Source organism: Panicum virgatum, chromosome 7K (assembly GCF_016808335.1).
Source record: "Panicum virgatum strain AP13 chromosome 7K, P.virgatum_v5, whole genome shotgun sequence".
NCBI classification, from domain to species: domain Eukaryota; kingdom Viridiplantae; phylum Streptophyta; class Magnoliopsida; order Poales; family Poaceae; genus Panicum; species Panicum virgatum.
The window spans coordinates 22,299,775-22,440,678 of record NC_053142.1 but is presented as its reverse complement, the minus strand read 5'-3'; the positions used below and the strand labels follow the sequence as shown (position 1 = coordinate 22,440,678).

Sequence of the window (140,904 nt, the reverse complement as noted above, 5' to 3'; positions counted from 1 at the left end):
GGGATTAGCTCAGCAAAAAATCTAGGAGACCTGCTAAGTTTTCTTCTGTAAGTCTGCAATCCGTTGCTCTTTTGCAGGAACTTTATCTTTTATATGGTTATAACCTGCAAAAATGTCATTCAAAATCCTGTTTCATAAATTAAAAGGTAAGCGGGTCAGAAAGCAGTCCAAAGACAGCAGCAGAAGAAGCTAGCTCGTTACAACGTTAATAAATCTGTCACAGAAGAATGCAAGGCTCAATCTGCAATCCTTTTGTATACCTAGCCTATACTGTATTACTTTTGCCCCTTTTATTTTTCATTTTCTTTTAATTCTTTCCTTTCCTACAAAGTCTTGGTGCCTTGTTCTACTTTTCTTTTTAAACATGACATCTCCTATTTCTCCAACAAAATGAAAATGCAGCTTGTGAATTGAAATAAATTTATTCAGATGGATACGTCTATTTTGAATACTTTGAATCAAGAGCACAGTGAAAATTTTGAATACTGGATGCCTGCCCAGTTCCTATCAATCCACACTACCAAAAGCTTTGTGACTGAAGCCACTGGTTATCTGAATTATTAACAGTTGTATGAATCTATGTAGAGGTACGGTAGCAACGCACAGGCATAAACCTAGTAGAGGTATGAATCTATGAGTTTGTCGCTTTAAAAAATATAAATCTATGAGAATTGAAGTGGCTGCCCATGTTGCAATACTCTAATATTGACAGAGTCATTATCCAAAAGCCAAGATATTCTAATATCGACAGAGCTATCAAGCCAATATACAGGAACTCACCCGTCACCATACACTCCTCAAAGCATCACACTAGGAAGTCATCCATCTGCAGCGCTAGCAGAGACAAACCAACGAAAATTGCAAGAAAGGGAGCCTGTCAGCGTAATGGGAACGGGGTACCCATAACCCCGGACCAAAGCTTGATTAGTGGATTCATGTTCGCTAATCCCGGACCACGGAAGGAGGCTTGGCCCACCCAAGGAGCCCGAAGTGTGGGCCGCCCTCCTCTTGGCAGGGGCCCACTATGCAATGGCTGTAAAAATCCCAAGCGGGAGGTTTCTTTCGGGTAGAAGGAAGCGGCTCGGTAAAAAGGATTTTTACCAGAGCCGGAACCCAGAGGTTCACGGCACCACGTCGCCCTCTCACAGGCGTGGAGCCCGAGGGAGGCGTGGCTTCCCTGTAGAAACATCATGATTACGGAGGAGTCAAGATAAGCCATCGACGAGGAAGCCGGCTTGGGGGAACAGATCTCTGAGCCACATCCATCAGCTGGCGATGGACAGTGGCGGAGGGCCTGCCCCGTCACTTCGCGTCACATCAAGACCACCCCGGAATAGCCCGGGTCACCGCTCGGGGTGGACTCAGGACACCCCTGGCAGAGGTCCCCACTACGGAGGATGGAGGACACCCCGGGTTGCCTCGGGATGCCTCGGGGCTCACCCCAGGGTGGGTTGGGTAGGCCCGACAAGCCATCATCCCGCCTGATGGAGTTCAGATCAATAACTACAGGACGGCGCCCCCCGTTTGGAGCCAGCGTTCACACTACGGGAGGAATATTCCGCGGACTCCTGATCGTCTATAAATGGAAAGGAACTAGCACATGTAAGGGTATCGGCTCCCGATCACAGATAATAAACTCTTAGCATACATGACGTAAGGTATTACGCTTCAGGGCGTCCTGAACCTGTCTAAACTATTGTCTCGATCCTCTCCACCTCTTGGTGGGATCTTGCTGCGTGTTACACCCCTGGCCGAATTTCTAAACGGGGGTTCCCTAGAATCCCTGTTTGCGGTATTCACCCACCATCATAGCCCACAGATGATACAATTGTAATAGTTTATGTTTGCATGATGGAACACGGAAAATATAAGAGAAACATACCTTTTTATTTTGGTTCCCTGAACCTCAGCAACTTCGATAATTTTTTTACCATTTAGAGGATCAACTATCCAGTTACATTAGTAAATGCCGTCCATCTGCTCTGCACTTAACCGTTGTGGCCGGTTGAGGCACATGGCACAAGCAGCTGACTGTCAATTTCATATTGCTGAGCATTTGACTGGAGTAATTTAAACAACATGTTACACTTTCGGGGAACACATATAGCCCGCAGAATGCTAGTATGCTACAAATGATTCATACTATTCCATTTCTACGTTCGCACACAAGCATTGGATCCAAAAGAAAAAACAACCACAAGGAGAAACCTCCAAAATTATGCACTTCCGGGATCGGAACCTGAAATGACGGAGAGGTAGGGGATGCGCGAGCTGCTGTCCGCTGCTGTCCTGTTTTTCAGTCCGCGATGGAGGAGGCGACGGTGGCCGGAAGCCGTGCGCGATCTCCAGTAATCCATTGTCGATCTCCAGGTGCCGCTCGCCAGGCGATGCTGATGGGCGAGATTTGCGACTCGTTCCGTGAGGGTGTCCGGAGTCACGGCATCGGCGGCGGCACAGCGTCGGGACTTGGGATGCGCGGCGGGACGGTTGCGGATCGGCAGCGTGTGCGACCGCAGGGATGACACCGGAGCTGCATGGGCTCGACCCGCCGGCGCGATCCGCTCTGCCACGCGCTCACGCGTCGGAGCCGTCGCTGCCGGGATGCCGAAGCCGCATGAGCTCGGCCCGCCGCTGGGATTTGCGCCGCTACGCGTGAGTGTGTCGGAGCCGCCGCTGTCGCGATGCCGGAGTCGCGCGAGCTCTCTGATCCCCACCGCCAGGATCCGAGGGGAGAGAGAGAGAGGGGGGCACGCGGCATGAGCGGCATCGGCCGAAGCCCCAAGCTCACGGCGCATGATTTGGCGGAGAAAAAAGAGAAAAAAGATGGGAAGAAAAAAAAAAGAGAAAAGGGAGGAGTATGGGAATCGAACCGTGACCGAATCATATCTGGACGTCGTGGGAGGAAGACGGGGGAGCGGGTGGGGAAGAGGGGCGTGTTGAAGGCAGGGAGATCCAAAGAATGCTGGCTGTTGGATCAAGTTGAGCACGTCATGTAACGATTGTGAGCCATAGATTTTGATGGAACTATCTTTGTGGGTACAATTTCTTGGGTGCACAGCTCCTCAACGGGGGCATTTTGCTGGATGGGTATAGCAAAGTTTTCATCCACCCTTTTAGTAGATTGATTGAAGATTGATAGGAGTAGAATTGATCTAGGGAGAACTTTCGGGAGCGCCAAGAATTTAGGTGTTCATGTTACTAGTCAATCCGATCACCTTCCTTTTGGGCAGTGTGCTGGTTTCTCAAGCGAAATAATTTCCTTTAGGATTTAGCGCTATGCAGCAGCAAATCATTTGGGTTTGGTTTGTTGAGTGAGGCAATAATAATTAAAATTGCTTAGCATCTCCGGTACTCTTCCAGTAAGGTTGTAAGCATCTAGGCCCTCCCTCAAGGTATGTTTCGGTGATTAATGACAATCATTATTGTGACTAATGAGTTTGTGCAGGTTAATAGATCATTATCGCTCATTTGGTCATATGTCAAAAGAGGCCCCTCAATTTCATTATTCAAAAAGGCGATCTCGGTATTCAACACAATTATATGTCAAGACTAAGGATCTTTCTAGTCCTAAGTGTCATAAGGTTGAGAAGGACACTTAGGTTAGTATAGGTTTTATAGTTTTGTAGTGATCGCACTATTAAGAGGGGTTAAGGCCAAGTAACTTGAGTATGGACATGATCAATAAAAAATGGATGCACACTATGGTCACTCAGGTTCCTAGAAGTTCAAATAAGTGGTTTTCAACTCATATCTCAAGAATATTTGGATTTCATTCAAGACTCAAATCAGAAAAGGCAAAATCAGAAAAAATCTTTAACACCGGTTTAACCGACGCTTTCATTTTTCTATACGTCGGTTAAACGAAGTCAGCAGAGTCTGGACAAGTCAATACACCGGTTAAACCGACGTGTTTGAATTTAACGTCGGTGCATTAGTCCAGAGTTGGTTTTTCCAGGGTATTTCAAGTTCTATACACCGGTTAAACCGACGCTGTTTGAATTGAGACGTCGGTGCAATTGACCAGTAAGATGGTTTTTCCAGGGTTTTCTAAAGTTGTACTCACCTGTTAAACCGACGATGGTTTTGAGTTAACGTCGGTGCAGTTGTCCAGAGACTTGGGTTTTCAGTTGATCAGTGGACAACTACACTCACCGGTTAAACCGATGATACGTCGGTTAATCTGCCCAAGTTGTAACGGCTAGTTTTCAGAATAGGCAGTTTACATTCATCGGTTAAACCGACGCTGGCTATTGGAGGTACGTCGGATTAACCGGCGCTAAGCAGTTTTCTGGCAGTTTTTCTCCAACGGCTCTATTCGTGTGAGCTGCCTATATATACCCCTCCAATGGGTCATTTTACACACTCTTAACACCAGGCTATATTCATACACTCATACATTGTTGAGACCACCTTGAGCTTCATCATTCACACATATTGTTCATTCAATCAATCAAGAAGCAAGACTAAGGACTTGAGTAGAGAGAAGCTTGTGTGCATTCGTTCTTGGTGATCGGTTTTTGCTCAAGTGAAGGCCCTAGCTTGTTACTCTTGGTGATTGGCAGCACCTAGGCGATCTTGGTGATTGAAGGTGTTTCTTCCGGAGCTTGCCAACGATTGTGGGAGCCCGAAAAAGTTTATACGTGGCTTGAGCTCCACCACGCCGGGATGGTGAACGGAGACTCTTAGTGAGCACCCTCGTCTCGGTGACTTGGGAGGTGACAAGACTCTTAGTGAGTGTCACAATGTGGATTAGGGGTGTGTGCCAACACATCAACACCACGGGAAAAAATCCGGTTGTCTCTTGCCCACTCTTTACTTTCAAGCACTTACGTTCATGCAATTATTCATGTGCTTGACCCTAGAAATCATAGCTTAGCTCTACCTTGTTTAGTTTCTTATCTAGTTGTATCTTTGTAAGCTTGTGTAGTTTGCTTAGCTAGCCGGTTGGTGAATTGAGCCTTACTAGTATTGCATAGGTTAAGGTTGCTTTACCTTGTTTTAGAAATTTGAAAAAGGCCCAATTCACCCCCCCTCTTGGTCCATCGATCCTTACAATTGGTATCAGAGCCTCGTTGCTCATTTGGATTATTAGGCTTCACCGCCTAGAGCTATGGCCAATATGGGTGGTTCGCCGCCTCACTTCGAGGGCAAGAACTTTGCTTATTGGAAAGTTTGCATGGCCGCATATCTTGCTGCGATTGCCCCCGAAGTGTGGTTGGCAACTAAGACCGGGTTCACCGGAACTCCCACCACGTAACAATTAAAATGGAATGCAAAGGCTACAAATGCAATTTTCGAAGCCATTAGTGAGGAAGTCTTTGTTAGAGTAAATGGCATGGACTTAGCAAGTGATATTTAGAAAGAACTAATTGAAATTCATGAAGGCTCTACAAAAGTTCGTGAGCAAAAGTATCACTTGTTTAGAGCTAAATATGATTCCTTTAAGATGTTAGCTCATGAAAATTGCAATGATATATATTTTCGCTTGAATGTCATTGTCAAGGACATTAATGCTATTGAAGTTTCTAAAATTGACAGTGGCTCCATCAACCGCAAGATTCTCATGCTCCTGCCGAAGCCCAAGTATAACATCATCAATGCTATGCTTCAAAAAGAGAATCTTGATACAATGGAAGTGGGAGAGCTTGTGGGCGAAATTCGCGCTCATGAAATCGGTATCCTTGGTATGTCCGAAGAGCCAACTACAAGCAAGTCAATTGCTCTCAAAACCAAGGCAAACAAGCACCGCAAGCTCAAGATGGTCAAGCAAGAATCAAGCTCAAACAATGAAGAAGAAGATCATCATGAGAGCTCATCCAATGAAGAAGATGATGGAGAACTTACTCTCATGATGAGAAAGTTCACACGCTTGAATGGCAAGATCAACAAGACGGGTTTCAACTTTGACCCTAAAAGAAGAATGTTCCGGCCATGGGGAGATGTCAAGAACAGAAATTGCTACAATTGTGGAGAAAAAGGTCACATTGCTCCAAATTGCCCCAAGCCGGACAAACGAAAGAAGGACAATAAGAGCAAGCATCGCCATGATTCAAGCAATGATGACGAAGATGAGAAGAAGAACAAAAAACAAGAAATTTGGGAAGAAGAAGAGCCATGACAAGAAGACCAAGCTCTTCCCGAAGAAAAAGGGCAACATCAAGAGAAGCTTCTTGGTAGAAAAACAAGAGTGGGTGACCGAAGTCTCATCAAGCGAATAGTCAAGTGATGAGGAAGAAGATATCGTCACCATCGCCCTCACCAATGAAGAATCATCGCTACCTCCACCTCTCATGTGCCTCATGGCAAAAGGTAAAATAAAAGTATGTGAGGTGGATAGTGACAACGATAGTGATGAATAGCTTGACCCTTATGAGTTCACCAACCTTATTAATGAGTATACATCCGTTATCAAGAGGGAAAAGGGCAAAGTCAAGATTCTTGAGAGCACTCATGCCAAGTTAGAGCTTGCCCACTCCGATTTGCTTGGCAAGTAAAATGACTTGCTCAAAAAGCACAATGAGTCAATTGTACTTGCTAAGCAAGTTGAAGAGAGCCACAAAAAACTTAAACAAGAGCATAGGGAGTTGGCTCACAAATATCAAGAACTTGAATTTGCCTATGAAGCAATTGACCCAAGTCTTGAGAACTTTGTCAATGAAACTATTGAAAAGGTCAATGCTTCTACCTCATATGATGACCTACTCATTAATGCAAATGCCACTAACATTGTGCCCGAGCTTGCTCCTTCTAGGGAAAAGGAATTGATGGATCAAGTGGCAAGCCTGAAGAGTAGTTTGGAGAAGCTCTTAAGAGGAGAATACATCCACAAGGAAATTCTCTTCAACAATGCACGTGACTATGGCAAGAGAGATCTTGGTTCATTTCCGGAGCCAAATCAAGGCACCACTCTTTCTCCGGAGATCAAGACTACCTTCATCAAGGAAGTTGGTTCATATTGCCAACATTGCCAAGTCACCGGGCACCACACTAGGGAGTGCACCTTACCATCACGCCCTCTTCCCACTTTACCAAAGAATTACTCATCAATGTTTCAAAATAACCATTTTCTTTTGAGTAAAGTGAAGGGCAAGGTGAAGGCCAAATTCATTGGCAAAATTACTAAGTAGTCAAAGAAGAAGCTCCCCAAGCAACTTTGGGTCCCAAAAGCTCTTGTCACACATGTGCAAGGCCCAAAGCTTGTTTGGGTTCCTAAAACTCAAAAGTGAATTCTCATGTGTGTAGGTGAACTACAAAGCCGGTGGAAAACATTGGGTACTTGATAGCGGTTGCTCTCAACACATGACCGGCAATGATAGCATGTTCACCTCTCTTGAAGACCCTGGCGATCATGAACATGTCACCTATGGTGATAACTCAAGGGGGAAAGTCTTAGGTTTGGGTAGAATAGCTATTTCTAAAGATTTATCTATTTCTAATGTCTTGTTTGTAGAAGCACTTAGTTTTAATCTTATTTATATTGCCCAATTATATGATCTTGGACTAACATGTACCTTTGACAAGAATGGTGTTGTAGTAACTCTTGAAGAAGACAAGTCAATGGTATTCATGGGATTTAGGCATGGCAACATCTATTTGGTGGATTTCTCTTCAAAGCACACAAGCACCATGACATGCCTCTTCACCAAGTCGTCTCTTGGGGTGGCTTTGGCATAGAAGAATTGCTCATATTGGCATGAGCAACCTCAAGAAGGCCCACAAGAGAGGGATGATCACCGGCTTGAAGGACGTTACCTTTGACAAGAACATATTATGCAAAGCATGTCAAGCCGGGAAGCAAGTTGCAACACATCATCCCATCAAGACGATGTTGTCTACCTCTAAGCCGCTCGAGCTACTTCACATGGATCTCTTTGGTCCAACTACGTACAAGAGTATTGGTGGTAACCTCTATTGCCTAGTAATCGTTGATGATTTTTCACGTTACACTTGGGTCATGTTTTTAGGCGATAACAGTGAAACTCCGGAAGTCTTCAAGACATTTGCAAGAAGAGATCAAAGGGAGTACAACTCTCCAATCGTGAAGATACGGAGTGACAACGGCACCAAATTCAAGAATATGAAGATTGAAGAATGGTGCGATGAAAAGGGCATCAAGCATGAGTTCTCCGCCACCTACATGCCTCAACAAAATGGAGTGGTGGAAAGAAAGAACAAGACACTCATCACTCTAGTAAGAGCAATGTTGGATGATTATGGCACGTCCGAGAAGTTTTGGGCGGAAGCAATCAATACGGCGTGTCATGCATCCAACCGAGTGTATCCCCACTGACTCCTCAAGAAAACTCCATATGAGCTCATCACCGGGAAGAAACCAAATATATCCTACTTTCGAGTCTTTGGTTGCAAATGCTTCATCTATAAGAAGAAACTCCATACTCCATTTGGATTTTGGTGAAACTTTTGCTCCGGTCGCAAGACTTGAAGCTATCAGCATTCTTCTTGCTTACTCTTCACATCATAACATTAAGTTATATCAAATGGATGTGAAAAGTGCTTTCTTAAATGGCGTTATTAACGAACTTGTTTATGTTGAGCAACCTCCCGGGTTTGAAGATCCGAGGAATCCTAACTATGTTTATAGGTTGCACAAGGCACTCTATGGGCTCAAACAAGCTCCAAGGGCTTGGTATGAGAGGCTTCGTGACTTCCTAATCATGCAAGGCTTCAAGATCGGGAGGGTGGACACCACGTTGTTCACAAAAGACGTCAACGGAGATCTTTTTATTTGTCAAATTTATGTTGACGATATTATCTTTGGCTCAACTAATGATTCACTAAGCCATGAGTTTGCTACTATGATGTTTAGGGAATTCGAAATGTCCATGATTGGCGAATTGACATTCTTTCTTGATTTTCAAGTCAAACAAATGAAGGAAGGGGCATTCATCCATCAAGAAAAATATACTAAAGATATCTTGAAGAAGTTCAAGATGGATGAGTGCAAGCCAATCAAGATACCCATGGCAACCAATGGGCATCTCGACTTGGATGTGGACGGTAAACCGGTTGATCAATCCCTCTATCGTTCTATGATAGGGTCTTTGCTTTACCTTACCGCATCTAGGCCCGATATAATGTTTAGTGTGTGCTTGTGTGCCCGCTTTCAAACTAACCCAAAGGAATCACACCTTTCGGCTGTGAATAGGATCCTTCGGTATCTCAAGCACAGCCCTAGCATAGGCTTGTGGTACCCCAAAGGCGCTAGATTAGATCTCTTGGGATACTCGGATTCGGATTTTGCCGGAAGCTGTGTGGATCACAAGAGTACCTCCGGGGGTTGCCACTTGCTTGGGCGTTCTCTAGTTTCTTGGTCGAGTAAGAAGCAAAATTCCGTGGCTTTGTCCACCGCGGAAGCGGAATATATAGCGGCTGGTGCATGTTGTGCCCAAATCCTATATATGAAGCAAACCCTTTTGGACTTTGGTGTGAAACTAGATAGGATACCACTCCTTTGTGACAATGAAAGTGCCATAAAAATTGCCAAGAATCCGGTTCAACACTCTCGCACAAAGCACATTGATATTCGCCATCACTTCTTGCGTGATCACGAAGCCAAAGGAGACATATCTCTTCAAGGTGTGAGATCCGAGGAGCAATTGGCGGATATTTTCACAAAACCTTTAGACGAGAGTACTTTTGTTAGGCTAAGGAATGAGCTTAATGTTCTAGATGCGGCAAACGTCATGTAAGTTGCCATGTCATATAGAAAAATGCATACATATAGGACACTTGTCTAACCATGGTAAGATAGTGATGAGCAAGGGTTTAGCTAGAGGTGGTGGACCACTTGTTTTCCTCTAGGCTTGTAGAAAGGCTCATCATGAAGAAGCTTCCCGTGGGTTCAAATTTGACAAGTAGAATTTAAATTCTTGTTATGCATTCCTAGTCATATAGATGTGCATTTCATGTTTACTCTTCTTTCGCATGTGGTTGTAGCTTGCACCATCATTGCATGCGTAAGGGTCACAAAGGAGATCACTTGATGCAAATGAGACTTGTTTCATATACAAGATCTTAATTCATGAAAAGTGAAAAGAGCAAAGTGTTAGGTACGTTATTGCCTAGTGAGTCATGTCATGATGAGTTTGAAACTCTCTATCTTCAATATTCCTATGACAAGGCTCATATATTTTAATTTGGCACTTTGTCTCTCTTTACGGCTTTTCCTTGTGTTTAAAAAGAAAACTATTTAAGCTAGTGTGCTATCCTATTTATTTTGAGGGGTAAAGTCGCCTATGCAAGTCCATTAACTTGAGTTTATTTGAATTTTATAAGTTTATTGGACTTAGCATAGAAGTGTGAGCTGAGTGAAGGTTTTTGGGTTCACCGGTTAAACCGACGCTTAAAAGGTTTTAACTCATCGGTTTAACCGGCGTTACTAAGTTGTGTCTCAGCTCAGTCAGTTTCATGCGTTCAACCGGCGTTTGCAAAAGTCAGTTCATCGGATCAACCGGTGAACGTAATGAAGTTCTGTCCCAGCAATCAACCGGTGTTAGCAGCGTTTAACCGGCGAGTTCAAAATGCATTTCGTCAGATCAACCGGCGCTCAGATGAATATTGCTGGAATCTCGGGTGAACTGCACCAATGCAATCAACCGACGCTCAAGACCTAGGCATCGGTTTAACTGGCGTTACGGAAAAACGCGGGGCCCACCTGTCATATATCCCTTGCCCGCGGCCTCTGTTTTCTCAGTTCATTCTTCTCGCCGCCGCCGCTCCGCACCCGCACCCGACTCGCTCACGCCGCCACTCGCCCAAGCCACCGCCGCCGCTCGTTCTATGCGCCTCCTGCACACCGCCCGTTCCACGCACCGCCCGCACTCCGCCGGCCCAGCCGCCGCCACCGCAGCACATCCAGCGTCGCTCATCTACGTCGCCCACGCGCGCCGCCGTGCGCCTCCACACCACCGTGCACCTCAGCGCTGCCGCCACTGCTACTCCACGCCACTGTGCGCCACCCTCGCACGCCTACGCAGCAGCGCAGCCTGCGCTGCCCGCCTGCACTCACCCGCGCAGCCGCAGCACATCCTCACCTAGTGCCCACAAAGTGTTCGATCTTTTGCCTGTTTGAGATGGGACGCGAGAAGAGGAAGGGGAAGGAGGTCGTGGTCGAGAAGCCAGTCCGCAAGCGGACTCGCGCAGAGCGAGAGGCCGAGATGGTGGCCAAGGCCGCCGAGGAGCAGGCGTCAGGCCGTGCTCGCCCGTTCGCGATCAGAGATTAGCCAGCCAGGGGCAGAGGCAGAGGTCGAGGCATGGGCAGAGTCAGAGGTGCCAGGGCCACAAGAGCCACGATCGAGGCAGCAGCAGAGATAGATCACTCAGATTCAGCTGCGGAGTCAGATGCAGATTCAGAGGCAGAGCAGTCTGAGCAGTCTCAGGGGCAGGGCACACAGGAGTCACCGACTCTACGACGTTCTGGCCGCACTTGGCAGACGTCCCCAGCAGGAGAGTCTTCTCCGGCGACCGAGCGTCGCACTGGACCGAGGACGCGAGGATGTCACCAGCAACAGGAGCCTCGCAGGTCCGCAGCAGCAGCAGCAGCTCGTAGAGCCGAGGCCCTAGAGGCTGAGCGCGCAGTGTTCCGTATGGACACTGTTGTGCGTCTGGAGCCAGGTGTGCTGCTCCAGAACTTGACCAAGGCCAATGCGGCGAAGGTCAAGAGGCTCAGGTGGAGTGTTGGGGAGGAGGACTGGTTCCCCGTGACCCGTGATAGCAAGGTCGACCGTAGGTTCTGGACGCTTCTTCAGGCCAGTTTCTACGAGACCTACCAGAGGCGGGGCCCCAGGATCTTCCCGCACAGAGTGCTTGACTGGGTGTCACTGAGGACAGCCGCAGGGGGAGCAGACGTCAGAGTGCACTTTGCTCACTTCAGGGGCCTGCCCAGGTTACTCCAGATAGAACAAAACAGATATATCGAGGACTGGGTCAGAGTTTTCTATGCCACGGCCTGGATAGCTCTCGAGCGTAGAGCCGTACACTTTGTTTTTGGAGGCCAGGTCTTTGGTCTGTCGAGGGCGACGATTGCAGGGATACTTGGAGTTGACTTGGTTGACGTCTCCCTGCACGAGATGGTATACGGAGACACAGATCCACCGCGCAGAGCTATGATTGGTAGGATTGCACCTTCTCACGAGGCGATCTCTCAATGCTTCCGCCAGCCTTTCCCAGCTTCGTACGCCAGAGTCCCCAGCCTGCTGACCCCAGAGGCGTACGCAGTTCACATGGCCCTCTGGAGGACGTTGTTGCCGAGGAGTGGCTACCCAGAGGGGTTTACAGGTTTGCAGCAGCTGTTACTTCTTCACATCCTCACTCACGAGCCGTTCGATATTGTTGACTTCATTCTGGCTGAGATCGAGGATGTGATCACTGACGGGATGGGTGTTGTGCGACAGTTTCCGTATGCTCACTGGATCAGCTATATCTGTTCTATGATTGTGCCAGCTGAGTCACCCGTCAGTGCAGTCTACCGTCAGGACGAGGCTCCCCGGTTCCCAGTTTACCGTCCGACAGCACCACAGGATCGGAGGAGAGGCAGACAGGCAGAGAGAGCTGCCGAGGCCCAGCTTCCCGTTGGAGATGATGAGATACACTAGTCTGAGCTTGAGTCAGACTCCTCCGAGGACGTCGAGTACTTTCCTGCAGCAGCCCCAGCTAGTCACGACCACGAGGCAGGGGGATCCAGAGAGCCAGTCCCAGAGTCACCTGCTGCTGCTACAGTCACAGAGTCTCAGGTGACTCAGCCGTCCGAGCTTACCTCTCTACTTCAGCAGCTTATCACTCAGCAGCGAGAGGATCGGATAGCACAGGAGGAGGCCAGGAGAGCCCATGAGCCTCAGCTTGCAGCTATACAGAGGGAGGCCGCCCGAGAGCGTGCTGCAGCAGAGGAGCGATTTGTCAGCCTTATTGATCGAGTATCACAGAGGACAGACGCTCAGTTTCAGCAGATGCAGCAGGGCATGATGGCGATGTTCGGGATGATTACACAGCTTTACACTCACACCGGACTCGCCCTGCAGCAGCCAGGACAGCCAGGCCTTCAGGGTGTTGGAGCACCTCAGCTTGCAGTCACTCCAGCTCCAGCCCCTACTGCAGCCCCAGCTACTACAGTGACACCGGAGACCACGTTCTCGATGTCCGCACTACTTGGGTCTGCCGGTCGTCCACCCTTCTCACCACTGCCAGCGACTTCACTCTTCCAGGACTCTCCTTCAGCAGTCCAGTCAGTCGCCCTCCCCATTGTACCACAGACACTACCTTCAGGGGGAGGAGGAGAGGGGTCTTTACTTCAGCAGTCGACACAGCCGACAGCTTCAGCACTTACTACTTTAGATATTGACACATCTTCTGCTGAGCCGGTTACCACTTCTACGGACCCTCTTCCAGGCAGTGCCAGCACGAGAGCCTCGACGACAGCTACACCCCTAGTCAGTTCAGATCCAGCAAGCAGTTCTGACCAGCAGCTCCCGTCCGTCACCGAGGGTTCACCGTCCGACAACGACGACGATGACCCGGACCGTTTCCACACTGTACCGCGACAGCCGGACAAGTAGCTCGCTTTTTTGGTGCTTTGGTGCCAAAGGGGGAGAGGGAGTTGGAGTCAGGGGAGGGTAGAGATAGAGAGAGCTCGTAGTTATCAGGACTTTGATGCTTTGTATCACATTTGGTGTTAGTTCATGGATATGTACATTTGACGCTTGAGTATGCTGTGGTTTGAGACATATCTATGGATTTCGTTTGAGCCGTTGAGCTCTTTGGTCCTTTTTCGAGTTTGCTTGTGTTTATCCTGTTTTTATCTTTCTCGCTCTCTCGTTATTTTTTGATTGTGTTGTCATCAATCACCAAAAAGGGGGAGATTGTAAGTATCTAGGCCCTCAAGGTATGTTTCGGTGATTAATGACAACCATTATTGTGACTAATGAGTTTGTGCAGCTTAATAGATCATTATCGCTCATTTGGTCATATGTCAAAAGAGGCCCCTCAATTTCATTATTCAAAAAGGCGATCTCGGTATTCAACTCAATTATATGTCAAGACTAAGGATCTTTCTAGTCCTAAGTGTCATAAGATTGAGAAGGACACTTAGGTTAGTATAGGTTTTATAGTTTTGTAGTGATCGCACTATTAAGAGGGGTTAAGGCCAAGTAACTTGAGCATGGACATGGTCAATCAAAAATGGATGCACACTATGGTCACTCAGGTTCGTAGAAGTTCAAATAAGTGGTTTTCAACTCATATCTCAAGAATATTTGGATTTCATTCAAGACTCAAATTAGAAAAGGCAAAATCAGAAAAAGTCTTTAACACCGGTTTAACCGACGCTTTCATTTTTCTATACGTCGGTTAAACGAAGTCAGCAGAGTCTGGACAAGTCAATACACTGGTTAAACCGACGTGTTTGAATTTAACGTCGGTGCATTAGTCCAGAGTTGGTTTGGTTAAACCGACGCTGTTTGAATTGAGACGTTGGTGCAATTGACCAGTAAGATGGTTTTTCCAGGGTTTTCTGAAGTTGTACTCGCCGGTTAAACCGACGATGGTTTTGAGTTAACGTCGGTGCAGTTGTCCAGAGACTTGGGTTTTCAGTTGATCAGTGGACAACTACACTCACCGGTTAAACCGATGATACGTCGGTTAATCTGCCCAAGTTGTAACGGCTAGTTTTCAGAATGGGCAGTTTAAATTCATCAGTTAAACCGATGCTGGCTATTGGAGGTACGTCGGATTAACCGGCGCTAAGCAGTTTTCTGGCAGCTTTTCTCCAATGGCTCTATTCGTGTGAGCTGCCTATATATACCCCTCCAATGGGTCATTTTACACACTCTTAACACCAGGCTATATTCATACACTCATACATTGTTGAGAGCCACCTTAAGCTTCATCATTCACACATATTGTTCATTCAATCAATCAAGAAGCAAGACTAAGGACTTGAGTAGAGAGAAGCTTGTGTGCATCCGTTCTTGGTGATCGGTTCTTGCTCAAGTGAAGGCCCTAGCTTGTTACTCTTGGTGATTGGCAGCACCTAGGCGATCTTGGTGATTGAAGGTGTTTCTTCCGGAGCTTGCCAACGATTGTGGGAGCCCGAAGAAGTTTGTACGTGGCTTGAGCTCCACCATGCTGGGATGGTGAACGGAGACTCTTAGTGAGCGCCCTTGTCTCGGTGACTTGGGAGGTGACAAGACTCTTAGTGAGTTTCAGAACGTGGATTAGGGGTGTGTGTGCCAACACATCGACACCACGGGAAAAAATCCGGTTGTCTCTTGCCCACTCTTTACTTTCAAGCACTTACGTTCATGCAATTATTCATGTGCTTGACCTTAGAGATCATAGCTTAGCTCTACCTTGCTTAGTTTCTTATCTAGTTGTATCTTTGTAAGCTTGTGTAGTTTGCTTAGCTAGCCGGTTGGTGAATTGAGCCTTACTAGTATTGCATAGGTTATGGTTGCTTTACCTTGTTTTAAAAATTTGAAAAAGGCCCAATTCACCCCCCTCTTGGTCCATCGATCCTTACAAAGGTACTAATGGGGGATGTCCCAATATCAAATTTTTTATTATTGGAGAGATGCCCACGCTGACCGGACTCAACGCAGACGAGACTGCTCGAGAAATCTTGGAATGCGCAATACTGCAGCACTCACATCACCACACACACGCACACCCAACGCACGCCGCTACAGTACCGTGGGAACACTATTCCGGTGTGACACGGGCCGGCAAGCTCGCGCACCTGGCGAGTTGCCGACCGAGCTACGGCTCGTCCGCATTAGACAACTTAAAACTTAACCTATGGTTCCATCTAGTTTGCACATAAACTTAATCTAAAACATGCTATCTAGATGTGCAAATATAGTTCAACTAGTGCGAAACTCTCATCTCAAAAGAGTTTTGCAACCTATAGCCAATTCTAACAAGATACTACTCTAAGAATGTAAAGGCACACAATAAGTTGCAATATGAAATGCGAAAACGTAAAGAGAGGATGAGAGGGAGCAAATTCTCGACATGAAAATTTATTCCGTGGTTCGGTTAGCCACAAAGGCACAATACATCCACGTTGTTGAAGCACTCATGTCCGTGTCCCGACCTGGGGGCCCGGATGTCAACTAGTAAATGCTGCGTGTTTCCTCGTCCTAGATGATGATGCAAGAGGCAACACAGTAACGCACGGTTTATCCTGGTTCCGGCCGCGGGGCCGTACGTCCAGCAAAGGGGGTGTGCGAGGGCACTATATTATCTTGCACCTGGAGTGCTTGTAGTAGGAGATACAAGCGAGGCGAGAGAGGGAGGGAAGCTCCCAAGTCTCTGCTAGGAGTGGAGTCTGTTGAGATGAGTGCTCGGTAGTGCTGAGAGTTCTCTGAGAGGGAAGCTAGAAAACCAGATGTAGCAAAAATGGCCTCTCATGCCATATTTCAATATAATATTTTGGCGATTGATGACACACACAACACTTGGACTAATGTGATTGTTAAGATGACTATTCTCAGACTTTTAGGTTCAAGTGATGACAAATTGAAGAGAGGCGTAGCAAGGCCCGAAGGGCCACCCCTACGGGGGTTCCGTAGGACAAGAATCGAAGAGACTGTGAAGAAATTCAATACACCGGTTGAACCGATGTTAAGGAAAAGACACACGCCGGTGTAATTGTCCAGAAGCTGGAAACTGAAGATACACTCACCGGATTAACCGACGTTGAAGAAAATGCATACGTCGGTGCATTGCCAAATGAAGACCGATGAAAATACATACACCGGTTGAACCGACGATGCATCGGTCAATTGCATCGGTTCAGTTGTCCAGAGAGGTGGTTTTTGGAGGAACGTGAAGAAGTTACAATCACCGGTTAAACCGACGCTAATTTTACATACACCGGTTGATTGCATCGGTTAAACCGGCGATACACCGGTTAATTGCTAACGGCTAGTTTTTCAAGTAGCAGTTTACATACACCGGTTAAACCGATGATGGCTTTTGGGGTACGTCGGTTTAACCGGCGTTACGCAGTTTTCTGGCAGCTTTTCTCCAACGGCTACATTTGCTTGGGCTGCCTATATATACCCCCAAGGCCGGGTCATTTGAGAGTGCTGGAGTTCAAGGAAGTATACAAGAGCTAAAGATCATCTCCAACCACCATAGAGCTTCATTGTACATCATATAGGCTTAAGCACACTTGTGAGAGTGCTTAGTGCTTGTTTAGGCTTAGTTCTTGAGAGAACTAGCTTGAGAGAAAGTCTTGCTGCGGCAAGCAACTTGTGTACTCGCCGTGTGACCCTCCGACTTGGTGTGGAGTGGCAACGACACTTTGTGCGGGGAAGGAGGCCCCTACTTGGTGTTAAAGCTCCAAGATAGTGAAGACGGTGCCGTGGTGACGCTTCGAGATAGACGGTGGCGGTGACCTCGTCTTTGTGACTTGGCGTCACTTAGCCTTTGCTTGTCGGGAGCCTTGGAGGCGTGGCAAGACGGTGATCAAGCGAAGAGACTCGGCATCCCACTTGTTCTTTGTGAGCAAGTGGCCGTGGACGTAGGGAGAGACTTTGGTGTCCTAACCGAACCACGTTAAATCGTGTGTCTTGGTGTCTTCACGGGAGTTTGCATATCCTCTCTCTTACCGCTTTACTTACCGCATTACGTTTCCGCATTTACTCTTTCTTGCTTACCTTTACTTTCCTAGTTAGTTTGATTAGGATTGGCTATAGGATGCAAGTCTTTTGGGGTAAGTAGAGGGTAGCATAGATAAACCTTAGTCATAACTAGCATGTGTAGGACGTGTTAGGTTTATCTTATGCAATTAGATTGAGCCCTAGGATAGAAAAGCGATTAGCGACCCTATTCACCCCCTCCCCCTCTAGGGTCGGACACCCCGGTGATCCTTACACCAGAGCCTGAGCCCGCCTGAACCCGTCTAAAGGAAGCCTACCTCCTCCTTTTATAGTCATAAGGAGGGGCGGCGCACATGAGTGAGGGCATAGAAGTCATCGTTTTCCCCCGAATCGAGGGGCACAGTGGTCGGATACTGTAGGAAGTACACTGTGGGAAGGCGGCGCGCGTTGCAGTCGTCCTGGATATCGTCCTTGGTCTTGCGAAGATTGCGCCGGTCGCCCTGCCAACCTCTGCAGGCGGCGTGGTCATCGCTGGTGCATGGTCTTCCATATACGACGCGGTGGCATTCGGTGGGCCCTGCGGACTAGGGTCCTACATGCATCAGTAGTAGCGGTAGTGGTAGCGGGACGCGCGGCGGCCCCGGACCCCCTGGTCGGAGTGCGGGCATGCACACTAGGAGGTCCGAGGGACACGCGGAGGTCCCGGATTCCTTGAAGGGGGAGGTCCGGGGGACTCCGTCCGTGAGTGCTGAGCGCCCCTCTCTGAAGGACATGTGACGTCGCTGGACCCCTTCCCCAGCGGGCGGCGGGTCCGGACGGTCGGTGTAGGCAGAATAGTAACGGGAGCAGTGCCGAGCCTATCTTGTCCCACGTCGCAAGTCCCACAGTGCTGCTACAGCATCCGGGATGGCGGAGTGGTGACCGGAGTCAGCGGATGGGACCCTGGTCACATCCACTATGGGAATGGCAGCCCGACGCTGCCTTTCCCGGGTGCCGTGGCAGAGTGGCTGGCCTTTAATGCCTTCGTACGGCGAGCGGTTGGGCGGCGGGGCCGTTTGTCCCTTGCGCCGAGAGACGGCCTCGAGCGAGGTGGAGATGAGTCACCCGCTCGAGGGTAGATCCGCTACCCTCGAGCGAGGCGGAGTTTGTCCACCGGGCCCTAGAGGGACCCTCGAGCGCGGAGGAGATCGTTTCGCGGGTTTGAGGGGGATGCGAATGGGCCGCATGCTAGGCTTCTTTGAGTCCTTTCCTTTCTTTCAGATGGGAAGCAGGTCGTGGGCCTTTGTGGGCCCAGTTGCCTTAATAGGTGTTTTGTGTTTTAAAGCGATCTTAGTACCCCGATTAGGGTGTCCCTAATCGTGGTATCCGACAGTAGCCCCCGAGGCTTTGGTCGAGTCAATGGATTCGGCCAAAGGGTGATCGGCGATTTCCCATTTGACGTGATCAGTCAATGCCGTGCACCCGCCAGACGCGCCTGAGCGCCAGCTCGGCGGATGTGACAACACGCCGGTCGGGGTAGTACGTCCGTGGGGGGAGTACTTCGAGGCGCGCGCCTCTTTGTTTGTTTGTTTGAAGGACAAGACGTGTCCGCGCGCTGAGGGGGGCCAGGGCGACGGTAGCGCCCGCTGCTTGGCAGATGGTGCTCCCATCACACTGTCCTGTACGTAGGGCCTTGGCCCCGGCGTTCCTGGTTGCTTTACGGCGTGCCGCTTGAGGGCAGCCAGCTAGAGCCGATGCTGCACCGCTTAGCGTCCAGGGGCTCAGCTCCGCTTTATTTCGTTCAGTCGTGTCTCGGCGCGGTGACCGAGGACAGCCTTTGCTCGTGGAGCGTCGCGTCGTCACGGGTGATACAAGCCTCCGCTCTTCGACAAGCTTGCAGCTTTGTGCCTGGCGCAGCTATAAGTAGGGGTCGTGGAGTTCCCTTTCCTCCCCAACCTCCCAGCTCTGTCTTTTAGCATTACCCAAGTCTTAATGTTTTCCTTTGCCTTTTGTGGCCGGACCCCAGATGGGGTGGCCTGGCTTTTTTAGGCCTCGGCGCCAGAAGAATGCTTGCGAGCGGTGGGGGAAGACCGGAGTGGGCGTGCGCTCCATTCCTCAGCTTAAGTGGGATCAGCAGAAGAGCATTGGGCCCGTGGGGTCCTGCTCCTGCAATGTCCCCTAGCCTGAAGGGGGATGGAGACGCCTGACCGTGGCGCTGGCGCCAGGTCTAGCGGCTGTTTTTCGCATCGTCCCCACCCCCCCACCCGCCCCCGGCGACAAGGTTGCTCTTGGGGAGACGGTGCGGAGGGCGCTGTCCGCCAGCTCGACCCCCCGCGTGGTCTTCGGTGGAGGAGACGCTAGAAGAAGGCTTGCGAGGAGAGCATTCCGCTGGACCCGTGCGGCCTGGGGGCTGCTTCTCGTATCCCTAGCAGCCTGGCCGTTGCGTCAGCCAGGGGCTCGGTGCCTTTCTTCGTCACTCGTTCCTCCCCAAGACTGGGAAAATTGCCACGTAGGTGGCAATGTGTTTGTATCTTTCGATGGCTTCGCGCCGGTAACCCTTTGTAATCTTTATTTGCATTTGAGCAATAAAGTCCCCTTTCTCCTCTACGGGGAGGATTACCGAGGGTATAGGGGTGTACAGAGAGTTACGACCCTCGAACATGTGTTAAGTCTCCTCCGCGGGGGCGCGTCAGCGCACCCGCAGGTGTAGCCCCCGAGGCCTTGGAGGAGCGTTTGTGCTCGTCCAAGGGCTACAAACATTGTCTCCCTGGGTAGCTTTACTGGGATGGCCGTCCAGCGTCTTTTTCAGCCGGCATCGGCACTTTTTCAGCCGGCCTCGGCACTCTCAGTGCTGGTACGACGACCTGGCATTCAGCATAACTGTCGGGAGAGCGCACATAAATAGCGGAGGGTTTGGTTACACCCGTGGAGCTTCGTAGTTGAGAGTCGTCGACTTATTCGAGGGTGCGATTTGAATCGTGGTGTGCGAGGAGCCCCCGAGCCCAGGCCAACGTGAAGGCGTTCAGGGGAACCCTCGACTTTGATTACGACCCTCGTCGCCCTTCCGCAGGGAGGAGGGGTGAAGCGCACCCTGCTACCCGTGCCCGGGCCGCGAACAATGGCTGCTTCGGTGAGCTATTAGCGGGTAGTTCAAGCGGACGTCCGTGCCCCGTTCGATAGGGGTCGGCTCGTGGTCCATAGACACGTCTCATAGAGCGCTCGCGAGGGTTCGCTAGGCGGGGCTCGGACCCATTCGATAGGGTCCGAGGGCTCGATGCTCTCCCTCGATGGGATCCCCCTTCTAGTCACCCTCGGCTGGCCTTGAACACTGCGTAGGATGTCTCGAACTCCGCGTTCGAGGGTAACTTGTACGGCCCATCCCTGCAGTCCCTGACTCTGGTGATCTGGGGTGCCTGTCGAACCCCCCGAAGGGCCAGGCTTCGAACCCCTGATCAGTAAGGCCTCAAAATGTGATTCCTCCGGGGGTGAAGGGACTCCCGAAGGAATATTCCGTCTTGATTTGAAAACGACGCAGAGTTGCGAGTTACGCGTGCGGGTCTTCCGCTGGTAGTGGGCGACGTGGCCCGATTCGTGCAGTGCGGTGCGGGCGCGCCTTTTCAGGCGGCAGCCTTAGGCAGACGAAGCGGCGTGGGCAGCGGCTGACGGATGGGATAGCGCAACAGTCGCGCCGCGCCCGCCGGTTACCGCGCCATAGTTATTGCTTCGTGCGTGCGTGGGGGACTCCACGGTCGTGGGGCCCAGCCGTCAGCGATATCGAAATCGACCGCATTCAATGTGGTAGATTTGGGCCGTGGCTGCAGCTGCGCCCGTCGTGGTTAATAAAAATGAAAAGAAAGGGGGGTGTTTGGGCTCACCTGGCCATTTGCCTTCATCCCTCTCTGCCTTCTCCGCCTCCCTTACATCCTGAACCCGTAGCCAAGAGCGAAAAGGAGGAAGAAGAAGGAGAAAGATAGAGAGAGAGAGCACCTTAGCTATCCCAGAGCCTTCGCTCCCACCTTCCCCTTTGGATTGAAGAAATGTCGGACATCCAGGAGCCTTTGCCATGGGGGAAGTCCTCCGCCACCGTGGCGGTCCTGGAGCAGCTGGTCGCCGACCGGCTGCTGCCGCGGATCACCGACTCAGGGGCGCCGGTGTGGATTTCCCCGCATCTGGATGAGACCGAGCCGAAGTCCCCGCAAGGCTACGTCGTGAGCTTCGTGCGCCTTCACGAGCGAGGCTTCGGCGTCCCCGTCAGCTGGTTCATGCGGGCGTTGTGCGACTATTACGGAGCGGAGCTGCACAACTTCAACCCCAACGCCATCTCGCAGGCGGCAGTCTTCGTCGCCGTCTGCGAGGGGTACCTTGGGATAGAGGTGCACTGGGATCTCTGGATCCACCTGTTCCGTGGCGAACTCTTCGTCGAGAGCGGGCGGGGCCAGCCGAGGCGGTTCGCGCGCGCGGGCGTCCTGACGTTCCACGTGCGTCACTCCCGGAGGAACCTCTACATCCACAGTCGTCGCTGGGAAGGCGGCGCGCGTCGCAGTCATCCTGGATATCGTCCTTGGTCCTGCGAAGATTGCGCCGGTCGCCCGGCCAACCTCTGCAAGTGGCGTGGTCGTCGCTGGTGCATGATCTTCCATATACGGCGCGGTGGCATTCGGTGGGCCCTGCGGACTAGGGTCCTACATGCACCAGTAGTAGCGGTAGTGGTAGCGGGATGCGCGGTGGCCTCGGACCCCCTAGTCGGAGTGCGGGCGTGCACACTAGGAGGTCCGGGGGACACGCGGAGGTCCCGGATTCCTTGAAGGGGGAGGTCCGGGGGACTCCGTCCGTGTGTGCTGAGCGCCCCTCTCTGAAGGACACGTGACGTCGCCGGACCCCTTCCCCAGCGAGCGGTGGGTCCGGACGGTCGGTGTAGGCAGAATAGTAACGGGAGCAGTGCCGAGCCTGTCTTGTCCCGCGTCGCAAGTCCCATAGTGCTACTACAGCATCCGGGATGGCGGAGCAGTGACCGGAGTCAGCGGATGGGACACTGGTCACATCCACTGTGGGAATGGCGGCCCGACGCCGCCTGTCCCTGGTGCCGTGGCGGAGTGGCTGGCCTTTAATGCCTTCGTACGGCGAGCGGTTGGGCGGCGGGGCCGTTTGTCCCTTGTGCCGAGAGACGGCCTCGAGCGAGGCGGAGATGAGTCACCCGCTCGAGGGTAGATCCGCTACCCTCGAGCGAGGCGGAGGTGTGTTGTGCGGTCGAGGGTCCCGGGAGGAGCCCTCGAGCGAGGCGGAGTTTGTCCAGCGGGCCCAAGAGGGACCCTCGAGCGCGGCGGAGATCGTTTCGCGGGTTCGAGGGGGATGCGAATGGGCCGCATGCTGGGCTTCTTTGAGTCCTTTCCTTTCTTCCGGATGGGAAGCAGGCCGTGGGCCTTTGTGGGCCCAGTTGCCTTAACAGGTGTTTTGTGTTTTAAAGCGATCTTAGTACCCCGATTAGGGTGTCCCTAATCGTGGTATCCGACAACTCACAAAGAGTACTACTTCCCGGCAATCAAGTCTCTTCCCTGGACACAACCACGACCACCTAGATCCTATTTTCCACTAAGCAGTTTATCCATGATGGATGTGGGTCTCCACGTCCCCCGCACAAAATTGTTGATGCCCCTCCACACCAAGCCGAAGGGTCATTGACTTGCCAGTGAGCCAATAATGCTCCAAGGGGTCGGCACACCGAGATTCAATGTTGGTCACTCTAGAACCACAGCATAAGGCACAACACCTTACTCTCCCACACACTCAAGAGTTAAACCTAGCACTAACACTCACAGAGGTGTGCTAAGGACTAAGAATTTGATCAATATGCACTTGAATGGCTTGGAGACGTTCTTGGGTATGGGTGTGACTTCTAAGAACTCCAGCAACCTCAAATGACCCGAGGTGAGGCATATATATATATATATATATATATATATATATATATATATATATATATATATATATATATATGTATATATAGCCCTTCAACTCAAAGTAGCCGTTGCAAGCTGTTATGTCTTTTTCTGCGTAGGCATCGGTTAAACCGGTGGGTACCATTGGTTTAACAGGTCACTCACATGCCAAAACTATCTGTTAGCTCATTTGACACTTCTGCAGCGGGTTCTTGCAACCATCGGTTAAACCAATGTTGGGTATCGGTTAAACTGGTCACACTGGACCTGTCACATAGTCGTTGCGCTTCACTTCTTTTGCTGACATCATTACACTGACGCAATGCTCTGATGGCTGCTGAAGACTTAACTTCTGTGCGTTTGACATGCTCTTTGAGTAATGGTACAATGAATGCACCGATACTCTTTTTTGCACCGTCGATTTAACTGGTGCTGAAGATTTGACTCCTGCGCGTTTGACATGCTCTCTAGGCAATGTCCCGCCGATGCCTTATTTCACGACCGTCGGTTCAACCGGATGCACAGGGATTTTTTTTACTTGACTCTGCACAGCTTGGGCCATTGCTCTGATGACCCGCGTCGGTCTATCCAATGCTAGCCGATTTAACCGGTGTAGGATCATCGGTTAAACCGGTGCTATGTTTTCGGCAGAACTCGTCTGATTCAGTATTTTTTTGAGTTTTTTCTTCGTGTCTTATTTTATTTGGTTTTTTATTTTATTTCTGAGATCTATAAATGTTCAGCAAGCCCATTCATGCTCCACCAGCTGTAGGCACGCCGGTCTTGGGACTAGCGGGTCGAAAGGGAAAAAAGAATAGCGCGAAGCCAACTGACGTTTTCGTAAGGCTGCAACGCTCCCTCTATCCGAGGAGAGGTTAGACAACATATTGGGATAATTTAAAATATATTGGGAAAAGAAAGAACTATTTGGAGACTGTTGGAGTAATTCTTTCTCCGATAGTGGTAGTTTTTTAGAAGTGACTACTGGAGATGCTCTAAAAATGGAAGTGGTTGGAGTAAGCACGGTTGTAGTAGCAGTAACAAATTGCATGCTTTTTTTCTCTAAGATGATAGACAAATTTCCAAATCCTGAGTCCTGACATCCTCAAAGTATTCGTCTGTACTCGTCATTCTATGGGCTCTTTTACAACCCATATTATTCAGAGACGATGCATTTTAATCATTCATCTTCATTATGAACGAGTATGGATGGATATTAGAGGTACCTAAGGACATTGTTTACCCACCTGCATTCCTATACCAGATCATATCGAAATTTCATGTACAGTCATAATACTATGAAAATTACAATATCAATATCGTTTCAGCGCTGGCTGCAAGCGCGTCTCCGCACCCGCTGCAGGCTGCGTGCCAGCCGTAGCCCCCATCCAGGCCCACGAGCAGACATGCAATGCCCATTTCAGCCGGCGGCATGCGGAGCGTCTTCTTTTTCCTCTTTCTTGCTCCCTCTTTTTTCACGGAAGATTCGGTCAGATTGAAGCCTGCTAGAGCTGAGACTTGGGCCGGCCCTCTCGTGTCGGACCTAGACTTTTAGACACGGTCAGCACATCGTGCCATATCATTCTGGTACAAAAACATCTATTATCAAGCCTAAGCACGAACCCACAGCACGCCGACATGTCTTTGTGTCGTGCCGGCCCAAGCACAGCACTCTGGATACATGCATTTGATTATATGCATTGATGCAGAAATATTACCATTGCAATTAGGAAACACATAAAGTATCGACGGCAGAAATATTACGTGATTTTGTTGAATGAATAATATTTTCTTTCATGATTGCTGTTAATTAGAAAGAAAGATTAACTGCCATAGTAGAACAATGGGCTTTATACCGGCCAATGTGTTATTTTCGTATCGTGCCGGCCAAAACACGACTCAAAATGCGGGTCGTGCCATACAACTCGTCGTACTGAGATTCTAGGCATGGCCCTCGTGTTCGTGTCGGTACTCAAAATATTTTCTGCCGTATCGTGCTTTCAATCGTGCCAAATGATCGTGCCGCACCCGTCTAAAAATGCCATAGCCCAAAGACCCGATTTTTTAAATAATATTATTTTAATTGTTAATTGCAGAAATAAATAGCGAAAATGAAAAATTACAAAATAGCATCCTATCGGCTTTTGAAGAGCCGATTAGTGGCTTGTCGGCTCCTGGGCGGCCGACTTCCCACTTGGCACGCCACCATGGCACCCCGCGGCCCGTTTGACCGCGGTCGGGGGGGCTGTCAGCGCCGAGTACACCTGTCGGCTCTTCGACTAGCCATTTTGGGCTGACAGCCCAGTCGGCCCGATGGCGCCGTCGGCCCGAAAGATCCTTGGCTATCAAGGAGCCGACAAGTCCCCTGTAACTTGTTTGGCCGGCAGGGCTGTCCCCTTGCCCGCCTATAAATACGTGTTCAAATGGCATTCCTCAGCAGGAGATTTTTATTGAAATAAGTATGTGCTGCAGCCGGCTATTCAGAGAATGATGCACTATTTTATTACAAACGAGAATAACTTCCAGAACTACAACGAGTACACATACAAAGCACGTAGAAAAAAATTATATAGGGAGCTAGAAGAGGCTTCCGAAATAAACACGCAACATATTGGTCGGGAAGGAACCTAACTTATTCAGACAGTAGAACTGATCCGAATGAAACGGACCACTACGACATTCATCATTCACGTCCAGTAGCGTTGCCACGTTCTGCTTTGTCAATGCCGGACTTGCATACATCATCATACACCTTCTTCAACCACGCCACATATTGCTGATCACGACCACTGATGGATGTGTCAATCCACTCATAGAAATGACAAAAATGAGTATTCGTCTTATAAAAAACATGCTTTCATAAATAAGAAACAAAACTAAATTGTTAGAAAAAATAAAAAAAACTAGACAAACATATTCAAGAAAATATTGCACCTACCTCTTGGACTTCCTCAATATTCTTACAATACCAATACCTCTAGCCAAAAGTCTCGTACTCACGAGATATGTTGAGAACACAACGCATCTGGCAATAGCAATAGGGTGGCTCTACATCTTTCAGCCATACCGTGCAATCCGCAACACATCTAGTTGAATCGTTAGGAGGTCCTCCTAAATGCGCCTCCATTTCTCGATGCAAAGTTGCCCTAGATGAGGAGCTCATAACGGTTCCAATATATTCGAAGGTAAATTGTCTCTACTCTCGACAACGACATCCTCTTTTTTTATACACGCAAGACTGCCTGAATCATCCTTTCAAACAGTGATGGAGTCACGAAATTACTACACTGAAGAAGACCTCATGATGTAATCATATCGAAACAGTATTATAAATAGTGACTTTCCATGTAGTGGCGGTCAGTCGTGAAGTCACGTCGTCCTGAATATTATTCTGTTGAAGCACGTCGGAGTCTATCATTTAGAATTCTCAGTGACATTTAGAATTCTCAGTGACGTTTCACATCAACCGTTGATTGTCGGATTGTTAAATATGAGCAAAATATTTAAATTGGATATTTAGTATTGAATGCTTCTGCTTGTTACTCATTGTGTATGCACAAATATGACCACTAATTGCTCCGCACTTTTGCGCTAGCACACTAGGCACCGACAAAAAAGCACTCACAAATTCAGACTGCCGTACTCGGTGCGTCCAACCAAACCCACCCCTTGCGTCCGTGGCCACGTGACTTGTGGGGTCGCGCCCTCCGCCGCTCGGCGCGGGTCCCGCCGGGGGCCCGACCTAGGGACTCAGAGCACACGATATTATTACATATTCGCCATTGCTGCATGCTTGCTTGCTTTGCTGGTCAACGAGCACGCACAGCTCCTTCTGTTCCTCATGGCCTTCTCCTCCATCCTCCCCCTCCTCGTAGCCGCCGCGCTCGTCCTCCGGCTTGCCGCCGCGGCGCCGCAGGAGCATCTCGTCACGCGCCTCCCGGGCTTCCACGGCGGCGCCAGCAACTTCCCCTCCAGGCACTACGCCGGGTACGTGACGGTGGACGAGGCCAGCGAGCGGAGCCTCTTCTACTACCTCGTGCTCTCGGAGCGCGACCCCGCCGCCGACCCCGTCGTGCTCTGGCTCAACGGCGGGCCTGGCTGCTCCAGCTTCGACGGCTTCGTCTACGAGAACGGGCCCTTCAACTTCGAGCCCGGCCGGAGGAGCACGAGCACGCCGCCGGGCGGCCTGCCCAGGCTGCGCCTCAACCCCTACAGCTGGTCAAAGGTAATTAATATAACCATCTTTATTACTGAGGAACGATCGAGAGGTACTTGCTCGATCGATCGATCATGAATTAATTACTGGCTAGTTGCCTAGTTCTTGTCTTCTTGACCCTCTGAGAGGAACGAGAGCTCGCTCATTAGCATTGGTGGCTCCTCTCGCTCCCTCCATCCATGAAGATGTAAAAAAATGTAGGCCGAGAACTCGATTCTATTAAAGAAAACGCATGGCGACATAGCAGAGCAGCGCAACTTGACCATTAGTTTTTGCTGTTTTAAAACTGCGATCCCATATGTTCCAGTAGTTGAATTTTACATTAAAATATTTTAATGCTCGCAAATATTATTTTTTGTCCATGGACAATATTACCCCGGCTCTGTGCCTCTGACTCCATTATATTGGGAGCTTCAGAACAAAGCGTAATTAGGATTCACAGGATGTTGGCATTTCGTAGATCTGTGGGATACATATATAGCAGAGCGCGATACAATTGTCAAGAAATATATAAAATCAAAGCTCTATTTTGTCCTGAATTATATATCCATGCAACAATGTAACATTAAAGATCTTAACCAGACTTCAACAGAATTATGAAACTAATTTGTCATCAAAGCTCTATTTTGTCCTGAATTATATTTATTGTGTTGGTTTTCTATTTGTTTGGGTTTCGTATAGCACTATAACAAAAAAAATACTAACCAAACTTCAAGAAAAAAAAGAAACTAATTTTTCGTTAACGATCTAAATTTTTCGTAAGCTTACTGGATTGCTCGTCTACTTGTTTTGGACTTTAGTAATATGTTGTCTATTCTGAAATGTTAAGAATTTAGAAATTCTTAAGTCCGGCCAGATTGGTTATCCTCTCCCTCACACACATATATACTCTCACGCTCACTCTCACTATGGAGCCACACGCCAAAGGCCCACGTAGCCCAGCCCTTTTCCCTCTGGTGAACCCCACCTATCAGAGTCTTTTTCCCACTCAAAAAAAAATCAGAGTCTTTTTCAACCTTATTAAGTCTGAGCTGGACATGATGAGCACGGTGCCCGCAAAATCTGATGATGAATCTAAAGTGGGACATAATTCTATGGACCTCATCTTTCCTTTCCCACCTCAATCTGTCCCTATCTTGAAAGGATTTGAGTTTAATTTCGAAAACCCTCAATTTCAATTGGAAGTTTGGAACCAGCTGGTTCCAGTTGAAATCCAATGAGTAATTAGCCTCACTGACGCAATTCGTCTTGCCCACTTTTTCTTGAGTGCAATAAATGAACGTGGAAGGTAAAGAAATGTAAACACGGTCCAACAATTTTGTTCTTGAGGTATCAGAAAAAGGTTGCTCTCTCTCTCTCTCTCTCTCTCTCTCTCTCTCTCTCTCTCTCTCTCTCTCTCTCTCTCTCTCTCTCTCTCTCTCTCTCTCTCTAACCCAGTCCCTTATCATTGGAGCCCTCTCGCATGGGTACGTCAAGCATCCTGAGACTTGATAAGTTTGTAGATTGGACGTCAGAGTTCCGATCGCCATATGATAGTGGAGCTCCAGGTATGTCTTATCTAGACCACTCCGATCCCCATCGTCTTCACCAGTGGTGAATTTCACAACCAGCATCATTCTGTAGTAACAAATATGAATCTATCACTTGACCCAACTCTAGGCTAATGACCTAGAAAGCTGCACACTAAACCTAAATAAACTAGCATTATTCAATCTTACTGTTGTGCTAATTTTACTTGACAGCAAAATAGTCAAAATCGTACCTCAACTATGGGGCTCGGCTCAATTTGGTCACTGAACTATAAAAACGTCCAATTAAATCCATTACTATCCTAACCGGTCTATATTCGTCCTTGAATTTGATGTGGCACGTCACATAGGCTCATCCAGTCACCGTCCCATCAGTTTAGATTGTAAAATACTATTTTTACCCTGCATTCATAGAGCAGGTTTAACATAGATAGCTTCCAGCCCGCATCGAGCCAGACCGCTCCCTCCATTGCCAGGTTGCCGCCCCTCCTAGGTAGCATAGCTTGCCGCCCCTCGCCACCCCCTCCCTACCATCAAGCACAACCCCTCCCTGCCAACTCGGATCACCGCCCCTTGCCAACCCTCCCTGCCAACGAAGCCACCACAACTAGACCGCCCTTGACCAGCCTTCTAGCAGCTCGCAGCGATGGAAGTTGCATGCGTTAAACCTACTCTATGGGTGGAGGGTAAGAAGGGTATTTCACATCCCAAGCTGACTTGTGGTGACTGGAAGAGCCTACTTGGCGTGTCACATCAGATTTAAGGATGAAGTTGGGCCGGTTAGAATAGTTCAAGGTCTAAATTGGATGTTTTCATAGTGCAGAGACCAAATCGAGTCGAGCATCATAGTTTAGTGATGATTTTGGTTATTTTGCCATACTTGATCATCAATACCACCATTACTTGGATGGCAAAAACTCTCAAATATCTCGTGTATTCTTGGATATTGGACTCGAATATAAGGACATTTATCCATCAGATAATTTGAATTAGCTAGGTAAGATTTCATATTGGATGTATCCTCCTCACACTACTGGAAAATAGAATTTTCCTGAGGGTGACCAAACCTATAGGAAAATGAAAAATCAATTTCCCTGACGGAAAAATAACCGATAGGGGAAATAGCAATTTGCTTGTCAGTTTATTTTATCCCTGGGGGTTTGGAAAATTTCTCTATTGGTGCGCTTCCACTAGGAAATTTTCGAGCCACCAGATATGGATCTTGTTTTCCTATCGCCAAAACCCACAGAAAAATTATTTGCAAAAATATATTTCCTTGTCGACATAGTACCGTAAGTGGATGCTAGTTTTTTTTTCTTCCGATCCTCTTACCAACAGGATAATATATTTTGTTTGGGCTGTTTTATTTGCTACATTTTCCTGTCATCACTTAGCCGACAGAGAAATGAAATGCATATATTCAGCTCCAATTGTCAGGGAAATTAACCAATCAGTCATAAGAGAAAATGAACAAGATGGAACGAAATATTACCAGACTCAATTTTCTAAGTAAACCAAATTTGAGACACAAGATAAGTGTTCGCCCAACATGGTAAGTAAAGTAGAACTTCTTTTTTTTTCCTCTAAAGCATTACAAATTCAAAATAAATGTAAAAATAAAAATGAAGTAAATGCTACTTTCATGTATAAAGTTTGAATTTGGGAAAAGTTTTAGAGGTTTGACCAACATCTAAGTATAAGTTTTAAACTTGAAATAATATTCCACAAAACTTAAGAAAATTTTGTGCTTTCAGCAACAAGTTCACCTTAATTAAAAAGTAAAAACAGAAAGTGTTACACTAATCTGTTCATTTCTATGACTTAATGGATCTAGCTATCAATTTTTATATTAATACGTTTGAATGTTGTGTAACTGAATTCCATATATAAGACATTAGTTATTTAGCTACACCTATATCTGTGATTCTATTTCATTTGTTGGAGTATAGTGTATTTGGAATTTGGACTTGTGAATGGTCAAATTATATTAACACATATGCTATGTATGGTGTTACTTTAATCAATACCCAAAAATAATTTTGAACCGTCATTGTACTTTTAATCAAACTTGATACTTGTCCATTTGCGTTCTTAACTAAGATTGGCATCTGTATGCGGCCCTACCCTTATCCAACATTGACAAAACAAAACATGAAATTGAATATGGGGTCAGCGATATCCGTACATGATCCGATTGCACCCCTACTTTGAGGTGTTTAATTCCCTAAATTTATCACCTAGAATCCATGAGACTAAAACTTTGTACACTAGCAACACTATTAGTTCCAATATCTATATTATGATAACCCTTTAATGTTTGACCAACCAAATTCCAAAGCATATGGAGGGAATAAAAGAGAAGGAAGTACATTTTTCTTTTTCACATGTTTGTACTCGTTTTCATTTCTTTGATGAATAAATTTGTATTATTTTTAATTTACATTTTCCTTTTGAAACATTTTCACACAATTTGACATCCTTAGTATTTTTGGCAGCTAAGAATAAGCAAGCCAAGTGACCCATTAATTTGTCACCATTAGGTCTCAAACATCATGTACCTGGACTCTCCTGCTGGTGTTGGGATGTCATACTCGTTGAACAAATCGAATTACATGACTGGAGACCTGAAAACTGCAGCTGATGCACACAAGTTCCTTTTAAAGGTCCGCACTCTGTTTCAGCTGTAGCTTTGGTATCTTTTTTCTACTTCAACTGTGAAATCTGCAAGCCGATTTGATGTGCGCTGTTGCAGTGGTTTGAGCTGTACCCCGAGTTTCAGTCGAACCCCTTCTACATTTCAGGGGAGTCATATGCAGGGTATTATATCCCCACACTCACAGAAGAAGTTGTCAAAGGTTGATACTCTGACTAACAACGATGTAATCTGCATACCTTCCATCATCCCAAGTTTGAACCATAATGTTTGTATACCTTGACAGGGATCGAGAAAGGTGTGGAGCCAAGGATCAATTTCAAGGTTATTCCTTCAGTTTCATTCTTTTACGATCCGTTGTATAACTGTGCACGGCAAGTTCCTAAGCATGTCAGCAATGTTTATTCAGGGCTATCTGATAGGCAATGGAGCAACTGATGTGAACTATGATTACAATGCCTTTGTGCCATTTGCACATGGGATGGGCCTCATCACAACTGACATGTACGAGGTCTGTGGTTCAGCTCATATGCTAATACTTACTAGCTAGCAGCCTAGCACACTTGCTCGTAGTAGAATCAGACACTTCAAGCATCTAGGTGATGGCAGAACATATATATGGCAGACAAAGACCGATTCTCTTCTGTATATAGTTTCATTTCTGACCAGGCACAAAACTTCAAGTTTCCTGATATTACTTGTTTCAGGATGTCAAAGCTACATGTGGCGGTACATTCTGGGGTAAGGTAGATGATCTGTGCCAAGAGAACATAGAGAGAGTACATTGGGTAATCTCTTTTGAGCCAGAACAGACAAATCAATCGCATAGCGTAATCTTGTAGATGCTGCCAAGGCTCATTTCTGGTATCTGCAGGAACTAAAAGACCTGAACAAGTACAACATCCTTGCACCATGCTACCACCATCCTGAGATGCAAGAGGTTGAGTTCATCAACAGCAGCTTGCCATTGAGTTTCACAAGGCTGGGAGAGACTGAGAGACCATTTCCAGTGAGGAAGCGAATGGCAGGTCGTTCTTGGCCCCTCCGTACTGCTGTTAGGGATGGGCACATTCCGATGTGGCCAGGACTGGGTGGCAGATCACTTCCCTGCACGGTACGAAAATTAGGATGATGTCCTTCTACTTTCACCGATCATGCTATCGTCACACTGTTCCTCTAGCATAAAGCAAATATTCAGACTGTACTCAACTTTTGTTTCAATAAGCAGGGGTCTTAGTTAAAAATTTCATTGATGCCGTGTTTCTTCTGAAATTTTCAAGAATTGTGGTGCTTAGTTCATCTTTGGGCAACTATGATGATTGATCCCCATTCCATTTAATATTTCCATGTTGTTGTAGAGTGATGAACTTGCTACTCTATGGCTAGACGATGAAGGTGTGAGAGCTGCAATTCATGCCAAACCGGTACAATCTGTGATAAACCAAAACTTCTATTATTATTGAGGGAACATATCAGGTGCAAACTAACCCTTTCGTGCAAACCGTGCAAACTTCAATCTGGGCAGGGGGAGTGGAGGGAGATTTGCAAAAGTGTGATAAGAGGTGAGCGGTTAATTAGTAAAATTTCCAATCTCCCCGTGCCCTTTGGATGTAGATCCGGTGGTTTATATTGAAGTTTGCACGATTTGCATGAAGGAATTGGTTTGCGCCTGATATATTCCCTATTATTGAAGCCTGAGGTAGCACTAAACGAAAGTCAGCACTAACCTTCTCTTATTTTGGGACGATCTCAGAAAAGCTTAATTGGATCATGGGAACTGTATACTGCAAGAATAGACTACACTCATGATACTGGAACAATGCAGAGCTACCACAAGAAGTTCACTGCGATGGGGTATCGGGTGCTAATTTACAGGTACAAAACAAAAAAGTCAATTCTTCTTTTGGAAATATTAAATCTAAGTAAATTTTAAGAGTAATGTTTAGATTTTTTATGTTGTAGTGGAGACCATGATCTTTGTGTTCCTTTCACTGGAACGGAAGCATGGGTAAAATCAATAGGCTACCAAGTTGTTGATAGGTGGCGGCCATGGTACTTCGGAGAGCAAGTTGCTGAGTATGGTGTTCGCCATCCTTTTTTCACAATACTTTACCTTAGAATCACATTCCAGTTTCAATTGAATGCTGTTTTCAGTTCTCCAAGAATCTATTTTTACAACTTAGAACAATCAATGAATGCTGCCAGAATTCTAAAGCAGTCTTTTAAATTTAATCAGTGCATATATAATTGTGTGCCTATGAAAGTTGCACTAAAGTCGCGCGAGTGGTTCAGATTTGTAGCAGGAACTAGACACAAGATGAACATAAGCATGAGAATCAATATTTCTGTAAGTTTGATTTCATTTTTTTACCATTTCAGGTATACACAAGGTTATGAGCATAATCTAACCTTCCTCACAATAAAGGTATGTACCCCAACTCGATCTAGTTCCTTCACCTCCTCTACTCGCACCTGAAAATTTTATGAGCGTTAGCAAAAGAGTATGATTGAATTCTTGACCTATATGTAAACTAAATTTCATGAATCCTTTGCCTGAATTGAACGAGAATATTAACACAACGCCCATTAGCTACTAAATATTTCCATTTCCCAGTTGGATGATTTACATGAATTTCCACTCGTGATTGGGAATAAGCTTTTAACTTGCTAGTGGCTACGTTCCAGGGAGCCGGCCACGCTGTCCCTGAGTACAAACCCAAGGAAGCGCTCGCCTTTTACAGTCGCTGGCTAGCAGGAAAAAAAGATCTAAGGCAATCGGGACATATTATGGCAGAATTTACAATTTATCAATTTTTTCATCGAGTTCGAATTCAAATGCACGTCTCCGATGAACTACTGTTTTTGCTCCTTTCTATACAGCTGAAGAGATGCTTTTCATGGAGATAACACAGTTGAGCCATACTACTACCAAAATAATTTTATAGTCACATATGTTTTTATGACGGGCATGGAGTTCCACTATCCCAAAACTCAGGCGGCACACTGTACATCTAGGCTACCTGGAAATCAGTTCACAGGTGTGGTCCATGCGATCAACCATCCCTGGAAATTGCTACGATTTCCAGGAGCAGACAAAAACACAGACTATCCCTATAAATAAGCATTTCCAGGGATGGTTCAGATCTGGGTCCACGGTCTACCCTTGGAATTCATCACTATTTCCAAAAGGTGGAAAATTAATTAATGATTGTGAAAACATCCAACTATAATGTCAATGTAGTTTCGGATAAATACATACTATTTGTTTGAATCAAATGCTTTTCTTGTAGTTTGTATTAAAATCTATTTAATTTATTAATAATTTATGTAATATCTAATTAATTATTATAAAACTTGGTAAATACGAAACATTGAATTTGACATGAACCAAAAAGTTTCTCAAAAAATATCTTAAATTTAGCAGGAAGTATTTTTTTATAAAAAAATTAGCAGAAGCAATTGCAGGAGCCGATCATACCACTACCCGCCAAGGGAAATGCATTTGTAATGGCGGCTTATGGCTTCACCTGCCCCGTAGAATTCAGGAGCAGATGAAGCCATAAGCCGATCCTATAAATTAATATCCAGGTGACGGTGATGGCATGACCTGTTCTTTCAAATGCTATATTTCTAGCTGCGAAAATAGAAACGAGGTGTCGCCCTAACCATGAAAACATTTTATGCAGTAGTGCCATATCTCGTATGTATATGGCACGAAAATTTCCCTTGCATCCAAACAAACAAAAAGCTTGCTGAAATGAGGCTAAGAAAATCAAATAAATAGAATTTTTCTTCATGGAACTTTATCTGCTACCCTATGAACTGTAAAGGTATTATAGCAAGGATAAAAAAAAAGATGCATATCATTTCTGAAAACTACCAGGTAGAGGCAGGGCAGGGGGTACAACTTCACTCACCAGGGTTCAAATCATAGTGCCTAATAATTGCAGACGTGAGTGCTCTGAGCATTTTATTTATAGGCGTGTAATAGAAGCGGCACTCGTGGTTGCGACGTTGTGTAGATGTACACGATGTTAGATGTATATATATCTTTTGTAGTTTCCCCGTTGTATAAGGGGTTTTGTGTATATTTCCTAATACCTGTACATGTATATATTCGGGTCTAGAGTCCTCATAATGAATATAAGTGCTATTCATAACATGGTATCACAACCAAAATTAGGGTTCCTTTTCCTCCCGGCGTTGCACTTGCGCCTGCTCATCGTCCCCTTTTTTCTGCCTGATCCTCTGATGGTCTGCCGATTGCTCTTCATCTTGAGCAAATTGGCTTTCTCATCGTGATTCAGATCAGCTGGAGGGGGCATTACTCGTTTCCGCTGCCTCGTCTTGCCTCGATTCGTCTCTGCGTCGAGCTGCCCGTGCTTCTGCCGCCCGTGGTTGCGCCGCTGCCCTGCCTTGGCCTGCACTGCATCATCCGGCTGCCGCCGTGCCCCTGCCTTGGGCCGGGTCCGTCGCCTCCGGCCGCCTCATCACCTCGGGCCGCCGCCACTGGTCGCGCCGCCGCCCCGCCTCCAGCCGCCGCTCGCCTCGGGTCGCGCCGCTGCCCCCTGCCTCGGGTCGCGCCGCCACCCCGCCTCCGGCCGCCGCTTGCCTTGGGTTGTGCCCCCCACCTTGGGCCGCCACCTGGTCGTGCCCTTCCGCCTGGTCCACGTCGTCTTCCATGCACGAGTCGGGAAGCTCTGTTCTGAGTCTTCCACATAGAACACCCCTCGTGTAAAAAAAAGAAAAAAAAGAAAGAGGACTACTGTCTTGCTCTGGTAGCACCTAGCGACTCGTTTTGTTGCTTTATTTTGCTCCAGACTCATCAGTAGGGTACTCGGAACAAAAACGCTGCTGCTGCCGCCGCTTTCTGTTTGCGCTCTCGCCGTCGCCCGCCGCTTTTCTCTTGCGCTCTCGCCATTGACTGTTGCTGTTTGGGATGATGTCTTCCTCCGTTCCGTCTTCCGGTGGTGTGCAGATTGCGCGATGTCCGGTGCTTTTCAATGGCACCAACTACCGCGACTGGGTTCCTCGTCTACGCTGGCACATGCGTGGTCTTCGTCTTTGGGAGTTCATTACTGGTGATATACCCTGCCCACCTCCTCCTGTTGTTCCAGTCAGGCCTATTATTCCTGATAAGGCTACTGATGCTGAGAAGACAAAGATCCTTGATGATTATGATGCTAGTACGGAGTCATATGGGTCTCAGTTTGCTGCATATAGGACATGGTTGGATGATGATGCTCGTGCTGGTGCTGTTCTTGCTGCTAGTATGGAGGAGCAGTTTTCTGCAGATATTGTTGGTTTTGAGCATGCCCATCAGATGTGGGCTTTTCTTCGTGAGCGTTATGAGCCTACTGGTCAGTCTACCTATATTGCTGCTCTACGTCGGGAACAGCTATTGCTCCAAGGTGATTCTACAGTTGATGATTTTTATGCTCAGATGTCTGATGTGTGGCGTCAGCTTGATTCTATTGGTCCTCCACTATCACCTAGCACTTGTGACTCGTGTAAGGCTCAGAAGGTTGCTCTGGAGACTAGGCGCACTCATGACTTCTTAACCCGTCTTCGTGATGAGTTTGAGCAGCTTCGAGCTCAGTTGGTCTCTCGTGTGCCTTGTGTTTCTCTGATGGAGGCTCTTGCTGCTGTTCGTAATGAGGAACTGCGTCTTCAGCATGCCGGTCTACTGCAGTCTCCTTCTTCGTCTTCAGTATTGGCTGCTTGGTCTTCTTCGTCTCCAGCCGTCGCCCCTCCACCTAAGGCGCCTCTTCCAGCAGCGTCTTCTTCTGAGGGAGGAGGGGGTGGTTGTCTTAATTGTAATTATTGTGGTAAGAAGACTTATGTGGAGGCATTTTGCTTCAAGAAGAAGAAGGATCAGTCTCGCCGAGGTGGTAGTGATCGTTCTTCACAGGGTACAGGTGGTGCTGGTAGTTCTGGTACTGGAGGCTCTCAGCGGAGTTCTGCTGATTCTGAGACACAGGAGATACTCATGTTGCTTCATCGCCTAACTGCCTCTACACCTTCAGGAGCTGCTGGTTCTGTTACTCAGTCCTCTGCACAGTCAGATGCTGCTATTGCTTCTCAATCTTCTTCAGGTACTTTACCATGGATTCTTGATTCTGGTGCTTCTTTTCATATGACTCCTGATCGTACCAGTCTTTCTTCTATTAGTCCATCATCTCTTCCTATCACTGTTCAAACTACGGATGGATCATCTCTCTCTGTTGCAAGGCAGGGAACTATTTTGTCTCCCTCTTTTCATGTGCCTACTGTTTCTTATGTTTCCAAACTAACCATGCAGGTTATCTCTGGTGGCCAGCTCACTGATCATAGTTGTCGTGTGATTCTTGAATTTGACTCTTGTTGTATTCAGGATCGCATCACGGGTCTCCTGGTTGGTACTGGCCCTCATCGACGTGATTCTCAGCGTCTTTGGGAGCTTGACTGGCTTCGTATTCCTTCCGCTGCTTCTGCCGGTCTTGTTGGTTCTGCTGCATCCACATCATCTTTTGCTCAGTGGCACCATCGTTTGGGACATCTCTGTGGCTCGCGTCTGTCTATGCTCGTTTGTCGTGGTCTTTTAGGGCCAGTCTCTGGTGATGTATCTCTAGAACAGTGCCAGGGTTGTCGTCTAGGGAAACAGCTCCAGCTTCCTTACTATTCTAGTGAATCGGTGTCGAAACACCCTTTTGATCTTGTTCATTCTGATGTATGGGGCCCGGCTCCCTTTGTCTCGAAAGGGGACCATCGATATTATATTATTTTTATAGATGATTTTTCTCGCCACACATGAGTTTATTTTATGAAACATCGTAGTGAGGCTTTGTCTATCTATAAAAATTTTGCCACTATAATCCGTACTCAGTTTGATACCTCTATCAGGGTCTTCCGTGCTAATTCTGCTGGGGAGTATTTATCTGGAGCCCTTCGTCAGTTTCTTTCTGAGCAAGGCACTCTTGCCCAATTCTCATGTCCTGGTGCTCATGCTCAGAATGGTGTTGCTGAACGTAAGCATCGTCATTTGCTTGAGACTGCTCGTGCTCTTATGATCGCTTCTTCTCTTCCACCACATTTTTGGGCTGAAGCTATTTCCACTGCCACTTATCTTATTAATATTCAGCCCTCGTTCTTTCTTCGTGGTGGGATTCCGTATGAGCGTCTTTGTGGCAAACTACCTAACTATTCTTGTCTTCGCCTTTTTGGATGTGTCTGCTATGTGCTTCTTGCACCTCGTGAGCGCACTAAGCTGACCACTCAATCTGTTGAGTGTGTTTTCCTGAGATACAGTGCTGATCATAAGGGGTATCATTGTTGGGATCATGTTGGCCGTCGGATGAGGATTTCATGGTATGTTACTTTTGATGAGTCTCGCCCTTTTTATCCTCGCCCTTCTCTTGATGCTTCTCAAGCGTCTGTTATTGAGCCACTCTCTTTTCTACTTTTTCCAAATACTCCTATTGCTCCTATGTTTCCTTCACATCTAGTCCCTTCTTCTGAGGCTCCTGTTTAGTTGCCTGTAGTCCCTTCACCTAAGGAGCCTTCTTCTGCGGCCCCTTCACCTGTGGTCCCTTTTTCGGAGGATATTCCACAGGTTCCTATGGGTACTACTTATGATAGTAAACTGCCTGTCACACGTGTCTACACACATACTCGGCGGGCTGTCAGATCATCTTCTGATGTGCCTCTTCTCTTAATGAGCCATCTTCTTCTGCTGCACCTTCTGATGCTGAGACGGCTCCTTCTGATGCTGAGACAGCTCCACGATATGTTCTTCGTGATCGGCAGTCGCTTCGTCCTCTAGATCAGCTTGGTTTTGCTGGTACTGTTCTGTTTGAGCCGACTTCTTACCGTGATGCCATTCAGCATCAGGAGTGGCAGCATGCTATGGCCGAGGAGCTTGCTGCTCTTGAGCGCACTGGCACGTGGGATCTTGTACCTATTCCCGCACATATCCGTCCTATCACTTGTAAATGGGTTTACAAGGTTAAGACCCGCTCCGATGGTTCTCTTGAGCGCTACAAAGCTCGTCTTGTAGCGCGTGGTTTTCAGCAGGAGCATGGTCGGGACTATGATGAGACATTCGCACCTGTGGCTCATATGACCACTGTTCGCACTCTTCTTGCTGTGGCTTCTGTTCGTGAGTGGTCTATATCTCAGCTTGATGTGAAGAATGACTTTCTTAATGGTGAACTCAGTGAGGAAGTGTATATGCAGCCGCCACCTAGGTATTCGGTTCCTGAGGGTATGGTATGTCGTCTTCACCTCTCGCTTTATGGCCTCAAGAAAGCTCCTCGTGCTTGGTTCCAGCGTTTTGCTTCTGTGGTCACTGCTGCTGGTTTTTCTGCCAGTACTCATGATCCTGCGCTCTTTGTCCACACTTCCTCTCGTGGTCGAACTCTTCTCCTTCTTTATGTTGATGACATGATCATCACTGGAGATGACTCTGAGTATATTGCCTTTGTGAAGGCACGTCTCAGTGAGCAGTTTCTTATGTCTGATCTCGGTCCTCTTCGTTACTTTCTTGGGATTGAGGTTTCTTCCACACCTCAAGGTTTCTACCTGTCCCAAGAAAAGTACATTCAGGATCTTCTTGATCGTGCTTCTCTCACTGACCACCGTACTATAGAGACTCCTATGGAACTTAATGTTCATATTTGTGCCACTGATGGGGAGCCCCTTGCAGATCCCACTCGTTATCGTCATCTTGTTGGAAGTCTTGTTTATCTTGGCGTTACTCGTCCTGACATCTCATATGTTGTCCATATCCTAAGTCAGTTTGTTTCTACTCCCACTCAGATCCACTATAGTCATCTTCTTCGTGTTCTGCGTTATTTTCGTGGGACTGTATCTCGCTGCTTGTTCTTTCCTCGCTCTAGCTCTTTACGGCTTCATGCATATTCTGATGCTACTTGAGCTAGTGATTCCACTGATCGTCGATCTCTTTCTGCTTATTGTGTTTTTCTTGGTGGTTCTCTTATTGCTTGGAAGACTAAGAAGCAGGTAGCAGTTTCTCGTTCGAGTGCAGAGGCTGAGTTGCGAGCTATGGCTCTTGTGACAGCAGAGGTTACTTGGTTGCGGTGGCTACTTGAGGATTTTGGTGTTTCTGTTTCTAGGCCGACTCCTCTTTTGTCTGATAGTACAGGTGCTATTAGCATTGCTCGTGATCCGGTGAAGCATGAGCTCACTAAGCATATTGGTGTTGATGCTTCTTATACATGAGCACAGGTACAGGATGATATTATTGCTCTTCAATATGTGCCTTCAGAGCTTCAGTTGGCAGATTTCTTTACTAAGGCACAAACCAGAGTTCAGCACAGGTTCTATCTCTCCAAACTCAGTGTCATGGATCCACCTTGAGTTTGAGGGGGGGGGTGTTAGATGTATATGTATCTTTTGTAGTTTCCCCGTTGTATAAGGGGTTTTGTGCATATTTCCTAATATCTGTACATGTATATATTCGGGCCTAGAGTCCTCATAATGAATACAAGTGCTATTTATAACACACGATAACATTCTTTAGAGTAGAAAAAAAACGCATGACCTGAGCCTAAAGCCTGGCCTAGAAAAGCCACAGACAAGCATTATTTTCCGTTTAAAAAGTCCTAGCTATTTACCCCCCTCTTCTATGACCTGAGTTAGAGTTCCCTCCTCACTCAATCAAATAATCAGATATAAGTCCTCCATCAAATATTAAAACCATGCAAATACCCCCATAGGCCCTAGCGATCCAAAGGTAGTTTTATGTCACGTGGTGTTGCGTTATCAGTTTTGCCACGTGGACATGTTGCCATGGAAGTGGCAAACCACTCAACAAATACATAGAAGAAGAAACAAAATAAATCATGATTCCAATAGTAAAGGGTGGACTTAGGACATTCTTAATGGGGGTTTAATTATAATTAAATATAGTGCCATGTCAGTGTTTTTGATGATGTGGCAAAAAAATAATGAAGGGAGAGGTGACATAAGGTTCATGGGGATAAAATCATGTGTATACTGTCCTCGCAAAAAAAAAAGTTCATGTGTATACTGTTTTCAAGATTGCTTAGTCTGAGCCTTAAATATTTGCATTTGTGTCATCAGTCAAAGAAAAACATTCTAATCCTTAAGTTCGATTTTGTGAAAGATTTTAATAAGATTGAGCATCAAACTATGCTACAAATCATGCACCATAAGGGTTTTTGGATCTGCTTGGCTTTGGAACTTCATCAGTCTTTCTAAATAGGGTGCTTCATTGCAAGAGAGGAGTCAGACAAGGAGACGCTCTTTCCCCTCTTCTCTTTATTTTAGATGCAGATCTTCTCTAGTCAGTTGTCAATATACCTAAGGTGGTCTCCTCTCTCTATCAATTCCTTTGAACCATAGCCAGGACATCCCAGTTTTATAGTATGTTATGGACGGTGATGCTACCCTTGTCTTCACTCAAGGATATCCTAATCAATTTCTCCTTCCACTAGTCTAAAATTTAACTACAACAAATTCATGATGGACCCAATTAATAATTAATATAGAACAATCCAGAGTCCAAGCCGTTCTCTCTCTTTTGCCTGTTCAGTGGGAACTCTCCCTTTCACTTACCTTGGTATCCCTCCCAGTTTGACCAAACCCAAGGTGGAAGACTCTTAGTTTTTTGTTTCAAAGGTGTGAAAAAAATGTTGAACAGCACCTCCACCCTTCTTACACAAGCTAGCAGGTTTCAATTGATAAACTCTATTCTCACATCATGCCAACCTTTGCCATGTGTACATTTCTACTCCATAAGACTCTGATCAAATAAGTGAGCAAATTCAAAAACACTCCTTGTAAAGAGGCTTGATATTAATGCTAGAACACACCCAAAATTAAAAACTGCTTAGGATTCGGCGTAGCTTATCAGCCCCCTAGCCCTGAGTAGTTTGGTGGGGTCCGGCCCCCGAGCCTATGAGTCAGGTGAGCGGTAGGAGCCAGGTCAAGTAGATATTGGCGCCCAGCCCCTGAGCTCTGGAACTAGTGGAGCCATTGGATATGTACTGAGCAGCCTGGAGAATCATTGCCGAAGCTCGATCTAAAAAGAAGACAATGTATATATTATGTACCATAATGTGAAGATACCAAATTTATTCCGTGTAAAAATAAACTTGCTGTGTTGAGCACTTTCTTGAGCCATTTAACTCTCCCGAGCATTCTTCATGTTACGTTTAATCTCTTGCCGGTCCGGTTTTAGCCTTTGCTCATAGCGTGTGTGAGATCTTTGTCCCATGTACGCGTAGAGTTACTTTGGCATGACTGAAGATCCGAGGTTTCACAAACTAAGCCATTTGCTGCCCGAGTTGATTAGTGACCGCTAAGAGAAGACAACGAGGGTAGAAATAAGTAGTCGGCATTGCAACAAAGAAAATGTGTTTTGCGCATAAGGTAGTCAGCAAGAGCGCATATTGCAGCACGTAAATTCGTAGGGTGTAGCCGCTGTGAGCCTCTAGCACTCAGTATGTCAAACTCATGGCCATAGCCTCCGTAATTTGATATACCAAACCTGTCCATATACCAAACCTGTGGCAGAGCCTCTAAACTCGTTGCACCAAACTCATGGCAATAGCCTCCGTAATAATTCGGTGTCCCAATCCCATAGCTGTCGGTGAAAGTGTGGCCCTGGAGGGTAATTCCCATCAAGAAGGGTACTATTGGCATTTACCAACGTCACCGCTCAGTGGGTGTTCCTAGGCAGCGGCACCCCTCAAACACCAAGGGGTACTGGTGGCGGCGGCCTCACCTTGCTCGTGCTTGGCTCCTCCCCTTAGATCCGGTAGCGTTCCTCAGGCGGCTTGGCGTCGGCGTCGGCGTCAGCCTGCGCTGGGCCCTCCTCCTTCCCCTCCTGTCCTCTACTTCCTCCCTTCTCTTCCTCTCCTCTATTCTGTGGAGGCAGCGCACATGGGAAGGGAGCCCGAGGGGCTTAGGGTTTGTGGAGGTAGCCGATTGGGGTCTTATAGGGGCGCGGCAAGGGAAGGAGGCATGAATGCAGGCTTGGACTGTGGGGATTCCCAGCGTTTGTTCCCCAAATGCATGGCTGCATCACGCGCGACCGCAGCTAGGGTTTCTGGGATCACGGAGCACGCGTGGGCAGGAAAAAGGGGGCGGCGGTCGTGGCCAACGTCGATGGCGCAGGCGCGGTCATTGCCATCGTTTGGCGAGATGCGGGCGGAAAGCGCGGGGCGGAGCAGAGCAGGTCACGATGTCGGCGTGGGGTGGCTCGGGAGGAAGTAGAAAAGAGAACAGGGTAGGCTGACGTGCGAGGTAGGGTTGTCGGCAGCTCAGGCGCGTCGAGGTGGTGATGGGCTGCTGTTGGGCTTGATTGCTGTGGGGTTTTGGTTTGGATCAGCCTAGTTTGGGGGGTTGGGTTAGGGGTTAGCTTTTGGAATTAATTTGAATGACCTTATTCAGATTAATTCTCACACAATTTTAAACAAAATTCATCCAAATAAATTGAAACAAGGTAAACCCAATAAATTCCAAATAAAACCAATAACTCACACTAGCAATGTAGGCCTTATGTCTATTAGCTTTTATATTTCTAGAAATTTTAGAGAAAAAAATAGGTCAACTTTACGTTATTCTAGCTATTTACACTTGCACACAAAAAGTTTCTAAAAACCATATTTTTAGAGTTTATAACATCCCATAAAAATTACGGAATATTACAAATCTAATCTTAGTGAGAAAAAATTTCAAATATTTTAACTTTTATAGTACAGATTATAGTATAGATAGATAAATATGTGTGGTCCTCCCTAATTCAATGGTTCCATTTAAAAAACTTGTACACAAACATTCTTTTGAGAAAACTATTTTGAAAAATTTCCAGTGAAGTTCATTCATATAACTTTTCGTTGTCAAAAAGTTAAGTCAAATAGTTTATGAAAAAAGTTCTACACAAGGAAATACCAAAGAAAAAAAGAAAACGGGGCTGGTTTATTGGATTTATCGTCGCGCTTGGTGCACTCCGGCGGGTGGTGCGACTCCGACGTCGCGCCGATAGGATCCAACCAACAGCATCGACCCCACCTGGTTCCAATCCAACCACACCGGAGCCGGACACATGCGACCCGCCCCACTGCCCAGTGGGTCCCAGTCTCACCAGATCCGTGGGGCCGCTCCGCTCTCGCTTACTGGCCTGCCTGCTCTGCCAACCACACTCCCACCCCTGCCGCGCGCCAGTCTACTCTTCTCCTGGCCCGACCACGAGCTCGTCTCCTCCATGGCCTCCCCCTCCCCTCTCCTCCTCGCCCTCGTGTCGGCGGCGCTCCTCCTCCGCACGCCCGGCGCCGCCGCCGCGCCCGAGGAGCACCTCGTCACCGGCCTCCCCGGATTCCACGGCTCCTTCCCCTCCAGCCACTACTCCGGGTAACAATAATAACCTCCCTTTCTTCGATCATCGGTTGGTTTGAGGTGAGATGATGGCTCTTGACGCTCCTGCTGCTCAGGTACGTGACGGTGGACGAGGCCAGCGAGCGGAGCCTCTTCTACTACCTGGCGCTGTCGGAGCGCGACCCGGCCGCCGACCCCGTCGTGCTCTGGCTCAACGGCGGCCCCGGGTGCTCCAGCTTCGACGGCTTCGTCTACGAGAACGGGCCCTTCAACTTCGAGCCCGGGAGCACCCTGCCCAGGCTGCAGCTCAACCCCTACAGCTGGTCAAAGGTAAAGTTGCTCGCTGCTGATGCAGCTCCTCTGTTTCGGCTTCTCGAGATTTCGTCATCCCACCATCCCAGCAGGGTGTCACCATCTCTACCTTGGAGTTGGGTGCACCTTCTGTCCTCATTACACCCATAGAAAAAATATTATACAATTTATAAATAAAGTGATTGGTGAGGTTTGTTGAATCCTTCGTCCGTTTGATTTTCACCTAAATTTTTAGTTTGGTTTGGTTTGGTCCGCCTCGTATTATTGATAAGTGAGCTTTAATCCATCCCGTATTCGAGTCGGACCAACATCTTTCGTCCACGATTCGATCACGTAGATCCCTAAAAATTAACGCATAAGTATTAATACGTATCTAATATTTATACCAACTTTGTTCGTAGTAATGCACGGGCATAATTACCTAGTCATTTAAAAAAGAAACAACTAATACTCTTGTTTGCTTGCACATTTCTGCAACTTCTTGCTTCACCACCTGTTTTAAGGGTACTTGGTTTATATACCTTTTGGCAAAAGTATAGATTCAGAAAGTTACTACAATGAATGAAGTGCGTCCAGTGTGTTGGACAGTTGATTTTGTGCTCTATCTGTAGTCCTTCTCTCCGCCTGTTTACTGGCCCTGTCAATTTGCCAATCCAAGTGATTTCGAATTTGTATAATTTGAATAGGTATCAAACATCATGTACCTGGACTCTCCTGCTGGCGTCGGAATGTCCTATTCGTTGAACAAATCGGATTATACGACAGGTGACCTGAAAACTGCAGCTGATGCGCACACGTTCCTTCTGAAGGTGCTCTGCTTCAGTACCTCTATCTAGTTGTAGCTTTGACGTCTAGTGGACGCTTTGTGTGTGGAACTTGATGCTGATTAATGTGCTGCTGCAGTGGTTCGAATTATACCCCGAGTTTCAGTCGAACCCGTTCTACATTTCTGGGGAGTCATACGCAGGGGTTTATATTCCCACGCTTGCTGATGAAGTTGTCAAAGGTTGCCACTGACTCACTAAGATACAGAGCATCGGCAGCATGCCTAAGATCATCCAAAGTTTTACCTCTTATGTTTATGTGCTGACAGGGATAGAAAAAGGTGTGCAGCCAAGAATCAATTTCAAGGTAATACCTTTCCTCCAGTCTCATTACATTGTTATTCCATTCCACACCTGTATGCGGCTAATTTAAGTATGAGTTACAAACAGAAGTTTGCTACATCTATTCAGGGCTATCTGATTGGCAATGCATTCACAGACGTCGACTATGACTACAATTCCTTTGTGCCTCTTGCGCATGGGATGGGCCTCATCTCAACTGACATGTTCGAGGTCTGTGATTCAACTCTTAGTCTAGTTTCGTTGAAAGCACTGCTGCTTAGAGAAGAATCTGTCGCTCTAAATCATCTTGGTGATGGATGATCACAGTTGCAGATGTAGGTATCAGCACCACAGATAGTTTTCATTTCTGACTAAATAGAAGTTAAAAATGATCTTTACAGGATGTCAAAGCCAGTTGCCATGGGACGTTCTTTGGCGACGTAGACGACCTGTGCCAAGAGAAGATAGAAAGAGTTCATTGGGTAATATGCAGGGCATACAGATCGACCAAATATGTGCAATCTTGTGGGTTCTGTAGTAAGGCTCCATTTCTGGTGTCTGCAGGAACTGAAAGACCTGAACAAGTACAACATCCTTGCACCCTGCTACCATCATCCTGAAATTCAAGAGGTAGTGTTCGCCAACAGCAGCTTGCCGTTGAGCTTTAGAAGGCTTGGAGAGACCGATAGGCCATTTCCAGTGAGGAAGCGTATGGCAGGGCGATCATGGCCCCTCCGTCTTGCTCTAAGGGGTGGACGAGTTCCAATGTGGCCCGGGCTTGGTGGTAGATCACTTCCCTGTACGGTATGAAATTTAGGGCGATGTCCTGCCTAACCAATCTTGCAACTTTCACATTTTTCCTCCTTCGTAAGTAAAGCTTTCAATTGGTGCTCCAGCTCATTTCAAAAAATAACTAAAAATTTGAGCTTTCTTTTATGTTTCACTTGGTGGTAGTTTTGAGGGCTAGTTCAATTGTCGATGTGACCACAATATTTTTCAGATTATAACTACCTTAGTTACTAATTTCATTAATATGGTAGTCAGTACGGTTGGTTGTGTTTGTCATGTATTTAACAGAACAATGGTACTTGATCTTTGGACGGCTATTTTTGGCCCTTCTTTTTGTTTGACATTTGCTTGTACTTGCAGAGTGATGAACTTGCTACTACATGGCTAGATGATGAAGGTGTCAGAGCTGCAATTCATGCCAAATCGGTATGATGATGTGTATGGAATCAAAAGTTATATTTGAAGTAATCCTAAAAGTCAGAACTAACCTGCTGTTCCTTGGGGAATTGTATCAACAACCATGACACATCAGAAAAGCTTAATAGGGTCGTGGGAACTTTATACAGCAAGAATAGACTACACTCATGATACAGGAACAATGGTGAGCTATCATAAAAAGTTCACAGCCCTTGGATACCGCGTGCTAATTTACAGGTACAGAAAAAACCAGTTAATTTATCTTTTGCGGATGTTAAATATGAGGAATTAAATATTCAAACAAAGTGCAAACAAACTTGAGGCCACAATTGAATAGTTTTGGTTGGTTCTTGGAAGCATATTCTCTGGTTAGGAAATGAGTATAAGCCAATGTACCAAGCAAACGAGATTTTATATTTTATTTGAACTGGCAATCAGAGGAGCATAAATCTCATGTCTTATTTATCGAATTTCTGTTTTGAACTCAAAGCAAAGGATGTGAATGTAAAAAGTATGAAAAGAATATATATTGTTGAATTCTTGATACTACTCAATTTCACTGTAATATTTCACAGCGTTAATGCTACTACTAAGGATACTTGGTCTAGTGAAAGCATTTCTTCAGCGCCTAAGATATGATCCTATATGAAAGGGCATTTTTAGGAGATTCTTCTAAGCATACGACTTAGAGAGAAAATGGCAGATGATATAGTAGAAACATGTCTAATAACTTATAAGACTATCTCACAATGTTTGGCCGTTATATTGCAGTGGAGACCATGATCTATGCATCCCTTTACCTGGAACTGAAGCATGGGTGCGGTCAATAGGCTACCAAGTTGTCGATAGATGGCGGCCATGGTACTTTGGTGATCAAGTTGCTGGGTACGGTGTTGTGGGTCCTTCCTTCGCCTTTTTGCCTTGGAATAAATAGATCTCACAGTGCATGAATGATCACTGCATTTAAAAGCTCTGCACCAACTTGGCCCTGTAGAGCAATCAGTCAATGAAACCTTGACCATGAAAGTTCAGGAAGAATTTGTTCAATTTAGTTAATGATTAAAAATGCCTGGGTGCCAGTTAAAGTTCCACAAAAAATGGTTCTGCCTTAATAATAAAAATGGTTGTGCCTTTGAGTAGAAACAACGATGGAATTGAAACGAATGTGTCTGGTAGGACTTAAACTGATTGGCTTCATCTTTTGGAGGAAATAATATGTCCCAAAAGTTTGATCCTAACTTAATTTGTACCATTGCAGATACACGCAAGGCTACGATCACAATCTCACCTTCCTCACAATTAAGGTACAGTTCCTTCACCTGTACTTGCACCTGAAAATACATTTTGCATATCAGACTAGTGATTTCCTCACGTGGTTCATATTGAATCTCCTTACCTGAATGAGGATGCCAATATAACATTGATCAGTTGGGCTGCCATCAGCAGAACTCGGTGAATTATCTATTGCAAACTTGGGTGAAACTTTTAACGTGGCCGTGCCAACATTTCAGGGAGCCGGGCACGCTGTCCCTGAGTACAAGCCCAAGGAGTCGCTCGCATTCTACAGTCGCTGGCTGGCAGAAGAGAAGTTCTGAATTGATCTGATCGGAGTTGCAGCAGAAAACTTGCAGGCCGCCTTTTCCACACTCGCAAAGTTGCGGTCAGATTGCTGATGCAGTTGGCTCAGTACAAAATGTAAACGAATCCAAAAGATTTTGTTTGGATCGTTAACCATTTAGATATGTCCCTATTTAGGAGACGATATATCCAATCAAGCTTCATGCGAATTGTGAAAACTCAAATGCTTGCTCCTTTGAATTGTGAAGTATAAAAAAATTCTTCAAATAGTGAAAATGTTTAACGTGTAAGCCAAACCGAAAAACATTGCACCTATGTACATAGAAATAAGATGAGACCAAAAATTAAGTGCAGAGGAAATTCAAATGCTGCTGCATCCAAAGAAATCTCCATTAGACCAGCACTGCCATGTAGGGTTAATGTACCAAAAAGGTTGAACTGCAAGCACAAATAAATATTATACAACCTGGAGGTCCACCTACTACCAGGAAAATATTACATCAATGAGGATACTACACCAATCAATCAACCCAGGATCTCCTTTCCCCAATGACGCAAGTTCAATGTTCATCTCATCCACTATGATCAAGTTCACCAGACAGCTGTCACCTTTCACCCAAATGGACTAAGCTACTGCAGAGACAGAAAGTAGTACCAAGATAATCTAGTAGGGATAACAAACGACACTCCTACAGATATGCCTCCTCAAGTGAGGGAGATTCAGGAAGCAACAGTGTCACCATAGCACCCAGCAGGTACCATTCTACGTTCACCTGAACTTTGGCTTCTTGGAGGGCGGAGCTCCCTTGAAGCTGCTGCGCTCTGGCGCGCGCGATTTGCCAAAGGTCTTCGCCTTGCGACGCCTCCGCTCCTCCTCGCTATCCGACTCAGCGCCATGCTCCCGATCTGCGTTACTTGCCTCGCGCTCCAGCTCCTCCCAGGTCTTGCCCTTCTCCTCCTCCGAGTCCTCATCGGACTCCTCATCAGCATCATCTGATTCCACCAAGGACTCTCTGTCAGAGTCATCATCTTCTGACTCGGACTCAGGCTCGGCGTCAGAAGGCTCATAGCCCTGGTCTGACTCCTCTGTCTCCTCAGTCTCGGAGTCGCTCGCCTCCATGTTCAGGAATTCCCAGCCACCGTCATCAATAAACTTCTGAGGATCATCAATGATAGTTTTCAGGATAGGACGCCAGTTCAGATTCAACCTACTCTCGTAGTACTTGAGGTCAGTCGTATCCAGCCACTCCTTTATCGCGTCGAGTGATGTCGAAGGGATGGAATCTATGCGGAGAACGTCCTTCTTGAAGTCCTTGAACACAATAGCCATGTCAAAGTTCTTTGTTCCAAAGCCCACCCTCTCCAGGTTAACAATCTCTATCTCACTCAGGCTCACCACAAGGAAGGGGGTCTCAATCAGCTCAACCAAACAAGTAGAAGTTGGAATTATGAAAGCAGAAGCCTTGTAAGGGACTCCATGAAACCCAAGCTCTCTCAAAGGGACATCAAACTCCAGATCAAGCCCTTTGAATTGTGGCTGTGACCAGTGGTCATTAACCTTGTTCACAAAGTTCTGGAAATCCATGTTTATTCTGTTCTTCCGATCCCTCTCACGCTGCTCTTCCTCAATCTCATCAGGATCGAGTGCAGATCTCCTACTACCACCAAGAGTTTGAACAACATCCATCACTTCAACATAAAACTGGACATCCTTTGTCTTCTTGTTTCCAACCATGATATGGTTATGCAAATGGAAATGAAGGAGAGTAATCATTTCTTTCTCTGCAGGCTGGAAAAAGGCATGCTTTATATTACCATACATGATGTCCACACGCTCATCAGCCCTTGACGTAGAATATCTGAAACCATTGAAATGAGCCTCAAGATTTCCTGTGAGCTTCCTCCCACGGCCACCAAATGCAGGTCGGATCCACACATCAGAAAGTCTCATCATCTTCATTCTGTTGTTTCCTATCTGAAGCTTCTCCTGAGTAACAAGGGTTGCCCTTTCAGCTCTCTCTGACTCCCTTGAAGCAACTTGCCTCCTCAACGTTTTGATCTGCTGAACAACTTCACTGCTATGCCGTGGGTCTTTTGAGCGAAATGTAATTTCTTTCAAGTAGATAGCACCTTGAGAATTCAGCTTGCTATCATTCGAGAATGGCATGCCAGGCACATTGAAGAAGATGCGGATAGTACAGGTACGGTTGTCCTGGTGGCTTGTCACACTCTTCACAGTAGAAACATGGAAAGGCACCATGCTGCCATATATAGGTAAGAGGACAGCTTCATTCTTCTGATCTACCTGTATCACCAACTCTCTAGCAAATGGTACATCATTAACATTCTTGTACGCAACAAGCTCATTCGACCTTGCAGGACCATGTCCTTCACCAGAACCAGAACCACCCCCAGCAAGCCTTCTAGCAGTCTCTTCATTCTTTTGACGAGCAAGTTCAGCCTGGTGCTGTCTCCTGAGCTCTTCCTTGGACATCTCCTGGTTGTCCGACCTGAGAGTAGCCTTGGTTGGCACGACATCCACGGGCTTCGACTCCACTTTCGCTGCAGGAGCATCTTCCTCATCTTCATTGAATGAATAGGCAACATCCTTAACAGCCTTGGAACATGGTGCTGTCAAGATCTCATTTCCTTTTTCAGTGACTGAAACGGTATCAGCTAACAACAGTGAAAACTGTTTTGTCTTCTCACTGGTGGTTTCTGCCTGGAGATTATGCAAACCAAGAGAAACATTAAAAAGCATTCCTTGTTTTATCCGACGATCATTCTTGGCATTCAGATTTAACCCAGATTCTCGGAACTCAAGGCCTATTCCAGTTCCCGCTGACTTTGTTAAATGGGGAAGTAGTTCAGGAGCATCTTTCTCAATCACTGCCACTGCAGCTTGATAAACCGCACTCATCTGATTGCCTGGTTTCAATGTTTGTATAGCAGCCTCATGAGCTTTCAGAAGGGTCTCATATGCTTTACTTTGGGTAGGAGTAGCATCTATCAGATATGTCCGGGCAACATTTGAACAATAGCTCGAGTATTTGGAGCCAATTGCACAGATGATAACACTTGCAGAATCGTAATAGAGATAATCATCATTGCTTGAGGCCCCAGGCCTGAGATCAAACTTCCCCCCACTTTGAAAGACTGGAGGGTAGCAAATATCAACATTTTCAGGTTTCAACTTCACCTTTACCTTGAGAGGGTCAAGAATAGCCTTTTCTGTGTCATCCATCAATGTGGAATGTGAGACTTTCTTCTCCTCATCAATAACCTTCTCCAACTTTGGAACCACAAAATTTCTCAGTACAGATGTAGTTAAGTACGCAGCCTTCTTCACACAAGTGATCTCTGTGGTGTCCTTCACAGCAAAAAGCTCAGAGAAGCCATTTGTCACATCTGTAAGTTGTATAGACGACCCAGATAACTTGTCTGCCCAAGTTTCAAGAAGCTTACCCTCAGGTGCCTCTTTTGCGATGTGCCCAACAAGGGGATTGCCTGATTTCGACTGATTGCGAACAGTCTGCAGCATGTCGTCCATCAAGTCAGCACCATCTCCATTCTTAGCTTTCACATGCAAGACAATATCAGCACCAACAGCCTCACTTGCAGCCTTCTTGAGGGTCCCAATCAGATTTGCTTTCTTCTGACTGCACAAGACATGTATTTGCTTGTGCATGAAGACAATTATCGTTTCTGGAAATTCATATCCAAGTAACCAAATATCCAGAGCTGAGGATTTCAAATAACGAAGATCCTCAGAAGGAGGTGGGGTAGCAATGGCAATAGCATCAGAAGAACCCCAAAGATCAGACTTGTGTTCCTTCCAATGGTCATAGAACACCTTCAACCGCTTACTAAAGTTATCTAGATTGATTGTATAGGTTCCAGATCCCCCTTTAGCATTACCATTATCAGCCATCTTTTTCAAGAAGCTAGCATTAACCTAGGCAACTGCAGAAAGAAAATTGACAAAGTGAGTCAAATGCAATCATTTGAAGATTACATGCTTATCCTACCAGCAGGTAATGTTATGAAAGTATGAGCATGACAAAAAAAAATATTGTAAAACAAAGAGGAAACTGTACAGGCAAAAACGATGGAGCAAGATTGTTAAATTGTCAGTGGTTATCATAATAGTTTTTTTTCCTCTAAGAGAAAGGCTTGCAAGAAGCATCAACAATTATGGATTAGCTATTGTTACAGCGAGCAATCATTATCCCAATAACACCAAAATAACACTGTAAAAAGACATTGCTTTTAACATTACATAAAAACAACTTCCTAGTCCAAACTTGCATCTCAATAGCATATCAACTACCACGGGTCAATCTGGATAGGGGAATCAAATCAGGATCCAAATCCTTAGGAACTTAATTCATCCAAATGGACCATAAGTGGATTATGAAACATAAATCAGTATCCATATGACTGGTAACTAATGGACTCCAGAGCTCGGATCATTGTTTCAGTAAATATCAAAACATCGTTGAAGCGGTGTGCCTCTACAAGACATGGTGGTACAAAAAAAATGCCTAATGATAGAATTACGTAACATAGTGTTTTGCAACATTGGTGAACCAATAATTATGTCAAAGAGAACAGCCCCGCATTTAGTTGTCTTTTATAATGACAACATTCAGAGATTATATTACCCAAATAACATGTTATGGGCATGTGTCAAAAGCATATTTACTAATCATGCTGCGCCTGAGATATTTAAACTATAATAATTTATATCAGTGCTTCGAGTGTCATAACAACATTCCTAAAAAAGGTGTATCTAATAAAGTAACGGCATACAATCCTGCAATTTCATTAAAAGATCCCACATCTACGTCATGGCATTATTAACCTTTAAATGAACCAAACGTGTTACAGATTTCCAAGGTAACCGCTACTTATAACAGTGCAAACCTTAGAAACTCAAAAAGGGGATGGCACACGTGGGCACGGCTGTGTTGGTGTGGGCGTGGCCGTTAGCTGGAACAGTGACAACACTTTCAGTTTCTTTGCAACTACTTCCACCACACGAGGTGAGGTGGTTGCGGCATCGGAATCTGGCGCACGCACCCCTGAGGAAGTCTGGATCTAGCATGCACATCTCTGCACCAGATAGCCACGCTCCACCCTGGAGAAATGCCTCCATCTCCAGAATCTCGACCTATGTCGTGCCCATGAACCCTAGGGGGCGATCACCATCTACAAGACCAAGGGAGAAGAGCAATTTTCCCAATCGACATCACCATCCAGGACCACGGTAGCTCGAACACACGGCCCTACGCCTAGGGTTCCTCCAGCGAACCCTACGGCCGGTGCAACCAAGACCGTCCCTACGCCATGGGGAGATGGCTTCGGCCGAAACGGACCCGAACCCCGTCAGGACTTCGCATTTCGGACGCAACAGCTCCCCCGCAACGCGGCGCGCGAATCCGCCACGGTACCGGGGCGGATTGGGGCGCCCGTCCGCGGGAGCGCGGCTCGGATTCGCGGGATCACGGCACCGGAGACACCCCACTGAAGCGGAATCGAACGGGGCGGTAAGAGCAAGAGAAGGCTAGGGTTCCCTTACCCGACGGCGCGAGGATGTGCGAGAGGCGCCGCGACGCGCGCTCCCGGAGGTACGGGTGAGGGCGCGCCCGAGCGGAAGGTGAGGGGCGCGCTCGGCGCGGGGGGGCAGAGGAGCTCGCCGGCGGAGACAGGCTCCGGGTGGGTGCAGGGCGGAGGGGGGCGCCGGCTCGTCGGGGGTGGCCGCCGCCAGCGGGAAGGGGGGATAGATTTTTGGTTAGGGCTTGGGTGACTGGGTGACGGGTGCGGGAGTGTTATGTTGGGAGGGGACGGGGCCACGGGGGTGGGCTGATGGCTGCACCCCGCGCATCCACCGTTCATCCAGATCCAGCGGCGTGCGTTGGCGCGCCACGCGCCCGCGGCCCCGGCGCGAAGTTTCTATTCTTCTGTACGACCTCAGGCCGCTAAATCGCACGCGGGAGCAATCCGAGCATCGGAGGGAGAAGAGATCTACCAAATATTTAGAATCAACGTGAAATATTAAAAATTACTTAGTGAACATGATTTTAACTCTAGGATACAAAATTCCAACAGTAACATTAACACTATGTTTCATATAACATTTGCAGTGAAACATGAAAAGTAATAGTTGCAACATCAATGTAACTATTGCAATATATATCGAAGCGTCCGATATTTTAAGATTCCGGACTTCGATTCTGTAGCATTGCCGATCTAGAATTAATGCAATTCATTTTCGTAGAAAAGATATTTTAAATCGGAGCACCAGTAAATAGAGTAAGTTCTTTTCATCCGCAGGGTGAGATCTAACAGGTCGGACTAATTTTGAGATATATATGATTTATATTCATAACTTTGACAATATGTGTACAGGTAAGAGTAGTGCTGATCGGTGAGTCATATGCAAATGTATGAAACTGAATAAATTAGTGATGCTTTGAAGGAGTTTGAAAATGGTAATGTAAATTACTCGACCAGTTTGTAGTAGGCGAGCTCTAAAATATAGCACTAAAATGGTAATGTAGAAGGAGTTTGAAAATATGGTCGCTAGATGAATTCATTAAGTCTAATTAGTTCATGTGGTGCTATAATAAATGTATGCTAATTATAGATTAATTAATAAATTTATCTCATGAATTAGCTCAGACTTATGAAATTAGTTTTATAATTAGTTCATATCTAGTCCTGTCCTCCTAATTGACATCTAAACATCTGATGTGACTTGAACTAAAAATTAGTCCCTCAATTCATAGATTCAAATACCCTATAAGCATATCTTGTACCTCATGATCCAAGATGGGATCTTGCTATTTCAAAAAAAAAAGGATCTTGCTCTACTAGAATGGCAGAACCACAGAACCCACATGAATGTTACTATAGAATTTTTAATCTATTCTAGGCTCTTGCTAGAGACCTAGGGTACAATGTGTCTCCTTAGTCTCAATGCATGATTTTATCGTACAGTTATCTAGAGCAAAAACTAGGCAGCTGAGCCGGATGAGTTTTATGGGATGAAACTCCTCTCATATCTTATGAAATTTTATCTTCTCTCTTCTCATAACTATCCTGTCATATTAGCAAAATTAAATGCTCATAAAACTCTTATGAAACTCTACTGAGACCGGCGAGAGCAGGAAGAAGCGCAGAGAGATTGCCACAGTCCTTTTCCTTAGGGTTGACAGTTTTCTTGTCCCTGTTACTGCTGGAATTTTTCTTCTTTTTTCTTTGCTACTATTAAATTCATGGGTTTCCACCTGCAAAAAAAATTCATGGGTTTCCATAAGTCGCAGAAACACATAAAGATGGACTTCCTTCAGGTTTTTAGAGGAGGCCTTTTTTATTTCAGGTTTATGGGACAAGTGTGATCGGAGAATTTTCTAAAGAAATTACTTGCACCTTGTCAATTTACAAACATTTCCACCAAAGTGCCTAATATTTTTACTCCCAATAAGTTTGGAATGGAACTTGCCCAATTAAAACACACGTTCCTCCAACAATGACCTATTTTTGCCCAAAAAAATTTCAAATGCATATCCTAGGTGGGAGTGGGACTCCTTCCCTGGAACGGAACCCATGTCTTCCTCCGAGGCCGCCCTTCATGACCACGGTACCTCCAAGATGAGACGTATATTTGTCTTAGGATAGCTTCAGTTTTGAGCACACCAAAAGATTGGGTATAGGATTGGAAAGCTGTTGGAGCATTGTTTTTTACTTTTCTTCCCAAAATAAGTTATTGGGAAAGTATATTAAGCACTCTTGAAGATGCTCTTAGTTGAACGCGGTTCCCAAAATGCACCAAGTGACAAAATTCCGGTCCACAAGTAATCGACACTTCGACATGGATATGAAACCACAAAACCAACATTGAGTCTAAAAATAAGTGATGTTATAAAGGAACATCAACCAAACTCAAATTATCTGCTCCTCACTGAAGCTACGTATAGCTGCAATATTTCTTACTCGCACGCATCTTTACTGGAACAAGTTGCATTGTGCAAGACTAGCACAGGAGCGGCACAATCGGCGGGAAGAGCATAAGCAACTGCATGGTCGCTACAATTGTGCATCCAGGTCAGCTGCAGTAGTCGAGCCACTGGCGTAGACAGGGTGGAGGACATGGCCAGCCACAGGGTCAACATGAACCCATTTCCTGCCAGTCAGTTTGTTGCGCTCAAATCGCACATGTCCTTCCTTCAGGCAGAAGAGAGTGTGATCCTTGCCCATGCCGACGTAGTTTCCAGGGTGGAAGCGCGTTCCTCTTTGGCGAACAATGATGTTTCCTGGTTCCACTTTCTGGAAAATTAACACAAATGTATGCCATCAATTAACAAACTAATAGCATAAGATCAACTCCTATGTACAAAAGTTATTCTGATAAATGAGTATCCATATGGCATCTAAAGGCTCCAAATGGTAGCAAGTTTGATGCAAGTAAGAAAGTTATTCCGAATTCCATCAATGTCATGGAATGTAAGTTATACAAAGGGTGTACCTCTCCACCAAACTTCTTGACGCCTAAATACTTGGGATTGGAGTCACGGCCATTTTTTGTCGATCCAGCAGTCTTCTTGGTGGCCCAGCGTCTAAACACCAAGCTCATTACTCCAGAAGATTCTGGAATCAAGCATATCTCAGGCAGGTAAAATATTTTTCAGAATAGAAGATAAGTACAAGGCAAACCAACTGCACATATGCTATCACCTGTTGCGCTAGCATACACTGAAGCATTTGAGATCAGTTCTTTGACATTCACTCTCCTGAAAATTGATGAGAAAGCCATTTTGCTTGCCACAGGCCACCTGCAGTCATGAATGATTTTGTTAAACTAGTTACTAGTCTATACACTACCATGGCTGTATCGGATAGGAAATCTACATATAGACAGGCATCATCAGATTTCCAACTTCATCAACTGTAGTCATTTTGGTGCTTTGGTTTTAGTCTTTTATCAAGCCTAAGTCTTGGCCTGTAATGTCAAAACTAGGGTTCCCACTTAGCTATGACAGACTGATGCTTAGTAGGTTCTCCTCTTTACTGTTTTTCATTTGCATTATTTTTTTGTCCTGTCAGAATTAGTAGATACAGCAAGCAAGGTAAAATACAGCATATTGAGAAACTGCAAAAGATGATTCCATGTCTATCTTCCATTTGGCAAGAAAGGAAACAACAAAGTACTGAATCATAACCTCCTGAATATTTAAATTACTGAAAATATGTTTGTAAAAGATTGGAACTGTAGTTTTTTTAAAAAAAGGATATAACCATACTCTTTCTTTCAATATTGGATCTTGTTAAGATGACAGAGTAGTACAAAGTTCTAACAAAATTCAATGAGAACAACAGAAAAATAGTAAATGCTAGTTCATATTGATTTGAGATAATACAACATAGAGGTAGATGCAATATCAGGAACTGCTCAAAGGCAGAAGCCACCAAAATGCAGCCTTGACAAAATGTTTTGAGAAATGAAATCTCTAATGGTTCCTTCGGTAGCTCAATGCCAGCTCCTTGCTGAATTACGCATTATTTCAGTGAAAGTCCCGTTTCTTTCAAAACTAGCCCACAAAACACCGACGAACGTTTTGGCCGGAGAAAGGAACACGTTCGGCGCAGGCACTCAACCACCAAGCCAATTAGCCAATCCATCTGCAGGCATTTGCCTACCAGGCATTTCAACGAGCAGGTGGTGGACAGTGGCCGCCTAAGTTACACCGATTCCGACATGCGCGTTGGACACGACAATTCATCATTTTTCCAAAAATAGTGATACTACGATACCGTATACACATACATACCAATATGAACTAGGCAAATAAAATTGCAATCATCAGCACATAAATAAAGCAAAGTAAAACATGGTTCTAACGTCTAAATTTGAATCTAAGCAACCAGTCAACCACACGGCAACAGAGCACTACAGCAGTACAGCGTACAGGAGTTCAACCAAAGTTAATACAAGCCATGGTTCTAATTCAAATCAAAGACAGCAATGAGATAACTTGTTCTCAGAGCTCAGACTTGGGTTGAACTTGAACCAACCCGATGCCATTCCTGACTAGAAAAACGAACAGAAAAGCATTCAAGATGTACGCATGGCAATGAAAACTGACTAGCTTACTAACTGCTAAGAAGGATCGATGGATTGATTGGGATTTGGAAGAGGAGAATGAACACACTAGAGGAGAAGGGGAGGTAGTGCCGGGCACCGGCGGCGCGTCGATCCGAGGAGGAGAGGCAGCGACGGCGCCGATATGGGGAGAAGCGACGGTGGCGCGTGGAAAGGAGACGCGGCGGCGGCTCGAGTGCGCGTTCTGGGAGGAAATATCGCCAGGGTACGCAATCCAGGGAGGGGTGGCTTATTGGGCTAGGCTCCGTTTCGGGCGAGCGGTAGCCACGGGGAGGACGAGGGCGCCGACGGGCGGGGAGGAGGAGAGGAGGTGGGAGGGGGAGAGTACCTGACCTGCGTCTCCCGGCTCGCGGCGGCGGCGGAGGACGAGCCTGCTGCGGCGGCGGCCTTGGGAGAAGAACGGACGACGGCGTGGCCGCGTGGGGGCCTGCCTTCGCCTTGTGTTGTCGCCAGGGGACCTAGCCCAGCCCCAAAACCTCCATGGTGGCGGCCCATGAGAGTAGAGCGAGTGACATTTGTTGCCTGCACCCTTTTTGCCTTATTTTTTTTGAAAAGACCTTTTTGCCTGCCCTTGTGAAAGAAAAACGTAGCAAATTGTTGGGCCACTTGCATGGTTGGCGCACTGCCGACAAGCCGAGCTCTGTATCGGATCAAGAGATCCGTTCACGTCATGTGTTAGTATGGTGTAAAATACATCACCGGATCTTAAATTTGGCTCAATTTTCAAAATGCATATTTAGTTCTTAAATTTGCTAATCGTATCACGTGAGGTCCAAATCACAATTGTTCAAACTAAACTCAAAGTTATATAATTTGTTCAAATGTAAAAAATTTATATACAAACATATACACGTAAAAAATTATTTATAAAATTATGTTCAAACACAAAAGATATGTAGAAAAATTTGGTAGCAAAATTAAACTCATATATAAAAATATGTAAAATTTGAAAAGAAAAAAGAATTTTAGAGAAACATTGAAAAAAAATCCAGACATAAATTTTTGAAATATAATTTTGGAGGAAATTTCGAAACTATAAGAGTTGATCAAAAAAATTAAAAATAAAATTTGAGGCCACATGTAAGCTCAATATTAACATAAATACTTCCACTTTATAACTTAAAATGGTAATTTGATTTCATGTGACAAAATTAGTAAGTTTATGGAGCTGAATGTGAATTTTAGAAGTTGAAGGACCTAGATGGCACTACGAGTCAGATTCAAGGACCGACAATACATTTTAAGTGTCAGTATCAGACTCTCGTTTGGTTCTAACAGAAAGAGACAAAAAAAAAGAAAAACAGATGCATTACCATTGTCACCACACACCTCCAGTATCCCAAAGCAAACCACGCATACCTTTTTCATCACCAGCGTCACGTAGCTGCTACTTCCTCCGTTCCAAAGTACAATTCATTTTAGCTTTTTGGATACACTATTTTTCTATGTATCTAAATACCAAGGTTCTTAAGGCGTCGCCTAGGCGCTCAGGGAGGCCAAGGCGTCGCCGACGCCTGTCGGTACCCCAGGACTGGGGTACCCCCTCTTGTTGTGACTAGGCAAGAGCCTTGTAGTTATCCTTAACTACGATCAAGCAGCCGGACCCCTGCGGTCCGGAGCCCTGTTCACCCGACAACGGTCCCGGACCTGTCTCACGACTGGGAAAGGTCCAGGAACGACGCGTGTCCCGGAAGAGGCGGGCAGCCTGAACAGCCAGGGCTCCGGACCTCCCGAGGAGTCCGGACCACCTGTATAGTAACCGGACCCCTCACTAAGGGAAGAAGTCGACACCCCTCCCCGAGGTGGTCCGGAGCCGACACGTGTCTGCAGGCACAGACACGTATACAAGATCGCTTGGTCTCCATACTAAGCCTTTCCCACCACCCCTAACGCAATGAATGCAGTGGTGGGAAAGGCTTAGTATGGAGACCAAGCGATCTTGTATACGTGTCTGTGCCTGCAGACACGTGTCGGCTCCGGACCACCTCGGGGAGGGGTGTCGACTTCTTCCCTTAGTGAGGGGTCCGGTTACTATACAGGTGGTCCAGGACCCCATGAGGGGTCCGGGACTTCCGCGGGGGTCCGGACTCCTCGGGAGGTCCGGAGCCCTTCCACCCATGCAATAGAGAGCGAATGAGAAAAGAAGGGTTATTTTTCCCTTAAAAGATAGGCTTTGAAATAGGAATCATGGAATAATGCTGAATTCAAATGTTTATTTTTTTATTTCTATAGTATAAGAAAAGAAAAATAAATTGAATGAAATTCGTGGATTTACCACGACCTTGGTTGTGACCCCATAGATAAAAATGCTGTTCAGGCTGCCCGCCTCTTCCGGGACACGCGTCGTTCCTGGACCTTTCCCAGTCGTGAGACAGGTCCGGGACCGTTGTCGGGTGAACAGGGCTCCGGACCGCAGGGGTCCGGCTGCTTAGTCGTAGTTAAGGATAACTACAAGGCCCTTGCCTAGTCACAACAAGAGGGGGTACCCCAGTCCTGGCATACCGACAGTGGCCCCCGGGCCCACCTCGGGAGAGGTACGAACCCGCGGGTGGGGCCACTATCGCGATGTGTTTCTACGCAACTCGATTGCGTCGGTGTGCTCATGTAGAGAGCGGGTGGCCCGGACCCCTGAGGCCGGTTCACCTGTTGTCAGGTTCAGGTACTAGAGTGCTTTCTACAGGGCGATGAAGGTGTAGGCTTAGGGTACGGAACCAAGCTAAGCGGCTACACAGACTTCGGATCGCTCAGGGAGCAAGCACTACTTCCCGGACCTGGCTCTTGCCGATCGTGGCGAGCGGTCTCCGCCGGAGCGGGCCACCGGAGTGGACTTGGAGCGACCGTGGCGAGCGGTCTCCGCCGGAGCGGGCCACCGGAGTGGACTTGGAGCGACCGTGGCGAGCGGTCTCCGCCGGAGCGGGCCACCGGAGTGGACTTGGAGCGACCGTGGCGAGCGGTCTCCGCCGGAGCGGGCCACCGGAGTGGACTTGGAGCGACCGTGGCGAGCGGTCTCCGCCGGAGCGGGCCACCGGAGTGGACTTGGGTTGTTGCTGACGACCCGATGAAGCATGTTACCGGACCTCATAGTAAGGTGCAAAGAAACCAAGCCTTATACTAGAAGGGAGCCCGGGACCTCTAAAAACAGCAGACTCGGATACTAGAGTACTTGTAACAGGGTAGCGAAGTACGTAAACTTAGGGTACATTACCAGGCTAAGCTACGCGGAGCTTCTCTACCCCAGGATACGAGTACCACTTCTCCAGAGCAGGTCCTTAGGGGTCCGGGCTGCCTTCCGGCTAGAAGGGGTGTCCTCACCTAACCACAAGCCAGCAACTTAACTTGGATCGTTAGCAACAAAAGTAAAAGACTCTGTTTGGGAGGAAGAAACCACAGCCGGTGGAGCCGAGATAAGACCGAGAAAGAAAAATCTCCTTTATCATTGTGGTTGTCACGGTATACATCAGAGGTCGGGATTACGAGGTCGGGCCTCTACCGCTCCGAACCGCTTTTTGCCTGTTTGTATGATAGGGCCAGAGGTCGGGTTTACAAGGTCAGGCATTGACCGCTCTGGACACACACGTAGGCGCCACGTTATTACAAAGGAGAAACTCTCTTAGCTCTTTCTTAGGAGTAACCTACGGCTGCATGCTATACAGCGTGTTCTTCCTCGGAGGCGAAGGCGCCCTGGATGTGCCTGAACCGCATCATCCAGCATCACCTCGGGAGCCCGGGGGACACCTCCTTGCCTAAGAGCTGTCACATGCTTAGGTAGTATGAGACAGATTCTTTGACTTTGAATGGGAGAGGCCCCCAGCCGTCGTCGTCTGCCACCGGAAGCCAGCCCGCCCTTGCGCAGCAGAAGGACCGGTGCGACGCGTGGAGAAGTGCGGTCGTTCGCCGGCTTGTCCTTGGTGCTAGCGCCAGGGGCCCCCGCGCCTGGTGGCGGGGTCCTGTCTGCAGCAGCACCAAGAGCCTTGGGTGGTGCCGGGTGACGACACGACGACACGGTCAGCTTCCTCCGGGATGGCCGTCGGCTCCAGGCTCCATGTTGAGAGAAAGCCTTGAGCCGACGCCACGCCACTGCAGAGGAAGCGTGGCCGTTGCTTGAGAGAAAACCTTGAGTCGACGTAGGGGCGGCAGTGCCCAGCGGCGCCTCTGCTGTGCGCTGCCACGCCGGCTCTGAGGTGTCGCAGTGGCGACGCACAGCAGGCGCCGCTGCCGTGCGCCGCCGCACCGTGGTCGTTGCCGCGCCGGTGCCATGGCCTGTGGCGTGGGTGTGGCCCTGGCTTCCTTCATCTTCTCGTTCGCCGTTGCAGAGGATGAACACAGCCCAGAGGCCCGAAGATCCAGCCAACGCCTGTCGTCCCCACGGACGGCCCCAAAATGTCGTGGGGGTTACTGTCGGTACCCCAGGACTGGGGTACCCCCTCTTGTTGTGACTAGGTAAGGGCCTTGTAGTTATCCTTAACTACGACCAAGCAGCCGGACCCCTGCGGTCCGGAGCCCTGTTCACCCGACAACGGTCCCGGACCTGTCTCACGACTGGGAAAGGTCCAGGAACGACGCGTGTCCCGGAAGAGGCGGGCAGCCTGAACAGCCAGGGCTCCGGACCTCCCGAGGAGTCCGGACCCCCGCGGAAGTCCCGGACCCCTCATAGGGTCCCGGACCACCTGTATAGTAACCGGACCCCTCACTAAGGGAAGAAGTCGACACCCCTCCCCGAGGTGGTCCGGAGCCGACACGTGTCTGCAGGCACAGACACGTATTGTTACAGCGAGCAATCATTATCCCAATAACACCAAAATAACACTGTAAAAAGACATTGCTTTTAACATTACATAAAAACAACTTCCTAGTCCAAACTTGCATCTCAATAGCATATCAACTACCACGGGTCAATCTGGATAGGGGAATCAAATCAGGATCCAAATCCTTAGGAACTTAATTCATCCAAATGGACCATAAGTGGATTATGAAACATAAATCAGTATCCATATGACTGGTAACTAATGGACTCCAGAGCTCGGATCATTGTTTCAGTAAATATCAAAACATCGTTGAAGCGGTGTGCCTCTACAAGACATGGTGGTACAAAAAAAATGCCTAATGATAGAATTACGTAACATAGTGTTTTGCAACATTGGTGAACCAATAATTATGTCAAAGAGAACAGCCCCGCATTTAGTTGTCTTTTATAATGACAACATTCAGAGATTATATTACCCAAATAACATGTTATGGGCATGTGTCAAAAGCATATTTACTAATCATGCTGCGCCTGAGATATTTAAACTATAATAATTTATATCAGTGCTTCGAGTGTCATAACAACATTCCTAAAAAAGGTGTATCTAATAAAGTAACGGCATACAATCCTGCAATTTCCTTAAAAGATCCCACATCTACGTCATGGCATTATTAACCTTTAAATGAACCAAACGTGTTACAGATTTCCAAGGTAACCGCTACTTATAACAGTGCAAACCTTAGAAACTCAAAAAGGGGATGGCACACGTGGGCACGGCTGCGTTGGTGTGGGCGTGGCCGTTAGCTGGAACAGTGACAACACTTTCAGTTTCTTTGCAACTACTTCCACCACACGAGGTGAGGTGGTTGCGGCATCGGAATCTGGCGCACGCACCCCTGAGGAAGTCTGGATCTAGCATGCACATCTCTGCACCAGATAGCCACGCTCCACCCTGGAGAAATGCCTCCATCTCCAGAATCTCGACCTATGTCGTGCCCATGAACCCTAGGGGGCGATCACCATCTACAAGACCAAGGGAGAAGAGCAATTTTCCCAATCGACATCACCATCCAGGACCACGGTAGCTCGAACACACGGCCCTACGCCTAGGGTTCCTCCAGCGAACCCTACGGCCGGTGCAACCAAGACCGTCCCTACGCCATGGGGAGATGGCTTCGGCCGAAACGGACCCGAACCCCGTCAGGACTTCGCATTTCGGACGCAACAGCTCCCCCGCAACGCGGCGCGCGAATCCGCCACGGTACCGGGGCGGATTGGGGCGCCCGTCCGCGGGAGCGCGGCTAGGATTCGCGGGATCACGGCACCGGAGACACCCCACTGAAGCGGAATCGAACGGGGCGGTAAGAGCAAGAGAAGGCTAGGGTTCCCTTACCCGACGGCGCGAGGAGGTGCGAGAGGCGCCGCGACGCGCGCTCCCGGCGGTACGGGTGAGGGCGCGCCCGAGCGGAAGGTGAGGGGCGCGCTCGGCGCGGGGGGGCAGAGGAGCTCGCCGGCGGAGACAGGCTCCGGGTGGGTGCAGGGCGGAGGGGGGCGCCGGCTCGTCGGGGGTGGCCGCCGCCAGCGGGAAGGGGGGATAGATTTTTGGTTAGGGCTTGGGTGACTGGGTGACGGGTGCGGGAGTGTTATGTTGGGAGGGGACGGGGCCACGTGGGGTGGGCTGATGGCTGCACCCCGCGCATCCACCGTTCATTCAGATCCAGCGGCGTGCGTTGGCGCGCCACGCGCCCGCGGCCCCGGCGCGAAGTTTCTATTCTTCTGTACGACCTCAGGCTATCTCCAACCATTCCCCCTATCCAACTCCCCCTAAACATCATTTCTAATATATTTTACTATCTCCCTCCAAAAAATTCCTCCTCTTATAAATCCTCTTCTCCAACCATTCCCCTACTCATTCCCTCTATACCAACTACCATCTATTTTTAAATCATATTCACTTCACATTCCAACAGAACATATTTCGACCGTGCGCGAGCCGTATTTTTATGATGAACAATGCAAATGTTCATCGGTGGACATTTGTATAGTTCGGACAAACTAAAAAAATTAAAAAGTCATTATACCCATATAAATTATATTTTGCAACTCGGTTTTAGGTACATAAATCGTCGTTTCTAACGATGAGGAATACTCATGTATTTTGTTTTTTCATACAAAAGTTGCGGATTTCAACAGTAACAATTATCACTTCAAATAATATTTTGGCCGCAATTTTGTACCGTTTGAATCAATGAAATTCTAATTTGTTTTGCATTACTGTAGTACATGTTGGTGGAAGAGTGTTCTTCACAAAGATGAAGATAGCCTTCTCAGAGCTTGATTCTCTTCCTAACAACGTAGACGAACTGCCCAACTGTAAGATCAGCAGGGAGCCAGGGACGCTGCTGCTGGCCGCTGCTGCCCCGAGCGCCGCACGCCGAGGGTTGTCGATCCCTGCAGCCGCATGAACAGAAGAAAAGAAGGGAAAAGCAAGAGCTAAAACCGAAACTTCGAACTCAAATTAATCACTCAAATCTCAACCAATCCAAGCGAAATTTTGGCCATAGATGCACAACCAAAAGACCTAATAGATACAAGAAGACGATTGCAAAAAGGTTGACTATTCGCTGCGAATCTAGAGAAATACCGGACGTCCCTCTACAGAACATGATTTTGTGAAAACTCAAAATCCGAGCCGATTCGCGAGAGACTTGAGGGAGGATTGAATCAAATTTTCTCACAAGAATCCTAGCAAGGAAACCCCTCAAACAATTTCACGAATCCAAGCCGAAATCATGACGAGCAAAAATTCATCAAAAAATCATCCGAAAATGGAGAAAAAGAAAAACACCCGGGATGATAAGATGAACACGAGATGAAAAGCGGCACGGTGGGGGCCTGCCCTCATCCACGCGGAGGCGGCCGCCGCCTCCCCCTCGCCCGCCAGCGCCACCTTCGCAAAGCCCTCTTCCTCCTGCGCTAGCACGACGCCGAGTCCCGCAGCTTCCCCGCGCCGCCGGCCTCCCCGCGCAGCTCCTTCCGCTCGCGGGAACCGGCCCTCCAACGACCGCCAGCGCGTGGGGGGAGGTCGTACTCCCTCCACATTTGGGGGGAGGAGCGAGCTCTCCCCGCGTGGGGGGACGGGATGGCGTGCGCCGTTGGAGGAGCGAGGGGGAACACTGTTCCCCGAACGTAGGGTGAGGGGGACTGATACGGGGAACCGTTGGAGTAAGCCTCAGGCCGCTAAATCGCACGCGGGAGCAATCCAAGCATCGGAGGGAGAAGAGATCTACCAAATATTTAGAATCAACGTGAAATATTAAAAATTACTTAGTGAACATGATTTTAACTCTAGGATACAAAATTCCCACAGTAACATTAACACTATGTTTCATATAACATTTACAGTGAAACATGAAAAGTAATAGTTGCAACATCAATGTAACTATTGCAATATATATCGAAGCGTCCGATATTTTAAGATTCCGGACTTCGATTCTGTAGCATTGCCGATCTAGAATTAATGCAATTCATTTTCGTAGAAAAGATATTTTAAATCGGAGCACCAGTAAATAGAGTAAGTTCTTTTCATCCGCAGGGTGAGATCTAACAGGTCGGACTAATTTTGAGATATATATGATTTATATTCATAACTTTGACAATATGTGTACAGGTAAGAGTAGTGCTGATCGGTGAGTCATATGCAAATGTATGAAACTGAATAAATTAGTGATGCTTTGAAGGAGTTTGAAAATGGTAATATAAATTACTCGACCAGTTTGTAGTAGGCGAGCTCTAAAATATAGCACTAAAATGGTAATGTAGAAGGAGTTTGAAAATATGGTCGCTAGATGAATTCATTAAGTCTAATTAGTTCATGTGGTGCTATAATAAATGTATGCTAATTATAGATTAATTAATAAATTTATCTCATGAATTAGCTCAGACTTATGAAATTAGTTTTATAATTAGTTCATATCTAGTCCTGTCCTCCTAATTGACATCTAAACATCTGATGTGACTTGAACTAAAAATTAGTCCCTCAATTCATAGATTCAAATACCCTATAAGCATATCTTGTACCTCATGATCCAAGATGGGATCTTGCTATTTCAAAAAAAAAAAAAGGATCTTGCTCTACTAGAATGGCAGAACCACAGAACCCACATGAATGTTACTATAGAATTTTTAATCTATTCTAGGCTCTTGCTAGAGACCTAGGGTACAATGTGTCTACTTAGTCTCAATGCATGATTTTATTGTACAGTTATCTAGAGCAAAAACTAGGCAGCTGAGCCGGATGAGTTTTATGGGATGAAACTCCTCTCATATCTTATGAAATTTTATCTTCTCTCTTCTCATAACTATCCTGTCATATTAGCAAAATTAAATGCTCATAAAACTCTTATGAAACTCTACTGAGACCGGCGAGAGCAGGAAGAAGCGCAGAGAGATTGCCACAGTCCTTTTCCTTAGGGTTGACAGTTTTCTTGTCCCTGTTACTGCTGGAATTTTTCTTCTTTTTTCTTTGCTACTATTAAATTCATGGGTTTCCACCTGCAAAAAAAATTCATGGGTTTCCATAAGTCGCAGAAACACATAAAGATGGACTTCCTTCAGGTTTTTAGAGGAGGCCTTTTTTATTTCAGGTTTATGGGACAAGTGTGATCGGAGAATTTTCTAAAGAAATTACTTGCACCTTGTCAATTTACAAACATTTCCACCAAAGTGCCTAATATTTTTACTCCCAATAAGTTTGGAATGGAACTTGCCCAATTAAAACACACGTTCCTCCAACAATGACCTATTTTTGCCCAAAAAAATTTCAAATGCATATCCTAGGTGGGAGTGGGACTCCTTCCCTGGAACGGAACCCATGTCTTCCTCCGAGGCCGCCCTTCATGACCACGGTACCTCCAAGATGAGACGTATATTTGTCTTAGGATAGCTTCAGTTTTGAGCACACCAAAAGATTGGGTATAGGATTGGAAAGCTGTTGGAGCATTGTTTTTTACTTTTCTTCCCAAAATAAGTTATTGGGAAAGTATATTAAGCACTCTTGGAGATGCTCTTAGTTGAACGCGGTTCCCAAAATGCACCAAGTGACAAAATTCCGGTCCACAAGTAATCGACACTTCGACATGGATATGAAACCACAAAACCAACATTGAGTCTAAAAATAAGTGATGTTATAAAGGAACATCAACCAAACTCAAATTATCTGCTCCTCACTGAAGCTACGTATAGCTGCAATATTTCTTACTCGCACGCATCTTTACTGGAACAAGTTGCATTGTGCAAGACTAGCACAGGAGCGGCACAATCGGCGGGAAGAGCATAAGCAACTGCATGGTCGCTACAATTGTGCATCCAGGTCAGCTGCAGTAGTCGAGCCACTGGCGTAGACAGGGTGGAGGACATGGCCAGCCACAGGGTCAACATGAACCCATTTCCTGCCAGTCAGTTTGTTGCGCTCAAATCGCACATGTCCTTCCTTCAGGCAGAAGAGAGTGTGATCCTTGCCCATGCCGACGTAGTTTCCAGGGTGGAAGCGCGTTCCTCTTTGGCGAACAATGATGTTTCCTGGTTCCACTTTCTGGAAAATTAACACAAATGTATGCCATCAATTAACAAACTAATAGCATAAGATCAACTCCTATGTACAAAAGTTATTCTGATCAATGAGTATCCATATGGCATCTAAAGGCTCCAAATGGTAGCAAGTTTGATGCAAGTAAGAAAGTTATTCCGAATTCCATCAATGTCATGGAATGTAAGTTATACAAAGGGTGTACCTCTCCACCAAACTTCTTGACGCCTAAATACTTGGGATTGGAGTCACGGCCATTTTTTGTCGATCCAGCAGTCTTCTTGGTGGCCCAGCGTCTAAACACCAAGCTCATTACTCCAGAAGATTCTGGAATCAAGCATATCTCAGGCAGGTAAAATATTTTTCAGAATAGAAGATAAGTACAAGGCAAACCAACTGCACATATGCTATCACCTGTTGCGCTAGCATACACTGAAGCATTTGAGATCAGTTCTTTGACATTCACTCTCCTGAAAATTGATGAGAAAGCCATTTTGCTTGCCACAGGCCACCTGCAGTCATGAATGATTTTGTTAAACTAGTTACTAGTCTATACACTACCATGGCTGTATCGGATAGGAAATCTACATATAGACAGGCATCATCAGATTTCCAACTTCATCAACTGTAGTCATTTTGGTGCTTTGGTTTTAGTCTTTTATCAAGCCTAAGTCTTGGCCTGTAATGTCAAAACTAGGGTTCCCACTTAGCTATGACAGACTGATGCTTAGTAGGTTCTCCTCTTTACTGTTTTTCATTTGCATTATTTTTTTGTCCTGTCAGAATTAGTAGATACAGCAAGCAAGGTAAAATACAGCATATTGAGAAACTGCAAAAGATGATTCCATGTCTATCTTCCATTTGGCAAGAAAGGAAACAACAAAGTACTGAATCATAACCTCCTGAATATTTAAATTACTGAAAATATGTTTGTAAAAGATTGGAACTGTAGTTTTTTTAAAAAAAGGATATAACCATACTCTTTCTTTCAATATTGGATCTTGTTAAGATGACAGAGTAGTACAAAGTTCTAACAAAATTCAATGAGAACAACAGAAAAATAGTAAATGCTAGTTCATATTGATTTGAGATAATACAACATAGAGGTAGATGCAATATCAGGAACTGCTCAAAGGCAGAAGCCACCAAAATGCAGCCTTGACAAAATGTTTTGAGAAATGAAATCTCTAATGGTTCCTTCGGTAGCTCAATGCCAGCTCCTTGCTGAATTACGCATTATTTCAGTGAAAGTCCCGTTTCTTTCAAAACTAGCCCACAAAACACCGACGAACGTTTTGGCCGGAGAAAGGAACACGTTCGGCGCAGGCACTCAACCACCAAGCCAATTAGCCAATCCATCTGCAGGCATTTGCCTACCAGGCATTTCAACGAGCAGGTGGTGGACAGTGGCCGCCTAAGTTACACCGATTCCGACATGCGCGTTGGACACGACAATTCATCATTTTTCCAAAAATAGTGATACTACGATACCGTATACACATACATACCAATATGAACTAGGCAAATAAAATTGCAATCATCAGCACATAAATAAAGCAAAGTAAAACATGGTTCTAACGTCTAAATTTGAATCTAAGCAACCAGTCAACCACACGGCAACAGAGCACTACAGCAGTACAGCGTACAGGAGTTCAACCAAAGTTAATACAAGCCATGGTTCTAATTCAAATCAAAGACAGCAATGAGATAACTTGTTCTCAGAGCTCAGACTTGGGTTGAACTTGAACCAACCCGATGCCATTCCTGACTAGAAAAACGAACAGAAAAGCATTCAAGATGTACGCATGGCAATGAAAACTGACTAGCTTACTAACTGCTAAGAAGGATCGATGGATTGATTGGGATTTGGAAGAGGAGAATGAACACACTAGAGGAGAAGGGGAGGTAGTGCCGGGCACCGGCGGCGCGTCGATCCGAGGAGGAGAGGCAGCGACGGCGCCGATATGGGGAGAAGCGACGGTGGCGCGTGGAAAGGAGACGCGGCGGCGGCTCGAGTGCGCGTTCTGGGAGGAAATATCGCCAGGGTACGCAATCCAGGGAGGGGTGGCTTATTGGGCTAGGCTCCGTTTCGGGCGAGCGGTAGCCACGGGGAGGACGAGGGCGCCGACGGGCGGGGAGGAGAGGAGGTGGGAGGGGGAGAGTACCTGACCTGCGTCTCCCGGCTCGCGGCGGCGGCGGAGGACGAGCCTGCTGCGGCGGCGGCCTTGGGAGAAGAACGGACGACGGCGTGGCCGCGTGGGGGCCTGCCTTCGCCTTGTGTTGTCGCCAGGGGACCTAGCCCAGCCCCAAAACCTCCATGGTGGCGGCCCATGAGAGTAGAGCGAGTGACATTTGTTGCCTGCACCCTTTTTGCCTTATTTTTTTTGAAAAGACCTTTTTGCCTGCCCTTGTGAAAGAAAAACGTAGCAAATTGTTGGGCCACTTGCATGGTTGGCGCACTGCCGACAAGCCGAGCTCTGTATCGGATCAAGAGATCCGTTCACGTCATGTGTTAGTATGGTGTAAAATACATCACCGGATCTTAAATTTGGCTCAATTTTCAAAATGCATATTTAGTTCTTAAATTTGCTAATCGTATCACGTGAGGTCCAAATCACAATTGTTCAAACTAAACTCAAAGTTATATAATTTGTTCAAATGTAAAAAATTTATATACAAACATATACACGTAAAAAATTATTTATAAAATTATGTTCAAACACAAAAGATATGTAGAAAAATTTGGTAGCAAAATTAAACTCATATATAAAAATATGTAAAATTTGAAAAGAAAAAAGAATTTTAGAGAAACATTGAAAAAAATCCAGACATAAATTTTTGAAATATAATTTTGGAGGAAATTTCGAAACTATAAGAGTTGATCAAAAAAATTAAAAATAAAATTTGAGGCCACATGTAAGCTCAATATCAACATAAATACTTCCACTTTATAACTTAAAATGGTAATTTGATTTCATGTGACAAAATTAGTAAGTTTATGGAGCTGAATGTGAATTTTAGAAGTTGAAGGACCTAGATGGCACTACGAGTCAGATTCAAGGACCGACAATACATTTTAAGTGTCAGTATCAGACTCTCGTTTGGTTCTAACAGAAAGAGACAAAAAAAAAGAAAAACAGATGCATTACCATTGTCACCACACACCTCCAGTATCCCAAAGCAAACCACGCATACCTTTTTCATCACCAGCGTCACGTAGCTGCTACTTCCTCCGTTCCAAAGTACAATTCATTTTAGCTTTTTGGATACACTATTTTTCTATGTATCTAAATACCAAGGTTCTTAAGGCGTCGCCTAGGCGCTCAGGGAGGCCAAGGCGTCGCCGACGCCTGTCGGTACCCCAGGACTGGGGTACCCCCTCTTGTTGTGACTAGGCAAGAGCCTTGTAGTTATCCTTAACTACGATCAAGCAGCCGGACCCCTGCGGTCCGGAGCCCTGTTCACCCGACAACGGTCCCGGACCTGTCTCACGACTGGGAAAGGTCCAGGAACGACGCGTGTCCCGGAAGAGGCGGGCAGCCTGAACAGCCAGGGCTCCGGACCTCCCGAGGAGTCCGGACCACCTGTATAGTAACCGGACCCCTCACTAAGGGAAGAAGTCGACACCCCTCCCCGAGGTGGTCCGGAGCCGACACGTGTCTGCAGGCACAGACACGTATACAAGATCGCTTGGTCTCCATACTAAGCCTTTCCCACCACCCCTAACGCAATGAATGCAGTGGTGGGAAAGGCTTAGTATGGAGACCAAGCGATCTTGTATACGTGTCTGTGCCTGCAGACACGTGTCGGCTCCGGACCACCTCGGGGAGGGGTGTCGACTTCTTCCCTTAGTGAGGGGTCCGGTTACTATACAGGTGGTCCAGGACCCCATGAGGGGTCCGGGACTTCCGCAGGGGTCCGGACTCCTCGGGAGGTCCGGAGCCCTGGCTGTTCAGGCTGCCCGCCTCTTCCGGGACACGCGTCGTTCCTGGACCTTTCCTAGTCGTGAGACAGGTCCGGGACCGTTGTCGGGTGAACAGGGCTCCGGACCGCAGGGGTCCGGCTGCTTAGTCGTAGTTAAGGATAACTACAAGGCCCTTGCCTAGTCACAACAAGAGGGGGTACCCCAGTCCTGGCGTACCGACAGTGGCCCCCGGGCCCACCTCGGGAGAGGTACGAACCCGCGGGTGGGGCCACTATCGCGATGTGTTTCTACGCAACTCGATTGCGTCGGTGTGCTCATGTAGAGAGCGGGTGGCCCGGACCCCTGAGGCCGGTTCACCTGTTGTCAGGTTCAGGTACTAGAGTGCTTTCTACAGGGCGATGAAGGTGTAGGCTTAGGGTACGGAACCAAGCTAAGCGGCTACACAGACTTCGGATCGCTCAGGGAGCAAGCACTACTTCCCGGACCTGGCTCTTGCCGATCGTGGCGAGCGGTCTCCGCCGGAGCGGGCCACCGGAGTGGACTTGGAGCGACCGTGGCGAGCGGTCTCCGCCGGAGCGGGCCACCGGAGTGGACTTGGAGCGACCGTGGCGAGCGGTCTCCGCCGGAGCGGACCACCGGAGTGGACTTGGAGCGACCGTGGCGAGCGGTCTCCGCCGGAGCGGGCCACCGGAGTGGACTTGGAGCGACCGTGGCGAGCGGTCTCCGCCGGAGCGGGCCACCGGAGTGGACTTGGGTTGTTGCTGACGACCCGATGAAGCATGTTACCGGACCTCATAGTAAGGTGCAAAGAAACCAAGCCTTATACTAGAAGGGAGCCCGGGACCTCTAAAAACAGCAGACTCGGATACTAGAGTACTTGTAACAGGGTAGCGAAGTACGTAAACTTAGGGTACATTACCAGGCTAAGCTACGCGGAGCTTCTCTACCCCAGGATACGAGTACCACTTCTCCAGAGCAGGTCCTTAAGGGTCCGGGCTGCCTTCCGGCTAGAAGGGGTGTCCTCACCTAACCACAAGCCAGCAACTTAACTTGGATCGTTAGCAACAAAAGTAAAAGACTCTGTTTGGGAGGAAGAAACCACAGCCGGTGGAGCCGAGATAAGACCGAGAAAGAAAAATCTCTTTTATCATTGTGGTTGTCACGGTATACATCAGAGGTCGGGATTACGAGGTCGGGCCTCTACCGCTCCGAACCGCTTTTTGCCTGTTTGTATGATAGGGCCAGAGGTCGGGTTTACAAGGTCAGGCATTGACCGCTCTGGACACACACGTAGGCGCCACGTTATTACAAAGGAGAAACTCTCTTAGCTCTTTCTTAGGAGTAACCTACGGCTGCATGCTATACAGCGTGTTCTTCCTCGGAGGCGAAGGCGCCCTGGATGTGCCTGAACCGCATCATCCAGCATCACCTCGGGAGCCCGGGGGACACCTCCTTGCCTAAGAGCTGTCACATGCTTAGGTAGTATGAGACAGATTCTTTGACTTTGAATGGGAGAGGCCCCCAGCCGTCGTCGTCTGCCACCGGAAGCCAGCCCGCCCTTGCGCAGCAGAAGGACCGGTGCGACGCGTGGAGAAGTGCGGTCGTTCGCCGGCTTGTCCTTGGTGCTAGCGCCAGGGGCCCCCGCGCCTGGTGGCGGGGTCCTGTCTGCAGCAGCACCAAGAGCCTTGGGTGGTGCCGGGTGACGACACGACGACACGGTCAGCTTCCTCCGGGATGGCCGTCGGCTCCAGGCTCCATGTTGAGAGAAAGCCTTGAGCCGACGCCACGCCACTGCAGAGGAAGCGTGGCCGTTGCTTGAGAGAAAACCTTGAGTCGACGTAGGGGCGGCAGTGCCCAGCGGCGCCTCTGCTGTGCGCTGCCACGCCGGCTCTGAGGTGTCGCAGTGGCGACGCACAGCAGGCGCCGCTGCCATGCGCCGCCGCACCGTGGTCGTTGCCGCGCCGGTGCCATGGCCTGTGGCGTGGGTGTGGCCCTGGCTTCCTTCATCTTCTCGTTCGCCGTTGCAGAGGATGAACACAGCCCAGAGGCCCGAAGATCCAGCCAACGCCTGTCGTCCCCACGGACGGCCCCAAAATGTCGTGGGGGTTACTGTCGGTACCCCAGGACTGGGGTACCCCCTCTTGTTGTGACTAGGTAAGGGCCTTGTAGTTATCCGTAACTACGACCAAGCAGCCGGACCCCTGCGGTCCGGAGCCCTGTTCACCCGACAACGGTCCCGGACCTGTCTCACGACTGGGAAAGGTCCAGGAACGACGCGTGTCCCGGAAGTAGCGGGCAGCCTGAACAGCCAGGGCTCCGGACCTCCCGAGGAGTCCGGACCCCCGCGGAAGTCCCGGACCCCTCATAGGGTCCCGGACCACCTGTATAGTAACCGGACCCCTCACTAAGGGAAGAAGTCGACACCCCTCCCCGAGGTGGTCCGGAGCCGACACGTGTCTGCAGGCACAGACACGTATTGTTACAGCGAGCAATCATTATCCCAATAACACCAAAATAACACTGTAAAAAGACATTGCTTTTAACATTACATAAAAACAACTTCCTAGTCCAAACTTGCATCTCAATAGCATATCAACTACCACGGGTCAATCTGGATAGGGGAATCAAATCAGGATCCAAATCCTTAGGAACTTAATTCATCCAAATGGACCATAAGTGGATTATGAAACATAAATCAGTATCCATATGACTGGTAACTAATGGACTCCAGAGCTCGGATCATTGTTTCAGTAAATATCAAAACATCGTTGAAGCGGTGTGCCTCTACAAGACATGGTGGTACAAAAAAAATGCCTAATGATAGAATTACGTAACATAGTGTTTTGCAACATTGGTGAACCAATAATTATGTCAAAGAGAACAGCCCCGCATTTAGTTGTCTTTTATAATGACAACATTCAGAGATTATATTACCCAAATAACATGTTATGGGCATGTGTCAAAAGCATATTTACTAATCATGCTGCGCCTGAGATATTTAAACTATAATAATTTATATCAGTGCTTCGAGTGTCATAACAACATTCCTAAAAAAGGTGTATCTAATAAAGTAACGGCATACAATCCTGCAATTTCCTTAAAAGATCCCACATCTACGTCATGGCATTATTAACCTTTAAATGAACCAAACGTGTTACAGATTTCCAAGGTAACCGCTACTTATAACAGTGCAAACCTTAGAAACTCAAAAAGGGGATGGCACACGTGGGCACGGCTGCGTTGGTGTGGGCGTGGCCGTTAGCTGGAACAGTGACAACACTTTCAGTTTCTTTGCAACTACTTCCACCACACGAGGTGAGGTGGTTGCGGCATCGGAATCTGGCGCACGCACCCCTGAGGAAGTCTGGATCTAGCATGCACATCTCTGCACCAGATAGCCACGCTCCACCCTGGAGAAATGCCTCCATCTCCAGAATCTCGACCTATGTCGTGCCCATGAACCCTAGGGGGCGATCACCATCTACAAGACCAAGGGAGAAGAGCAATTTTCCCAATCGACATCACCATCCAGGACCACGGTAGCTCGAACACACGGCCCTACGCCTAGGGTTCCTCCAGCGAACCCTACGGCCGGTGCAACCAAGACCGTCCCTACGCCATGGGGAGATGGCTTCGGCCGAAACGGACCCGAACCCCGTCAGGACTTCGCATTTCGGACGCAACAGCTCCCCCGCAACGCGGCGCGCGAATCCGCCACGGTACCGGGGCGGATTGGGGCGCCCGTCCGCGGGAGCGCGGCTAGGATTCGCGGGATCACGGCACCGGAGACACCCCACTGAAGCGGAATCGAACGGGGCGGTAAGAGCAAGAGAAGGCTAGGGTTCCCTTACCCGACGGCGCGAGGAGGTGCGAGAGGCGCCGCGACGCGCGCTCCCGGCGGTACGGGTGAGGGCGCGCCCGAGCGGAAGGTGAGGGGCGCGCTCGGCGCGGGGGGGCAGAGGAGCTCGCCGGCGGAGACAGGCTCCGGGTGGGTGCAGGGCGGAGGGGGGCGCCGGCTCGTCGGGGGTGGCCGCCGCCAGCGGGAAGGGGGGATAGATTTTTGGTTAGGGCTTGGGTGACTGGGTGACGGGTGCGGGAGTGTTATGTTGGGAGGGGACGGGGCCACGGGGGGTGGGCTGATGGCTGCACCCCGCGCATCCACCGTTCATTCAGATCCAGCGGCGTGCGTTGGCGCGCCACGCGCCCGCGGCCCCGGCGCGAAGTTTCTATTCTTCTGTACGACCTCAGGCTATCTTCAACCATTCCCCCTATCCAACTCCCCATAAACATCCTTTCTAATATATTTTACTATCTCCCTCCAAAAAATTCCTCCTCTTATAAATCCTCTTCTCCAACCATTCCCCCTACTCATTCCCTCTATACCAACTACCATCTATTTTTAAATCATATTCACTTCACATTCCAACAGAACATATTTCGACCGTGCGCGAGCCGTATTTTTATGATGAACAATGCAAATGTTCATCGGTGGACATTTGTATAGTTCGGACAAACTAAAAAAATTAAAAAGTCATTATACCCATATAAATTATATTTTGCAACTCGGTTTTAGGTACATAAATCGTTTCTAACGATGAGGAATACTCATGTATTTTGTTTTTTCATACAAAAGTTGCGGATTTCAACAGTAACAATTATCACTTCAAATAATATTTTGGCCGCAATTTTGTACCGTTTGAATCAATGAAATTCTAATTTGTTTTGCATTACTGTAGTACATGTTGGTGGAAGAGTGTTCTTCACAAAGATGAAGATAGCCTTCTCAGAGCTTGATTCTCTTCCTAACAACGTAGACGAACTGCCCAACTGTAAGATCAGCAGGGAGCCAGGGACGCTGCTGCTGGCCGCTGCTGCCCCGAGCGCCGCACGCCGAGGGTTGTCGATCCCTGCAGCCGCATGAACAGAAGAAAAGAAGGGAAAAGCAAGAGCTAAAACCGAAACTTCGAACTCAAATTAATCACTCAAATCTCAACCAATCCAAGCGAAATTTTGGCCATAGATGCACAACCAAAAGACCTAATAGATACAAGAAGACGATTGCAAAAAGGTTGACTATTCGCTGCGAATCTAGAGAAATACCGGACGTCCCTCTACAGAACATGATTTTGTGAAAACTCAAAATCCGAGCCGATTCGCGAGAGACTTGAGGGAGGATTGAATCAAATTTTCTCACAAGAATCCTAGCAAGGAAACCCCTCAAACAATTTCACGAATCCAAGCCGAAATCATGACGAGCAAAAATTCATCAAAAAATCATCCGAAAATGGAGAAAAAGAAAAACACCCGGGATGATAAGATGAACACGAGATGAAAAGCGGCACGGTGGGGGCCTGCCCTCATCCACGCGGAGGCGGCCGCCGCCTCCCCCTCGCCCGCCAGCGCCACCTTCGCAAAGCCCTCTTCCTCCTGCGCTAGCACGACGCCGAGTCCCGCAGCTTCCCCGCGCCGCCGGCCTCCCCGCGCAGCTCCTTCCGCTCGCGGGAACCGGCCCTCCAACGACCGCCAGCGCGTGGGGGGAGGTCGTACTCCCTCCACATTTGGGGGGAGGAGCGAGCTCTCCCCGCGTGGGGGGACGGGATGGCGTGCGCCGTTGGAGGAGCGAGGGGGAACACTGTTCCCCGAACGTAGGGTGAGGGGGACTGATACGGGGAACCGTTGGAGTAAGCCTCAGGCCGCTAAATCGCACGCGGGAGCAATCCAAGCATCGGAGGGAGAAGAGATCTACCAAATATTTAGAATCAACGTGAAATATTAAAAATTACTTAGTGAACATGATTTTAACTCTAGGATACAAAATTCCCACAGTAACATTAACACTATGTTTCATATAACATTTACAGTGAAACATGAAAAGTAATAGTTGCAACATCAATGTAACTATTGCAATATATATCGAAGCGTCCGATATTTTAAGATTCCGGACTTCGATTCTGTAGCATTGCCGATCTAGAATTAATGCAATTCATTTTCGTAGAAAAGATATTTTAAATCGGAGCACCAGTAAATAGAGTAAGTTCTTTTCATCCGCAGGGTGAGATCTAACAGGTCGGACTAATTTTGAGATATATATGATTTATATTCATAACTTTGACAATATGTGTACAGGTAAGAGTAGTGCTGATCGGTGAGTCATATGCAAATGTATGAAACTGAATAAATTAGTGATGCTTTGAAGGAGTTTGAAAATGGTAATATAAATTACTCGACCAGTTTGTAGTAGGCGAGCTCTAAAATATAGCACTAAAATGGTAATGTAGAAGGAGTTTGAAAATATGGTCGCTAGATGAATTCATTAAGTCTAATTAGTTCATGTGGTGCTATAATAAATGTATGCTAATTATAGATTAATTAATAAATTTATCTCATGAATTAGCTCAGACTTATGAAATTAGTTTTATAATTAGTTCATATCTAGTCCTGTCCTCCTAATTGACATCTAAACATCTGATGTGACTTGAACTAAAAATTAGTCCCTCAATTCATAGATTCAAATACCCTATAAGCATATCTTGTACCTCATGATCCAAGATGGGATCTTGCTATTTCAAAAAAAAAAAAGGATCTTGCTCTACTAGAATGGCAGAACCACAGAACCCACATGAATGTTACTATAGAATTTTTAATCTATTCTAGGCTCTTGCTAGAGACCTAGGGTACAATGTGTCTACTTAGTCTCAATGCATGATTTTATTGTACAGTTATCTAGAGCAAAAACTAGGCAGCTGAGCCGGATGAGTTTTATGGGATGAAACTCCTCTTATATCTTATGAAATTTTATCTTCTCTCTTCTCATAACTATCCTGTCATATTAGCAAAATTAAATGCTCATAAAACTCTTATGAAACTCTACTGAGACCGGCGAGAGCAGGAAGAAGCGCAGAGAGATTGCCACAGTCCTTTTCCTTAGGGTTGACAGTTTTCTTGTCCCTGTTACTGCTGGAATTTTTCTTCTTTTTTCTTTGCTACTATTAAATTCATGGGTTTCCACCTGCAAAAAAAATTCATGGGTTTCCATAAGTCGCAGAAACACATAAAGATGGACTTCCTTCAGGTTTTTAGAGGAGGCCTTTTTTATTTCAGGTTTATGGGACAAGTGTGATCGGAGAATTTTCTAAAGAAATTACTTGCACCTTGTCAATTTACAAACATTTCCACCAAAGTGCCTAATATTTTTACTCCCAATAAGTTTGGAATGGAACTTGCCCAATTAAAACACACGTTCCTCCAACAATGACCTATTTTTGCCCAAAAAAATTTCAAATGCATATCCTAGGTGGGAGTGGGACTCCTTCCCTGGAACGGAACCCATGTCTTCCTCCGAGGCCGCCCTTCATGACCACGGTACCTCCAAGATGAGACGTATATTTGTCTTAGGATAGCTTCAGTTTTGAGCACACCAAAAGATTGGGTATAGGATTGGAAAGCTGTTGGAGCATTGTTTTTTACTTTTCTTCCCAAAATAAGTTATTGGGAAAGTATATTAAGCACTCTTGGAGATGCTCTTAGTTGAACGCGGTTCCCAAAATGCACCAAGTGACAAAATTCCGGTCCACAAGTAATCGACACTTCGACATGGATATGAAACCACAAAACCAACATTGAGTCTAAAAATAAGTGATGTTATAAAGGAACATCAACCAAACTCAAATTATCTGCTCCTCACTGAAGCTACGTATAGCTGCAATATTTCTTACTCGCACGCATCTTTACTGGAACAAGTTGCATTGTGCAAGACTAGCACAGGAGCGGCACAATCGGCGGGAAGAGCATAAGCAACTGCATGGTCGCTACAATTGTGCATCCAGGTCAGCTGCAGTAGTCGAGCCACTGGCGTAGACAGGGTGGAGGACATGGCCAGCCACAGGGTCAACATGAACCCATTTCCTGCCAGTCAGTTTGTTGCGCTCAAATCGCACATGTCCTTCCTTCAGGCAGAAGAGAGTGTGATCCTTGCCCATGCCGACGTAGTTTCCAGGGTGGAAGCGCGTTCCTCTTTGGCGAACAATGATGTTTCCTGGTTCCACTTTCTGGAAAATTAACACAAATGTATGCCATCAATTAACAAACTAATAGCATAAGATCAACTCCTATGTACAAAAGTTATTCTGATAAATGAGTATCCATATGGCATCTAAAGGCTCCAAATGGTAGCAAGTTTGATGCAAGTAAGAAAGTTATTCCGAATTCCATCAATGTCATGGAATGTAAGTTATACAAAGGGTGTACCTCTCCACCAAACTTCTTGACGCCTAAATACTTGGGATTGGAGTCACGGCCATTTTTTGTCGATCCAGCAGTCTTCTTGGTGGCCCAGCGTCTAAACACCAAGCTCATTACTCCAGAAGATTCTGGAATCAAGCATATCTCAGGCAGGTAAAATATTTTTCAGAATAGAAGATAAGTACAAGGCAAACCAACTGCACATATGCTATCACCTGTTGCGCTAGCATACACTGAAGCATTTGAGATCAGTTCTTTGACATTCACTCTCCTGAAAATTGATGAGAAAGCCATTTTGCTTGCCACAGGCCACCTGCAGTCATGAATGATTTTGTTAAACTAGTTACTAGTCTATACACTACCATGGCTGTATCGGATAGGAAATCTACATATAGACAGGCATCATCAGATTTCCAACTTCATCAACTGTAGTCATTTTGGTGCTTTGGTTTTAGTCTTTTATCAAGCCTAAGTCTTGGCCTGTAATGTCAAAACTAGGGTTCCCACTTAGCTATGACAGACTGATGCTTAGTAGGTTCTCCTCTTTACTGTTTTTCATTTGCATTATTTTTTTGTCCTGTCAGAATTAGTAGATACAGCAAGCAAGGTAAAATACAGCATATTGAGAAACTGCAAAAGATGATTCCATGTCTATCTTCCATTTGGCAAGAAAGGAAACAACAAAGTACTGAATCATAACCTCCTGAATATTTAAATTACTGAAAATATGTTTGTAAAAGATTGGAACTGTAGTTTTTTTTAAAAAAGGATATAACCATACTCTTTCTTTCAATATTGGATCTTGTTAAGATGACAGAGTAGTACAAAGTTCTAACAAAATTCAATGAGAACAACAGAAAAATAGTAAATGCTAGTTCATATTGATTTGAGATAATACAACATAGAGGTAGATGCAATATCAGGAACTGCTCAAAGGCAGCAGCCTATAGTAATGCATTTTGAACTGAAAGTTCTCAATTAGTAATAAATCAGCAAAGGATTTATTCATACAGAAGGATAGCTTTTGCTGGGATAAGTGAGGTCCGCAAGTTTTCTTTTGTAACAACAAATATTTTCATATTCTTGATATTTTGTAGCAAAATGGAATCTAGTTTGCGCAAGAAGTAAATATTAAATACATAAATAAAAGGACTAATGTTTCATAACGCCATAGCACCCCCCAACACACACCCTGCCGTGTAGTTTTGGATGTTTTGAACAGCTATGTTAGGAAAAGTTTAAAGCTACTCAAAATCAGTACCTATTGTTTGAAATTAAGAGCGAAAACTGAGAACAAGCTAACCAATTTCATTGACTAATCATGTCTGAAAGAAGCCACCAAAATGCAGCCTTGACAAAATGTTTTGAGAAATGAAATCTCTAATGGTTCCTTCGGTAGCTCAATGCCAGCTCCTTACTTGCTGAATTACGCATTATTTCAGTGAAAGTCCCGTTTCTTTCAAAACTAGCCCACAAAACACCGACGAACGTTTTGGCCGGAGAAAGGAACACGTTCGGCGCAGGCACTCAACCACCAAGCCAATTAGCCAATCCATATGTAGGCATTTGCCTACCAGGCATTTCAACGAGCAGGTGGTGGACAGTGGCCGCCTAAGTTACACCGATTCCGACATGCGCGTTGGACACGACAATTCATCATTTTTCCAAAAATAGTGATACTACGATACCGTATACACATACATACCAATATGAACTAGGCAAATAAAATTGCAATCATCAGCACATAAATAAAGCAAAGTAAAACATGGTTCTAACGTCTAAATTTGAATCTAAGTAACCAGTCAACCACACGGCAACAGAGCACTACAGCAGTACAGCGTACAGGAGTTCAACCAAAGTTAATACAAGCCCTGGTTCTAATTCAAATCAAAGACAGCAATGAGATAACTTGTTCTCAGAGCTCAGACTTGGGTTGAACTTGAACCAACCCGATGCCATTCCTGACTAGAAAAACGAACAGAAAAGCATTCAAGATGTACGCATGGCAATGAAAACTGACTAGCTTACTAACTGCTAAGAAGGATCGATGGATTGATTGGGATTTGGAAGAGGAGAATGAACACACTAGAGGAGAAGGGGAGGCAGTGCCGGGCACCGGCGGCGCGTCGATCCGAGGAGGAGAGGCAGCGACGGTGCCGATATGGGGAGAAGCGACGGTGGCGCGTGGAAAGGAGACGCAGCGGCGGCTCGAGTGCGCGTTCTGGGAGGAAATATCGCCAGGGTACGCAATCCAGGGAGGGGTGGCTTATTGGGCTAGGCTCCGTTTCGGGCGAGCGGTAGCCACGGGGAGGACGAGGGCGCCGACGGGCGGGGAGGAGGAGAGGAGGTGGGAGGGGGAGAGTACCTGACCTGCGTCTCCCGGCGCGCGGCGGCGGCGGAGGACGAGCCTGCTGCGGCGGCGGCGGCCTTGGGAGAAGGAACGGACGACGGCGTGGCCGCGTGGGGGCCTGCCTTCGCCTTGTGTTGTCGCCAGTGGACCTAGCCCAGCCCCAAAACCTCCATGGTGGCGGCCCATGAGAGTAGAGCGAGTGACATTTGTTGCCTGCACCCTTTTTGCCTTATTTTTTTTGAAAAGACCTTTTTGCCTGCCCTTGTGAAAGAAAAACATAGCAAATTGTTGGGCCACTTGCATGGTTGGCGCACTGCCGACAAGCCGAGCTCTGTATCGGATCAAGAGATCCGTTCACGTCATGTGTTAGTATGGTGTAAAATACATCACCGGATCTTAAATTTGGCTCAATTTTCAAAATGCATATTTAGTTCTTAAATTTGCTAATCGTATCACGTGAGGTCCAAATCGCAATTGTTCAAACTAAACTCAAAGTTATATAATTTGTTCAAATGTAAAAAATTTATATACAAACATATACACGTAAAAAATTATTTATAAAATTATGTTCAAACACAAAAGATATGTAGAAAAATTTGGTAGCAAAATTAAACTCATATATAAAAATATGTAAAATTTGAAAAGAAAAAAGAATTTTAGAGAAACATTGAAAAAGAATCCAGACATAAATTTTTGAAATATAATTTTGGAGGAAATTTCGAAACTATAAGAGTTGATCAAAAAAATTAAAAATAAAATTTGAGGCCACATGTAAGCTCAATATCAACATAAATACTTCCACTTTATAACTTAAAATGGTAATTTGATTTCATGTGACAAAATTAGTAAGTTTATGGAGCTGAATGTGAATTTTAGAAGTTGAAGGACCTAGATGGACTCTCGTTTGGTTCTAACAGAAAGAGACAAAAAAGAAAAAAAAAACAGATGCATTACCATTGTCACCACACACCTCCAGTATCCCAAAGCAAACCACGCATACCTTTTTCATCACCAGCGTCACGTAGCAGCTACTTCCTCCGTTCCAAAGTACAATTCATTTTAGCTTTTTGGATACACTATTTTTCTATGTATCTAAATACCAAGGTTCTTAAGGCGTCAAGGCGCTCAGGGAGGCCAAGGCGTCGCCGACGCCTGTCGGTACCCCAGGACTGGGGTACCCCCTCTTGTTGTGACTAGGCAAGGGCCTTGTAGTTATCCTTAACTACGACCAAGCAGCCGGACCCCTGCGGTCCGGAGCCCTGTTCACCCGACAACGGTCCCGGACCTGTCTCACGACTGGGAAAGGTCCAGGAACGACGCGTGTCCCGGAAGAGGCGGGCAGCCTGAACAGCCAGGGCTCCGGACCTCCCGAGGAGTCCGGACCCCCGCGGAAGTCCCGGACCCCTCATGGGGTCCCGGACCACCTGTATAGTAACCGGACCCCTCACTAAGGGAAGAAGCCGGACAGACTCAAGCTCTCGCAACCTTCTCACTCTCGTGGGAGGGCAATACAACACACACGTGGACGTAGGGTATTACGCTCCGGCGGCCCGAACCACTCTAAATCCTGCTGTGTTCATCGTGTTCTTGAGGGAGATCGATCTGAGACTAGCTAACCCCCGAGTACACACAGCCGGGTGGCGGAAGGCACCCGCCTAAGCCCAGAGGGTGTGTACTCGGGGGTTAGCTAGTCTCAGATCGATCTCCCTCAAGAACACGATGAACACAGCAGACTCGGATACTAGAGTACTTGTAACAGGGTAGCGAAGTACGTAAACTTAGGGTACATTACCAGGCTAAGCTACGCGGAGCTTCTCTACCCCAGGATACGAGTACCACTTCTCCAGAGCAGGTCCTTAGGGGTCCGGGCGGCCTTCCGGCTAGAAGGGGTGTCCTCACCTAACCACAAGCCAGCAACTTAACTTGGATCGTTAGCAACAAAAGTAAAAGACTCTGTTTGGGAGGAAGAAACCATAACCGGTGGAGCCGAGATAAGACCGAGAAAGAAAAATCTCCTTTATCATTGTGGTTGTCACGGTATACATCAGAGGTCGGGATTACGAGGTCGGGCCTCTACCGCTCCGGACCGCTTTTTGCCTGTTTGTATGATAGGGCCAGAGGTCGGGTTTACAAGGTCAGGCCTTGACCGCTCTGGACACACACGTAGGCGCCACGTTATTACAAAGGAGAAACTCTCTTAGCTCTTTCTTAGGAGTAACCTACGGCTGCATGCTATACAGCGTGTTCTTCCTCGGAGGCGAAGGCGCCCTGGATGTGCCTGAACCGCATCATCCAGCATCACCTCGGGAGCCGGGGGGACCCCTCCTTGCCTAAGAGCCGTCACATGCTTAGGTAGCATGAGACAGATTCTTTGGCTTTGAATGGGAGAGGCCCCCAGCCGTCGTCGTCTGCCACCGGAAGCCAGCCCGCCCTTGCGCAGCAGAAGGACCGGTGCGACGCGTGGAGAAGTGCGGTCGTTCGCCGGCTTGTCCTTGGTGCTAGCGCCAGGGGCCCCCCGCGCCTGGTGGCGGGGTCCTGTCTGCAGCAGCACCAAGAGCCTTGGGTGGTGCCGGGTGACGACACGACGACACGGTCAGCTTCCTCCGGGATGGCCGTCGGCTCCAGGCTCCATGTTGAGAGAAAGCCTTGAGCCGACGCCACGCCACTACAGAGGAAGCGTGGCCGTTGCTTGAGAGAAAACCTTGAGTCGACGTAGGGGCGGCAGTGCCCAGCGGCGCCTCCGCTGTGCGCTGCCACGCCGGCTCTGAGGTGTCGCAGTGGCGACGCACAGCAGGCGCCGCTGCCGTGCGCCGCCGCACCGTGGTCGTTGCCGCGCCGGTGCCGTGGCCTGTGGCATGGGTGTGGCCCTGCCTTCCTTCATCTTCTCGTTCGCCGTTGCAGAGGATGAACACAGCCCAGAGGCCCGAAGATCCAGCCAACGCCTGTCGTCCCCACGGACGGCGCCAAAATGTCGTGGGGGTTTCTTGGGTACCCACAGCCGGGTGGCGGAGCGCACCCGCCTATTCCCTGTGAGGGAGAACTCGGGGAATACTAGGTGATGGGGCTGATCTAACACTGAGGCAAGCACGCAAGAACACAAGATCTAGAGTGGTTCGGGCCGCCGTAGCGTAATACCCTACGTCCACTGGGAGAAGTATTGCTCTTGGTTGTGTATGAACCTATCCTCTGCCGGGTCTTAGCTTTCACCCAGCCTTCTCCTTTTTCTAGCGGACACCCCCCTTTTATAGACTAAGGGGTGCGGATACATTGGACGTTGGGGCCCCGACAAGTGGGCCCAACGCACTGTGCAGCATACTGCGCAGAGTACTTAAATGGCTACAGTGGTTGCGAATCCTTTCTCCGATACGCTTCCGCGCACTGCTGCTCCTCTGACTCAGGGGCGTCTTCTCTTGTCCCGTCAGCTAGGTGCCCGTTGGAGTAGCGTAGCTTGCGGCGTGGCCTGCTGAGGCTATTATGTAGGCGTCATAATGGGTGAAGCCGAGCAGTCGTATCCACCTATCATGGCAGACTGGCAGGCGCGGAGTGGGCGGCGCCAGCGGCTCCACTACGCATCTTGGTAATACGCGATCAATAGTGTCCCCTGGTCAAGGAAACGCCTTGGCTTCTGCTACATTAATGCGGACGTCCACCTAACGCAATGAATGCAGTGGTGGGAGAGGCTTAGTATGGAGACCAAGCGATCTTGTATACGTGTCTGTGCCTACAGACACGTGTCGGCTCCGGACCACCTCGGGGAGGGGTGTCGACTTCTTCCCTTAGTGAGGGGTCCGGTTACTATACAGGTGGTCCGGGACCCCATGAGGGGTCCGGGACTTCCGCGGGGGTCCGGACTCCTCGGGAGGTCCGGAGCCCTGGCTGTTCAGGCTGCCCGCCTCTTCCGGGACACGCGTCGTTCCTGGACATTTCCCAGTCGTGAGACAGGTCCGGGACCGTTGTCGGGTGAACAGGGCTCCGGACCGCAGGGGTCCGGCTGCTTGGTCGTAGTTAAGGATAACTACAAGTCCCTTGCCTAGTCACAACAAGAGGGGGTACCCCAGTCCTGGGGTACCGACAGTGGCCCCCGGGCCCACCTCGGGAGAGGTACGAACCCGCGGGTGGGGCCACTATCGCGATGTGTTTCTACGCAACTCGATTGCGTCAGTGTGCTCATGTAGAGAGCGGGTGCCCCGGACCCCTGAGGCCGGTACACCTATTGTCAGGTTCAGGTACTAGAGTGCTCTCAACAGGGCGATGAAGGTGTAGGCTTAGGGTACGGAACCAAGCTAAGCGGCTACACAGACTTCGGATCGCTCAGGGAGCAAGCACTACTTCCCGGACCTGGCTCTTGCCGACCGTGGCGAGCGGTCTCCGCCGGAGCGGGCCACCGGAGTGGACTTGGAGCGACCGTGGCGAGCGGTCTCCGCCGGAGCGGGCCACCGGAGTGGACTTGGAGCGACCGTGGCGAGCGGTCTCCGCCGGAGCGGGCCACCGGAGTGGACTTGGAGCGACCGTGGCGAGCGGTCTCCGCCGGAGCGGGCCACCGGAGTGGACTTGGGGCGACCGTGGCGAGCGGTCTCCGCCGGAGCGGGCCACCGGAGTGGACTTGGGGCGACCGTGGCGAGCGGTCTCCGCCGGAGCGGGCCACCGGAGTGGACTTGGGGCGACCGTGGCGAGCGGTCTCCGCCGGAGCGGGCCACCGGAGTGGACTTGGGTTGTTGCTGACGACCCGATGAAGCATGTTACCGGACCTCATAGTAAGGTGCAAAGAAACCAAGCCTTATACTAGAAGGGAGCCCGGGACCTCTAAAAACAGCAGACTCGGATACTATAGTACTTGTAACAGGGTAGCGAAGTACGTAAACTTAGGGTACATTACCAGGCTAAGCTACGCAGAGCTTCTCTACCCCTGGATACGAGTACCACTTCTCCAGAGCAGGTCCTTAGGGGTCCGGGCTGCCTTCCGGCTAGAAGGGGTGTCCTCACCTAACCACAAGCCAGCAACTTAACTTGGATCGTTAGCAACAATAGTAAAAGACTCTGTTTGGGAGGAAGAAACCACAGCCGGTGGAGCCGAGATAAGACCGAGAAAGAAAAATCTCCTTTATCATTGTGGTTGTCACGGTATACATCAGAGGTCGGGATTACGAGGTCGGGCCTCTACCGCTCCGGACCGCTTTTTGCCTGTTTGTATGATAGGGCCAGAGGTCGGGTTTACAAGGTCAGGCCTTGACCGCTCTGGACACACACGTAGGCGCCACGTTATTACAAAGGAGAAACTCTCTTAGCTCTTTCTTAGGAGTAACCTACGGCTGCATGCTATACAGCGTGTTCTTCCTCGGAGGCGAAGGCGCCCTGGATGTGCCTGAACTGCATCATCCAGCATCACCTCGGGAGCCCGGGGGACCCCTCCTTGCCTAAGAGCTGTCACATGCTTAGGTAGCATGAGACAGATTCTTTGGCTTTGAATGGGAGAGGCCCCCAGCCGTCGTCGTCTGCCACCGGAAGCCAGCCCGCCCTTGCGCAGCAGAAGGACCGGTGCGACGCGTGGAGAAGTGCGGTCATTCGCCGGCTTGTCCTTGGTGCTAGCACCAGGGGCCCCCGCGCCTGGTGGCGGGGTCCTGTCTGCAGCAGCACCAAGAGCCTTGGGTGGTGCCGGGTGACGACACGACGACACGGTCAGCTTCCTCCGGGATGGCCGTCGGCTCCTGGCTCCATGTTGAGAGAAAGCCTTGAGCCGACGCCACGCCACTGCAGAGGAAGCATGGCCGTTGCTTGAGAGAAAACCTTGAGTCGACGTAGGGGCGGCAGTGCCCAGCGGCGCCTCCGCTGTGCGCTGCCACGCCGGCTCTGAGGTGTCGCAGTGGCGACGCACAGCAGGCGCCGCTGCCGTGCGCCGCCGCACCATGGTCGTTGCCGCGCCGGTGCCATGGCCTGTGGCGTGGGTGTGGCCCTGCCTTCCTTCATCTTCTCATTCGCCGTTGCAGAGGATGAACACAGCCCAGAGGCCCGAAGATCCAGCCAACGCCTGTCGTCCCCACGGACGGCGACAAAATGTCGTGGGGGTTACTGTCGGTACCCCAGGACTGGGGTACCCCCTCTTGTTGTGACTAGGCAAGGGCCTTGTAGTTATCCTTAACTACGACCAAGCAGCCGGACCCCTGCGGTCCGGAGCCCTGTTCACCCGACAACGGTCCCGGACCTGTCTCACGACTGGGAAAGGTCCAGGAACGACGCGTGTCCCGGAAGAGGCGGGTAGCCTGAACAGCCAGGGCTCCGGTCCTCCCGAGGAGTCCGGACCCCCGCGGAAGTCCCGGACCCCTCATGGGGTCCCGGACCACCTGTATAGTAACCGGACCCCTCACTAAGGGAAGAAGTCGACACCCCTCCCCGAGGTGGTCCGGAGCCGACACGTGTCTGCAGGCACAGACACGTATACAAGATCGCTTGGTCTCCATACTAAGCCTCTCCCACCACTGCATTCATTGCGTTAGGTGGACGTCCGCATTAATGTAGCAGAAGCCAAGGCATTTCCTTAACCAGGGGACACTATTGATCGCGTATTACCAAGACGCGTAGTGGAGCCGCTGGCGCCGCCCACTCCGCGCCTGCCAGTCTGCCATGATAGGTGGATACGACTGCTCGGCTTCACCCATTATGACGCCTACATAATAGCCTCAGCAGGCCACGCCGCAAGCTACGCTACTCCAACGGGCACCTAGCTGACGGGACAAGGGAAGACGCCCCTGAGTCAGAGGAGCAGCAGTGCGCGGAAGCGTATCGGAGGAAGGATTCGCAACCACTGTAGCCATTTAAGTACTCTGCGCAGTATGCTGCACAGTGCGTTGGGCCCACTTGTCGGGGCCCCAACGTCCAATGTATCCGCACCCCTTAGTCTATAAAAGGGAGGCGTCCGCTAGAAAAAGGGACAAGGTTGGGTGAAAGCTAAGACCCGGCAGAGGATAGGTTCATACACAACCAAGAGCAATACTTCTCCCAGTGGACGTAGGGTATTACGCTCCGGCGGCCCGAACCACTCTAGATCTTGTGTTCTTGCGTGCTTGCCTCAGTGTTAGATCAGCCCCATCGCCTAGTATTCCCCGAGTTCTCCCTCACAGGGAATAGGCGGGTGCGCTCCGCCACCCGGCTGTGGGTACCCAAGAAACCCCCACGACATTTTGGCGCCGTGCTGCAAACCACAGCCGGGTGGCGGAAGGCACCCGCCTAAGCCCAGAGGGTGTGTACTCGGGGGTTAGCTAGTCTCAGATCGATCTCCCTCAAGAACACGATGAACACAGCAGGATTTAGAGTGGTTCGGGCCGCCGGAGCGTAATACCCTACGTCCACTGTGTGTTGTATTGCCCTCCCACGAGAGTGAGAAGGTTGCGAGAGCTTGAGTCTGTCCGGCTTGTCCTGTGCGCAGCGAGCGCCTCCCTTTTATATCTCAAGGGGGCGCGTACACAGCCGTTGGGTCCCTGACAGGTGGGTCCAACGATGTAGTATAACGTACTGTTCATATATTATGGCGTCGCAGGCAAAGGAGATCTCTCTTGGATTCCCTCGCCTGCTCCCGGAGCCCTTCATCCATCATGTCCTGGCGCTGTCTTGTCGAGACGGAGCCTGACGTAGCTAGTGGCATCGCACGTTGTGGGAGGTACGAACCCACAGGTGGGGCCACTTCTGCGATTTGGCTCTGTTTAGCTTAAAGCTCCTTTCTGCGGGGGTCTTGACCGGCTTTGACTACCCCTCGGGTTGGTTGCGGCCTCATCACATCGCAACGGCTTCCTGACTATGGGCCCCACGAACAGTGGTTCACCTAGTCATGCGCGCGATGTTCGGCATTGTTGCGGCCGAAGTAAACGGATCATTTACCACCGGCGCTGTTCCCGAAAAGCTCGGCCACGCCTGCGATTAATACGCGCACGTCAGCTTAGCTTCCGCCTTGCTTCACGCGCGCGGGCGACGGTTCGGATCCCGCCTTTTCACACCTTTGTTGGTTACCCGCTCTCCCTGACAGGTGGGCCTGGCCCCCCTTGCCATGGACCGGGCGGTTAACCCTAGGTGCGGGCGTCGCTTGGGTTCCAGCGACGGTTTCGGGGTGCGCCGGATGAGTCAGGCTTTATATTGGGGTGAACCACATTCCATGGTTTCTTTCCCACCTTTGCCTTCTTTCTTCCATCCCTTGCACCCCTTTGCTTTCGAGCTTTCCTTGCCCCTTGCTCCCCTGCGCCGGCTTCCTCTCACCTCCACTAAGCAATGGCATCCCTTGTTCATCCCCGCCGCTTCCAGACCGAGGGAGAGTTGAACACAGTGCGCCGCCTACTTGGGTGGAGTGCACAGGAAACCGGCTGGGGGGTTCGAGCAGGCTCGGTTCCTCTTGGCAACCTCCGCGCCGGGGAGTTTGTGTTATTCACCTCGCACATCTCCGCCGGCGTGGGACTGCCGATTTCTTCATTCCTGCTACTGCTGCTGGAAGGCTTCGGCCTCCAACTTCAGCATCTGACGCCCCACTCCCTCCTCCTGGCGTCCATCTTCTTGCACTTATGCGAGATGTTCGTGGGAGTGCGCCCCCTGCGTCATCCTCTTCCACTACTTCTTCATTCTGGTGAGGTCCGGAAGGAGCAAGGACGAAGTGGGGGGATACTACTTCCAGATAAGGAGCGACCTGCCGACTCCTTACATTCCTGGTCTTGCTGGCGGAAGGTGGGAGGAGTGGCGCAGGGATTGGGTGATCGCCACCACCGAAGCCAACGAGCGCCTTGCCCTGCCGACCGAGGGACCCACCTCCGACAAAGCATCCTGGAGGGCCAAGCTGTCGCTGCAGCCGGAGTTTGACTCCGTGCTGGACAAGATCAGGTCGCTGGCGGAGAGCGGCCTCACCTCGTGGCACGTGCTCAGGGACTTCGTGAAGCGCCGGATCGCCCCCCTGAAGCAGCGGCCGCGACCGGCGTGGAGCTTCACCAGCCTCAACGATTGCAGCAGGACCCACCGCGGGGAGGGAAGCGACCTGACCCAGGAGGCCTTGGAGGTCCTGGTGCGGAACGTGACGGGAGACACCTTCATCCCGGAGAACCTGATCCTCCCGCAGAGCATAGTGCCCCTCTGCGAGGACCCGGCGAGTGTGGCGGTGCTGGCTACCCTGCCAACCCTGGACGACGGGGGAATGGCCCCACGGCAGACCGGAGGTGACCCAAACCGTGGGCTCCAGATCCCTGGCACGTTCGAGGATCAGGCTACGCTGGGCGCTGTGGGGTCCGGCGCCACCACGAAGGGGAAGCAGGCCGCGGCTAGTAGTGCGGCCGCGGCCGGCTCCAGCCGGGCACAGAGCAGCTCCGGTGCGTCGTCGGGAGACGCAGTCCGGCGGAGGCTACTCTTGGGCGACGGGACCCTGGTCTCGGAGCCCGTCGCGAAGCGCCAGAGGTCTTCTGAGGGCGCAGGCCAGGGTAGCTCCCGGGCTGCCGGCCCCCACGGGTCCTCTGGCGCAACTAGACCACCACCATCGCCGCCAAGGAATTCTTCCCGCCGGCAGCAAGAGCAGCAGCAGCAGGAGCAGCTGCAAGAGCAGCGGCAGCAGGCACGCGGGCGGCATCAGCAGCAACAGGTGCGACCCCGGGTTGCGCCCATGCCGCAGCCACAGGGACAGCAGCAGCGGAAGCAAGCCCAGGTTGCGCCTGCATCGCAGCTGCAGGGGCAGCAGCAACAACAGCAGCAGCCGCAAGAGAAGAGGCCCGGGCTCCGGGGACGCTGGGTACCCGGTACTTCTGGGTTAGTGTCATCCTGCTCTCCTCCCTTGCACCGGTGCTCTGTTTTTTTGTTTTTTGATGGCTTTTCTGCTTTGCTACCAGGGCTCCTCGCCCCAGCGGTTCTTCTACCATTGCTGGCACATCGGCAGGTGCCCAGGCGGCGGCGGCCTTGGCGTCGACAGCGACGGCGACAGCAAGTGCGGGACCCTCAGGTACAGCGACCTGTGCTAGCCCCGTGGCGCGTGACGTGATGCTGACTGGCGTGTCATTTTTAGACTCTGCAGTGCTCAGCGCGGCGGCGGCGGCGGTGATGCCGGTGCTGGGTGCAGCCGCGCCCGACGCGGCGACGGTGGAGGCGCCGATACTGAACGCAGCCGCACCCGACACAACGGCGGCGGAAACGCCGGTGCTGGGTGCAGTCGCACCCGATGCCGTGGCGGCTGAGATGCCGGCTCTGGACACCGCGGCCCCCGACGCTGCAGCGGCGGAGGCGCCATTGCTGGGCGCAGCCGCACCCGACACAGTGGTGGAGGCGCCGGTGCAGGGCGCAGCCGCACCTGACGTATCGGTGGCGGGGGCGCCGGTACTAGGCACAGCCGCACCCGACGCGGCGGCCACAACCGCACCCGACGCGGCCGCGTCCGCCACGGCGGCAGCGGGGGCACCGGAGCTGGGTTCGTCCGCGCCCGACTTGGCGGCAGCGGGGGCGCCGGAGCTGGGTTCGGCCGCGCCCGACTCGGCGGCAGCAGGGGCGCCAGAGCTGGGCTCGGCCGCGCCCGACTCGGCGGCAGCGGGGGCGCCGGAGCTGGGCACAGCCGCACCCGACACGGTGGCAGTAGAGGCGCCGGAGACAAGTGCCGCAGCAGAAGCCCCTACCTCCAGCTCCGGTCCTGTTGCAGAGGAGGAGTTGGAGGTGGTCTTTGGCAGGCAGCTACTGCAGCTTCAACTCCCGGAGGAGGATGCGACTCTGCTTCCTCAGGTGCTGTTGCAAGTTCGGCGGTCGATCGAGGAGGCAACCTCCTCCGCCGAGGTGGCCTTCCGGCGGGAGTGGTCTACGCTGGAGAGCGAGCGTCAGCGCCTCTCCGACTGGCACACCCGCCTGGAAGCGCACACGAAGGCTGAAGCCTCCCGCGCCGCGGAAACTCGGTCAAAGCTCAAGGTGGACCAAGAAGCCTACCGAGCCAACCTTAGGAAGGTGTTTGACCGAGAGTTCGAGGTGTCAAACCGAGAGAAATCCTTGGCGCAGCGAGAGCGGGACTTCACCCTAGAGGTCGTTGGCTTCGCTGCTCAGCGGTCCGACCTCGAGGCTCACCTCGCAGCCCAACAGTCCGAGCTGGAGACTCGCAGCGAGGACCTCGAGGTCCGGAGGCAGGAGCTCGATGTCTTCTCTGCGACTCTGCAGGGATGGCGTGAACAACTGCAGGAGAGAGCCCGCCAGCTGACTGCCGACGAGGCGGATTTGGAGGAGGGCCGGAAGTCCCTCGCCAAGCGGGAGGCCCACGCCACCGGCTTAGAGAAGGAACTTGGGCGCCAGCGAGACTCGCTCAAGAAGCGGAAGGCATGGGCGGAGCAGAGGGAGACCAAGCTGGAGGAGAGATCCCGCGAGCTCGAGGAGAGGTCCCGCGAGGTGGAGGTGGCCAAGGCGGCCTTGGACACCCGGGTGCAAGAGGCGGTCCGGGAGGCGGTCCGGAAGCACCAGGAGGACCAGCGCGTTGAGGCCCAGCGGATCGCTGACTGGGCAACTGAAGCGAGCCTGGCGCTGGTGCCGCTTGGTCTGAGCCCGATTCAGGTGGCGGAGCCGCCAGCTTCGATAGCTGACGCCCTCCCGGTACTGAGTTCTGCTTCGGATAGGCTCCAGCGCCTGGGGCCAGTCCTTGCTGGACAGCTTGAAACCGAGGGCCGCGAGCTGATCCGGCTGGTGGCGGAGCACATCCTGACCTGCCTCCGGAGCCACGACCCGTCCATCTCGCTGGCGCCCGTGGTCGATGGCCCTGTAGCGGAGACGGAGGCCGCCGCTCGGGACAGCGTGCAGGAGGTCGTTGACTTTGTCGCCGCCTACTTCAAGCGAGAGCCTGCAGACCCTTGAGCTGGGCATTGTATCTTTTTCCTTTTGCATTATGTAACAAACTTTGTACTAGCTGAAATTTTTTTTGAAGTAGAAAAAACTTCAACTTAGCTGTTTGTCAGTTGTTGATTTGCAGTATGCAGCACCCCGGCGCCCTGGCCCCCTGGCAGATAGGTTCAGTTGCTTGGACCTGTCTGCCATCTGAGCCATAGAAGATACTCCGGACCTCCTTGGCATAGGGCTGCATAGCCTGTAAGACGAGCAAGCGCCTTGTTCCCTGTGTAGTATACAGGAGTACAGATAGTATAATCAGGTTCGTTTATAGTAGCAACGATACTGCATCTTAGCTATTTGACGCATGCAGAATTCATCCATGATGTCTGGGACAAAGCGGATGCCTCGGGCCCCCTGGAAGAGAGACTCAGTTGCTATGAGTCTGTCTACCATCGAGACTGGCTCTTATCCTGCATGAAAGCTTTGAAGCGGATACCCGGACCCCCTGGCAGATAGGCTCAATGGTTTGAGACTGACTACCGCTAACCTGTGTACCACTTCAAAGTTATAGCTTAGTAGCAGACCCGCGGGGCTCATTCCTGACCAATCCCAGGCTGGTACCAGGTCCAGGGTTCTAGATGCACAGGCCCAGGTAGTTCAGTGCTTGCTTCAGAGTGGTGGAGTGCGTAGGCTTAGAGTACGGAACCAGGCTAAGGCACTACACAGGGCTCCGGACCACTCCAGGAAACAGCACGATCCTTCCGGACCTGGCTTCAGCGTCCCAGACCTTCCGCAGCAGTGGGTGAGGTCGCTTTGTTGTACTCGATCCTTTGAGATATAGAGCTGGACATGCCGTGTTGGACTTAGGAAACCAACTCTTGAGCTGGAACGAGGTCCGGGCCCCCAATTTCCCGGCTCCAGGTACTAGAGCACTCGTTACAGGGTGGTGGAGTGTGTAGGCTTTTGGGTACGGAACCAGCTAAGCGGCTACACAGGCTCCGGACCACCCCTGGAAACAAGTACCCGCTCCCCAGAGTAGGTCCCTAGGGGTCCGGACCCCCCTCTAGCAGCAAGAGGGTCCAGATCTGTACGGCAGTCCAGCAGCTCAATGCAGATCTTAGTTGTAGCAACAAGAGTAGAGGTCCCCGCGGGGTTTAGAAAGGTGAAAACTTCGAGAATCGAAGTGCGTAATTTAACTTTGACACAAAGACAGAACTAGGAGAAAATCTTTCCTTTGCAATCTTGATGTACATGGCTTGCGCGATGGATGCCAGAGGCCGGGTTTACGAGGTCGGACCTCTACCACTCTGAGCCGCGCGTTAGCCGGTGGTGCGATGGATGCCAGAGGTCGGGTTTACGAGGGTGGCCCCCAACCGCTCTGGGCCGCACGCTAACTCTATCTTATTACAAAGGAAAAGTTTATTTCCCTGCTCTGCCTAGGTGTAAAACTTACGCATATGCTCTATGTTCCATGGGTTGGGCAGCGGCACTCCATCTTCTGTGGCGAGGCGAACGCATCCGGGCCGGCATACCTCTGTAACCCTGAAGGGCCCCTCCCAGCTGGGGGAGAGTTTGTAGAGCCCTGCTCGGTTCAGGATCCGTCTGAGGACGAGGTCGCCAGCCCGGAGCTCCTTGCCTAATGTCGTGCTACCTGACGCACACCCCCGCGGAAGTCCCGGACCCCTCATGGGGTCCCGGACCACCTGTATAGTAACCGGACCCCTCACTAAGGGAAGAAGTCGACACCCCTCCCCGAGGTGGTCCGGAGCCGACATTTTGGCGCCGTCCGTGGGGACGACAAGCGTTGGCTGGATCTTCGGGCCTCTGGGCTGTGTTCATCCTCTGCAATGGCGAACGAGAAGATGAAGGAAGGCAGGGCCACACCCACGCCACAGGCCATGGCACCGGCGCGGCAACGACCACGGTGCGGCGGCGCACGGCAGCGGCGCCTGCTGTGCGTCGCCACTGCGACACCTCAGAGCCGGCGTGGCAGCGCACAGCGGAGGCGCCACTAGGCACTGCCGCCCCTACGTCGACTCAAGGTTTTCTCTCAAGCAACGGCCACGCTTCCTCTGCAGTGGCGTGGCGTCGGCTCAAGGCTTTCTCTCAACATGGAGCCTGGAGCCGACGGCCATCCCGGAGGAAGCTGACCGTGTCGTCGTGTCGTCACCCGGCACCACCCAAGGCTCTTGGTGCTGCTGCAGACAGGACCCTGCCACCAGGAGCGGGGGCCCCTGGTGCTAGCACCAAGGACAAGCCGGCGAATGACCGCACTTCTCCACGCGTCGCACCGGTCCTTCTGCTGTGCAAGGGCGGGCTGGCTTCCGGTGGCAGACGACGACGGCTGGGGGCCTCTCCCATTCAAAGCCAAAGAATCTGTCTCATGCTACCTAAGCATGTGACAGCTCTTAGGCAAGGAGGGGTCCCACGGGCTCCCGAGGTGATGCTGGATGATGCGGTTCAGGCACATCCAGGGCGCCTTCGCCTCCGAGGAAGAACACGCTGTATAGCATGCAGCCGTAGGTTACTCCTAAGAAAGAGCTAAGAGAGTTTCTCCTTTGTAATAACGTGGCGCCTACGTGTGTGTCCAGAGCGGTCAAGGCCTGACCTTGTAAACCCGACCTCTGGCCCTATCATACAAACAGGCAAAAAGCGGTCCGGAGCGGTAGAGGCTCGACCTCGTAATCCCGACCTCTGATGTATACCGTGACAACCACAATGATAAAGGAGATTTTTCTTTCTCGGTCTTATCTCGGCTCCACCGGCTGTGGTTTCTTCCTCCCAAACCGAGTCTTTTACTTTTGTTGCTAACGATCCAAGTTAAGTTGCTGGCTTGTGGTTAGGTGAGGACACCCCTTCTAGCCGGAAGGCAGCCCGGACCCCTAAGGACCTACTCTGGAGAAGTGGTACTCGTATCCTGGGGTAGAGAAGCTCCGCGTAGCTTAGCCTGGTAATGTACCCTAAGTTTACGTACTTCGCTACCCTGTTACAAGTACTCTAGTATCCGAGTCTGCTGTTTTTAGAGGTCCCAGGCTCCCTTCTAGTATAAGGCTTGGTTTCTTTGCACCTTACTATGAGGTCCGGTAACATGCTTCATCGGGTCGTCAGCAACAATCCAAGTCCACTCCGGTGGCCCGCTCCGGCGGAGACCGCTCGCCACGGTCGCCCCAAGTCCACTCCGGTGGCCCGCTCCGGCGGAGACCGCTCGCCACGGTCGCTCCAAGTCCACTCCGGTGGCCCGCTCCGGCGGAGACCGCTCGCCACGGTCGCTCCAAGTCCACTCCGGTGGCCCGCTCCGGCGGAGACCGCTCGCCACGGTCGGCAAGAGCCAGGTCCGGGAAGTAGTGCTTGCTCCCTGAGCGATCCGAAGTCTGTGTAGCCGCTTAGCTTGGTTCCGTACCCTAAGCCTACACCTTCATCGCCCTCTAGAGAGCACTCTAGTACCTGAACCTGACAACAGGTGAACCGGCCTCAGGGGTCCGGGGCACCCGCTCTCTACATGAGCACACCGACGCAATCGAGTTGCGTAGAAACACATCGCGATAGTGGCCCCACCCGCGGGTTCGTACCTATCCCGAGGTGGGCCCGGGGGCCACTGTCGGTACCCCAGGACTGGGGTACCCCCTCTTGTTGTGACTAGGCAAGGGCCTTGTAGTTATCCTTAACTACGACCAAGCAGCCGGACCCCTGCGGTCCGGAGCCCTGTTCACCCGACAACGGTCCCGGACCAGTCTCACGACTGGGAAAGGTCCAGGAACGACGCATGTCCCGGAAGAGGCGGGCAGCCTGAACAGCCAGGGCTCCGGACCTCCCGAGGAGTCCGGACCCCCGCGGAAGTCCCGGACCCCTCATGGGGTCCCGGACCACCTATATAGTAACCGAACCCCTCACTAAGGGAAGAAGTCGACACCCCTCCCCGAGGTGGTCCGGAGCCGACACGTGTCTGCAGGCACAGACACGTATACAAGATCGCTTGGTCTCCATACTAAGCCTCTCCCACCACTGCATTCATTGCGTTAGGTGGACGTCCGCATTAATGTAGCAGAAGCCAAGGCGTTTCCTTGACCAGGGGACACTATTGATCGCGTATTACCAAGACGCGTAGTGGAGCCGCTGGCGCCGCCCACTCCGCGCCTGCCAGTCTGCCATGATAGGTGGATACGACTGCTCGGCTTCACCCATTATGACGCCTACATAATAGCCTCAGCAGGCCACGCCGCAAGCTACGCTACTCCAACGGGCACCTAGCTGACGGGACAAGAGAAGACGCCCCTGAGTCAGAGGAGCAGCAGTGCGCGGAAGCGTATCGGAGGAAGGATTCGCAACCACTGTAGCCATTTAAGTACTCTGCGCAGTATGCTGCACAGTGCGTTGGGCCCACTTGTCGGGGCCCCAACGTCCAATGTATCCGCACCCCTTAGTCTATAAAAGGGGGGCGTCCGCTAGAAAAAGGGACAAGGCTGGGTGAAAGCTAAGACCCGGCAGAGGATAGGTTCATACATAACCAAGAGCAATACTTCTCCTAGTGGACGTAGGGTATTACGCTCCGGCGGCCCGAACCACTCTAGATCTTGTGTTCTTGCGTGCTTGCCTCAGTGTTAGATCAGCCCCATCGCCTAGTATTCCCCGAGTTCTCCCTCACAGGGAATAGGCGGGTGCGCTCCGCCACCCGGCTGTGGGTACCCAAGAAACCCCCACGACATTTTGACGCCAAATGTCATGGTGCTGCAAACCACAGCCGGGTGGCGGAAGGCACCCGCCTAAGCCCAGAGGGTGTGTACTCGGGGGTTAGCTAGTCTCAGATCGATCTCCCTCAAGAACACGATGAACACAGCAGGATTTAGAGTGGTTCGGGCCGCCGGAGCGTAATACCCTACGTCCACTGTGTGTTGTATTGCCCTCCCACGAGAGTGAGAAGGTTGCGAGAGCTTGAGTCTGTCCGGCTTGTCCTGTGCGCAGCGAGCGCCTCCCTTTTATATCTCAAGGGGGCGCGTACACAGCCGTTGGGTCCCCGACAGGTGGGTCCAACGATGTAGTATAACGTACTGTTCATATATTATGGCGTCGCAGGCAAAGGAGATCTCTCTTGGATTCCCTCGCCTGCTCCCGGAGCCCTTCATCCATCATGTCCTGGCGCTGTCTTGTCGAGACAGAGCCTGACGTAGCTAGTGGCATCGCACGCCACGTTGCTTAAGCGGGCGGTGTAGCTTGCGGCATAGGCGGCATGATGGAAAAGCGCCGTGCTGTCGTATCCATTTAATGCTGCAGGCGGGCTCTGCGCGGGTGCGGCACAGGCGGCTCCACTGTGCTCCTTGGTAATACGCGGTGCACAGCGGGGCCTGACAAAGGCTGTCTCGTGTACCGCGGCGGTAGAGCACGCCTTGTCCATCGCATTAAATGCGGTGGGTGGGCGAGTCTTCCTGCGGAAGACCCGCGCACGAGCTCGCGTCTCCGGGACACGTGGCGGCTCCGGACCCCCACATGGTGAGGGGAGTCCGGACGGGCGCAGGAGGTCCCGGACCCCTCTGGGGGTCGGAGGCCTCGGTGGTCAGCTCGGAGCTTCCCTTCCTTAGAGACACGTGGCGGCTCCGGACCCCTACATGGTGAGGGGAACGGTCCGGGGCCGTTGGCCTGGCGAGGGAAAAGCCTGGCCTGTGGGACCTGGCTACTCCGTCCTTCTCGTGCAGTTACGGATAACTACGCAGGTCCTGCCTAGCTGCAGGAAGAGTGGGTATCCCTGCTACAGGGTACCGACAACGCCCAGCAAGAAGAGAGGAAGAGCAAGGGGAAGGAGCGACTGGGAGATGAAAGGAGGAGCAAGAAGGTTACCAGAACTAGCAGGCGCACGACCTCCGCCTTCCTCATCCTCGACGGCACCGGCGTTGATCCGATGGACAGCAGCCATCTGGAGAGCGTGAGGAAGGGAGGGAGAAGGGAGAGGAAGGGAAGGCTTCCCTGCTGGCTCTGGCGGCTGGCACCGATCCAGCAGGTAGCGGCTCATCTGGAGAACTTAAGGGAGGGAGAAGGGAGAGGGAGAGGAGGGGGAAGCTTCCTGCTAGCTCCGGTGAGGGAGGGAGAAGGAGGGAGAGGGAGAGGGCGAGGAGCGGAAGGCAGCCGCCGCCGCCGGCAGTGACTCGCGTTTGAGAGTGTTCGGGAGAGGGGAGCTAGGTCAGGCCTGGTGGGGATGTGGGGTGGTGCTTGGGCTTTTATTGGGCTGGGCCAAGTTGTCTCCTTTCTCTTTTTCTTTTTTCCTTTTCTCCCTTCTCCTTCCTTCTCTTTTTTCTTTTTCTCCCTACATCCTGTTGCTATAAGGCGTCGCCTCGCCATGCCGACGGGGTCGCTCGCCGTGCCTCGCCTTAACGCCTTAAGAACAATGCTAAATACAATGTACATCTATATGCATAACAAAATATATGTATCTAGAAAAAATAAAATATAAATTATAATTTGGAACAGAGTATCTTATTAGACTAACAACAAAGTACGAAGCAGTAGGGAGCGCGGGCCCATTGCGGCAGCGCTCCTCACAGCTGGCCAGCAACCCACTACTACAAAAATAAAATAACCATGATCTTTAAAAAAGTCCTTGGAGGTGGGCATGATTTTGAACCGTCTCGGTTAATGCTTGCGATTAATCGAGGCTGTCATTTCTCATTAACCGAGATGGTTATAGAAAACTGCCTTGTAAAATCGATTAACAAAGACGGGTACCCTATAAGGCCTACCTCGAATAATACTAGCCCATCTCGAAACCTAGACAACCCATCTCGGCCCGATATGTCGCTCGGAGTATATAAATAGATGTTAGAGTTTCCCTCCTCCTTCCTCTCTTTCCTCTTCTGCTCCTCCCTCTCTCCTGCGCCTAGGCTCCTCTCCTCCTCGCTCATGCGCCTGTCACAGCCTTCACCTCCTCCTCCTCAAGCCCGCGCGCCTTCTCGCCCTCCCTCCTCTCCTCGGTTGCCTCCTCACCTCCCTCCTCTCCTCCTCTCGGCAGGCATGGCTTAGGCAGCAGAGCCGCGGCGAGTGGGGTGAGGGACCACAGCCGCCCTTTCCTCCCCTCCTCCGCGTGGAACGGAAGGCAGAGGCCGCAGAGGCGTCACCCTCGTCCAGATCCGGCGCCCTCCTCCCCTCCTCTGCATGGCACGAAAGGTGGAGGCCCCGACGGTGTTTCCCTCATCCGGATCCGACGCCCTCCTCCCTCACCGGCGCTGCCATCCTCCGAATTCGCGACCATGGTGGTGGGATCCACCGCTGGAGGCCTGATCCACGTATGTCGTGACCGGATCTGGCTAGCAACGAGCAGATTCGGCAAGCGGACGTGACGGCGGTGCAGATCCGGTGAGTAGTGGGTGATGTGGCCTGTGGATGGGCTTGACAGGCTTATGGATGGCCTTGCTGGGCCTGTTCATTGGATTTTTCTTTTTTTTGGTTTTTTAATTCGATTTACCGAGGCAGGTAGGAAACCGCCGATTAACCGTGACCTTCGGTCCGAGGTTGTTGCAAAAATTGCTTCGCTATTGCCTTTTACCTGCCTCCGTAAAATTTTGTGTAGTAGTGAATCACCCACATCGTCAATGCATGATTGCTCTCGCTCGCGCTGCATAGGTGAAGGGCAAACGCACGCGGATGCGGTTGCAGCGCGGCGCTCGCTCGTGCCTTGACTAAGCATGGACTCCGTCGGCCGGGGTGTCCGGCGGCGTGCATCCAAGGACATACCACTAGGCTGCAACTTGCCTGTCCCTCTTTTCGTATCCCCTTCCGTATCCCCCAACACGTGGAAGTCGCCTATTGGCTTCCTGCCAGGGCTGGGTCTCCAGCAGATTGATTTTTTCCTTTCCCCTATAATTCATGAGTGGCCAGGATCTTTTTGTGCATGTGGATCTTGTGGCTAGAAAAGAATGAATAGAAAGGGAGAAGGAAAGAGAGAATGTGGAATTCCCCTTTAAAAAGGGGAGAGGGGAGGGAAATAAAGGGGAAAGGGGAAAGGGAAAAGAGAAAATTAATTTGTTGGAGCTAAATTTTTCCCCTAAATCCCCTTTATCGCTAAAAAGTGGAAAGGAGAAAATGGAAAATCAATCTATTGGAGTGGCTCTGAGGCAATCGATTTGAGAAGACACAAATTTCATACTTTGACAGCGGAAGCAGCAAGGTCGAGCTGTTTGATCTCGATTTTGATTTCTCAGGACCTTTAATTTTGCTTTTTAATTTCGATTTGGGTGACCACAAACTCGATTCTTGATAGGGGATCTCGATCTGATCTGAGTGAGGGGGCGTGATGTTGCGTTGTACTTGTGATTGTGGAATAATGGCACGGCTACACCCTCGACGTCAATACTTGTCGAAGAAGATGCTAAACTGATGACTGACGTCTGTTGTAATTAGCACAAATTTTCAGGATATGCAACTTTTTTTAACCATAAATTGTTGTTAACTGTTGTGTGACGGTACCACACGAACGGAGTGACTGCTTCCTTTTTTCTCGGCGATGGGCTGTCGACGGGAAAAAATAGAGGGCCCGGCCTATAGCGGGAAGCTCTTTGATGGCTTCCACGTGTTAGGGGACACGGACGGAGACACGTAAAGGAGACAGGCAAGCTGCAGCCATACCACTAGCATCCAAGGACACAATATATAATACACGGTTCGTAATACCTTTTCGATTCTGTTTTTCTTCAAACGAATACAGTTTTGAAAGGTCCGCTATAATTAATTATAACTAAGTCTACGTTTTTTATGTGAACCATGTACCGGTGTTTAGTATATCTAATTATTTGTAACTGTGAAAGAAAAATAAGTTTTGGGGATAAATTTAGGTTTTGATATCAAACCGTTATATCATTTTTATATCATTATTATCTTGAATGCCGTAGAAGAAACACATATTTTTCATTATAGGTCAACATCTTTGATAGAGACATGCATAATAGCACGCCAATTTAACTAGTCAATTTAAAGGCGGCCCTCGAGCTGAAAGCTGGCATCCAGCAACGACTCGCGAGTAACCACTAGTAATAATCTATGTATCCATTTTATTTATGGGACGATCGAAGTAAAAAAGACTCTGATACCCACCTTGAATGAGAAGATCCTCCTCGCAAAAAGAGAGAGAGAGAAGATCCAGAGATGACGACGGCCGAACCGTGGATGGGATCCCAACAGATTATACGCCGTACGCCAACAAATTAAATCGTCACCGCGCGGGGCGTTCAGCACCACAATAATGCAGCCCTGCAAGTGATGACCTCGCTCGCCGCCACCCATTCCCCCGGCGATCCACGTACGCCCACCAAGGCACCAATACCTCGCCAACACGCCTCTCTCCCTATATCTAGCAATGGCGGCCGGCAAGAGCTCGTCAAGTGGGACCAGGGTTAACCATTTCGTTTTTTTGATGAAATCCCGGTGTTTAGCGGAAACGAAATTTCGTTCCGAAATTTCGGTAAATTTCGGCGAATTTCGTTGGATTTCGGTCGAAATTTGTTGAATTTTGAATTTGAAAACGAAATATACCGAAAAATACCGAAATTTCGGATCCCGGTAACTAGCGGAAACGAAAAATTTTCCGAAATTTCGGCGAAATTTCGCCGAAATTGTTAACCCTGAGTGGGACACGAACAACGTAGCCACGCACTCCATCAATTCGATCGAGCAAATTAACAAAGCGCGCGGCACCTTCTACCTAGCCACCCACCTACCCAGCAGCTAGCCATGGGGTCGCTGCCGCCGGCGGAGCAGCCGCCGCCGCACGCGGTGATGATCCCGTACCCGGCGCAGGGCCACGTCACGCCCATGCTGCAGCTGGCCAAGCTCCTCCACGCGCGGGGCTTCCACGTCACCTTCGTCAACAACGAGTTCAACCACCGCCGCCACCTCCGCGCGCGGGGGCCCGCCGCGCTCGACGGCGCCCCCGGGTTCCGCTTCGCCGCCATCGACGACGGCCTCCCGCCCTGCGAAGCCGACGCCACCCAGGACGTCCCGGCGCTCTGCCGCTCCACCATGACCACCTGCCTGCCCCGCTTCAGGGACCTCGTCGCCGGGCTCGACGCCGAGGCCGCCCGCGACGGCCGCCCGCGCGTCACCTGCGTCGTCGCCGACAGCACCATGACGTTCGCGCTCCGCGCCGCGCGGGAGCTCGGCCTCCGCGCCGCCACGCTCTGGACCGCCAGCGCCTGCGGCTTCCTCACCTACTACCACTACCGCCACCTCGTCGACCGCGGCCTCGTCCCGCTCAGGGACGAGGCGCAGCTCGCCGACGGCTACCTCGACACCGTCGTCGACTGGGTCCCCGGCGCGCCCGCGGACCTGCGCCTCCGCGACTTCCCCAGCTTCGTGCGCACCACGGACCCCGACGACGTCATGCTCAACTTCTTCATCCACGAGACCGCCGGCATGTCGCAGGCGTCGGCCGTCGTCATCAACACCTTCGACGAGCTCGACGCCACGCTGCTCGACGCCATGGCCAAGCTCCTGCCGGCGCCCGTCTACACCGTGGGCCCGCTCCCGCTGACGGTGCGGAACAACGTTCCGGCGGGGAGCCCGGTCGCCGCCATCGGGTCCAACCTGTGGAAGGAGCAGGACGCGCCGCTCCGGTGGCTGGACGGCCGCCCGCCGCGCTCCGTCGTGTACGTCAACTTCGGGAGCATCACGGTGATGTCCAAGGAGGAGCTGGCCGAGTTCGCGTGGGGCCTCGCCGGCACCGGCTACGCCTTCCTCTGGAACGTGCGCCCGGACCTCGTCAAGGGCGGCGGCGACTCAGCCGGGCTGCCGCCGGAGTTCGCGGCGGCCACGGAGGGCCGGAGCATGCTGTCGACGTGGTGCCCGCAGGCGGCGGTGCTGGAGCACGACGCCGTGGGGGTGTTCCTCACGCACTCCGGCTGGAACTCCACGCTGGAGAGCATCTGCGGCGGCGTGCCCATGGTGTGCTGGCCCTTCTTCGCCGAGCAGCAGACCAACTGCCGCTTCAAGTGCACAGAGTGGGGCATCGGGATGGAGATCGGCGGCGACGTCAAGCGCGTCGAGGTGGAGGCGCTCATCCGGGAGGCCATGGAGGGGAAGAAGGGGAGGGAGATGCGCCGCCGCGTGGCCGAGCTCAGGGACAGCGCCGTGGCGGCGGCGAGCCCCGGCGGCCGGTCCATGCGCAACGTCGACAGGCTCATCGACGAGGTGCTCCTAGCTTGAACGCTCATCAACACGCTACTGAACGTTGCCCCGTGTTCGTTATTGGCCTCTTGTTGATTGGCGGCTGCCGCGCTAGCTTGATATCCATTATCTCTGTGAGCTGAATGCGATTGCGATATATCAGTTTGAGGTGATAGTGATATAAGTTTGGGTTCTTTTTGGCTCGAATTTATACGGAGTTTATGTGCTTGTGCTCCACCTCATGCAAATATATCTAGTTTCTTGTATAATTATTAAAGAAAGTGTTTTGCATCCTGTAACACCTCAGGTGTTAATTACTGATAATTAGGATTAAGCACAACCATTAGTTACAAACCCATACGACCAAACTTTACAAAACCAAAGTTTTTGGTCTCAGCTCAGCCGGACCGGTCTGACCGGTCGGGGCAACCGGTCTGACCGGTTGAACTGGGTTCAACTGGTTGGGCCCACAACATGTAAATCATTCACTCTCTCTTCCTCATCAGTTCACCCACCTCCCTCAGCTCCCTCACGCTCCCACCCCAAGCTCTCCCTCTTTCCAAGCCCAAATCCACCAATCCACCCTTTTCCACTTGATTCCAAGTCCAAGGAAGGATCAAATCGGCGTGGTGGATCACCCTTCTCACGATTTCCTCCCTGGGGTGGCCGGGATTCAAGTCTTGTGCACAAAGGAGCTCACTCAAGGTATGACGCTTGTGTCGGCCTATCTCTTCCTAGGAGGTTTTAGGAGATTTCCTCTGGTAAAAAACGTGCTAGGTACTATATATGAAAACGAACGGGTGGATCTTGGGTGTTGTATAAAAATGATAGAATCGTCGTCCCAATATTTTTGACTGTTTCTGTGTCAGTGACATCTGCAGCAAGTATAAACAATCCGCGTGTTAGACATGAGGTCCTCCCAACACAGATACGCACAATTAAAGGTCAGATGCCACGACCGTAGCTTACTACTTGGAGTCCAACTTCTGATAGCGCATGAGGTGACTGGTGAGTGGTGACGACTGAACACAGTTGCCAACTTTGACTGCAACCTGGCTCTGCTCAATAAGCTACTCTAGAGTCTAGCGAGTGAGCTAATAAGCTATCTGTTTCAGGCGATCGATTACCATTTCTTTTCGCCAAAGTAATTAAAGAGACTAAGAAAGATTATTAAAACGAGGTAGACAGTGACAAACACGTTGTGTCAAAAAGCGCTGTTTTCTGATTTTTTTTAGATAACACATGACAGCTTCTTTCTGAATTCTGAATTTGAATAATCGGTTGATTGCTTTCCCAGTGTCGTGTAAGTATTGTACAAGCACATGTTATTATGAATCAATTGGTTGTGGTCTCAAACTCTCAATTATGCAGCGGCCGGCAGAGGATAACCAAGGTACGTACCTGTCAATTTTCGACACGATTTCCAGAAAATCGCAGCCAGAATAATCCATGAAGGTGTGACCAGACCAGGGTCCAGGGTTTCAATCAGAAACGATACCGCCAAGACTTGCATGCTCTGGAGTCTGGACCAGTATGCTCTCTCTCACTGGCCATCGCACAGGGAAAGGATAAGGAGCCTGTAGGCGCAGGAATCTGCGCAGGCATGTGCGTACGTCGTCACTTTATTTGGGATTTAATTTCTGGTTAAAATTTATCTCTATCTCCCAGTATCTTGCCGTACATTTGTTAACCACAAGTATATTAATACTAGTCAGCAGTCTCGTAGATCATCTCATACAATGCCATAAATTTTTTTTGATAATGTGGGACAGAAGTGGTTGTCTCGCAAAACAACCATCTCATAGGCTAAAATTTAGGAGTATGAGACTACTTCCTACAATTATACGAGTTACTGTTGCCATGCAATTTAAAATATTTCTTTATTTCATCCACAAATGAAGGGGTGTGGTATAACTATGAGGTAACTAAAAATACAAACCATTATAGAAGTTGTCTGGTAGATCATCTCAAAATTATGTGTCACAGTATGAGACCGCCTTTAAGATAACACCAATGTACTTGCCCTAAACATTGCATGCTACTCTGTTGATGGTAGTTGGTGATCTTGTCGCACCTCAAAATTTCTATTATAAGTAGTAAATATATAATATTAAATTTAAAAAGATTTTCTAAATGTTCTAAACTATAGTTGATGATTAATGTCAATTTATTAGTGAAAAAATAAATTTTATAAATTTGATGTGGAAGGTTGCATTCAATCTTAGATTTATCTCTGAATTTTTATTGTGACTTGCACTTGATATCATTTGGATCCACTACTAAAAAATGATTTGCAACAACTATGTTTTGTTTTAGGGGCGGGTCAAAAAGTATCCCATTTCTACAAATGGACTGGGGTTACTATAACTTTTGACCCGTTTCTCAAAAAGTAACCTGTTTCGAGCTTACCTTGTATAATTTGGACTTCATCCATGTGACCTAAAAAGCCTACAGATGTAAGCTCACAAACTCGTTACTTCTGTTAACTATGTTATTATTCAATCACCAAAACACAATAATAATCTAATAATGTGGCCATTTTGCTTACAGAACTAAATAAATCGGTTCCTGTCACCAGCTAATGAGTGTACAAAATGAATAAATTAGCGCACACTAAGCACAAATTAGTTTTCAATACGAACAAATAGTTTTACCAAAGAAACTCATCATACTCCCCCGCCTCCTTACCCACATAAAGCAAGTCGTTCTGGATTCTTGATCCGTTTTCACAAAACATGTCGTTGTACGCACGTGGGGTCACGTTTGGACGCGTTTGCCCCTGGCGCTCGCCACCCCTTCTGCTTCAATCGGCGCCTTCCTCTCCGGGCCTGCAGTAATCACTCGCCCGCTCGACTCCTTTCCTCTCACACACTGGCCACCAGTTCCTCTCCTACAGAACCACTTGCATCCCTTCCTCGCCGTGGAGTCCGGAGGCTTGAAGCTCGCTTACGGCATGGAGGAGTCGCCAGACTCGGAGGAGGTCGCTGCGGAGGATATCATGTTGGATATTGAATTGCTTGAATAGCTCGGAAAAACTCCAAGTCTAGAATGTTAAAATCTAGAGAATTAGGTGGTTTTTTTTTGCGACCGTGCCTGAGCACATTTCTCATTAAGAGGAAAGAAGATTCTATTACAAAAGAGTTGGTTTCAGAGATAAAACACCAACCCTTGAGTTAAGTTAGCCTCACAAAAAAATAGGATCATCCACTTTTTAAATGGAAAGATGCATTATCTTGTATTCTTGTTGTATGAAAATTAGTTTGTGCACATCTTCTCTTGGCCATTTGGCTCAAACGGCGGAAAAACCCCCCCGCGGCTGATCAAGCGCCATGAAGCCAAAGCGCGCGCGCCACGCAGGTCCCAAACATTGCCATGCAAAACAGCGCCATGCAACAAAAAAATTGCCGCCTGGTCGACCGCCAACAATCCAAAGGGCGCTCGCTATGCAGGGCCAAAACATTGCCATGCAAAAAATCCCCAAGCAAAATCAGGACACCAGCAAAAAAGAGTGCCTCCAGCAATTATGGAAACTTTGACACCTCATGGCTCACAGCTCAGTACCTCACTGCACTAGCCATTTGAACCAAGGAATTTTTCCAAATGAAATGCACCCGTAAACTTATTAAGTATGGGAAGACAGGGAAAACTCCACCCTACCATTCCTTGATATGCACAATCATATCCAAAATGACTTGCTTTATGAGTACGGAGGGAGTATAATGATACAAGAAAAAATATGAATGATATTGAATTATAAAGAAAATTAATTAACAATATTTACCTAAGGTTTAGGAAAGAAATAAAATGAAGAAAATAGAAAGGGCATGAAAAAATAGCGAGAAAAAAGATGAAAGTTCTTTCTGTTCCCTGCCTAGACCTCGCATAACCGTGCACGGCTCTCGCACGCATTAGACCGGTCTCAACCCTCTTAGTAGGATGATGTCCATAGAATTAATAAAAGTACAATGTAAACAATTTGGTGACATGGTAATAGACTTAATGAGGGAAAAAGTAGATATAGTTTCTCATGCAAGACATCATGTCTACACAAGAACTAAGAAAGAGAAAAGAGTGATAGGATGACACAAGGAGATAGAAGAGAGAGGATTGAATGAGATTTATTTTCTTTGTTTATCATAAAAACTACTCATTGAAGAGGTAGTGTCTATGAGTAGTTTTACCCTTTTTTTTTCTTTAAACACTATCTATATAGACACTATGGGTCGGGATGGCCTTATCATCCCCTGCGGTCCTGTTGGTCTGTTCAGCCGTGCATGCCATGCATATCCTCGGCTAATGGGCCACGCTCTTTCGGTCCATATGTGGACTGCTCTTGCAGGCGACATAAAGTTTTGCATTGAGCAGGTGAAGTATAGGTATATATTGTGACCATGTGAAACTCGCTTATTATGAGAAATAGTTTTTTCTCGATAAGCTACTGTATGGAAAATCTGTTGTTTTAATAATTTTGATAAAGTGATGTTTGATAATCTTGATTATTTTAGCTTGTACAAGTGCAGGGCTAGAGCCGCTTAGGAAATAAGCAGGGAACGGCCGGATCCAATTTATGAAGAACCTACACATAAGGCTAAACAAGATCATATTCTTTCAAAGTGCTTCCCTTAGTCGGTCGCACAGATTGAGTGTAAGTTTGATACTGTAGGCTCCAAGCAAACTTACAAAAGCGTAGGATAGGTGGCTCGCGAGCGGCACTAAAAAAAAAAACAGCCTTCCCTCCACTTTAAAAATATCGGTATTTGAGTTTGACCCGGTGCTATCACTAGGACCGGATCCAAATTCATATCCATTCAAGTTGGAAATGGGCCGGCCTGAACTTTACCTTAGATCTAGCCTCATGGCCTTAGGGCCAATTTCTGAGGCAACGGGCTGACCCAAATCAAAGAGTCTAATGAACAAGATGAGTTGGCCCATTCTACATACCAAAGGATAAGTGTTATAGCAACATCGAAATGGCCTATTACTAAGAGCCAAAGTAGCACTAAGTCCTGGGTTTGACTCCTGTGGGAATGAATATTCTAAGATTTAACGGTGTTGTGCTTTCAGTAGTAGGCGATGTTTCCGTCGACAGCGAGGTGCCTATGATGACTTCGTCGATCTTGAGAATTTGTCGGCTCAGTCTTCGATAATACTCATAGAGATAGGGTTTGTGACCAGTGGCGGGCCCAGCAACCGAACAATGGGTATTTAAAATTGGCAATACCTACCATTATAAATCTATTTTTAACATTTATAGTTAATTATAACTTTGAATACCAGTGATTAGCAAAAACAATGGGTATTCAATGCATACCCATGAATACCCTTTGGGCCCGCCTTTGGTTTGTGTACGTGTGTTTATAGGGATGAGTATGTGTGCGTTGTGAGTGTCTAAGTTGTACTGTGTAATCTAAAAAAATATTATAGCAACGTATTTCCCATTAACCAAAGGCATCACCTCACGAGTTCAGAAAAGGGAAGCGAAAAATGAAAATGCGGAGCATGAATACCGTGATAAGCACTAAGTACCACTGAGAGAATAGCACATTCTACACTGAATTGCAATTTGAGAAACGATGGTAAGAAATTCATGCCCATTAGGCCATAATGCTGATAGTAAAATGAAGTTGGCTTGTGAGCTGCATGCGGCCTGCCATTTTTCAACTGATAACAAAGCAATAGGTAACAAACTCATCAACATATCAGTGTGCATTCTGAAATACATCAGAACGTCAAGTCTCGCCAAACTTCAGTATTCAGTAACATCATAGAGGATTGTGCGTAGAAATAGAGGAAAATGTGTTTCTTGCAGAATCAAAATTCAGATGACATGCAGAGCTTTTTCATGCAAGGGGGAACAAAACACAATATAATCTTGTCAGCAAGTGCAAGCTGATCTTTTTGACAGCAGTGTAACAAAGCACAAAATTAGGGGTGCAAATAGGTGACCCTAAGAGTATCTACCGTCCCTCTCTAGTTTAAAATTTTTAAACTAAAGAGGGGCAATTAATACCCTAAGGACAATTCATTTGCACCTCTACACGTAATTACATAAGCTGTGGAGTAAAAAATTAGAAAAATATTGAATTAAAAAAGGTCCCCGCATAGCGATACCCTCTGTTCTCTTAATGCTGCATTCAAACTTTCCCAGAACCAAAAGAAACAACACATGTTCAGTGCTGAAATAATAAACTGCCATGCTCACATTTGTTGTTTGGAGAAATTTTGTTCAAGTTACATTACACATACAAGTAGTATATCAGACTACGGGCTCACTGATACTATATAACGAGCAATCAGATCACAAAGGATTGCAACAATTAGAACTCTACCAAATCAGTAAAAGAACGATCTATATACTAGTCCATTGTTTGGCTTGACCGAGGAAGGAAGCAGACAGCAGATATTGACGCACCTGATGGGGAAGAACAAATCCTAGAACAAAAAACCTAGGACAACCAACATAGGGGAGACGGGAGAAACTTACCTGACGGGACAGCCGCACGAGGGGAGCACGACGCTTGGAGTCGCTGCCGCCGGAGGGCAGGGAGACACGTCGAGATGCCGGTGCCGCTAGCTAGCTCGACTCCATGCGTATCTCTCTTCTGTGCATCATGGTCAGTAGGCTACGGCTTTCACATGCCCCATTGAGTCAGCAGGTTACTACGGCTTCTATGGAGCCTTCTCTGGGGGCTCCTATATGTCTTGTGGTAGGTAGTTAAGCAAGTTATTTTTAGCCCACAAGACAGCCCACGGCCCATTAGGTCCAAATTTAATTCAACATTTTCTAAAATGTTATTCAATAATTTACCATAATAGATTCAACGTCTCATACAAACTATTTCAACATTTAGACATAATAGATTCAACATTTATCAACCGGCATCAACATTTTTTTTGAGAAAAATTGCCGGCCAGCCCCTTCCTCTCCGGCGGCAGCAGCAGCGCTCCCGCATGGGTGGGTAGGTGCGGCGTCTGTGCAACACGGCGGCCGGCGGCTGCGCACGACGCGTGAAGTGCTCCCGCGCGTGCGGGCTGGCATCACAGCGCAGCAAGTCCATGGGGGCGGCAGCAGCATGCAGGTTTGGTGGCACCGCGCCGAAGAGTGCCCGCGCAGGGGCTGGCGGGCACGGCGTTGGAGAGCGCCCGCGCAAGGGCCGGCGGCGCCGTGCGGGGCCGGCGACGGCAGGGACCGCGGGGGCGACGAGCGCCGGGCGGGGGCCGGTGGCGTTAATGGAGGAGCGGAGGGGAGGCGGTGGGTGAAAGAAAATCCTACGGAGCTAGTACTTCGCACGAATCTCAAACACTAGAAGATGAGTAAGAAAAAATCTATCGGAAGATATATAGGATTCCCAGCCTTCTCTTGAGGCCAGCCCATATAGCCCATTGGCCTTGCTCTTGTGGGTTGGTCCAACAACCAAATGGGTTGACCCAGCCCGTTTCCAACTTGAAGACCCAAACATTTGCAGTGGGTGGAAAGCTTGGGAGATCTTTTATTTGTTGCTAGATAGTAACACTATCCGGTACTTAAGAATTATCCACGTGTCAATTGAGAAAAAAAGTTAAGCATCTCTCGTCCAATTAGATTCGCTGTGTAGGTGAGATAATAAACTCAGTACATGCAAAATAAGAGGTTCCGGGTTCGAATTTTTCTCCGAGATTTAAAATATATATTTTTAATCTTTTTGAATACCTTACTCTTTACCTATCGGTGTTTTGTACCAAATCGTGCAACTGATACGGTTGCGGAACCGGTATGAACACCAGTTTATACCCGGTACTAATAATGAGAGATACTTAGTAGTACACTTGGACCTGCCAACCCAGCGGGATACGGGCTTCGTTCTGATCTAGCCCAGCCCAATTACCTAGCCCTAGTTCCCTGGCGGCTTCAACTCGAATACTACGAGACAGGTAGCGGGATCCCGAATCCATACCCACCTCTCTCCTTCGTCTCTCGTTTGTTGCGGCGCGAAGCAAAGCCTTGAGGAACGTAGCAGCCTCCGCCTTCCAAGTCCTCGATTTTATCCTCCCGATCGATCATGCAGCCGGAGCGTCGTCACCGTCGACAAATCCTTGCCCTTGGTAAGCCACCGCGTACTGCTGCTCTTCCGATCCCCTAGTCTCTCTCAGCTTGATCTGCTACTCACGCATCCTATATAGGAGTATAATTCTACTAGTCCCCTAGTCCCCGCCCATGTCATTCAGAAAATTGAAGCCTCATTGTGCTGGATGTTCAGGTTTTACACCTATTGGCATGACACCGACAACTACAGTACTCAAGTTGGTGTCTGATTATCTGCCTATCACAATCGTTGCCTAATTAATTATTTACATACGTGTGGCAGATGCAACTTCTGCTTCAGCAGAGAAGAAAAAGGGATCACCATACCAACAAGATGACAGTCCTCAATGTGGCAAAAGAGTGAGGTATACAGACCTTCCGGAGGTACGTACGTTCAGCATATATATACTATAGTGTGATAGACTGCAGCATGCTCTATCTTGCGTTATCTTTTGGGGTGCCCTTAGAAAAAACGGATGTTCCTACAAATTATTTTTATAGTAGTGTCCATTACCTGAAATATAAGTGTGTAAAACCGATATGTTTTGGCACTGCTACCGTGTCTTTCAACAAGTATTCAGTTATTGTGTATTGTCCATAAGTCCATACTTTACTGTCCACTGTCCATAGTCAACAGTGTTTAAATATGTATATATCTTGACAGGTAATAGAATCCCCTGCCAACAAATTGACTATCCTTTTTTTGTCTAATGTCTAATCCTCCACCACCTGTCAGATTTCCCAACTCATAGACATGATACATAATATGCGCACCTGTCAATCACAGTAGTTCCAGGTGTGCTCCCATGATACCTGCGATAAATGCCAAGATGCCTCCTTTTCGGTCTTAGCTTTCGAAAGAAAAAAAAACTCCATCTAATATGGTCATTGAAATGCTGGAAATAAATACATCGTAACAATGTTTATACCAGGAGTGCAGGAGTTTTACTAACTTTAGTGGCTGGATAAACATTGTACATTTGTACCTCTTCTCTCCATGACATGGTGGCAGATGAATGAAGCAGGTGTTGAAGTATTGGATTAAGAATTTCCAAATGTTTTTGTTCCAATTCTTCAGATCTTCCCTTCAGGTGTAGCAGCTAGCTAGGACAGAAAAGGGTGTCACAGCCAAATATAATCCAGAGAACTTCAACAGCAAAATCAAAATGAGAACTGAATTATACAGGGTTCCATGGCAAAAGATAATCCAGTTCTGTTTGATTTATCAAACAGATCAAAACCAAAACAAAACGAAGATAAGACGTAGGAGAGCAGCATAAGGAGGAAAAACAGCCAGTACCCTTTTTTTTAGAGAAATTTCCCAATGCAGATCCTTCAGCGCTCATGGTCCGTTAAAATGGCCCATCCACCACTCCATATCCCACTACGGCTTCACCGTCAACCTGACAATGTGACACCAAACCAACAGCCCTTCTGTACGACATGTGTTGGTGTTTGCAACATGTTCATCATGGATCAGAGGTGGCCATCGCGCTCTAGAAAAGCGAGGCATAGATCGAGGCGGCAACCATCAACCTAGATCGCTTGATTAGGAATTGTTCATTGGGGATACGAGATCGAGATGTGTTTCAGGCTAGCTTCAGAAGACGTGAAAAATGAATTAAGTAGAGGAACAATTACTAAACCACCCTGTTTACAATAAATCATGTTCCTAATTACGATCATTACCTTAATGGTTCAGGAAGGGAGGTACAACAGGTTCCATCCAAGCACCGTATCACATCGCATTATGAAGATATACTTTAAATGGTCGCCAAAAAATTTGTACTTTTATTCTCTGGAGTTTATTCTTTGTTGAGGAAACCACTACTAACATTTCTGCATATAACATACAATTTAACGCCACACTTACATTACTCCAGTGCTCTATGGACTTCTTATTTCTAATGTTTTGACTTCTATGCTTGTGCTTGAAGGAAATTTGGCAGCATATACATTCTCTTATGCCATTGCGAGATGCTGCCCGTGCTGCTATTGTGTCTCATGCCTTTCTACATTCCTGGAGGCATCGTCCCAATCTTACCTTTAGCTTCCGAACAGTCTGCTCAATTAATTGTGCAACGGATTTCACCAAAACTGTTGATCACATTATGAGAAAACACTCGGGCATTGGCGTGAAGGCACTCACAATTGACTTGGATCCTTTCTACAATACGAAATCCAGTAGTTATCTTGATAGCTGGCTTCAGATTGCTGTTACACCGAGGATCCAAGAGCTCACACTTGTGTTGGCTCGATTCACTGAACCCATCGCAAAATCATATTACAACTTTCCATGCTCACTTTTATCTGATGGGAGTGGAAGCTTGATTCAGCTTCTTCATCTTTGCTGCTGTACGTTCCGTCCCACGGCTAAACTTGGTTGCTTTGGAAGCCTAAAAAGGCTGCACTTGATTTCTGTGCATATATCGGGGGATGAGCTTGGATGTCTTCTTTCCGGTTCTGTTGCTTTGGAGCAGTTGAGACTAAAGCATTGCCATGAGATAATATACGTGAAAGTACCTTTCCTGCTGCAGCAGCTCAGCTACATTGAGGTGTATGATTGCCGCCAGTTGCAAGTAATAGAGAGCAAAGCTCCAAATGTTCGCAGTTTGCGCTTTACAAATGAACGTTTACAACTTTCCTTCAGAGAGTCATTGCTAGTGAAGAACATATACATGCACAATTCCAATGTTTTATGTCACGCTTGTGTAGAGCTTCCATCCATTTCACCAAACCTGGAAACTGCTACCATTGTCTCATCTGGTGAGGTATGCTTTGATGAAATTCTTTGTGATTATAGACCTTTCATATCTATATAACAGTGTTCATACCTTTGAGGATAATATAGTCTAATATAGTCTATCTGAAGTACTATCTTTTATGCAGATGGTCAATGAATGTACTATACCTAGCAAATTCCTCCACCTCAAGTACTTGCACATTGCTCTTTCTGGAATAAATATTTTTCCGTCGTATGATTACTTCTCTCTGGTATCCTTTCTTGATGCTGCTCCTTCCTTGGAGACCTTCATCCTAGATGTAAGAGCAACTTCTCATCCTACAAATAAGTCTAGTGACTTTGGTGAAAGCATTAATTCAAGTATTTTGGATTTTTCATTTTCAGGTGACGTCGAGGCACACGGAGAATGACTCAATTTTTGTAGAATCCTTACATCTAAGGCAGATGCCAGAACACCGTCATGACAACCTTCGGAATGTGAAGATCACTTGTTTCCGCTCTGCAAAGAGCTTGGTTGAGCTAACATGTCATATTCTCAAGAATACGTCTGTTGAGTGCCTTACATTGGACACCACATGTGGTTTATATACGTGTTCTACCAGCACAATTGGCAAATGCTTTCCCATGACAAAGGATGCTCTCGTGGAAGCCCCTAAAGCACTTTTTGCTATAGCAACATACATAGAAGGAAAGGTCCCCTCTGCAGTTAAACTAAATATTGTGCCACCTTGTAGCCGTTGCCATGCTATTGAATTTTAGGTGTCAAGATATTATAATTATCCATTATGTGACTACCTGAATTTAGATTTCTGTACTATGTCAAGTTAATCATAATTATCCATTGTGTGCTATGCAAATTTAGATAGCTCCGGTCTGTAGATTATATGAACACTTTGGTGGTCACTTTTGTAGTATGAAAATGGACTGTGCTTTGAATCAGAATTGTCCAGTTTTATCTTTGTGATACTAGGTTCGTCTCCATGCATTGCTACGTGAGGAACGAGAGTACTCTATCCTGCTTGTGATTAGTGAATTATCAACCGTACGGTGTGATCGTGCGCTTGGTCTTTGGATTGCAGGTACACGGGCGTCGAGTGTCGACGTGGAGCTGTCGTGGAGGTGCTGTGGCCGATGGACCGTGCGGTGGACGGCGGTGAAGGGCAGCCGGGACCGGAGCTCGGACCGGGCGGCAGCTGTGGCGTCCACTCCTGGATCGAGGGCGCAAGCGGCGACGGAAGGCGGGTTTCTTGGTTTGCGCCACAAAACCAAGGAGGCAGACGGCGGTTGAAGACGCCAAGTCGTGGAGGTGACGGGCGTCAGTATCGGGACTGACGGAGGCGACGGGCGTCGACGGCGTCTAGGGCCTCGCTGCGGGCGAGGAGGTGACGGGCGTCGGGCGGCGTCTAGGGCCGTCAGAAGGCCGAGGCAGGAACGGCGTCTAGGGCCACGGCGCGGAGGAGGGAATCTTCCCGCGCGTGAGGTTTTGACGGTTTTCTCAAAAACCGGCCACCTACCCGGGTTTCGCGGACCCTCCAAAACCGCGGACTGGATTTTCATCAAGACGGCGGCATCGTGGAGAAGACTTCGTTTCGAATAAAGAACCTCGGCCGTCGGATGAGATCGTGTACAGGGGGTGCTGCAGGCCAACCGGTCTGACCGGTCCCTGGCACCGGTCTGACCGGTCTAACCAACCGGTCTGACCGGTCTAACCAACCGGTCTGACCGGTCCAGCGTACCGGTCTGACCGGTCCCGCGGGTATAAATACCCCTTCACTTGTGTTAGGTTAAGTGCGGCTTTTGTAACTCGTCAGTGAATTCTCTGTTTCTCCAGGCCGCCGCCCCTGTGTCTCTCTCCCCCTGTTCATCTCTTTAGGGTAGATTTGAATGTTGTTTGTGTGAGAACTCTTGTGGATTTGATTGGGAAAGGAGGCACTAACCTTCTCGTGCCCTCTGGGCGGTTTGAATCAATCCATCTCCTCGTTTTGTGCCTTGTTTGATGAAATTTCGATTTCGTTTTTGGTGCACTTGATTGCGAGGAGTCCACGAGTTCTTTGCGGTGATTTCCGTGCTTCTAGACCTGTCCTAAACCCTCTGGATTCACTGGCTTGTTCGAATTCGTTTTCTTGAGTTCTTGAGAAAACCCCAATCCCTTTTGATCTCCCTCATAATTCTCAAGATTCGTTGATCTTTAGGACGAGATTTTTTGGGGATATGTTCACGGGGTAGGGGCGAAGCAATCCCCCAAGTTTCATCGATTTTTGTGGTCGTTTGGTCGAGATTCACCGTTTGAATCTAAGTTTTTCGGGGTTTTCTGGGTGCCACCGGTCAGACCGGTAGGCAAAACCGGTCAGATCGGTCTGCTAGATTTTGAACAGACTTGACCGGTCAGACCGGTCCAGTGCACCGGTCAGACCGGTCCAGGCAGATCAGTGCTGCAATTTTTCGGATTTGCTTCCGATTCGCTTCGTGGTTTCGCTCGCTCGTTCGAGGTCTTTTGTGTTGGGTTAGCTTTTCAATAGCTACTCCAAACTTTGGTCAGAACGCTTGAGGGATTGGGCGATTTTGGGACATAGGCCAACGATTCGAATTTCGAAGAAATTTTGATCGGCTCCCATTCACCCCCCCTCTGGTCGCCGGCTTCGGTCCTTCAATTGGTATCAGAGCTTGGTTGAGATTTTCAATACCTTAACCGGTTCGAAAACCACTTGGCGACCATGTCGAGTCTTGGTAAGATCCCGGTGTTTTCCGGCGAGGGCTATGCCTACTGGAAGGTTCGCATGAGAGCCTTCTTGCAGAGCATGGGAGCCGAGGTCTGGGAGATTACCAAGAACCAGCTTTACGAGGTGCTGGCTGTTCGGACCACGCCTCTTCAGGTGACCCAGCACGAGGCTAACGCCAAGGCCGTCAATGCCTTGTTCGCTGGCGTTTCTCGTGCGGAGTTCTCACGTGTCCAGGGTTTTCAGGAAGCCCACAAAATTTGGATGTGTCTTGAGAACTACCACGAGGGTACACCTCAGGTGAAGGCCAGACTGTTCGAGACTCACCGGCGTGAGTACGAGAACTTCACACAGGAGCCGGGTGAGAGCATTGACCTGATGTTCAGTCGTTTTTAGTCGATTGTGAACAAGGTCAATGCGAACAGATCTGCTGGTGCCCTTGAGTACATAGAGCACGAGAAGGCTCTCAAGTTGCTCTACGCACTTGACCGATCTGTGTGGGATCTCAAGGTGAACACGATCATTGAGTCTGCAGGCTATGAGACTCTGACCATGAACGAGCTGTTCAGCAAGCTCAAGGCCACGGAGGTGGATAACCAGACACGAGCCAAGCTCAATGGTGCCCCTCCTTCCAAGAGCGTCGCTCTTGTGACTGGCCCAGGTGGATCGAGCTCTAACGCTAACTCTGCTCTTGGCTTTTCTCTTGCCTCTTTGCCTTCTGTTTCAGATGAGCAGCTAGAGACACTGGGCGACGACGACTTGTGCCTCCTCATCAGCAAGTTCCAGCGAGTCTACCACAACAGGCATAGGAAGAAGAACCCCGGGTGCTACAACTGCGGCGATCTGAACCACTTCATCGCCGATTGCCCCAAGAAGTCCGGCGGTGGCCAGAACAACTCCTTCGACTACTACCGCCACTGTGACCGCGACGAGGGAGGCTCCAACAAGGAGCGTCGGCGCCACAAGCACCGCAGTCGTGACCGGGGAGGACGCTTCGACAAGGAGTCGCTCAAGAAGCGCTTCCAGTACAAGGCCAAGAAGCGGGAGAAGGCCTTCCTGGCGCAGCTCAGCGACCTCGACAAGAGCTCCGACACCGACCGCTCTTCTTCACCGACCTCCAACGACGACGACAAGAAGAAGAAGAAGCGGGACAAGGAAGCCACCGACTTCATCGGCCTTTGCTTGGCGGCCGGTCGGCGCAAGAACTTCTGCACCATGGCGGGCGAAGCCGATGGTGCTCGTGTGTCTTCGGGTGGACATGCTACACCGACGCACTCCGGCTCTTCTCCTGGATCCGAGAGCGATTCAGAGGTAAACTCCACGATCGACCTGCTGGATACAGAGGTTAGGGAGTTGTACGCCGCTCTCGACAACCAGAAGAGGCTGCTTAAGGAAGTAGCTAGAGAGCATAGAAAGCTTAGGGCTGAGCTGGCTTGTGCTAGGGAGAAATCTAGTGAGGATGAGTGCGCTGGCTGCATATCTCACATGAACGATCTTGTTGCTCTCCGTGCCAAGCATGATGAGAACGTTGCGGACTTAGATGTTGCTAAGATTTCGCTTGCTGACGTGTCTCATGAGCTCGCTAAGGCCAAGCATGAACTCGAACTGGTTAAGGATGCTCCTATTGTTAGCGATGTGATTGAATGCGAGGAGTGTCCTATCTTTAAGTCTGATCTAGCTTTGTTGTAGTCTAAGTTTGCTACTGTTGTGTGCGAGCTAGAGGAGATGAAGTCTAGGCCAGTTTTGCTTGGCGCTTGTAAGCTTTGTCCCACGCTTAGGTTGGAGCTAGAGGAGAAGAACGCTTTGATCAAGTCTTTTGGAAAGACTAAGGTCATAGAGTCTAGTCCACCTATTGACTGCTCTGTTTGCCCTGGTTTGATCTCTGATTTGGATAATCTTGCGGTAGAGAAAGCCAACCTGGAGAATGAGAATACCTATCTTAGGGCGATTCTTAGTTGGGTTTCTGCTAGTGAGCCGCAGTTGGGCATGATGATCTAGCAGTTCAAGCGTGGTGATGGGTTTGGAGTCGGTTACACATACACAAAGTCAGACTTTGACAGGTTGTATGGTAAGATTGGCAAGGCTGCTGGAAACACTGCTAGCACGAGCACGCATCCTTCGCTTGTTGACCCCGCGGATGGTGTGCTTAAAGAACCATCGAAAGCACCTCCGCAGAAGCAGGTTTGGGTTCCAAAGCCCAATGAGCTGAGGAATTCCCTCGACACGCTCCCTGCTGCCGCAGACCAGGTTGCCCAGAAGAAGAGGGCTGCTCCTCCCCGTCCGCAGGCTAGGCCTCCACCTCCCAAGCGTGAGGTGAGGTACCACTGCGAGTTTTGTGACAGGGAAGGTCACTTGGAGGAGTTTTGCTTCAGGAGGAAGCGAGCTGTGAGGAGAGAGCAGGAGAGACGGAACGCGGACATGTACTCTGCTCGGGTGCATGGTCCTCCTCGGCGTGGTGATAGGCGAGATGATAGGGCGCGCCGTGTAGGTGGAGGTCAGGGAGACGGTGGTGGTTACCGTGCTCCAGCGGGTGGTCGCTTTGCCAGCCGTGCTCCTGGTCGTTTTCAGTACGGCTATGGACCACGAGACCGAGGCGTTGGAGGTGGTTTTGAGGCTCCACGCTTTCCTTGCGGTGGTGTTCGTCAGTCACGCGGTAGATGGGATGAGGGATACGCTTTGTCTGGTTTTGCTAACCCTTCTGTAGAGCAAATGGCTCGACACTGGTTTGCTTCTCACTTTGCTAACCCCAGTGTTGAGACATTTGCTCACCCTTTGTCTCACTACTGATGTACAGGTCAGAGGCTTGGAGAACATGTGGATCTTGGACTCCGGTTGTTCGCGCCACATGACCGGGAATGACAAATGGTTCTCCAGCCTCACCCCGATGCGCTCAAAGGAGTACATTGTGTTCGGGGACAATGGAAGAGGAAAGGTACGTGGACTTGGCGCTGTTCGGGTTTCTGATCGCTTTACCCTGAGAGAAGTTGCTTTGGTTTCGAACCTTGGCTTTAATTTGCTCTCTGTTTCGCAACTTCTTGATGAGGGGTTTGAGGTTCGCTTTAAGGAGGGCTGCTCGCGTGTTCTTGATTCCAGAGGAGATTTGGTTTGCCGGATTACACCTCGCGATCGAGTCTTCTTGGTTGACTTCTCTGGAACTCCTTTTGGCCCTTCTCATTGCTTGATGGCTGGTCTTTCTTCTGATTTGTGGAAGTGGCATAGGAGACTTGGACATTTGAGCTTCGATTTGTTGTCGAGACTGAGCTCACTTGGCCTGATCCGAGGATTGCCCAAATTGAAGTTTGAAAAGGACCTTTTTTGCCATCCGTGTCGCCACGGGAAAATAATTGCCGCTTCACATCCGCCTGTTAATCAGGTGATGACCTCTCACCCTGAGAGTTGCTACATATGGACACAGTTGGTCCTTCTAGGGTGATGTCTGTTGGTGGGAAGTGGTACGTGCTTGTGATTGTGGACGATTTGTCTCGCTATTCTTGGGTCTTTTTCATGAGAACCAAGGATGAGGCTTTCGAGTTTGTTCGAGACTTGATCTTGAGGTTGAAAAATGAGCTACCCCAGGCCATGAGAGCGATTCGCAGTGATAATGGCACAGAATTCAAAAACGCTCGTTTTGATGCCTTTTGCAGTGATCAAGGGCTTGAACACCAGTATTCTTCTCCCTACACTCCACAGCAGAATGGAGTTGTAGAGCGGAAGAATCGGACGCTGGTTGAGATGGAGAGGACGATGCTCGATGAGCATAGGACTCCTCGCAAATACTGGGCTGAGGCAGTTAACACCGCTTGTTACGTGTCCAACCGCATTTTCTTGCGTGCTTTCATGCACAGGACTTCTTATGAGTTGCGGTTTGGACGCCAGCCCCGTGTTGACCATCTCAGAGTTTTCGGTTGCCGGTGCTTTGTGTTGAAAGATGGAAATCTTGATAAGTTTGAGTCTCGCTCGTCTGACGGTATTTTTCTCGGTTATGCTTCTCACTCTAGAGCGTACCGTGTGCTGATTATTGATACTAACATCGTCAGAGAGACTTGTGAAGTCACTTTCGACGAGACTGCACCGTGCAATTCTTCTGTCTTTGAAGTTGCAGGAGATGATGAGCTCGGGACCTCCATCTTTGAAGATGAGGAGGAAGAATCTGCAGATGGTGACGCTGAGGCTACCACGCGTGCTGTGGACCCAGCTATCTCTGCCACGAGCTCGGACGATGACGACGGCCCCGATCTGACTACGTCTACTTCACGGGGGCTGTTCGAGGAGGTGACTCAGGCTTCACCAGCTGCACCTGAGGAGACCCCAGCTTTGGTTGAGGAGGAGGCGACTTCGACACGGGAAGCACCGCGACATATTCAGCGCCGCCACCCACCTCAACAGATGCTAGGTGATCTCAACGAGCGAGTCACCAGGTCCAAGGTAACAAGTATCGCTGGCTTTGCTCATTCAGCGTTTGTTACCTCTTTTGAGCCCAAAGATATTGGACACGCTCTTTCTGATTCTAATTGGGTCAATGCCATGCATGAGGAACTTGAAAATTTTGAAAGAAACCAAGTTTGGGTTTTAGTCGAGCCTCCACCTGCTTGTAATCCCATCGGAACGAAGTGGGTTTTCAAAAACAAGCAGGGTGAGGATGGTTTGGTTGTTCGAAACAAGGCTCGTCTTGTTGCCTAGGGGTTTTGCCAAAAAGAGGGTATTGATTTTGAGGAAACTTTTGCCCCTGTTGCTCGTTTGGAAGCTATTCGAATCTTTCTTGCATTTGCTGCTTCCAAGGGTTTTAAGGTTTTCCAAATGGATGTTAAATCTGCCTTCTTGAATGGTTTTATCGAAGAAGAGGTTTATGTGAAGCAACCCACTGGTTTCGAAAATCCCAAGTTTCCAAACCGTGTTTATAAACTTCAGAAAGCTCTTTACGGTTTGAAACAGGCACCTAGAGCTTGGTATGATAGATTGAAAACTTTTTTGCTGGCTCAGGGCTTTAAAATGGGATGTGTTGATAAAACTTTGTTCCTCATGCGATCTGGTACTGATTTCCTTTTGGTTCAGATATACGTGGATGATATTATCTTTGGTGGCTCTTCTCACGCTCTTGTCTCCAAGTTTTCTAAGCAGATGTCCAGGGAGTTTGAGATGAGCATGATGGATGAGTTACAGTTCTTCCTCGGGCTGCAGATCAAGCAAACTCCTCAGGGCACTTTTGTCCATCATGCCAAGTACACTAGAGACTTGCTGCGGAAGTTCGACATGAGTGACTTGTCTCCTCAGCCGACTCCGATCAATACATCGACGGCGCTTGATGAGGACTTGGACGGCGAGGCGGTGGACCAGAAGGAGTACAGAAGCTTGATCGGCTCTCTCTTGTACCTAACGACGACGCGACCGGACATCCAGTTCGGCGTCTGCCTCTGCGCGCGGTATCAGGCTTCGCCGCGCACCTCCCACAGGCAGGTGGTGAAACGCATCTTCAGGTATTTAAAATGCACCCCTGAATTTGGTCTCTGGTATTCTGCGGATTCTTCTCTGGTTTTGGTGGGCTTTTCTGATGCCGATTTCGGTGGGTGTCGGTTGGATCGCAAGTCGACATCCGGCACTTGTCAATTTCTCGGTACATCTTTGGTGTCTTGGTCCTCTCGCAAGCAGGCTAGTGTAGCGCTTTCTTCCACAGAAGCTGAGTATGTTGCCGCTGCTAGCTGCTGCTCCCAGATCCTTTGGATGAGACAAACCTTGCAGAATTATGGACTGAGTTTTGATAGGGTTCCCATTTTCATAGACAACATGTCAGCCATTAGCATTGCAAAGAACCCTGTCCTACACTCCAGAACCAAACACATAGATATCCAGTTCCATTTCCTGCGAGACAATCATGAGAGAGGCCACATAGACTTGATCCATGTCCCTTCAGAGAGGCAAACTGCAGATATCCTCACCAAACCGCTAGAGCAGGACACCTTTGCTCGCTTGCGAGGGGAGCTTGGGGTTTGTTACCCCTTTTGATCGCTGACTTTTGTTTTGGTTAGCTTGGTAGGTCTTTGTTTTGCTTCTCTTTGTTTTCTAGGTTTGGTAGTTGCATTGTGCATATGCATTGTACATGTTTGCATTTTGCATTGTCTCACTTGCACTAGCATTCTTGTATACATTGCTATGATCTTCTAGTGCCTGCTAGTGTGAGTTGATAAACTTGATCATGTATAGCTTGCTCCATTGTGTATATGACATCATCTGAGTTAAGCTATTTTGATTTGAAAATCTAAAAACATGATCACCCTGTCTTGGCTACTAGCATGTTAGGGCGTGTTGATGTGCTTTGCTATCTTATTCATGCTAGTGTGTCTTTTCGTTCGGCAATTCATACTTGAAATGATCTAAATCTGATAAAATTGCTTGAACTATTCTTGAAATGGATTGAAAAGATCCAGGTGGGATTGCTTGTCGCACTGATCGAGCTTTCGGGACGGCTCACTTTGCACTTGTGAGAACCCGGGCAAGGCTGTGCATGACTGAAACGAGTGCTTTAAGCTTCTGATTGTCTTTTGGCATAGGCTTGGCCTCGTTGCTAAGTAAAGCATGACAAGCTTTCAACCCCTGGCATTAAGAATTGCATGATATAAATTTGATTGAAAAATGAAGGTTGGCAACTTGTTTTGGCTGGTTTGGCTCACCTGTATGAGTTTGAGTAGCACTGCTTTCCTTTCCCTACTTGTTAGTGCTAGATCATGGGTGATGCTTTTATTTCTCCTAAACTGAACTTGCCTAGCTCTAGACTGATTTGATATACCCTGTTGAGCTAGATGCAGGTCTGGTTTATGGATGCACACATGCTCGAGACTAGATGTTGCTCATATCTTTGTATCCCTGAATGCTTTCACTTACACCTCCTGCATTGCATTCATTGCATAGCATCTGTTCAGGGGGAGTCTCAGCTTCAGGGGGAGCTTTAGGTCTATTTAGGCTTGATGTGTGCATGTGCCAACAAGGGGGAGAAAGTGATCGAACAAGGGGAGACTTGTTTGATTTTTTTTTGAAAAACTTGTTGTGCACAGGGCTTTGAGAGTGCATCATTTTGGGAGAGTTGCACATGTGAGAGGAAAAACTATGCTTGTGGAGTTTCTGCTTTGGTTTTGGCTCCTGGTTTCCTCGTTTTCCCTCTGCTGCTTGCATGATTGCGTCGAGCGTTACCTCTGTCTTTGAGGAGTCATGTTTTGGCTTTTGATCGATTGCGTCGAGCCGTTGCCCTTGTCTTAGGGAATCGATTTTTGCTTGAGTATGTGACTGTTCTTGCCTTTCTGAGCTTTTCGTCACTTGCTTGAGTTCTTCTCTTTCGTGCCTTTTTGTTCTTCTTTGGTTTCACTTCTCTTGGTTTGTTTGTGGTGTGTTGACAATGCACTCATCAAGGGGGAGATTGAGGAACGAGAGTACTCTATCCTGCTTGTGATGAGTGAATTGTCAACCGTGCGGTGTGATCGTGCGCTTGGTCTTTGGATTGCAGGTACACGGGCGTCGAGTGTCGACGGGGAGCTGCCGTGGAGGTGCTGTAGCCGATGGACCGTGCGGTGGACGGCGGTGAAGGGCAACCAGGACTGGAGCTCGGACCGGGCGGCAGCTGTGGCGTCCACTCCTGGATCGAGGGCGCAAGCGGCGACGGAAGGCGGGTTTCTTGGTTTGCGCCACAAAACCAAGGAGGCAGACGGCGGTTGAAGACGCCAAGTCGTGGAGGTGACGGGCGTCGGTCTCGGGACTGACAGAGGCGACGGGCGTCGACGGCGTCTAGGGCCTTGCTGCGGGCGAGGAGGTGACGGGCGTCGGGCGGCGTCTAGGGCCGTCAGAAGGCCGAGGCGAGAACGGCGTCTAGGGCCACGGCGCGGAGGCGGGAATCTTCCCGCGAGTGAGGTTTTGGCGGTTTTCTCAAAAACCGGCCACCTACTCGGGTTTCGCGGACCCTCCAAAACCGCGGACTGGATCTTCATCAAGACGACGGCATCGCGGAGAAGACTTCATTTCAAAGAAAGAACCTCGGCCGTCGGATGAGATCGTGTACAGGGGGTGTTGCAGGCCAACCGGTCAGACCGGTCCCTGGCACCGGTCTGACCGGTCTAACCAACCGGTCTGACTGGTCCAGCGTACCGGTCTGACCGGTCCCGCGGGTATAAATACCCCTTCACTTGTGTTAGGTTAAGTGCGGTTTTTGTAACTCGTCCGTGAATTTTCTATTTCTCCAGGCCGCCGCCCCTGTGTCTCTCTCCCCCTGTTCATCTCTTTAGGGTAGATTTGAATGTTGTTTGTGTGAGAACTCTTGTGGATTTGATTGGGAAAGGAGGCCCTAATCTCCTCGTGCCCTCTGGGCGGTTTGAATCAATCCATCTCCTCGTTTTGTGCCTTGTTTGATGAAATTTCGATTTTGTTTTTGGTGCACTTGATTGCGAGGAGTCCACGAGTTCTTTGCGGTGATTTCCGTGATTCTATACCTGTCCTAAACCCTCTGGATTCATTGGCTTGTTCGAATTCGTTTTCTTGAGTTCTTGAGAAAACCCCAATCCCTTTTGATCTCCCTCACAATTCTCAAGATTTGTTGATCTTTAGGACGAGATCTTTTAGGGATATGTTCACGGGATAGGGGCGAAGCAATCCCCCAAGTTTCATCGATTTTCGTGGTCGTTTGGTCGAGATTCACTGTTTGAATCTAAGTTTTTCGGGGTTTTCTGGGTGCCACCGGTCAGACCGGTAGGCAAAACCGGTCAGACCGGTCTGCTGGATTTTGAACAGACATGACCGGTCAGACTGGTCCAGTGCACCGGTCAGACCGGTCCAGGCAGATCAGTGCTGCAGTTTTTCCGATTTGCTTCCGATTTGCTTCGTGGTTTCGCTCGCTCGTTCGAGGCCTTTTGTGTTGGGTTAGCTTTTCAATAGCTACTCCAAACTTTGGTCAGAACGCTTGAGGGCTTGGGCGATTTTGGGACATAGGCCGACGATTCGAATTTCGAAGAAATTTTGATCGGCTCCCATTCACCCCCCTCTGGTCGCCGGCTTCGGTCCTTCACTACGGGTGATGCAAGATTTATAGTGCAACAGAGCATCCAGCAAGATAACAATAGTGTTTAATCATGGTCTATCATATGAAACGAAAAAGACATATATATCAAAATTAAGTTGCTTTGTATACTCTAAAATAATGAAAATGGTTTTGAATATTCAGGCCTGTAAGCTACACCTCTGCGGCCTACATATGACAAATTAGTACATCATGACCATCAATTAAATTGCATATATGACAGTAGTTGTAGTTTGTTTAGAAAATTCAGTTGATCTGAATATACTGACAAAAATGAAAATATTTCTCAATGTTCAGTTATGCACGGTTTCTCCGAAGCCTCCATATGCATGAGAAATTAGTATCTTGCCACCATCAATTAAAATGCACAAAGACGCGAAATGTTTATTTTGTTAGACCGCATCGGCTTATCATGCTCTATAGAAACCATCTTGAATTCCCTTAGAAGTCCAAGACATTTTTCATGATAGATTCTCAAAATGTCATCATTGCAATCATATATTCCAATTATCTGATTGAGAACTAGCATAGAATCCCCAAAAATCTCAACAGCATCAGCATTAATCTCCCTCAACAACTTGAGTCCTTTAAGCATAGCTTCATATTCTGCCTGATTATTAGTTGATGTACTAGGAATCGGCAACGCAAAATCAAAGCATGCCTCCCGAGGCGAGATAAGAACAATACCAATACCACACCCCTTTCCGCGAGATGATCCATGAAAAAATATTGTCCACGGAGCCGGTTCCACGACTGATATTTCTTGAATAAGGCCGATCCGATACACTAGTGGAAATCGATGCATCGATGTCGAATAGCTTTGTCATAGAAGGATCCAAATTCATCGTGTAAAGAATCCTGTGACGAATTTGTGACAATTAGTGACTAAATCCGGTTCGTCAAAAACGGAGCATCGAGTTAGGTCTGCCTTGACGAAACAACCAAAACGTCACTAAAATGATTTTTTCACTACGAAAGGAAATTCCGTTGCGAAACCATTTTTGCTTTGTTGACGCGTCGCTGAAACGTCACTAGACGCCCGGATCCACGTCTGCACGTCCACGCTGGTAGGTGTAACAGCCCATAGGCCAGATGGGCCGGGCCAAATTCGCGAGGTTTAGTCCCATACTGAGAATGGAAGGGAGTGCAGACCAACTTAAATACCAGCCCAGGGAGAGTTAGTTAATTCCGGATCGATCCTTTTGCGCGTAGCGAGGACGAAAGCGCAAGAGAATTAATTAGCAGGTGTGGTTTACTCAACGTGTAGAGTAGATCTTAGCCGTTCTCCCGGGCTGGGTTGTTACAGCAGGTGCCATAGGACACGCTGGCGCTCCACGTGGCTTCGTCCACGCTGGCAGGTAACGTGGCGGGCAGCACGTGTCGCAAAGAGGATAGCGACGTGGCGAGCTGGTAACAGTCCACGTGGCAATATGAGCAACTAACACATGTCATCTTCCAGTTTTTCCATGTGTCCTTTCTCGATTCGACCATGTGTCATTCTCTCGGTGACCCACGTGTCGTTTCCTTTTTTGTCCACGTGTCGTGTGGCTATTGGTCCATGTGTCACTTTTGAGGCGCTGCACGTGGCGTTTTATGGATGTTCCACGTGTCGGTTTTCGGTTGTTCCACACGTCATTTTCATACAGTTACATATGGTGCTTTCGTCATAGAAACATTTCGTCACAGAACTTTTAACTGGGCTAGTTCTGGCTGGCGCCATCCTCATTTTTATCATTCCATTCCAGCCCATCCAACTATTTCAGCCCAGCCAGCCGAACGGACTGCATTCCGTCACAGAAGAAATGATGTGGCAGGAAATCACAGAAAGGGAGCCATATAAGTTACAACCACATATATAGTTCATCACACCACTACAGACAATAGATATCTAGTTCACCACAACACAACAGATAGTTCATCGCACCATCAAAATAGTTCAGAACCCACAAGCACCGGAGGTAATGACAGGATCAGGGCTGAGAAGAGATACCAGCAACACTCGCCTGCAAGATTCTCTGAAGGACAAGATTGTTCTCTTCCTATCGCTTCTTCATTTCCTCATACAGTTGTTGGGTCTACAGCAGCACTTCCTCTGCTGCTTCACTCCTCTTCCTGACCTCAGCAAATTCTTTAGTGATAGCAGCTTCTTTTTGTTTCTGCGCATCAAGTTCTTCAAGTAGCGTTTGTTCCGCAGCTGACGGAGGCTTCAAGGAGTGAGTGAATAAACCAGCATTCTTGAAGAAAGTGGAGTTGGAGCTGTCAGGCGAGATGACCTTAGAAACCACCTCGGCACTACTTAATGGTGCCTACCCATCAGCAACAGCTTTTGCCCGGATAGTTTCCATTGACATCTACAAAATGCATAGATGAACTATTACTTTACTGATTGTAGTAAAAGAAAGTAGTGTATCTAAAATACTGGGAACAAAGGCAGATTGGATAGTTGCTACTAAATAGTGTAAACATGACACACCATTGAGTGAGAGGGGCAGCCATGAGCCATGCATATTAAAATTATATGATGCAGCATGTACAAAGCATTGGAAAAATGATGACAAAAGCCTTGCAGAAACAACTAAAAGGCATATTTCATCATAAAATTGTAATTGCTGCTAAAGAACTGGAATTGCAAATATCAACAAAACTAGCCGAATCCTAGAAGAGCAAGGAACCATGCAAGGGGACTTACAACTGCTTCTCTAGTGGCATCACTCATACCATTCTTGCGGTTGGTATGACAGACTTTGAATGCTTTCACAGCATCAAGTTCTTCATCAGATTCCCTAACTGGCTCATGGGGTTCCTCCCAGTTGACTTCACTGCCTTCGATATCATTCTTCTTGTTATTGTGCTGATGGTGTCGGTGCCTTGACCCGGCGGTCCGGACCCAACCAGTGATGATGTTGCGTGTTCCTCGTCCCAGATGTTGATGCAAGAGGCAATACAGTAATGCACGGGTTTATCCTGGTTCCGGCCGTGGGGCCGTACGTCCAGCAAAGGGGTGTGCGAGAGCACTGTACTATCTTACACTGGGGGTGCCTGTAGTAGGGGGTACAAGCGAGGCGAGAGAGGGAGGGAAGCTCCCAAGTCTCTGCTAGATGAGGAGTTGATTGAGGCGAGTGCCAATATCGGGGTTCAGAGGAGCGTATGTGCTTTGCTAGTAGTGCGAAGCATTGTGTTCTACCGAATGGGCCGACCCCCCTTTTATAGACACAAGGAGGGACGGTGTACATGCACAGGGGATTGTGGAAGTTGTCGTCTTCTCCCCGAATCGCGGGGGTGCAGTGATCGAGCACTGTGGGGTATGGCGCCGGTCGTGGCAGTCGTCCTGGGCATCGTCCTTGACTCCATCTCACCGGACCAACGGTCCCGGACCCGCATCCCGCTCGGGGACGGGTCCGGTGTCACCACGTGTCCCAGAGGTTGAAATGCTCAGCACCTGTGGCCGCGGACCCGGACCCCCGCAGGTGGGTTCGGGACCTCCACGTGCCATCCGGACTCCCGCGGATGGGCCCGGGACCTCCACGTGCCTATCTGGACTCCCGCGAGCTCGCGGATCTGCTAGCTGCTCGGGAGGGGTCCGGAGCTGCCATGTGTCACGCAGACGTGAGCGCGGGCGGAGATCGCGCTGGTGTCCTGGCGGCTCCAACGAGCGGCATGGTCGTTCCTGTGGGGGGTACCGTCCTCCAGGCGTGGCGTGGCGGCGTTCCGAGGGTCCTACGGGCCAGGGTCTTGTCCCGGCCAAGGCCGGAGCCGCTTCCGAGGGTCGTGCCCATGCCGTTCGAGGGCTCCGCAGAAGGGAAAGTACGAAGGAGGTATGGGGAGTTGGCAGTATAGTAGCTGGAGCAGTGCCGAGGACGTCTTGCACCACGTCGCATGTTCCTACAGTGTCGCCCCAGCGTCCGGAATGGCAGAGCAGTGACCGGAGTTGGCGGACGAGACTCCGGTCACCGCCACTGTGGGGAATGGCGGCCTGACGCCGTCTGACCTGGGCGCTATGGAGGAGTGGTTGGCATTAATGCCTCCGTATGGCGGGTGGGTGAGCGGAAGGGCCGTTTGTCCCTTCCGCCGAAGGGTGGCCTCAAGCGAGGCAGAGACGATCCGCTCTCTCGAGGGCAGGCTCGCTACCCTCAAGCGAGGCGGAGACGCGGGGCGCGGTCGAGGGCTTCGGCGGGGAGCCGTTGAGCGTGGCGGAGCTCACCCCACGGGTCCGAGAGGGGGGTGCGTATGGGCCGCACTGCGTACGTGGTCCATTTGTTGGGCTTCTTTGAGTCCTTTCCTTTCTTCCAGGTTGGAAGGAGGCTGTAGGCCTTCATGGGCCCAGTTGCTTAGCATGTGTTTGCGTTTTTAGGGCGGTTTTAGTCCCCTAATTAGGATGCCCCTAATGATGGTACCCGACAGTAGCCCCCGAGCCTTTAGTCGAGTCAGGGGATTCGGCCAAAGGGTATTTCGGCATTTTCCCCTTGATGTGATCGATTGGCGTTGCGTTCCCGCCAGGCGCATCCGGGTGCTGGTCTGGCGAACATGACAACTCATCGGTCGGGGTAGTGTGCCTGCGGAAAAAGTACTCCGAGGCGCGCGTGCCTTCTTGTCTTATTCGGGTGACGAGACGCGTCAGCGCGCTGAGCAGGCCAGGGCCATGATGGCGCCTGCTGCTCTGCAGCTGGTGCTATTGCCGCGCTGTCCCACGTTCAGGGTCTCAGCCCTACTTTCCCTGGTCGCCTTGTGACGCGCCGTTCGAGGGCAGTCGGCCAGCGCCGATGCTGGGCTGCTCAGCGTCCTGGGGCTCGGCTTTGCATTGTTTGGTCACGTCTCAGCACGGTAACTGAGGCCATATTTTACTCGTGGGGTGCCGCACCATCACGGGCGGTCCAACGCTTCCCCTTGTGACAGGCTTAAAGGCTTGGCACCTGACGCAGCTATAAATAGGGGTCGTGGGACTCCTTTTCCTCTCCAACTTCCCTGCTCTTACTTCTAGCATCGCCTAAATCTTGTAATGTTTCCCTTTGCCTTTCACGGTCATCTCCCGGACGGGGTGGCCTGGCTTCTCTAGGCTTTGATGCTAGAAGAATGCTTGCGAGTGGCGGGGGAAAACTGGAGAGGGCGTGCTCACCATCCCTCGGCTTCAGTGGGATTAGCAGAAGAACATTGGGCCTGTGGGGCCCTGCCTCTGCAATGTCCCTCAGCCTAAAGGGGCGTTGAGATGCCTGACCATGGTGTCGGCGACAGGTTTGGTGGCCGTTCTTTGCATCGTCCCTCTTGGCGACAATGTCGCTCTTCGGTGGAGGAGACGCTAGAAGAAAACTTGCGAGGAGGGCATCCCGCTGGACCCGTGCGGTCTGGGGGCTGCTCCTCGCAATCTCGAGCAGCCTTGTCGTAATGTCGACCAAGGACTCGGTGTTCTTCATTGGCGCTCGCTCCTCCCCAAGACAGGGGAAATTGCCACACAGGTGGCAATGTGTTTATACTTTTCGTCGGCTTCGAGCCGGTAACCTTTTGTAATCTTTGTTTGTAAAGAGCAATGAAGTCTCCTTCTCCTTCGCGGAGAGGATGATCGAGGGTGTAAAGGTGTGTGTCAGCCCCGCAGAGGCTTTTGGTCCTCGAATGTGCGAAGTTTCCTCCGTGGGGGCGTGTCAGCGCACCCGCGGGTGTAGCCCCCGAGGCCTTGGAGGAGTGTTTGCACTCGTCCAAGGGCTATAAACGTCGCCCTGCTTGGTTGCTTTACTGAGGTGGCCGTCTAGCGTTTTTTTAGCCGGCATCGGCATTCCTTTCAGCCAGCCTCGGCATTTTTTCGGGGTCCTGCTAAACCATCTGGAAGGCACGCATTAAGAGTGGGGGTTTTGGTTGAACACGTGGAACTTCGTAATCGACAGTTGTCGACACATTCGAGGGTGCGGTCTGAGCCGCGGTGTGCGAGGAGCCCCCAAGCCCCAGCCTGCGTGAAGGTGTTCAGGGGACCCTCGACTTTTATTACGACCCTTGTCGCCCTTCCGCAGGGAGGAGGGGTGAAGCGCACCATGCTACCCGTGCCCTGGCTGCGAGCTAGGGCTGCTTCAGTGAGCTGTTAACGGGCAGTTCAAGTGGACGTCCGTGCCCCGTTCGATAAGGGTCGGCTCGTGGTCCGTGGACACGTCACATAAAGCGCTCACAAAGGTTCGCTAGGCGGGGCTCGGACCCGTTCGATAGGGTCCGAGGGCTCGATGCTCTCCCTCAATGGGATCCCCCTACTAGGCACCCTCGAGTGTCCTTGAACACTGCGTAGGATGTCTCGAACTCCGCGTTCGAGCGTAGCTTGTACGACACATCCATGCAGTCCCTGACTCTGGTGATCTGGGGCGCCTGTCGAACCCTCGACGGGCAAGGCTTTGAACCCCTGATCAGTAAGGCCTCGAAATGAGGTTCCTTCGATGGTGAAGAGCCCCCGAAAGGAATATTCCGTCACGGTTCGCAAACGGCGCGAAGTCGCAGGTCGTGCACGCGGGTCTTTCGCTGGTCGTGGGCGACATGGCCCAGTACGTGCGGTGCAGTGCGGGCACGCCTTTTTAGGCGGCTGCCTCGGGTAGGCGAAGAGGCGTGGGCGGCGGCTGACGGATAGAATAGTGCTACGGTTGCACCGCGCCCGTCGGTTACTGCGCCGTAATTATTGCCAAGTGCGCGCGTGGGAGACTCCGCGGTCGTGGGGCCCAGCCGTCAACGACAGCAAAATCTACCGCATTGAATGCAGCGGATTCGGGCCACGGCGGCGAATCCGCCCATCTTGATGGATAAAAACGGGGAAGGGGGGATTGTTTGGGCTTACCTGGCCATTTTGGCTTCGTCTCCCCTGCCTTTTCCGCCTCCCCTGCAACCTGAGCCCAGAGCCAAGAGCGAGAGGAGGAAGAAGGAGAGAGCGAGAGCGCACCTTGGCCACCGTAGAGCTTGCCTTCCCGCACCCCCTAGCGGTTCGAAGCGATGTCGGATGTCCAGGAGCCGTTGTCGTGGAGGATGATAACCTGTAGGTAGTCTGGACCTCAGAGCCCATGTAATAAGTTAGTACTTTATCATAATAGTACCTATAGATGTAAGACATTGGTAATTGTAAATTGACAGTGTGGCCCTTCGAGGCCTTATGCGTTCGAGCCCTCGTTTTCTTTACTCTATTTCCGTGTTCTCATATGCGACTTTGGTAAACTTTTGTGAGGAATTTCGCGTTCATAAGCGACTTAGGCATGAGGTGGTGAGGGGGGTGCCGTATCCCAGAGGCGTAGGCGGCCCCACGACTCGGCCGGCCCCGTACTGTAGTTGCTTATGCCTCGCGTCCGTTTTTCCCAAGTATGTAACACCCGGTTTATAAAAGAACATAAACCGAGCAATCATATACGTGCCAGGATCAAGTCACACGTATATACAATAGAATGAACAGTATATCACAGCACATATCACGAATAAGACATAATAAATCGAAATACGAATGTTATTTATTACATTAATGACATAAGTGTCTGATACAGCGGAAGCGAAGTACAAGTACGATAAAAACTCTCCGAAGCTGAGCAGGGCGCCACAGGGATGTCGACTGGGAGACGAACACCTAGAAGTCCTCGTAGTCCTGGTAGCGCTGAGCGAACTCCCTCGTGTCGGTAGGAACTGAGCAGCAGTAGCGTAGCCAAGAGGAAAAAGTAGAGAAGAGGCAAGAGTGAGTACACAACTTGTACTCAACAAGTATAACCCAAACTATGAGGCTTTAAGGTTGGCTGACTCAACTGCGTTAGCTTTTAAGTGTTGGCAAAATTTTATTAAAGCTATTTACTACGAGTTGATGAATTACCATTAACCCAGTTACATAGTAATTAATCAGAATTAATTTATGATACTACTGAGAACCAAACTAAAACCATGCCACCAAGGTAACCCCAAGAGGCACCTCCCTCGTCGGAAAGAGATAACCACACTAATCAAAAGGAGGATCTGGGCCGCTCATAACCGTGAGCACGGCTAGTATACCAGTTTTACACTCTGCAGAGGTTGCACATCTTTACCCACAAGTCGTGAGCTACGCTAGAGGTTCATCACACTTCCTTAGGTGAGATGACTAGCGACTCACTACGAGGCCGTTACAAAGAATCTCGTTGGTAAGGCGTAACCGCGAGAGTTAGGTCAGCGATGATGGGGCCCACCTCACGGGGGTACAAGCACAGGTACGCAAACCAAGCACAGACCAGCCGGAGGAGCAGGGACCATTGAAGCTTACTACTCTTGCCCCGCAGGTAAGTTACTCCAAACCAAAAAGACCTAATTAGTAAGCCAAGTCTATCCCATTCTAGCCTTGTGGTAGCGCTGTTGTCCCAGGTTGTCGCTCTATGAACCGGTCCTTATGGAGAGTGGCCAACCAAGCACTAAGCACCGTGCTGGCCCCCTAAACCATGTTTCTACAAAAAACCATCTTTTAACGAGACGTGAGCCACTCATCCTCAGGTCCCTGCTCCTCCGGCTAGTCTATGCTTGGTTTGCGTACCTGTGCTTGTACCCCCGTGAGGTGGGCCCCATCGTCGCTGACCTAACTCTCGCGGTTACGCCTTACCAACGAGATTCTTTGTAACGGCCTCGCAGTGAGTCGCTAGTCATCTCACCTAAGGAAGTGTGATGAACCTCTAGCGTAGCTCACGACTTGTGGGTAAAGGTGTGCAACCTCTGCAGAGTGTAAAACTGGTATACTAGCCGTGCTCACGGTTATGAGCGGCCCAGATCCTCCTTTTGATTAGTGGGGTTATCTCCTTCCGACGAGGGAGGTGCCTCTCGGGGTTACCTTGGTGGCTTGGTTTTAGTTTGGTTCTCAGTAGTATCATAAATTAATTCTGATTAATTACTATGTAACTGGGTTAATGGTAATTCATCAACTCGTAGTAAATAGCTTTAATAAAATTTTGCCAACACTTAAAAGCTAACGCAGTTGAGTCAGCCAACCTTAAAGCCTCATAGTTTGTGTTATACTTGTTGAGTACAAGTTGTGTACTCACTCTTGCCTCTTCTCTACTTTTTCCTCTTGGCTACGCTACTGCTGCTCAGTTCCTGCCGACACGAGAGTTCGCTCAGCGCTACCAGGACTACGAGGACTTCTAGGTGTTCGTCTCCCAGTCGACGTCCCTGTGGCACCCTGCTCAGCTTCGGAGAGTTTTTATCGTACTTGTACTTCGCTTCCGCTGTATCAGACTCTTATGTCATTAATGTAATAAATAACATTCGTATTTCGATTTATTATGTCTTATTCATGATATGTGCTGTGATATACTGTTCATTCTGTTGTATATACGTGTGACTTGATCCTAGCACGTATATGATTGCTCGGTTTATGTTCTTTTATAAACCGGGTGTTACAAAGTATACGAGAAACTTAGATACGGAAATTTTTCGAAAAAAAGCTGGCGATTATTTGGGGACGTTCGGGGGTTCCCCCCGTAGTAGCCCACGTGGGAGGCTTGGCTTTGGCGAGGGTAAAGCCAGGCGTACCTCAGTGTTCGTGCACATCCGAGCCCCCGAGGGTTTAGAAGGTTCCCAAAAAATAAACAAGTAAAGCATACTCCTTTATTGTTTCGGGAAATCGTAAATGCGAGTACAAACAATGTACGAATAGCTTGGAACTCTAAGGATAGAAGCGACATAGCTGCTATATATTCCAAGCATTGGTGAGGACTTCGCCGTTTTTGTTCGCCAGCTTGTACGTGCCGGGCTTGAGCACCTCGGCGATGATGTATGGGCCTTCCCACGGCGGTGAGAGCTTGTGGCGGCCCCTGTTGTCCTGTCGAAGCCTCAGCACCAAGTCCCCTTTGTTGAGGTCTCGGCGCCGAACTCTTTGCGCTTGATATCTTCTCAGGGATTGCTGATAATGCGTAGGGTGTAGGAGCGCCACGTCTCGAGCCTCGTCCACTTGATCCAGCGAGTCCTCGTGGGCTTGCTAGTTCCGCTGCTCTTGATAGGCCTTGAGCCTCGGCGACCCGTACTCCAAGTCCGTGGGGAGCATGTCCTCGGCGCCATAGATGAGGAAGAATGGGGTAAAGCCCGTGGCTCTGCTTGGGGTCGTCCTCAGGCTCCGAATAACCGAGGGTAGCTCTGTGAGCCACCTCCGGCCAAACTTGTTCAGCTTGTTGAAGATCCTTGGCTTCAGTCCTTGGAGGATCATGCCATTGGCACGCTCCACTTACCCATTCGTCTGTGGGTGAGCCACAGCTGACCAGTCCACGCGTATGTGGTATCTGTCGCAGAATGCCAAGAATTTCTTGCCTGTGAACTGGGTGCTATTGTCGGTGATGATCGAGTTTGGGACTCTGAACCTGAAGACAATGTCAGTAAAGAACAGAACGGCTTGCTTGGATCTAATCTTGCCGATGGGTCGAGCCTCGATCGACTTGGAGAATTTGTCGATTGCCACCAACAAGTGGGTGAAGCCCCCGGGCGCCTTCTGCAGCGAGCCAACGAGGTCCAGTCCCCACACGGCGAAGGGCCACATGATAGGGATTATCTGCAGAGCGTGGGCAAGGAGGTGTGTCTTTCGATCGTATAACTGGCAACCCTCGCAGGTCCGCACGACATCGGTGGCGTCGGCGACCGCGTTGGGCCAGTAAAAGCCTTGTCGAAATGCGTTACCCACAAGGGTGCGCAACGCGGCGTGGTGACCACAGATGCCAGCGTGGATGTCACGAATTAGCTCTTTGCCCTCGGGGATGGGGATGCATCGCTGTAGAACGCCTGAGGGACTGCGTTTGTACAGCTAGTCATTGATTAGAACAAAGGATTTGACCCGTCTAGCGAGGCGCCGCGCCTGAGCGCGGTCCGAGGGTAGGATCCCTCGAATCATACAGTTGTGGTACTGGGTGCGCCAATCTTGCGAAGTTGGGGTCTTGTCGATTTCCATTGCTTCGGCCTCGCCCAT

The 140,904-nt window shown here is 49.1% G+C and overlaps 8 protein-coding genes across 10 annotated transcripts; 4 read left to right on the top strand and 4 right to left on the bottom strand.

The window, feature by feature from the left end:
- Window positions 1–27,325: 27,325 nt before the first annotated feature.
- LOC120640542 (serine carboxypeptidase 1-like) lies at window positions 27,326–34,894 on the top strand. Its single transcript, XM_039916413.1, has 12 exons — window positions 27,326–27,758; window positions 31,819–31,941; window positions 32,031–32,133; window positions 32,218–32,255; window positions 32,341–32,442; window positions 32,639–32,719; window positions 32,806–33,045; window positions 33,290–33,355; window positions 33,685–33,806; window positions 33,894–34,007; window positions 34,311–34,356; window positions 34,617–34,894. The coding sequence occupies exons 1-12, from the start codon at window positions 27,375–27,377 to the stop codon at window positions 34,836–34,838; spliced, it is 1,641 nt and encodes a 546-aa protein (XP_039772347.1). The 5' UTR covers window positions 27,326–27,374; the 3' UTR covers window positions 34,839–34,894.
- Window positions 34,895–45,080: 10,186 nt separating this feature from the next.
- LOC120640543 (serine carboxypeptidase 1-like) lies at window positions 45,081–49,743 on the top strand. Its single transcript, XM_039916414.1, has 13 exons — window positions 45,081–45,308; window positions 45,389–45,602; window positions 46,271–46,393; window positions 46,488–46,590; window positions 46,678–46,715; window positions 46,820–46,921; window positions 47,092–47,172; window positions 47,255–47,494; window positions 47,840–47,905; window positions 48,012–48,133; window positions 48,668–48,781; window positions 49,155–49,200; window positions 49,408–49,743. Exons 1-13 carry the CDS (start codon window positions 45,163–45,165, stop codon window positions 49,489–49,491), a joined length of 1,479 nt encoding a protein of 492 aa, XP_039772348.1. The 5' UTR covers window positions 45,081–45,162; the 3' UTR covers window positions 49,492–49,743.
- A 97-nt stretch (window positions 49,744–49,840) lies between these two features.
- LOC120640541 (FACT complex subunit SPT16-like) lies at window positions 49,841–66,006 on the bottom strand. 2 transcript variants are annotated; one of them, XM_039916411.1, is made up of 2 exons: window positions 65,777–66,006; window positions 49,841–53,437 (listed from the first exon to the last, which is right to left on the bottom strand). In XM_039916411.1, the coding sequence occupies exon 2, from the start codon at window positions 53,403–53,405 to the stop codon at window positions 50,244–50,246; it is 3,162 nt and encodes a 1,053-aa protein (XP_039772345.1). In that variant the 5' UTR covers window positions 53,406–53,437; window positions 65,777–66,006; the 3' UTR covers window positions 49,841–50,243. The 2 variants fall into 2 exon arrangements, with proteins under 2 accessions (XP_039772345.1, XP_039772346.1); XM_039916412.1 differs by lacking the exon at window positions 65,777–66,006 and adding an exon at window positions 55,056–55,302.
- LOC120640544 (54S ribosomal protein L27, mitochondrial-like) lies at window positions 57,326–60,149 on the bottom strand. Its single transcript, XM_039916415.1, has 4 exons — window positions 59,968–60,149; window positions 58,214–58,311; window positions 58,005–58,126; window positions 57,326–57,805 (listed from the first exon to the last, which is right to left on the bottom strand). The coding sequence occupies exons 1-4, from the start codon at window positions 60,132–60,134 to the stop codon at window positions 57,566–57,568; spliced, it is 627 nt and encodes a 208-aa protein (XP_039772349.1). The 5' UTR covers window positions 60,135–60,149; the 3' UTR covers window positions 57,326–57,565.
- A 3,490-nt stretch (window positions 66,007–69,496) lies between the features above and the next one.
- LOC120640540 (54S ribosomal protein L27, mitochondrial-like) lies at window positions 69,497–72,317 on the bottom strand. The gene is made up of 4 exons (XM_039916410.1): window positions 72,136–72,317; window positions 70,385–70,482; window positions 70,176–70,297; window positions 69,497–69,976 (listed from the first exon to the last, which is right to left on the bottom strand). The coding sequence occupies exons 1-4, from the start codon at window positions 72,300–72,302 to the stop codon at window positions 69,737–69,739; spliced, it is 627 nt and encodes a 208-aa protein (XP_039772344.1). The 5' UTR covers window positions 72,303–72,317; the 3' UTR covers window positions 69,497–69,736.
- A 9,146-nt stretch (window positions 72,318–81,463) lies between these two features.
- On the bottom strand, window positions 81,464–84,653 carry LOC120640539 (50S ribosomal protein L27-like). 2 transcript variants are annotated; one of them, XM_039916407.1, is made up of 4 exons: window positions 84,502–84,653; window positions 82,352–82,449; window positions 82,143–82,264; window positions 81,464–81,943 (listed from the first exon to the last, which is right to left on the bottom strand). In XM_039916407.1, exons 2-4 carry the CDS (start codon window positions 82,428–82,430, stop codon window positions 81,704–81,706), a joined length of 441 nt encoding a protein of 146 aa, XP_039772341.1. In that variant the 5' UTR covers window positions 82,431–82,449; window positions 84,502–84,653; the 3' UTR covers window positions 81,464–81,703. The 2 variants fall into 2 exon arrangements, with proteins under 2 accessions (XP_039772341.1, XP_039772343.1); XM_039916409.1 differs by having other exon boundaries at window positions 84,507–84,648.
- A 21,221-nt stretch (window positions 84,654–105,874) lies between these two features.
- Window positions 105,875–107,723, top strand: LOC120640538 (7-deoxyloganetin glucosyltransferase-like). The gene has a single exon (XM_039916406.1). It carries the CDS (start codon window positions 105,994–105,996, stop codon window positions 107,461–107,463), a length of 1,470 nt encoding a protein of 489 aa, XP_039772340.1. The 5' UTR covers window positions 105,875–105,993; the 3' UTR covers window positions 107,464–107,723.
- A 7,895-nt stretch (window positions 107,724–115,618) lies between these two features.
- On the top strand, window positions 115,619–118,988 carry LOC120640011 (F-box/LRR-repeat protein At3g26922-like). The gene is made up of 6 exons (XM_039915915.1): window positions 115,619–115,661; window positions 115,770–115,870; window positions 117,424–118,117; window positions 118,202–118,257; window positions 118,376–118,528; window positions 118,614–118,988. The coding sequence occupies exons 1-6, from the start codon at window positions 115,619–115,621 to the stop codon at window positions 118,986–118,988; spliced, it is 1,422 nt and encodes a 473-aa protein (XP_039771849.1).
- Window positions 118,989–140,904: the final 21,916 nt, after the last annotated feature.

Bases quoted from the DNA above. Each gene is read 5' to 3' on its own strand.
- LOC120640542 (XM_039916413.1), top strand. From the start codon at position 27,375: ATGGCCTTCTCCTCCATCCTCCCCCTCCTCGTAGCCGCCGCGCTCGTC. The intron at 32,256-32,340 runs GTTATTCCTTCA...ATGTTTATTCAG, and splicing joins AGCCAAGGATCAATTTCAAG to GGCTATCTGATAGGCAATGG. The intron at 32,720-32,805 runs GTAATCTCTTTT...TGGTATCTGCAG, and splicing joins ACATAGAGAGAGTACATTGG to GAACTAAAAGACCTGAACAA.
- LOC120640543 (XM_039916414.1), top strand. From the start codon at position 45,163: ATGGCCTCCCCCTCCCCTCTCCTCCTCGCCCTCGTGTCGGCGGCGCTC. The intron at 45,309-45,388 runs GTAACAATAATA...CCTGCTGCTCAG, and splicing joins CCCTCCAGCCACTACTCCGG to GTACGTGACGGTGGACGAGG. The intron at 48,134-48,667 runs GTACAGAAAAAA...GTTATATTGCAG, and splicing joins TACCGCGTGCTAATTTACAG to TGGAGACCATGATCTATGCA.
- LOC120640541 (XM_039916411.1), bottom strand. From the start codon at position 53,405: ATGGCTGATAATGGTAATGCTAAAGGGGGATCTGGAACCTATACAATC.
- LOC120640544 (XM_039916415.1), bottom strand. From the start codon at position 60,134: ATGGGCCGCCACCATGGAGGTTTTGGGGCTGGGCTAGGTCCCCTGGCG. The intron at 58,127-58,213 runs GTGATAGCATAT...GCTTGATTCCAG, and splicing joins AGTGTATGCTAGCGCAACAG to AATCTTCTGGAGTAATGAGC. The intron at 57,806-58,004 runs GTACACCCTTTG...TTAATTTTCCAG, and splicing joins TCAAGAAGTTTGGTGGAGAG to AAAGTGGAACCAGGAAACAT.
- LOC120640540 (XM_039916410.1), bottom strand. From the start codon at position 72,302: ATGGGCCGCCACCATGGAGGTTTTGGGGCTGGGCTAGGTCCCCTGGCG. The intron at 70,298-70,384 runs GTGATAGCATAT...GCTTGATTCCAG, and splicing joins AGTGTATGCTAGCGCAACAG to AATCTTCTGGAGTAATGAGC. The intron at 69,977-70,175 runs GTACACCCTTTG...TTAATTTTCCAG, and splicing joins TCAAGAAGTTTGGTGGAGAG to AAAGTGGAACCAGGAAACAT.
- LOC120640539 (XM_039916407.1), bottom strand. From the start codon at position 82,430: ATGGCTTTCTCATCAATTTTCAGGAGAGTGAATGTCAAAGAACTGATC. The intron at 82,265-82,351 runs GTGATAGCATAT...GCTTGATTCCAG, and splicing joins AGTGTATGCTAGCGCAACAG to AATCTTCTGGAGTAATGAGC. The intron at 81,944-82,142 runs GTACACCCTTTG...TTAATTTTCCAG, and splicing joins TCAAGAAGTTTGGTGGAGAG to AAAGTGGAACCAGGAAACAT.
- LOC120640538 (XM_039916406.1), top strand. From the start codon at position 105,994: ATGGGGTCGCTGCCGCCGGCGGAGCAGCCGCCGCCGCACGCGGTGATG.
- LOC120640011 (XM_039915915.1), top strand. From the start codon at position 115,619: ATGTCATTCAGAAAATTGAAGCCTCATTGTGCTGGATGTTCAG. The intron at 115,662-115,769 runs GTTTTACACCTA...TACGTGTGGCAG, and splicing joins TCATTGTGCTGGATGTTCAG to ATGCAACTTCTGCTTCAGCA. The intron at 118,258-118,375 runs GTATGCTTTGAT...TCTTTTATGCAG, and splicing joins CCATTGTCTCATCTGGTGAG to ATGGTCAATGAATGTACTAT.